Raw genomic sequence first — 144,179 nt, 5'->3', positions numbered from 1 at the left:
ATATTAGGTCTATGGTGCCTAATGCTCTCATACCCCTCCAATTTAAGAGTCATCTTTCATCCTATGATCTATATTCACTCACCTTCATTTGACTTATACAAATTCATAGCTCATACTTATAGAGAGTCTCACAAGTTATTGATAGTAACAAAGATAGTATAAGAAACCTAAAGCTCATAAAATCATTGGATGCATGACTATCATCATCTTCATATTCTTCATTAGTTGTGCTAGTAAAATCTTTTTCAATCTTGTTTTCTGGAACATTATCAATTGCACCAATACCAACATCTTCAATTGTGTTCTCTACCTCAAGATCATCTTCTTCCATGGGAGTATTACCTTTTGCTTCAATATTCACAGCTCCACATTCCACCAGTTCGAAATCCACATTCACAAAAAGACAAAAATATTTTCCCCCTTCAATGTGATCATGTTACCTGCTATTTCTTTGAGCTGATGTGATTAGAATTCTTTGATTCTTTAAACCCTTTCATTTTTCACAAGAAAAATAATATTTTCCATCAGCATTTCTTTTCAATTGAGACCACAATCTAGATTTTATCTCCTTATTTTGTTTTGGGTTCATATTGTTAGGCATATACTTTCTTCACAAGAAAATATTTGATCTATAAAATTATAACAAATATAAACATACAAGCATTAGTAGGGTCTTATATATAATTGATAATAATAAAATAATTAAATATTACTATATCTTCAGTATAAATGGCATCTAAAAGAATCAAATGAATTATACAATATAAATATTTGCATTGATTTTGAACAATATAGCATTAGCATTGATTCTTGAACTTGGTAGAAAGCTTTTGAACTATTATATCCACGAGGTAAGGGAGAAAGTGCATACTACATTGTGATGATCCATGCTACCTAACTATGTCCAAGGTTACCTAACTATGTTCAAAGTTTCTACACACTAGAGGCATACTTAGCCTACTAGTATGCCTACATTCTCGTATACATGGGATCAAGACTCTTGAACTACTCACTCTAAAAAATATGTAATTCTAGTTTCTAATTTTTTTTGATGTAGCTATATTCCTATAATCATTGGTGAGCTTTACTCACCTAATACAACTCTTTTATATTATACACACACTTGAGAGAATCAGTTAGTTTTCTATAATTACAATCCTATAATACCCTAGTGCAACCTTTGTCTTGTAGTTTACCGTTAATCTAAGGTTAACGTTAATCTATATAATTCCTAAAGCACTCCTTATATTTATGTTTAAAATCTTGTGACAATAATCAATTAGTGTAAATAGACTAGTCAAGTTAATGCTAGTTGGGAACAATTAATCGTTTGTTTTATTGTACCTAATATGATGATAGTTCTACAAGTATTTGTAATCAACCTAACTAATCAACAACTAGACCAATTGACCTATATGTGTCCTAACTCATTCCTTATATAGTTATGTTTAAAATCTTTTGGCCATGCTATCTATTGAGTGAGTTTTATCATTTATATACATACATACGTACATAGATACATAGATACATATACATCGATGAAAAGGGCATGACAACGAAATCCTAGATCTTGGTGTAGGGGTCATAGGTATGAAATAAGGTAGTCAAACACAAGGTAGGATAGTATAGAAGGTCAATAAGCAACCAAGTTGACACAAGATAATTTATACAATCTCAAACATGCATTTAGACCAGTCAAATGTTGGTCAATGATTGGTCAAACATTGTGAGTTGACCAAAAATTGCCATTTTATGTTTTATAATCTTTTTGCATATTGTGGTATAGTTTTGAAGGCATGTGGACTTTTTTATTTGAAGTTCATGTAAAATTTGTAAAAATTGCAAAAATTGTAATAAAAGTTGTCATGCAACTTTTCAAAAAAATTCTTGTAATTTGGAAGTCTAATAGTCATATCATTATTTTGATCAAACCTAGAAGGATGAATTTGTAAGGTCAAGAGTTATGACCTCTAAATTTATTATCTTCGACCTAGTTTGGGGTTGTAATAGTACTATAGGGATTTGGAATGAAATAGCAATACTTTTGGTTGGAAAATCATGCACAGCCAGATTAAATCTTTCTAAAATCTATTTGCAGAGTGATAATCAGTTGTTGTTATGTTATTAGAAAGTTGAATTTCTGAGGATTGATGAATGCAATAACTATTTTTTTCGAATAGGAAAAAGTAGTTTTTAGTTTTGGATTTTATTAAGCCTATTGTTTACCCTACCTTTGATTTAGGTTTTGAATGAAAATATTGAATATCTCATAACTCCCACGATGAATACTCTTGATGGTTGGTGAGTAGAAGGATATGAGGATAGGGAATACATTTTTAGTTTGTGTTTTACAAACTTCCACCTATCTATACTATTCCTTCAACATTTGAGTCTCAATTTTCAACAATCAAACTATTGGATGTGTTGACAAACTATGATTACATTGCAAAGATCTAATATAGACTGTACACAAATTTAATAAGAAAACCTCTGTTTTTGCAAGATTGATGATTTCTGTTCATTTTTTTCGTTATCTTTGAAGGAAAGTTGATCCTCCATGAAATAAGGAAATTAACATATGATCTAATCTTCCACTTTCATTCTTTTATTGAAGGTTTCTAGAAGTTTTTCGATTCATATTTTGTTGACTATATAATACTCCCTAGTTTATAGATAGTTTTGATGACTCAATTATGAAATAGTTATTCCATGAATGTAAGTTCCTTATTTTCATGGAATGGCTTGTTTTGAATATGTATTATAGTGACTAACCATTCTACATGCATTTGTGAAGGAGGGAATGAAGTATTTCAATGGTGATCACTATAACTAATTTAACAAATTTTACATTGAAATTGTTGGGTATGCTACAATAGTAGAACATTGGCCTTAAGGGATGGATAATTTTATGATGGATTGTATCTAAATATGGTAAGGACAAGGTGTTTCATCCATTAGTTGTTGGAGAAAGTGTTGCAAAAGTATAGATTGAGCAAACCCTAGTTTTAAGGGTTTTGAAACACAAATTACGGATTTTGCACTTGTATGGTCTATAAAATCAATTTGATTACAAATTCCTTTAATTCAAGTCATTTTATGAGACTATGGAGAATCTTGAAGTTTTGGGGTAAGTTTCACTCATAGCTGCTTTGCAAATCCATCATCTCGAAGACCTAAATTGTTGATCAAGCATTAAAACTGAGATTTTTTTTCCAAAGTAACCCTATCTATCATTTTTGGAATGTTGAAGTACTCAATAAAGGGTATTTGAAAAGGTTATATTTTTTTGTAGTGTTTTGGATGTCTTAAAATTTATGCATTTTATAAGCTTGCTAGAGACCTAATTGGTAGGGTTACTAGGCCTATCTTGTGCATTTTCTAGTTTATGACCGCAATGAGTTTGTGGAAGGGATGAACCAATTGAATCAACTTATAGTTGATATTTTAAAACCATTAAAACCACCTTGGATCATAGTATAGGTCTTCGACAATCATTTAGGTGTTGGAGGCATGAAAGGTCATTTCATTACATTGAAACTTGTATATTTTTGCATAATTACATACATACATATACACATATACATATATATATATATACATACATATATACAGACATATATACATAAATACATGCATACATTGATTCTGTCTTCATCCCACCATAACATATACACATATACATAAATACATACATACATACATACATACATATACATACATACACACATACATACATACATACATTTGCATATGCAATTTTATCTCATCATTTAACTAACTTTACTTTCAAATGAAATTTTAGGAACTGAAATATTTAGGTACATTTTAAAAAAGCAACTAAATTTTTTAGTGAATAAAAATATGATATTTTTCTTCATATGAATAATAATATTAATCATTGATCATTTTCTCACCCTTTTCAAATGTATAAGATGTTTTACTAGTTTAGGATTCTTCATTTCAAGCTTTGGCATTTCAGATGCTTATGAGGTCTTGTATCCTAGGTTTATCATCTTTTCTCATTTATTATTTCTCTTTATTTGATTATTATTATTTTGATTTTCATTTTTAATTCTTTATGTTTTCTAACATTATGGTCTTCGCTAAAGTAACAGAGTTGTGGGAACTAGTGGCAATGATAAAATTACATGGCAACCAGTGAAAGTCTTGTGCAAAGAATATGGCTTTGTTTCATACCATGAAGACATAGACTCATTTTATTATCATAGTCAAAGGAAGCTTTTTGGTTTAGTAAACACTTAAAGATCTTAAACAACTAGGTCTTTATAGAATCCAATCAAGAAATTGGGCAATATGAACAATGTCTACATTGCCATAATCAATGGCCAAAGTAAAAATTATCTCAAATCATTACCATGAAATTAGGTAAGTTGCAAACAAAAATTACATTGAATCCTTACAATGAAAATGAAAAATAGCTTGAACCTTTACGTTGAAATTAAGCAAGTTGCAAATAGAAGAGGATGATACCTTACCTTGAAAGCAAGTTCCAAAAGGAAGAGGACGCAGAGAATGAAAATTAATCCATCAACCTTACCTTGATGGCACCAAAAAGATCTTGATTGGTCATGGCTAAAGCCTCTGACCCGCAATTTGTCATGTGATGAAATGAAGTTTCAATTTTATTTTTTTGTTTATATCCCTAACAACATTGAAAATTCGATGCAAAACTTAATTGTTGTCAAAATTTTGACGTTATTGGGAAATTTTTTTTTTTAAATGAATAAAACAAGGCAAATTGGCCTTTCATCAAAAATTACCCCCAAATGTACTAGTGTTATGTCCTATAGACATAGGTGTGCTCAGTATTCTTGATTTTTTCATTCTAGAGTTCTTTAGTATCTCCTTGATATATTTTGACAGAGTAATAAAAATACCAAACTTCATTTGATATACTTACAATCCAACAAAGAATTTGATTTTACCAAACATTGAAATTTCAAATTCCTTCTTCATTTCATCAGAAAGTTATTTACAAAGTCCTTCTTTTCCTCCAAATATAATGGCATCAACAAAAATTTAGATAGTAGTACTTCATTGTCATTACCAGTCTTCAAATATAGGTTAATGGTATCATTTGTCCTTTCAAAACCAATCTTCACGAAATAATTATGTAGTCTTTCATACCATTCTCTTGGGGCTTGTTTCAATCCATAAAGAGCTTTGTTAAGTTTGCAGACCATATTCTTCTTCTCTGGGTCCACAAATCATTCACGTTGGTCTATGTACACTTCTTCCTTAACTATACCATTCAAAAATATAGATTTGACATCCATCTGATATACCTTGAAATTATTTTAGGGTGAGTATGCAAGTAGAGTTCTAACTCCTTCTAGTCTTGTCACAAGAGAAAAAATTTCTCCATAGTCAACTCCTTTTTGAGCATATCCTTTGCATACCAGTCTTTCCTTATTCTTTGTTACTTCCCCATTTTCATTCAACTTATTCCTTAAAACCCATTTTATTCCAATGATATGTTTATCCTTTGGTCATGGTGCTAAGGTCCAAGTATTGTTCTTCTAAATTTGTTCAATTTCTTCATTCATTTCGTAAATCCAATCTTCATTATCTAGAACACCCTTCACTAATTTGGGCTCAAATTCACAAAGTAGGCATGTAGCCTCTTTGTCTTTTTCTTGTCATAACACTTATTTCAACATCACCAATAATTTTTTCAGGTTTCTGATGTCTTTTTAAAAACTTGGCTAGTATAGGTGGTTTCCTTCTCTCTTCTTTAATAGGCTCATCTTGAAACATAATCTCAGGCTCATTTTCTCTTTCTTTCTCAGGTTATGCATGCTCGACATTATCTCTCTGATTTTCAACCTTTCCTATCTATGACTCAACATTGTTTTGTACTCAAAAACCTATTGTTGCACCTCAACATTTCCTATATATTAGGGAATTATAGCTTTATTTTCCTATTTAATAGGAGTTCCTGGAGCATTATCATCCACATAGATGAATGAATAGAAATCTTTAGGTTCTTCTTAAATGTAAGATCATTTCTTTTTGCAAACCCATCAAATTTCACATTTGTAATTTCCACAACTTTGGTAGTGTTATAGTTCAAACACTTATAAGCTTTACTCTTAGTGGAATATCCTAGAAATCTACTATCATCACTCTTTGCATCAAGTTTTCCATTCCAATTATCTTTGAATATATAGAATTTTATTCTAAAGATCTTCAAATATTTTATATTAGGAGCATATCAATACTATAGTTCAAAAGGTATATCATTTGTACCTTTCTTGACTTGTACTCTATTTAAGGTATAGACAACAGTACTGACAACTTCTCTCCAATATTTTTGTGATACATTCTTCTCCATCATCAATGTTCTTGCATAGTCCATTATTGATTTGTTTCTTCTTTTTGGTATCCCATTCTAAGGAGGGGTCCTTGGTGTTGGCATCTATCTTTTAATTCCTCTATCATTTCAAAATGTATTGAACTCATTGGAAATGAATTCACCACCTCTATTAAATCTCAAACACTTCAGACTTTTAATTGTTTCTTTTTGAACTTTGGCTAAATACCAGTTGAATAACTAAAAGTCATTAGATTTATCCTTGAGAAGCATCATAGTCATCATCCTAGAATAGTCATTAGAAAATAGAATGAAATAATTATCTAGACAATAGCTTTGAAAATCAATAGGCCCACATAGGTTAGTATGAACCGATTCCAGAATATCACTAGATGTGTATGTTTTTCTCTTGAAACTAGACTTTTCCATTTTTCCTAATTGACATTGTTTACACATAGTATTGTTAGGCTTCTATAGTTCTGGTAACCCTCTTACTTTCTTCATTTTACTAACATTCACCTAATTGCCAAAGTTCACATGAAATAATTTTTTGTTCCATAACCAACCATCTTCTTGTTGTTCAAATAAACATGTCTCATTAGATAAATCTAGATAGGCCAAGTAACCTCTTGTCTGATCACCACTTCTCATAAGCTTTCCATCAACATCATATATCTTGGCCTTGTTTTTATGGAATTCAACTCTATATCCTTATTTATTAAACTATGAATCACTCAAAATATTATAGTTTAGTCCCTCAACCTAGTAAAAACTATCACACTTGATCTTGTCAGTCAATTGAATTGCTATGACCAATCAAATGGTTAGAGAAACTGCTATTAATTATCCATCTATCAATCTTACTCACATAAGAGATTTATGAAGAATTCTAATCTTCATCAAAATATTCTTTAATAGCAACATAGAATCATCATTACTTTCTAATTTAGTGTAAGTTTCTTCTTTATTTATATAAAAAGTCTTCTTACATTTTTCATTCTTTTTCTTCTTGTAATCTCGATCATATCTTCTTCCTTTGTACTTTCTTTCCTTTCTTTCATATTGTCTTCCCTATTAGGACATCGAATAGTAATATGACCAACCTATGTAATTTACCTTTGTATTTACTTTTCCTTCTTTCAAATCTTTTAGCAATAAGTGCTTCAAGTTCATCAAGCTCATCATCAAAACTATCACTATAACTTTTCACATGTTTGCCTTTTGTTTTTCTAATAACCAATTGTGATGTGAAAGTGTATTCTATAGTATTAGGTGTGTAGTTATCAAAGTTGGACATCTCAAAAGTTGTACGTCTACCAATTACACATTCTAAACTTAAAGTTTAACTTGGAATGCATCTCAATTCTTGTATTGCAGAAACTCTAATGGGATATATACAAAGTAGAGTCCTCAATAACTTTCCTATCAATGTTTCATCATTGATTTCTCCACTTTTTCCTCAAATAGAATTGACAACTTCTTTTACTCATGTGTAATAGTGTACTATATTCTCACCTTTCATCATTCTCATTTCACCAAATTTACCTCTTAGGATTTCTGATTTGGCTCTCAAAACATTGTCATCTCCTCCATATATGGTCTTTATTTTGTCCCATCTTCTTTTCACTATCACATTCTTTATATCATAAAAATTGGTATAGCTTAGGGATGAGGCAATCTCCAACATTTCCTAATTTTTTTCTTACTTTTTCTTTAGTTGTTTAGCTATTAGAGGAGTAGTCATTGTTTTCACATACTTATTATCAACAAAGTTTATTGTTGCACCACTGATACTAGAAATATGCAGCCTCATCAAGGTTCGCCATATAAGAAAGTTTTTCTTCTTCAACTTTTGTACATCCTTTTTGTGAGTCATGATCTTTACCTTTAAGTACCTTCAAAATTATTTCTATAAGAATTGGTGTTCTAATACCAAATGTGAGAGTGTTTATAATAACTAAGAGGGGGGAGAATCAGTTACTCAACATCCATAAGTACCATTTGAACAATCAAACATTAAACATTCATTTTTCTTCTTATCATGTTGTAGATCAATCTTTACTAAACTAATAAGAAAAATCACTAGTAGTTCATTGTCTTATTATAGTAGACTTTGTTGAATGTAAAACATGTAAATACAAAACACCATAAATTATTCAACACAATTTTGACACTATAATTTTATGTGGAAATCCAATTTGGAAAAAAAAAAAAAGTAAAATGTCACCACTTCTTCACTCTTTGGAAGTAAGCATTATTAGGATCCAACCCTATTAAAGGTTATAATCCACACTATTAAATGTGACCTAATTAGAGGATTTAATAACCCTATTAGGAGTGGCTTTGTCTGAGGAATTTGATCATTCCATTTAAAATGTCACCTTGCTAAAGGATTTGCATAGAAATTTTAGTCCTTCAATGACTGTTAGGTCAATTTTTGATTAAAATGTTTTCAATAAAAAACTATTTATAATTATTAGAAGGAAAATAATAAGGTTTTGATTTGTATGATTATAGCATACATTTTCATGTTTAGATCACTATTCTGTTCATGTGCTATTTCACTAATAAGGCCCCCTTCTCAACTATATCTCTTAACTCACTTGGCGACCCTTCAAGCAGTCATACCTCTTCACATTAAACTTAAGCCTTCTACTCAAATTCACTTATCAACTTCAGCAACATTTGCATAATAATTTCTTCTCTTGCCTAGATTTCACACTCATACATTTTCATTGACTCTATGCCTCTGTATATAGGTAAATATGGCTTTTCCATTTTTCATGATCACTATAGACCTTAGGGTAAATTTATGATTTGGTTCATCAAGTTCATTGTATCTATCCATCTTATTTCTTTTCTAGAAACTTCTCATTCATTGAATTCAATCTTAGAAATCATACCTAATCTTTGCCTTGAATTAAATGATCCACCTCATAAATTTTATCTTAAACATGGTTTCCATATCCCAATAAATCAACTTAGTCTACTGGAAATCATGATTCTTCTTATGCATTCAATATATTGTTACTCAATCATTACTAACTTTTGAAACCCAACCATCATTTAGTCACTCAGTTTCTATAAGGCTTGGCACCAACTATCACTCAATTGATATTGATGCTCAATCAAAATTGAATTTTCTTGACACTTACTATGGCTTGATTGACACTAGCATCACTCAACAATCATTAGTTTTTCACTCTATTACGTGATTAAGCTTTAAATCAATGATATATCTTGATTCATACTATAAAGACTTGAGCATCAATGTGGTATAAAAAATCACTTTGTCTTATCAAAGGCTAACTAATCAAATATGCATTATAATTTCTTTTTCATAAGTTGACCTTTCATTTAGGTGCTTTTTCTAAGAGCAATTTTTCAAATCCTCTTAATGAATCAAAATAAATTTGACATTTAGATCAGATAGCAACATGTCACATCAATAGATTTGACATCAATGAAAAAACAAGAATTGTTCCAATTGTAGTTTCCAAGAGTAAATTAGTTTAATAAATAGGAGTCTAAGGATGTTAGTTATATTTGTTCTTGGGCTAGAAAGACCAAGAATTGGTAGAAAATGTTTAGGGTTGTTGGGAAGAAAACAACCAAATATGCTAGAAAGGATGAGCTAGAAATTTTCAATTCTTTGCAAGATCTAGAAGAAACCTTAGGACATTGAAACCTTGCAATCCCTCTTAGGCACTAGAGAAAAAATTAGAAGGACTAAACAAGTTAGAGTGGTTGGAGCTAGGAAGACATCCAACATTAATTGGCTATAGCTTGGTGACAAAGCGAAATTCTTCTTCAATGCTCTCAAACAAAAATAATCCAAAGAAAGTATTGAATGCATATGTGTCATTAATGCTAACATCACCTCAATGGAATAAATTTTATTGGATATCTTCGAGTATTATAGTAATATTTTTACTACAAAAGATATAGGATCGGGGATGCAGGAAGCTAGAGAAAAGATCAAACACATTATTCAAGTAAAGTTTTTTGTTGAAGATGCTAATATACTAGGTAAGAATATCACTTTGGAAGAAATTAAAGGGGCCATCTCTAAACTCTACAATGATAAAGCTCCTAGTCCTAATAGACTACTTGCATAATTCTAGAAGAAAAATATTGAATAAAATAGTGAAAAACTTAAACTAGTTTATGAGATGCAATTGCTAGGGGTTCTTTGGGACTTAAGATCAATGAGGGGCTGATGAAACTCATTCCCAAATATGGCTCGATAACTTATTGATGGGGACACGACCCAAGAATAGAATGGACACAACAGAAAAGGGAAATTGTATTAACTAAAAAATAAGCTAGTACATTCAGTACAGAGAAAATAAACTTCAAAACATACCCTAAGGGCTTACAATAGCATAAATGTGGAGATAATTTCTCCTTTCAGTACCTCCTCTCAAACTCCACTCCGAACTTCCTTTTACAATGCTAGAAATCTCCTTAAATAGACCCTAGAGGGTTAAGGACTAGGAGTACATTCTAGAAAGTGCTAGTAAGCATCCACCGACCAAATAGAAGGTTCTAGAAGCTGCGTTAGAAGTTGACGCAAATCTAGAAGAATCCAAAAATGGTAACTGAACTTTCGGGAGGCATAACTTTTGAACTGTAGCTCCGATTGACATACCGTTTACATTTTTGGAAAGATCTCAAAGTGCTCTATAGCCCTATAGACCAGCTATGATCGTTCCCCATTTTTGGCCCTTTTTGAGGTCATTTAATGCCCCTAACCTGACTTTGAAGCATTCTTAGGAGGTCTCCACAACCCAAAAAATTGCAATAACTCTCAAACCGTGAGGCCTTTTGACCTGATTCTTTTTTTGGAATGCTCTAAATTACAATTACATTCATCTAGCCAATTTACACCACCTAGTTCACCAAAATGATGGCTCAATTACATACTCCTATTTTTTTTGGGATTTACACGAACACTGATAGTGGAACTGTGAGAGTTGGAACCTTTATTTGACCCAAATGGGTATCAAAAAATGAAAACACATGAAACAAAAACTAAGTCTAAGTATATTTTTTTGGGTGACACAGGATTGCCCTTATACCTCTAGATGCTCCTGCATCACTTATTAAGAATTGGAGGCCCACCAGCCTTTTTAATGTATCATATACGATCCTTGCAAATATTGCAATTTTGAGGTAAGTAGATATCCTTCCCAATATCATTAAACCTTCATAGACATGATTTGTTAAAAGGAAGATTTATCCTAGAGAAAGTGATCACATGATGCGAGTCTCTAGAATGTGCCAAAGAATCAGGACAATAGGGGGGATTTTTCTTATAAAGTATGAGAAAGAGAATGACAAGGTGCAATAGGGGTTCCTGAATATGATGCTTGTTGCCCTTGGTTTTCCGACCTCCTTAATTAACATGCTTTTCACCTTGCTCATGGAAGCTTTGGCTACTATAATAATTAATGGATTACGATCATACAAATTTTGACTATCCACATCTATTAGATAAGAATGATCTCTTGTTGCTGCTAAATTTGTACTTACTCCTACCTCCTTATATTACCTTTTGAGAGATACATCCTTATCTACTATAGTTAAGGGACTATTCCTACCAAATGGGAAAGAAGTAGCTAATGTTCAATTTACAAATGACACTTCTATTCTATTTAAGCTAAGAAAAGATAGCATGGTACTCCTCATGGGAAAGTTATATGTATTTTGTTCAGCCTTTGGTAGAAAGATCTCTATTAATAAATCCAACATCCTAGGTTGGGAAGATACTACCCCTAATTGGTGCACAATATTTTGTATTCAATTAGGAGGACCTAATCATATAGTTAGGTTTCTTGGGATCCCATTTGTAGTTACCTCCAACCTCAAGGATACATGGGAATTGATCAAGATCAAGCTTCAAAGTAAATTAATTAAATGGGATTAAAATAATCTTTCCCTTGTAGGAAGTGCTTAGTGTAAGGAAAATTGGCAATAAAGAATATAACCGTTTCCACATAACCCATAATAGATCTGAAATAAACATGAAATTAAAATCCACATGCAAGAGAATAGACAACATACCCAAAAAATGTGACACAAGATATACCCTGGGAAACCCTCATTGAGGGAAAAACCTAGCCTCCAAAAGCATCCATCATCATGTATTATTTAGCAAAAATACAATTGCCATACAACCATGGAAGTCTTCATGGCCATAGCCACAATCGAGCAAACTATGTGAACAAGCATAAATCCACACATCCCATGCCATGCTTCCAACCTTCACAAATGCTCCCTTGGCTAACCTATCAAGCCTTGTCCTGCTTGAGTCTTGCCTTTTGTCTTCTTCTTGTCACTCTTTCTCTTTTTTCTACAACAACTACCCTTGTGGCTGCTTATATAGTAGCAAGTCCCACAAAACCACCAAGTGGTATTACATAAACCATGTGTTAAAACCATGTGCTACCTTACCCACTGACCCCACATTTAATATTGGGCATTTAATTCTTTTCCCCAATATTAAATAATTACATAAAATATTTTTACAATGTTACAATACAACTCATCAAGAATATTCCATGAGAATCTTTACATGTTGCACATCCATCTAGGTACAACATTACATAATAAAAAATAAAATAATAAAATAACAATATTATGCAATGTGTGCAACACCCATTATCTCAACAATCTCCCACTTGTTGTATACATTGCATAGGGTAAATCTGTAGCCACATAAATGAACAAGGGACCAATCCCTCCAAGAACATCCACCATCATGGATCAAAATACACCAAGTGCTCCTTCCTGGTACCTGCAACAAAATCAAAGTATCTAGCATCTCAAACATGAATGATCTCACCTCCTATTATGCCACTCCCACTGGACATACATAGAAGCCATCCAAAGAGAAAACCACCCAACTTGTCACATTAGAAGATCATAAAATCCTGTACCAACTGAGATTCCAAGCACAAATAACCTGATCTAAAGGTAATCACATGTATCCGTAGTTGTCAAAATATTCATAGCTGAAATAGCACCCACAACAAAGTGCCAAACCCATCCAACTATCCATACCTCAAAGGTATAACAAGTGAATCTCATATCACCGACATATCCAATTTAAAACCTGCAATCACAAGCCTCAAGAGCAATACCTGCCACATATATACCAAGAAGCTCCCACTGCAAAAGATAATGTCAAATCTATAACCAATCCACTCAACACATCTCAAAGAAGTGAATCCATGTAGTATCAAGGACATCCACAATACATAAACTAATATCATGCAAGAACAACTCTCATAACAAGTCTCCAATGCTCTCCCAAGTTCACCACAACCAATAGAGGAAAGAGATAAAGGAATAACCATGTCATCTCTCACATGACATACATGAGCACAAACTAGTGATCAAAATATCTAACCAATCTCAAATCCAATGGAAGAAAAACTGAACATCCAGGAAGATAACCAAGACCAAGAGAAACCATGCAAATCATAACCTGTATCATGTCCTTCTACACACACCTCTAGATGTAAACTGTGCAAGTATGATCTCCTCCATAAAACCCCAACAAGAAGCCTCAACAACACCCAAACCATACAATATAACTAATCATGGATGTAAGCCTCTCACAAGAAGATCAAACTCAATAAAACCATTCCTGAACCAAGGAATAATGCCCAATGTAAAACCATCTCCCAAACTCATCCAGCATAACAACATATGCACATGGAGATAACCAATGCTAAAACCATCTCTCAAACGAACTCTCCAGAACTAACTCATGTGCCATAGCTCAAGATCCATTTCCATGAAAGAAAAGCATAAATATAATGCAACTGAGAGAAAATAATGGGCTATACATCTCAAGTAGCAAAATTTCCGAGTAGACCAAGAGTGGGGAATGAGAATGCTCATCAAGATACCCAAGTATCCAACCAAGACTCATCTAAGAACAATCTCCTCTCAAGTCCATATCAGGTGACTGCCCCTCGGACTTCCTGCTGAAACCATCAACCGTCCCAACAAATACTTCTCTAATCCAAGAGAAATCAGCATCACCACCGTCTCTAAGTATCCATGAGCACCTGTAACCAATCAATCCATGCCAACTCCAAATACAACATAGCAATATCATGAAGTATCCAACTTATGATTAGTGTACACAATACCATGAAACTAAACCAAGATCAATGTCAAAGTTCCAACCATGGCCTCAGGAACATAAACATGACAACATGATCTTACCATCTAAACTAAAGAGATAACATGCTCCATATAAACACACCATAACATGTCACAACTCTAAATGCGTATCAAGAGTATACCATGACATAATAAAGAAACCATCCTCACACCAAGGATAACATGCCAAATAAAAGCATAAACCACACCTTTAACAAGAACCCTATGAGTCCTCAAGATGCAACCATCTCCACACACCATGAAGAAAAACCATCTCCACATACTAGGAAGAACCATCTCCACATACCATGAAGATAACCAAGAACTTCATGAGTCCTCAAGATCTAACCATCTTCAAACACCATGAAGATAACAAGTGCACCATGCAAATGTCAAAGACGCTTCTGCAGCAACAGGATCTAAGACAAACCTCCAACATCTGTAAACACTCAATAAATATATCAATGCCAACAACTCCCACTCAACTATAGTACCAAGTCACCTATGGCATCATAAAATCCATCCTCTCCAAACCAAGAAAATATAAACCAAACCAGGAACTAATCCTGCACTATCACCCCATCACTATCACAAGCTCCCACTAAACTGTGTATCCAAGCTATTCATGACATATGATGAAAAAATCCATCCTCTAACCATGAGAATCAACCAAGGCATCAAACCATCAAAGAACTCAAAGTGCACATCATGAGCTCCTTAAAAGAAACCAAATAACCATGATCCTCAACCAAGAAGATATACCACCATAACTGAATCAAAAAATCCAAGCTAATGAACATCAAGGATGTACCTGTATAACCAATCATGTCATGCCAAAATCCATGGCACCATGATCACATCCATAAACTGAGCATATGGCTCTCAAAGTGTCCAACCTGTCAGCATAAAATAGTCAACCACAATCCTCCACCATGACTGTACCTGGTAACAACATCTCATCCCTTCAACATGAAGATAAAATCATGTGACTTAGGGCATAGACAATTCAAATCCAAGCCACCAATCTGAATATGCATCAATAATGGAAGATCAATGGGCAAAGACAACCCATAACCAAGCTATAAATGCAACCTGTAAGTATAGACCACTTACAACACTGCACAACTTGTAGACCCAACAAGTCATCATGCATATCCAAACCAAACACTGATAACCATATCATCATGAGACCAATCTGAGATATGAACTGAGTATACAATGACATCAAATCTTAAATCTCCAATGCCATAAACTCACAATGTTACCATAGCCAAAATATATCAATAAACTGTTCAGATCAATATATCACCAAATAAATCATGCCAAACCTACACCAAATCTAAACCAATGTGTAGAGCTCTCCAAGAGCTTTCTGTTGACTACTCAAAGTCCAAAATCCGACTCCGTATGCCCAAGTTATGCCCTAATCCGTGCTCAAAATAAATAACATCTGACTTTAGGGCTCTTAAAACCTAACAAAATTTCAAAATCATAGAACCAAACCTATACCATCTTTTAGTGCTCTGAATTAGCTTTCCAACACCTATAAGAACTCTGAAATCTGATATTCTGAGAGAAAGTTATGGCCATTTTACTAAAATAGTCTTTTTACCATTTTGCAGTACGATTTTTCATTTTTTATTTTTTCAGTGACGAAAATTCCGACGGGATTAAATTTGACGGCCATCATGGGCTGAAACCAAAAAAACTCTTTCATTTCCTCTGAACATGGCCAAACTAGTGCATAATATATATCAAATTTTATGGAAATGTTGACCCGGATCCAATGGTGAGGTCTGTTTTTACCCAGGAGGTCATTTTTACAAGCTAACCCCCAAAACCCTCATTTAAATGAAACATCCGAAAAACCCTTTTGTCCAACAATTTCACTTGCCCAAATCTTTTAACATCCCATCATAATAGCAAACCCAAAACCCTCAAATCTGCAATAAATCATTCATATATCTTGCCCTTTTCTTTTATCCTCTCATGCATTCCCATGGATTCAATCTAGGGTTACAATAATAAAACCATAGCTCTGATACCACTTGTAAGGAAACTTGGCAATAAAGAATATAACCATTTCCACATAACCCATAATAGATCTAAAATAAACATGAAATTAAAATCCACATGCAAGAGAATAGACAACATACCCACAAAATGTGACACAAGATATACTCTGGGAAACCCTCATTGAGGGAAAAAACCCAGCCTCCAAAAGCATCCATCATCATGTATTATTCAAAAAAAATACCATTGCCATACAACCATGGAAGTCTTCACGGCCATAGCCACAACCGAGCAAACTATGTGAACAAGCATAAATCCACACATCCCATGCCATGCTTCCAACCTTCACAAATGCTCCCTTGGCTAACCTGTCAAGCCTTGTCCCGCTCGACTCTTGCCTTTTGTCTTCTTCTTGTCACTCTTTCTCTTTTTTCTACAACAACTACCCTTGTGGCCACTTATATAGTAGCAAGTCCCACAAAACCACCAAGTGGTATTACATAAACCATGTGCTAAAACCATGTGCTACCTTACCCACTAGCCCCACATTTAATATTGGGCATTTAATTCTTTTCCCCAATATTAAATAATTACATAAAATATTTTTACAATGTTATAGTACAACTCATCAAGAATATTTCATGGGAATCTTTACATATTGCACATCCATCTAGGTACAACATTACATAATAAAAAATAAAATAATAAAATAACAATATTAGGCAATGTGTGCAACACCCATTATCTCAACACTTAGTTCTACCAACAAATTATTTCCTCTTACCCAATGTATTTCCCATCTTCATAGCTGTTTAATTTTACTCAATTTGAGGTACTCCAAAAGGCTATGAAGAATTGTTTTTGGTGAAACAATATCCATACTAATAATAAGCATGTAGCAAAATGGAGTTGGTGTGCTTGAGGAAACAAACTAAGTGGGCTTGGCCTAAAAGATTTGGGATTACAAGGCATTGCATTGGCAGTTAAATGGTTGGTTAAAACTACAAATAGAAATGAGCCATGGAAAGTTCTTGTAAGATAAAATATTTCTAGGGCCTCCCCTTGTAGATTCAAGGAGTGTAGTGAAATCCATATATATGATCTTCTTTCCATCAATATCAATTACATAGTTGAACGCTCAAGTGCCTTTAAATATTTGTGGGAAATATGGAAATATGTTAGAAATTTGTTTGATGATAAGAAATTTCTTATTCTTGACAATACTGTGTGTTGTAAGAGATCACTACAATGGAATATTAATCATAGAGGAAACCTTTGGCCTTGTTCCATGGCTTCTATGTAAAAAAGTATGCCAATAAATGAATTTCTCTTTTTAGAGATACTATTGTTAATAATGAGCTCATGTCTTGGGACAAAGTGAAGATCAACTTTGGAATTACACAATCATAGTGGAGAACTTATTTTTTTGTTAGGGATGCAATAGCCTCACATAATTTTCCCTTAAATCATTTCTCTCCTATTGAATTCCCTCACTCCTTCTGTCGGCTTCATAATTCCTTCCTTTGCATAATTAAATTCAAAAATATATATTCCCTCCTTGCTAAAGATGACTCTATCTTTAATCACCTAAATTTAGTATGGAATTTGAAATTAAACCACAAGTCTTGGAAGAAATGTTGCTATAAAATCTAGAAATGACTTTTCAAACCTAAATTTGGTTCTTTTGGTGGTTCCTCTTGCATAAACTACCATTCAAGATGCCTTTAAGGGAACCATATGTATGAAAATTGTCTAACTAGACTCAATTTTTTAATATTTTTTCTTCAAATGCCCACTTGCAAAAGATATCTGGGAACTCTTTGGTCACTCCCCTTTCTAGAATGTAGTCTTGTAAATGTTATATCTATAAACATTATTAGTAAAAATAAAGAATGTAATCTCTTTTGGTGCATTTTCTCTTGTTCACTGCTTTGGTACATTTGGAAAATAAGTAATAATGACATATTTGTTGGCAAGACAAGGTCACTTAGTGGGTCTCTTTAGAGACTCATTTACTTTGATATATCCTTTTAGGTAATAACCACCATGAAGATAAAGAAAAGAAAGTTCAACAAATTTCTATAAGAAGGACAAGATGAGTTTGAGAAGAAAGAAATGGCATACAATTATAGTGTACAGAAAGACAAATATGAATTTGTTGTTTCACTTGACAAATTCATTAGATAGATGAAGAAGATTGATGAATGGAAAAAGAATGCGGGCATAGGCACTTCTAGCACTAAAATAGTCAATAGTACCTCCTTTTGACATGACGTCTCCCCTCCCACATCATAGTACTCTATAAAAGAAGAATAATAGAATTAGATCAATAATTCTCAAGTTGTATCTTATTTTGTTATACTTGTTCTAAGATTATGACAAAAAATATATATATATATATTTCTATCATTTATTTCAATTAGTTTTTTCTCTTATCTGTTAGTGGCCAAAGCCAAGATTAATTATTATGTATTTTCATTAATTATCTGATTTTTCAAAATTTCTTTTGCAAAGATATTTTCTTCTTATCTATACAAGTATCTTCAAGATACTATACTACTCCCCTATACATATATCTATCATATATATATACAAATGGATCTTATATTATACTTCTACTCCTTTACATATTACATCTTTCCCTTTTCTATATTACTTCTACCGCTTTTTGACATAAATGTCAAAGGTGTATAATATCTATATGCTAATACCAAAATGTGAAAGGAAATAAGAATGCGCCTTCAAAATAAGTACCATTGTCTTGTCCCGATTCTCCTATAGTACTTTACTTGCGTGCAATGCAATCTAAACTTCTGCTGATAATTCCATCATGTGAGATCAACTATGGAGAAGTTGTTACCATGGATGAGTGTCTTTTGTATGTGCAATTTGTTTATGCAATACATCAATGTTTGGAAGAATCATGCCTTGGATTTCTATACGTGTGGCCCTAATCATGGCTTCTTCCTTCAATAATTTTGCATATAGATTTGTCATATATCTAATCTTTGTGTAACATAAAAAACTATGACTTGGGTCAAGTGACATCTGATGTGCACTTGCCTTCATATCCTCATCTATCTTGGATAGTTTATCCTTGATTTTCTTTGTGAAGATAGATTTTTCACTTAACTTGGTAAATAATGAAACAACATTATTAAGAGAGATTTCCATTGAACCAAGAATAGTAGTTAACTCTATTTGATCTATTACAATTATGTGTGTAACTTGTGCTAACATTCTGTTCTCAAATTTTCTTTTCGCTCTTTGTAGCAATTTATCCTATCCATTGAAGTCTTCATTATATTTGTGAACAATTTTTGCTAACTTATCTAGAATGGGTTGTTTTCCATCAATCTCAATACTTAGAGCATTCATAAATATGCTCTTTCTATCTTCAAGGACTTGATTTTATTTCTTCTTTTCTTCTCTAAGCTTCTACTAGCTAGCTTCCTTGTTTAGTAGTTCACCCATGGTATCCATTTGATCAGGGATGAGGGTAGAGATATCTTAATTTGGAATAACTATATCCTCATCTAGATCCATTTCTTCCTCTTCTTCTTTATCATTTTCTCTCAGAATGGTAGAAATAATTTAGTTACCCTTCTCTAAGACTTTAGTACTCAAGTGAGACTGGTTCTTGACTCTCATTGTACTAGCTACAAATACACTTGGAATAGAAAAAATAGTAGACATTGATGGACTAGCAACAAATGTAGAAACATCACTAACAAATGAAATGCCTTGTTGCTTCTCAGTCAAGGTTGATGATGGAGGACCTTGCTACTTGGCATATGAAGTGTTGGGCACTTTAGCTGAACAGATCTAGAGCTTGTTTGAAAGCTTGATATAATAGTGGTATCCACAACCAACTTGATAGAATCTATCTCTAAGATAGATTATGCTAATTCTATGTTCATAGAGTGAAGCAATGAGGCCATGACTACTACTATAATTTTCTCTATAGCAATTTCCTCAATGCTTTGTATCTCTAGATGGATTCCTCTAGTGGCTTCCTATTCATCCTCCTCATCATCCAAATTGACATCATCTAACTCATCATATTTTTTATTTCTACATATTCTTCCTCATCTTCATCATCTTTGTCATCAACATGGACAACAAAGTCACTAGGTTGATGTAACTGATTCATGTTCTTCAATGTAGTTGTAGTTGCCTTCACCACATCTTCAATGTCCTTAAGAAATATCATGCAAGTGTTTTACTTAAGCATGAAATTTTTCTCATTTTTCTTCAAGGAATCCTTTACCTCCTTCTTACTTAGTTTTGGCATGAGTTTCTTCAATTTTTGTTTATAGATGTCCTTGGTAGTCTTCTGTGCATCTTTCTATCTAGGTTTTGTTACTTGCATAAGTTCATTAGGAATTTGTTGTGCAAGCTCATCTAGTTAGTACTTCCATTTAACTATTTTGGTCATGAGTGTATCTTCTATTTTCATTTTATCTTCCTCATTCCTTGTCTCATACTTGATAAAAATGAAACTTACCATGCCAGTTCCTTCTTCCATATTCTTCAACCTTTTTTGAAGTGTAGGTACAAACATATTGAGGATAATCTATTCAACTTCATCTTCACCTAACTTAAATTTCTTCCTAGAAATGGCTACCCTTCTTGTGAATACAATAGTGTATGACTTGGCAGGTCTGCTTATAATAGGCTTACCTTTCTTCTTGAGAGGCTCTAATACCAATTGTTGGAAATATAAGGTAGGAAAGGTTATTAAGAGGAGAGGGGTGAATCATGAACCAATAAAACTTTACCAATTAATCCTTCATATAATATTCTAATATAATTGTATGCATGAAAGAATGAAAGCATATAAAACATTCATAACACTTTGACACAAGATATGGTGACCAAGAAACCTTTCAAATAGAAAGTAAAACTAGGGTAGGGATGATACCCATAAGCTTTAGTACTGTAGTATAAAGTTAACCTATTTAGGCTTACAATTGATCACTTCTAGTGATTTTCCCTATTAGGATCAATAAGGACTATGAGGTCTAAATTGTTAAAGGATTTACAAACATAAAAATAAGTATACACTTGGTTAGGAGATTTAGTAAAAGGCTTTTAGGTCTACCATGTTAAAGGATTTGGCTGATGCACCTATTTGGATGAAGCAGTGGGTGATCTTTGATCTACATCTCTAATTTACTAAATGAGATTCCTTGTATTATGATGATCACTTGACTATGATAGATAAATCTTTGTTGTCCCTTATACTACTTGTAGCATTCCTCAATTCGCACTCCTATTCATCATATTCCTCTTCACATTCATACTTGGATATGATATAATTCATTACATATATATCAATCCAAATGATAACCTACTGGAGTAAGGAATAATACCAATTTCATCATAATTCACAAAGTTGAGCCAACTGTTGTAGCTCAAGTTTGAGGAGAATCTTGTTGATGTTTTGATACACAAAAAACACTGTTAGTGCTCAACAATCTTTCACACTCGGTTGAACATGAAGCTTAGTTCATACTAATCACAACCAAGGAGCTTGAAATTAGCTAACACTATGTGACTCGATGAACACTAAGAAACTTGGTAGCTACTAAATCACTTGGTTGACACGACATGGCTCAGTCAACACTAGATTCATATTGTTAACACAGTGAGCTTGGTAGAGATAGTATAACTTGGTTAATATACCATAGTTTAGTTAATACTATGATCTTCTTCACTTCCACTAAATATCATGGTGGCCTCTTCTACACTCGATTTACACTGTACACTATTTGTGAAGCTCAATAAACACTGTGTAGTTTGGAAAACACTACAAGCTGACTTAGGTGCTCGATAGACACTGTATTCTGACTACTTGGCTTAGGAACAACTGAATCAATTTGTTAACATTATAAATTGTATGATAAAATTGGTAGCAACTATAGAGCTTGGTAGCAATGTAACCATTTGACTAATTATTGAGTCATTGATTGACAAACTGACCTTAATGTCAATAGTTAGATTGTACCTAATCATTGCAACTATTTATTATTTGTAAATATTGGCAATCCCATCAGATGAATACAAATATCAAGGTTTACATGCCATCACAATCACATAAAAATCATCCAAATTAATTATTTAATAAGAAACCAAAATTGCACAATCTAGGATGCATAATTGGATAGACATACACATAATCATCCAGATAGGAAAACAAGAATATAATAAATTAATAAAAGAAAAATAATGCAATATTGAAAATAACTTTAGATGCTTTAGAATCATGAATTTGTATCAAGCTCCTAAAGATAAAATGTACACCTTTATAAATATTTTATTATATTCTGAAAGAAGATTGAGGGAAGAGTAGTAGAAAATCAAGAGTTCCTCAATGATGATGAGCTCATTAAGAGTGAAGAATTTAGAAGGTTTTTTCGTAAATTAAAATGAAGAAAATTAAAATGAATTATTAAAACAATAGGATCATAGTGGAAACTTAGATAGACAATATTAGGCTACCTTTAGCAATCTAAAATCTTGTGATATATGGTTCATAAACTTAACACTCAATAAATATAGAGAATAGAACATTCGTAGTTATATGTTTTTGGTATTTGAAAAGCAATGGAAAATGGGTGACTAGTCTAAAAGGAACTAAAAAAGAAAGTGATAGAATCACTATGAGTTGATTGATAGCCCACATACCACAACCATAGCTAGCAAATCAACTACCCATATTTAATATTAAAAATAGGAAACTACAAGATTTTAGCATCTTTCTATCATACAATCTATAGATGATAGTAATAAAATAGAAGAAATCTATCCTACAATCATAATTGTTCGTAGTAAAATTAAAACATGAACTAAAGGCAACAATGTTAAAAGTTTGTAAAGTTTTCATTAAAGATGTCATATAGGGTCTACATTGAACCAGCATAAAAAATACAAACAAAACATTAAAATGCATAGAATGAGGTTGAGCCATCATTCTTTCTTCTCCTCCAAGCATTTTTTTTTCCACCAATAACACATTCAACCAATTGTCAGCAAGAAATATGTAAGGTCTTTGGACACTATTTGCATCCTCCTCCATGTTACCCTCCACCTTCTCCTATTGTAAGAGTTAGATGGTGCTATATGTAACATGCATAACTTCAACCACAAACTCTATGACTGTGTTCAACCAGAGGTCCAACTCTATCATCCATTTCTTAAGGTTCTCCTTCTCCACCCTGATCTTCACTAATTTACCTTCAACCTACACAAAAGTGGTTTATCCAAGTTAGGATTGGCAAGGGGGTCTAAACTAGCGGATGGATAGGAGGGCCATCCTTGGAGGGGCCGAGTAGGGGGGGGTAGACATGAGGGTCCTCCTCTAGTTTCCTTAGAAGGAAAGTATCACTCAAGGGGGAATTTTCATTACTATATGGGGCATCCTTGTACGTAGTAAGGTCCACTATGCCCAAACTAATACTATCTAATACATGAGACCAATATATTTCCTAGGAGGCCTCCTCCTTTTTCTTTGGGGTCTTAGTAGTTCTTGATCCTCATCCTTAATGTAGAGGTACCTCGTGGATTTATCTTTTTGTCTTACATTTATTTTACCAGTTCTAGTAAATTTAGAGTTTAAATTGACCTCTTTTAAACTCTCTTATTTATGTGCCCTTTTCCTCTATTATTAGGGTTATTAATGATTATATGGGAGCAAGTCCTCTCTCAATTTTGATTCATAACCACCTCACCTATCTCCACTTCAAGCTTCATCTTAGGGTTAAGTTTAGAAAAATAGACTATAGGGGGCTCCTTAATTTTAGGATACTCCTTAATTTTTGCCCTGTTTCAGAAAATGGGAATCTTAAGAAATAAAATGGGAGTTTAGAATTTAGGTTGACACAACCACATGGGAGGCATTTGGCATCATGGGCTATATAATAAAAAGATTGTGGGTGGGGGGGGAAGGGGGTTGGGGGATTGGGGCCACATGGTGTGATGTTTAGCAAGGACAAGAGTGAAAAGTTGAAGGAAGAAGAAGAGTAAACAAGTGAACCCCAATAGTTTTTCATGTTTTTATTTATTTAATTATTTCTTCCATGCACAATTAATCCACTTTTAATTGAAATTTGTCTTTTATTTTTATTTTATTTTTTCTCCACTTTATTATTTAAAGTAAATTTATAAAAAGACACTTTATTTATTATTTAATTAATCAAGAAAACTTAAGTTCATTATTTAAATGCCACAAATTTTAGTTCTTTGTTAATTAAATAATAATGCTACACCATAACTAGAATTAAAAATTAAAAATTTTATTTTTAAGTCAATTTAATCATAGTTTTCTAAAATAGGAAGTTTAAATTAGATCTTTTAATTTAAATAAATATCCAATAACGCCAATAATTCCCAAAATGCAAAAGCATCCTATTTTAACATTTTTTTAAATTTTAAATTAAATAACATTTAATAAATTAATATCAACTATCAATGCAAGAATAATAAATAACTAATCTATCAAGAAATTCACCAATTTAGACCTTAGGAAATGCATAAGGAAAATCAACCTAAGCAAGAATCAAACCACATACAAATAAAAGACTCATAGGTTTTAAAAAGGGTAGCTAGTTTATTATGAGTGCTCCTTATGAGGCAAGCATTCAGGCTATGTCTAGGTTTGGACCTAATTATTATCTTCCCATTCTCACCATTTGAGTATTTGTAATAGGGCATGCTCATCTTGAAAATTTAGGGAAGTCAATGTCTAGTACCTACATCTTGCATAAAAGATGAGCATGTACATGTATATAAATATATCTAAACTAAATAGGCAATGATAGGGAGTCGTACATCGTGTAGATCTCAACTAGCAGGTGACTATGACTCCCTTCCTTATCCACATCAAACACATCAGACAGAAAGATAAAATAGAAATGCACACGACACACATGCAAGTATGGGGTAAGTACCATTATAAATCATGAGTCAACTTATCAAATGCTCAGATATATTAATGCATATGAATGAATACAAACATAGTCATCAATAAAAACATCTCATTTAACATTGTTATGAAGGCAACCATGTTTACTAACTAGGAATCATCAAAGTATCATTAATACGTAAGTAGAAATAATCATTAACAATACGTGGAATATAATCACCAGTAATCCAAGTTGTGAAATAATATCTTTAAACCTACCAAATGCATTTTTTTTCTATCTTGATCGAATTGTTCAATTTTTTGAGCATAATTCAAAATAATTAAATTTGGAAAAATTCAAATTTAGTTGGGTTTCATTACTTAACATTTCATGTTGTAGAGATTTTTTCATAACTATCTAATTAGTTACAAGTATACCACATTGGCATATATTGTGACAGTTACTAGGATCATAAGCATGTGTGTTTACTAATTGGATTGACATATGTGAGCTAGAACTCAATGAGTGGAATCTTCACATATATAACCATGTAATAGAGGCCTATCATAATGTAAAATGGTTGTATTGTGTAATATAATGAACGATAAGATTTCCAACAAAACACTATCATACGCTATAATAGAAGGAATGATGACATGTTTGGAGTCATATAAATAAAGGGTCTTAATAAATTATTTGGGGAATGTTATGAACCCACTCTATTTCATATAAAACCCCAACTCCTATCTTGAACTTCTTGTGTATCAAAATAATTAGGGTTCACATATAGGAAAAACATATTATGCAATTTCATAAAAATGAATTATGGTATATAATTGTTATTTTATCAAGGATGGTAAATAACAATCCATTACCTATCAAAGAAATCACTCATGCTTAGGATGGTTTTGTAGGATGGGAAGTATATTTATGATGGTTTCAAAAACCATGACATTGTCATGATTGAGGATATTATAAAGTTCACAAAGAAATCATTGAAAGATAGATAATCAAAAGCTCTATTAAGAGAGAAAGGGTACATTTGGTTACCATCATATTAAAAAATGCGTTCTAATGTAGTATATGGTGGAGAATAAATTTCAAAATTATTAGTAAGTTTTCTTGTTCATTCTAGTTTAATTATCTTTCCATGTTAACAAAAAGTATCGTGTTCTACATTAATTGCATGAAAAATACCGTATACTATTGTATAAGAACTATAGTAATAATTTGTATTTGACTTGGGAATTAAGATATATCCATGGTGATTTTATTGGTACTCCTATATAAGTGTTCTATTTTTACTTTGAGAGTTTCAGTCCTTCATTATATAAAAGCAGGTAATATAGAAAAAGATGATTAAAAAAAATGTGTCATCATATTCCTAATTAAAATTTAATCATTTGATTTAAAAGTCAGATTATAAAGTTCTTCTTTCTTGAAGTTAAAGGGACGAGACATATAGATATACCTATATAAAGAGCAAATCCATTGTTTTTTGAGAATAACAATTGTCTTAAATATACGTGTTTGTTTTTAATAACCGCTTTGAAAAAGGATCTCAGCGGGCATGACTGTGATGGTGTCATGGTCACATGAAATGCCACAAGGTGCTTTAATGAGATGTAGTTTCGATGTCACATGGTTATATGAAAATGTGACATGCTGAGCTAATGCCATATCCATATACATTGAATCTCTATAAAGCTCCTCATATGTCTAGTATGGCAAAGGCAAACGATGATTCAAAATTTCTGAATTCAATTGCTGAAAAGGGTCCCCATGGAATTGCATAAGGTGTCCAACGATGGTTCATTCAAGATGCTCTCCAGGGACGTAAACCTAATATCTGGTGTATGGCGTTTGGCTTCTGTGGATGAAGTGAGAAGAAATTTTGAAGAGATAAAAGGAATCCTTGAGAAAGGGAGTATTGTCCGCCTTTTGGATGGATGGGTGACTGGATCCGTTTATGATTATAAACTGAAAGAAGGCTACAATGGCGGAGTGACAGATGTGCTTGTTGTTCAAGCCAATAAATTAAGACCCTCAGGTATGTGAGTCAGGGAATATCTTGTATACAATTTGATTTCTAGTAAGATAGGCTTGATTTGTATACAGCTTGATTTCTAGTAATTAGTAAGGGTTTAATACGTTCACAATACAGACGGTACATTCGACCCAGAGATGTACTCAGGAGTGGCGCTGACCGCACAAGGAAGAGAAGCTGCTGTGTTATTGTCAGCAGATGATAAAATCAGTGAAGCCGTTCACCTCGTTTTTGACCTTTATGCAAAGGATGCTAAGCGGCGAGATCTAGATCAGTTGATCCTCAAGATCAAGGTCGCCCACCTTTGCTTCGTTATGCTATACTATTTGTACCCATCATGGGAATGTGGAAACTGTTAGATTAGTTGATCCATTCAGGAAGGCTTGGGCCTCACTTGTGTTCTTCATTGTCATGTGTTTCAATTCTCTTCGTCTACGCCTCTTTTATCTCTGCCTCTTTTTTTAATGCCATGTGTGTTCTTTTCTATATATATCTAAATAAAGCTCGAAGCCGAAGTGCAGTTTATGGATTATCTAATGTCATGGGTACCGTTCCTTGTTTAATACCTTAATAGTACATTAAGATCAATATATATATATCAGTGCTCGACTTGATGATTTGTCAAAGGTGAGGATCAGAGATACTATTTAGGTCAGATACTATCAAAAGATTCTAGTCCTTATATTCCAAAGGACCTAAAGAATTCTTTATGTCGTCCTATCTCAAAACAATTGCATCCTCTGTGAATTAATGTGCAGATTTGAGAATAATGCAATAGAAGTGAAGGACGCGTTTATCATCCATCAAAGCTTTACAATTGATCAATTTTTAAAGATCTAAAACATCATGGATTTATTTGAGAATTTGAGCATTTGATCTTCATTAAGTTTTTGTGAATCTGGAAAAAAAAAGTCTAATTTTGTTTTGTCTTTGGTAAATTTTTTAAGGAGATTACCCTGTCCCAGAAGGGAATACTTTAAATATGGTTCATGAATTAAAAAAATATTCTTCCTATTCATCAGATTGTCCAAGTTCATTGAGAATTGCATTCAGCTATAAATTTGTTGTTGTTGTTATTATTATTATTATTATGTCTATAATTAATTATTATTATTTTTAAGTTCAAATAGACTCAAACTCAAGACCTTCCAAACAAATACTGACCACAATAGTAATACTTATTATATTTATGAAATGATGACTATTAATTTGATTAGTCTTTTGATTAGTCTTTTACTATTAATTTATTAATGTGACTTCAACTATATACTATTGATAACTAATCTTTAGTGAAGTCTTGTGTACTATGACTTATTGTTAGTATATTCTTGTCACCACAAACCTAGAGATGTGTTTAATCTAAATTTATATAAAAGTAATAAAATAAGATATTAGAGAAGGAGGCAAAATATTCCTATCAACATTACAAGATAAAAAGAGAGGATAATACAAAAATTTACATAATTTTTATATTTAAAATAAGTCTTAATTTATTATAATTAGGAATCCAAAGTTTTGAAGAAACCTTTAACATTAATTTAGCAAGACATCAAAAGACACTTAGCATAGTTTATAACTACTATATATAGTAAGCAATTAACATAAAAAGTAAGGAAACATAGGTATAAGAAAATAATTAATTATTGTTTAGAGTAACATAAAAAGAAATGAAACTATAAGCTGGGTTCATTCACTATGGTAATATAAAAATAAGAATAGAAATACTTATTTTTTAATAGAAAATGGGGTTATGTATTCCTATTCTTGTTTGGTTTACCTAGAATTTGATGCAATAAAATTTTCTTGTAGATGAAATAATAATCTTCTTTTTCCTAATCATATCTTACTTTCAATTCTCACTCATTCTTCTTTTTTCTCTTAACATACAGTGGTACAAGTTCACACTAGATAGCTATTGATAATGAATACTTTATCTATAGCCTTTTTCTAGTCAACTAATTGACTTAATGTTGTCTTTCCTAACGAATAATCCACTTAATGTTGTCTTTCCTAACAAATAAAATTTTATGTGGTCTCTAGATTGTCCACACAAATTCCAAGATATTTTACATAATTTCCAACCAAGGAGCCATTTAACAACAATACAAACATATGCTTATAAAGAAATAAAAATGCTTTTTAAAAAGCAATATACATTTAAACATTTTTGTAACCTAAATATTACTTAAATCTAACAACATGAAGCATAACACATGCCAGGGAAACGTTTCAATTAAGCACACATGGAAAATCCTCTAAATTACTACAATTAACATCTATGCTTTTTTTCTAACAAATATAGATGTATGGCATCGTGTAGGAGATTCTTTGCTAGGGTTTCCCATATAAAGAAAGATGGTGATGGGAAGTTGGACAAATATAATGATGAAGATAGACTATGTTTTTGTAGAGCCATTTCTTTTCTTTGCCATCTTTTTTGCTGATCTGGTGAAGGGGCTTCCTTCTCCCTCTTGTTTGTTCTACTTTGCTCTCTTTAGAGAATGACCTGCAACTTGTGATGTGGGTTTATTTCTACCTTATGGACATTTCTAGATAGATTGATAAGAGTGGGTTTTTTGTTCTTTTCTGCTCATGTTCCTTCTTTGGAGAAATAGTGTTTGTTTTGGTGTATTTCCTCATCCTTATTTTGGGGAGAAGGACTTGTTGTTTTCTATGGCTTCCCTACATCCTTGTAATCTAATGTTTATCTTTGTGGAGAAGGGTAGAAGATTGAAATTAACCCTTTTGTGTTTTTCTATGGGTGCCTCTCTTGGTGACTTTTTTGGCTATGGCCTTTATATGGTCTTATGCTTCTCCCTTAAGGTGGTTCTTCTTGTGGGTGGGTATTTTGAGAGAGGGCGTTTTGATGGATCAAATTTATGCAACACCTCTTTAGGTGGTTTCATCTCCTTCTAGCTTCTGTATTCTCTTCATGGGGAGATGGTGGCCTTTTGCATCTTTTTGAAGGCTTCTAGCTATGTGAGTTCTCTATTTTGTTGTGTGGTGTCAGTGGCTTCTCCTGACTCTTTTTTGATGGGGGGCTTTAATGTTGCCATGGTTGCTCCTCCCCCCTCTTCCTTAGGTTCCTCCACTTGTCGATCCCTATCTCTTCATCTCACGTTGGCAATGTAAATGGTTATGGGGTTCCTTTGTTCTTGAGTTTCAGGCAGAGTATGGATTTAATAGAATTTAGATTTATTGTTGGCTTTGCATGCTCTTCCTCTTGGATATTCATCAGGTCATTTGTGGGAAGAAGGATTTTTTGAAATTGTTCTGGCTTCCCCTTCACGCTAACCTTTGATGAGAAAAAAATCACAACTTTAAAAAGCTTTGCTTGGCACTAACTATTGCCAAGTGCTAGTTTGCTTAGCACCTTAAGGAGCCGAGTGGTAGTTTGCTTGGCATGTGAAGGTGCCGAGTGACAGGAAGTAGGTGTCGAGTTAGCTTGGCACAAGAAGAAGCAGAGTAAGATCGGCACATGAAGAAGCCGAGTAAGCTCGGCACACAAAGGGCAATGATTGACAACAATGGATGCCGAGTGAGCTCAGCTCAAACTGGAAAAATTATAACTTAGAAAAATTTCAATGTGAATGTTTCCACCACTAAAACTAGAGAGCCAAAGCTCAAATTTTCTAAACAAACTTCTCAAATGCAATGAATAGGAGAAGAACAATGGATTCAAGTATGCTTTCTTTCTTTCTATTCAACTTTGATTAAAAATATTACAAAATCTGGGAGCATTCGGCTTCAACCAAAAAACCCTAAAATAACCCTAAACTAGTAAAACTTCAAACTTCAATGAACTTTAAACTTGTAGCTCTAATGGCTGCATACAATGGTACCTGGAGCAATCATTTCTTCAATAGGACAAAACCAACAATAGAAAACTTATAGAGTGAACAAGGGAAACACTTGCCAATTGGATCTGGTGATCTCTTTCCTTTTGCTTTTCTTTACTCTGCAAATTCTATCTTCTCTACTTTGCTGAACTGACTCTCTGAATGAATGAATGTAGAAAACATTCCTTTTGTCATATTCCATTTTTCCTCTTAATGTTCAAATTTCAAAATCACCTACCAAAATAAATTCCTGCCATCCACGGATGCCTGCGGGAAACAAACTGATAGGGTAGATGGGTGTGGGGCTCGAGGACAACCTGCAAGCTCTCAAAATTCAATTTCCAACACCCCCCCTTTGTCTTGAGACCCACAAACAAGGATCACTACTGATCCAAATCAACTACACCAAGACACTCTCTCAGGTGTACAAAACTTCTGATGCCTAATGGATTTGTAAAAATGTTTGCTAGCTACTACTTAGACTTACAAAATTCCATCTTGATATCCCCATTCTCCACCAACTCTCTGATGAAGTAATATCTAATCTCAATATGTTTTCTTCTCCCATAGAAGACTGGATTCTTGGACAATGCAATTGATGAAATATTGTCACAATAAATTGTGGTTCCATCATCTTGCCTTTCATTCAAATCTATCATGATCCTTCTTAACCAAATCGCTTGAGATGCTACTACATTTGTTGCTATGTATTCAAGCTCTGCTATAGATTGAGCAACAATAGGTTGCTTCTTGGATGCCCATGAAATTGCACCTAATCCCTTGTGAAACATGTATCTGAAAGTGCTCTTCCTATCATCTATACTTCTGGCCCAATCACTATCTGTATAACCTACCAACTTGAATTCATTTGCTGCAGTATACAAAATTCCAAATCCCTTGGTACCTTTCACATACCTTAGGATCCTCTTTGTTGCTTGCTAATGGGAATCCTTTGGTGTTTTCATAAATCTGGAAATAAAACTTACTGCATGCATTAGGTGTCGTCGAGTTGTAGTCAAATACATTAAACTTCCAACCATACTCTTCTATAGTGTTGGATCCACTCTCTTGCTAGAGTCTTCCTTGCTCAACTTCAGACCTACTATTGTTGGCATTGGGGCTGCCTTACTATTCTACATTTTAAATCTCTCCAAGATTTGCCTTGCATATTTTTCTTGAGAGATGAAAATGCCATCATGCATTTATTTTACTTCTATGCCTAGAAAGTATTTCAAGAGACCTAGGTCTATCATCTCAAATTCATTTTTCATGGCCTCTTTGAACTCACCAATTAGAGCCTTGTCATTACTAATAAAAATCAAATCATCTACATACAAGACAACCATCAACACATTTCCATTTGCTACCTTGATGTAGAGGGTAGGCTCACCATTTTTTTTCTAAAGCCATCACTCATCAAATATGAGTCAATCCTGATGTACCATGCTCGTGGAGCTTTGTTGAGCTCATAAAGAGCTCTTTTTAATCTATATACTTTATTCTCTTAACCTGCAACTTCATAACCAAGTGGCTGCTCCCCATATACTTCTTCTTTAAATACACCATTTAAGAAGGTGCACTTCACATCCATTTGATATACCTTCCATTTATGCTAAGCTATAATTAGTATGATAGTACACATGATTTCCATTCTTGCAACTGGGGCATATGTCTTATCATAATCTCTTCCATACTGCTATTTTTAGCCCTTGACTACCAGCCTTGCCTTATGCCTATCAATTTTCCCTTCAACATTACATTTGGTCTTGTAGACCCATTTCACTCCAATTATTTGCTTCTTGGGAGGCAATTCAGTTAGCTCCCATGTCTCATTTCTTTCTATAGAATCTATCTCCTCATCCATGGCCTTACACCATTTCTTCTCCTTAATAGCTTCTTCAAAATATATTGGATCACTATGAGAAAATAATGCAAAATTAACACTCTCATCATAATTTTGATACCTTTCATCTTGGTATATCTCCCTAAGACTCTTGGTCTTTCTTGGTAAAAGGGAGGAGAGTGTGGGATCAAAATCTTCACTGCTGCTACTTTGCTGACCAACTCGGTCTTCACTATTACTTGGCATTGACACTCGGTCATGCCTAGAGGAGCTCAACAATGACTGAGGTTGCTTTCCTTTTCTTCTATCTACTCCTTCTTCTTGCTCTTCATCAGCATCCTCTTCACTCATAATTGGCACTTTACTTGAGGTACTAGGTGACTCATCAGTTTGTTCATACCAGGACTGATTTTCAAAAAATTCCACATTTCTTGAGAGAATCATCTTGATGTTCAATGGGTCATACAATCTTTATGCCTTTGATTCTGAGCTATACCCTATGAAGATGCACTTCACACCTTTGTCATCCAATTTCTACCTTTGCTCTTTAGGCACATGTGCATATGCAATACAACCAAACACCCTTAGGTGTTCAACTATCCATCTTCCTCATGACCATACTTCCATTGGAATTCTATCACGGACTGGTTTTGTAGGACACCTATTAATTAGGTAAACTGTTGTTGCCATAGCCTCTCCCCAAAATTCAGTTGGGAGACCTTTTTCTTTCATCATGCTCCTTGCCATTTCAACAATGGTCCTGTTCTTTCTGTAAGCCACTCCATTCTGCTGTGGTGTATAGCTAGTTGTGAGCTCTTTCTTTATATCATGTTTCCTGCAAAAATTTATAAAAGAATTTTAGGTATACTCCCCTCTATCTGATCTTAGGACCTTGATATAGTGTCCACATTCTCTTTCAGCCTGGGCTTTAAATTCTACAAATTTATCGAATGCTTCAGATTTATTCTTTAAGAAATACACCCATGTCCTACGACTGAAATTGTCAATAAATGTTATAAAATATGTACTCCCCCCAATGAAAGTAACTTGCATAGGACCGACTAGGTTAGTATGCACTAACTCTAATGGAGATCTAGCCCTCCTAGAATGTCAAGAATTAAAGGGAAGCCTATGTTGCTTACCCAAAATACAAGCCTCACACTTGTCACATGAATTTCCTATATGTGGAAAACCTTCTACCATTCTTTTATTTGACAACAAATTTGAACCAGCATAGCCTAGATGACCATATCTTAGGTGCCATAGACCTAAGGGGTCTTCAATCACACTCCTTAGAGCTGATTGTGTGGGAGGTGCAGCACCAACTTGAGATGAGAAACATGACTCTATGCGCAAGGGAAACATTTTGGTCTTTGCTATTTGAACTACTACAATTAAGTTCTTGGTCCCATCCTTTTCATGAATGAAACACTTGTCATTCTCCATCAGCACTTTGTATCCATTTTTAATGAGCTAACCAATGCTCATCAAATTGGGCTTCATACCAGGGGCAAAATATACATTTTGTATTTCCTTTTTCTCACGTTTCTTGGTGCAGACCATAATAGATCATTTGTCCACAACTTGTAGGGTTCCATTGTTACCCATTTTAATCTTAGATTTGAAACTCTTTTCAATGAAACAAAAAAAGGTTTCATTACCACTCATGTGGTTGCTACATCCACTATCGAGGTACCAAACCTCAAGGCTTCCTTCTTCACCAATATTACACATGATGAAGGCAGTGGCATTGTTTCCACTTTCCATGTTCACATCAGCCACATTTTCTTGTCTTGACCTATCATTTTTCTTCTCCTAGCATTCACTTGCGTAATGCCCATATTTATGATAGTAGTAGCATTATACATTACTCTTACTTGAGTTGTAGTTTTTCTTACCTCCCCTTGAAGTATTTTGTGAGCTACTTGCTCCATCTACTCTTCCTCAGATTTCTACTGTAGGATTTATTTGTCCTCCATTTCCTCGACCTCTACCTCTAGAGTTTCTACTTGAGCCATTTCTTCCTCTCCCCCTTCATCTTGGATTTTATTGAGTCTTGATTGCTTGTTGTTGGGAAGAAGAAGATGCAGATCTGTTGATCCTACGCTCATGGGTTTGAAGAGTACCCATCAACTCATCCATTGTCAAAATAATGACATCTTTTTCCTCTTCTATGGTCATGACCAAATTGTCATATTTATGAGGTAAATTCCTCAATATCTTTTCCACTATACTCTGCTCTTGATAGTTTTCACCATTTGATTTCAATTGATTAATCACATTTGAGGTCGTTGAGCTGAAATTTGCAACTAATTCATTTTCCTTCATCTGAAGGTTCTCAAACTCCCTCCTTATATTCTATAGCTTTACTATACAGACTTTATTATTCCCCTTGAAGTTCATCTCAAGGATATCCCATGCATCTTTTGTATAATTTGTTGCTGCAATCTTGGAAAATAATGTCTCTATCATTGCTGCTTCAATAAGACTTATTGCCTTAGCATCCTTCCTCCTTGACTCTTTCAAATGAGTCTTTTGATTATTGGTAAGAGCAGCATACTAAGTTGGGTCTGTCACATCATTGAACCCATTAACTACAAACTCCCACAAGTCATTTGCAACCATTATGGTTTTCATCTTCTTTGCCCATGTATTATAGTTTTGTCCATTGAATGGTGGTGGTTGCTACCATATGTTTCCTGCATCTCCTGGAATGTCAAAAATCCTAGAAAAAACATTGCCCTAACTCATTGTGGATGTGGGGCCTCAAAGCTCTGATACCATGTGAGAAAAAAATCACAACTTTAAAAAGCTTCGCTTGGCACTAACTATTGCTGAGTGCCAATTTTCTCAGCACCTTAAGGAACCGAGTGGCAGTTTGCTCGACACATGAAGGTGCCGAGTGACAGGCAATAGGTGTTGAGTTAGCTTGGCACAAGAAGAAGCCAGGAAAGCTCAACACATGAAGAAGTCGAGTAAGCTTAGCACACAAAGGGAAATGCTCAGCAACAATGGATACCAAGTGAGCTCGACTCAAATTGGAAAAATTATAGCATAGAGAAATTTCAATGTGAATGTTTCCACCATTAAAAACAAAGAGCCAAAGCTTGAAGCTTCTAAACAAACTTCTCAAATGCAATGAATAGGAGAAGAACAATGGATTCAAGTATGCATTCTTTCTTTCTATTCAACTTTGATTAAAAATATTACAAAATCTGGGAGCATTTGGCTTCAACTAGAAAACCCTAAAATAACCCTAAACTAGTAAAACTTCAAACTTCAATGAACTTTAAACTTGCATCTCTAATGGTTGCATACAATGGTGCCTAGAGAAATCATTGCTTCAACAGGAAAAAGCCAACAATAGAAAACTTATAGAGTGAACAAGGGAAACACTTGCCAACTAGATCTATTGATCTCTTTCCTTTTGTTTTGATCTGCTCTACTGAACTGACTCTTTGAATGAATGGATGTAGAAAATATTCCTTTTTTCATATTCCATTTTCCCTCTCAACATTCAAATTTCAAAACCACATACCAAAATAAATGCCTTCCATCCATGGATGCCTACGAGAAACAAACTAACAGGGTAGATGGGCATGGGGCTCAAGAACAACCTGCAGGCTCTCAATGTTCAATTTCCAACACCTTCTTTGGAAGCCTTCTAGCTACCATTTTTGTGTCTCTTCCTTTGAGAATGAAGGGTTTTGGTTATTTGGGCATGGTTGAAGGAGAGCTTTGATTTTGATCCACTAGGGGACCTTGGCAATTTTAGCTTTTTTTCTTTGCTCCTTTCTCCATTTCACTTTTACATTCTCTTCTCATGGATGTTGGGGATTAAAATTTTCAATTCGATGTTCAATTTCATATTGGTGGCATGAAGTGGACTTATGTTTCCTATTTGTGGTTGTTACGAAGTGGGGGATTGGCTTTCTATCTTCTCTGTGTTGGAAGAGTTTGGGAATTGAGTATCTTTTGAAAAGGGATGTTGATTGACACTTTTGTCCCCTCCTCTCTTACTATGATTCATTTTGGTACCTTTGATGTTCCTTGATTTGTGGCAGTATGCCCTCTCCTTTTGGGTCAAGAGTTTGTTTCTATTAGAGATTTGAAGAGTGAGAGTTCTAATTTCTTGTTGCTAGGGGGTATTGAAGATTTTAGGCTCTCATTCTCACTCTCTCACTCCAATTAGTATTGTTCTCAAATTTTGATGGATCGTAGTCTTGAGGACTTCCTTCTTTCTTCTTGGATGGATGCTTGATGGTTGGATTTCAGTGTATTGGTGGAAGTTGTGTGGTGTATGGCAGGTTCTGAGATTCTTTCAATTAGGGGTCTTTATGATCTCATTCCTATTATACCTTACTTCTTCTTGTTGTCCCAAGTTCTAATTGTGTTATACTTTCTTTGGAAATGCAATTTTTTCTCAGAGCATCCTTATTGCATGGTTTCTTTTCTCCTTGTTTTGCTTGGTAAGGAGGCTTGATGGTGTTGATTAGACTTTACTGATTCAGGCTCCTTTTTCCCAGGCTAAGGAGGGCTGATTTCCATTATCTTTCTTTATAGTAGGGGAAGTGCTCCTTTTGGGTAGTGAATTTAGTGGAGGGCTCTAATTTAATTTTTTAGGGTGTCTTTGATGATTTCACACCCATCTTTCTTATTCACCACTTCTAGTTCCTACATTCTACCATGAAAGGGTTACTGAAAACATGGGCTTCTAGTTTAAGAATTTTTTCTCCTATTGAGGTGGAGTTGTCTTCTATTGAGGTTGGGTCTAATGTTGGTGTGATTCTTAGAATGCTTTATATTGATGGCATTTCATTGGTTGATTATCCTGATTGGCTCTTGGTGTTTTGTTGGTGGTGGGATGTTTGTTGTAAGATTTTAATTTTCTTTTGGTTGGGGTATTTTTATGATCTTGAGAATGATTTTCTTCTCCTACTACCACCTACTCTTGGCTTGATTATAACTCTCAACCAATCGAATATTATTGGTTCACTCACTTTGGTGGTGCAAGCTGTTGGGTTTGTTTCTATTGGTAGCCTTTTTGTCCTTGTTAGGGAAGGTTAGTTTCTTCCTAGATCTTAGTTGTCTTCCTTTATTGAGGAGGAAATGTTTTCTTGTCTTTGGCTCTTAGGAATATTTCTACAGGAAATATGGATAGAAATATTTTCCAGTTATTTTTTATGGTGTTTCTATTACTATAAATATGGATGGGGTGATTATGACTAATAATAAAAAAAATTCTACTACTCATAGACGTGATGGGATTAGGACCATTGATAACCTTTGATAGTCCATAGATTGGAAAGTAAGAGTTTTTTAGGGAATCCTTATGCTTTCTCTAGTTAAATATTACTTGGATGTGGGCTTCTTGCTAGCTATGGACTACTAGCTCTATTGTGTTACCTTTCATGCAATTTTTTTCTATGACGTTGGACTTCTTCTATTGACACATTGTTTTGGATTGGGGTTTAATGTAATATTTCTCTCTACTTGGCTATATATGGTTTTAGGATCCTTCAAAACAAGTATTCATCATCATAAAAAAAAGATAATTACTTATTTCTAAGGATCACATAGCTTCTACTTGAGATCAATGTTAAATACCATAGCAAATTTTTCCATGGAGAATAAGTGTATATTAAACCTTAAATGAGGAGTAAATGTAATGAGAAATAATAAAGAAAGAAATTAAAGACTAGCACAACATTTAAATCTATTATTTGGGAAACAATAAGGAAAAAGTTCCTAGAAATCTCCACATGTGTTATTCCACATAGGAATTGATGAAGAATAAAAGCATTGATGGTGAGTATTTTTTGTGGAGACTAATAAATCTTTGTGAAGAGAGGAAAATGTGTTACTTTAAAAAAGCTTGAGTATTCATTAGCTTCAACATTGATCGAAAAGAGCTTAAACATTGATTATCTTAGGCAGGGATCTATAAACTTGGGTACCAATCAATGAACATTGCTAGATATTTCCCCTTTTCTTACTCTAAAATCTATTAAACTAGAAGCCTAGTCAAAACATAAGGTAGATAATCCTTAAAACTATGTAACAAAAAATATTGTGACTCATTTCTACTAATAAATAAATTTGAAACATCATTAAAATATAAAGAAAAATGAATTTTATAAACCAATAGTAAAATGAGAAGAATTAGGAAAAAATATTAAACATAATTTAAATGGGAGGTGTGGCATCGTCTCTTGAGGAATAATATTTTTTTTATAATGATCCTCAATGATGTCTTGTTATGCCATTTAACCACAATGTATTCTTATTCCCTCCCCACCATTCTCATCGAGATATCCATATGGCCCAAGTATTACACTAAACAATCAAATATAAAGGGTAGAAAAAGAAAAAGAATATAAATATGTCTAAGAATAATGAATAGCTACAATAAGGCTACCAAGGTCATAATGAAATATAAATAACATAGAAGATCATACAAGTTCTTAGGGCCATGCAATTTAATCTAGATAAATGAGTTTAAGGAACTAAGAATAATTATAAAGATACACTAAAATCATGTAGAGAGCAATTTCACTCTCAATAGCGATCAATCACATTATCCACATAAAAGGATCATATATAAGAGACAAATCAATTAAATTATATCAAGTGTCACTACTTGAAATTATAATGCATAGTCCTAAGAGTGACTCATGTGGAACTAATAAATTCCTCTATGGAGACAAAGATCATTGAGAAGTCTAATAAACATGCATAAATTATGAGGATTTTTTTAGTGAATACTTATCCTACTAGAGAATTAAAGGAATGCATGTAAAATTAGTGTTCATTTTCATTGCATCTTTACCTAATGGTAGCACTAAGGCATGTGTATGGAATAAATATTCATCTTTCTTATATGTGTCCTCTCTAATACATCCTTCATGAATGAATTACTAATCCATACATAAGGAATCAATTTGATTATCATAATTTATTTTATTAATTTATTACGATATTACTCTTTCAATTAGCTCTCTAATTAAATTTTGCAATGGGTGCCACTGCTTGGATATTTTTTAATAATCATTTATAATTCATCACTCAATAATAAATACAATTGAACAACATAGAAATCCTATCTTCTTGTCAATGTGCATGGCATACCCTTTATTCAAATCATGCAAAATTTCTAGATTTACATTAAACCAAATATACACTACATGTTATTTATTACTTTTGGCATATCAATGACCACCCACAACAATTATCACATAATAATGAGAACAATCCAAAATGTAGATAATTTTTTTTTTATTACATTGCAAAAATTACCACAAAAGTGGTTGTACAAATAAACATTTTAATAATCATAGAAGTATAGGAATTAATAAATAAAAATTAAAAAAAACTACCCATTTTTTACTATACCATATATATTAGAGAGAGCTAATAACACTAAAAACTTAACCATCTAACCTAGGTCATGTGGTCTAAATGGATAGAAACTATCCCGTCTCAACCAAAATAAAAATCTAAACCATAGTAAACACAAAAATGTACCAAAAATAACTCAAAAAATGTGCAAATACATCAATTGTATCCTTGCTAAACAAAATTCCCCATGACATTGAACTATTAGACAAAATAGAGATAAATAACAATAAAATGATAGAAACAAGGAAATATATGACAAGAGGGGGATGGGTGGCAAAGGAGTGAATTAGATTTTTTTTTTAAACTCAATACTTTAACCATGTCATCACCATTATAATTTAGATTTGAAAAATAAATAATAGATCACAAAAGATAAAAACACCACAACACATATATGTTTATGTAGAAACCTAGTTAAGGGAATAACTAAGCTAAGGATCAAACCCACTAGATGATATAGTATACTCCTCAAAAGTACAAAGAGATTGCACAAGAATTTTGGAATACTTCCTAGTGGTCATTTCTTTGTGATAGGAAATTTCAACAACCTTGAGGAAAATAAACCAATGCATATAACAAGAGAAATAAACCTAAGATAGAATACTATCCAATATGGAAATTAATCCATTAATAAATGAAGTCATTTTAGTTATGGAGATCTTAATCACACTCAGAGGTTAATATTTTTTTACTTCCATCAATGCAATTTCTCTCCAAAAATTTATATGGCAATTTGGGGGCACCTCCCCCCACGGTGGGTTCATGGGGTAATGCCCATTGAAAGGTTGATGGATAGGGCACCAAGTTTGCTCCCTGTCAAAATACAGGGTGGGGTTGAGGTGCAACACACTAGAAGACAAAAAATTACATTAAAGTATTATTGTAAAAGGAATTAGGAATTTTTTTTCTTTTGGACAACATATTCTAACCCTAATTTTGTAACAAACATAAGTCTTGTATGCAATGTCTTAGCACAATGGATTTTAATATGATGATTTTAGTAGCTTCTCATTGTGGTATTGATTTACAAGGGATTATATATTAAATATGTAGATTAAATTACTAGATAATTATGTTTGACTCTTTATTTGATGGACATAGACCAATATTGGGGGAACCATATAATATAATTATTTCTTATGTTCTATTTGAATATGCTTTATTCATTTTTGGTGTTTCCATGTAAATGTTATACTTCTATCTATATAATCCTAATATTCAATTATAGGTTCCCTCATATGTAAACTTACTTGTAATTATAAAAAAATTCCTATTCAATCATAGATATTAGTTAGATTTGTTCTCTTAATCTTTGATAAAACATGATTGCTCAATACATGAAAAATATAGTTTTATAAACATTCTCACTTATCATAATACATATGACTTCTTCCTTATATACATTACATCAACCTTGAAAACACAAAAAAGGTCAACCTTTACCATTACCTTTATTATATTAAATATAATACAATTATTAATGGGATTCAGGATAAATTAACTTCAACATAACTAGGGTGAAAAACACCCCATCCTTAATATTTGTATGATTCATCCATTACGGTAAATCTATTGTAACATGCCATGTTCATCAAGTATAGAAAGAGCATACCATTGTGCTTCAATAAATCAATTGTATATAATATCATAACCTTATGTGGTCAACAATTAGGATAGGACATAATCTAGAATCATTAACAAATAATGTGAAATACGACATCAACATCATAAAAAAATTTGTATTAAATTCTATAAGCAATTCTACTCTATTTATAATGAACATCAAACAATAAACTTTCTCATTTAAAAAAAATACATTGCTAGTATCCAAATCAAAAATCACTCAAGATGGAGATATACATCAATGTCTTAAACATACTCCCGGGTTAGAAACATAAAAATAATGCATATTCAGTGCAAGAAGATAAAAAAAAATTGACATGGAAATCTCTAAAATTGATAGAAATTGTAGGAAAATAATCTCTTATGAAAAAATGGTAACATGCTCAAATCATAACATGAACCTCTATAAATATTCATTGGTCAAATAAAGATATCCCAACAACCATCTATAACTATGTAAACATATGATTCTTAATACAAAAGACATGCATATCCAATCTCTCTACTAAATAGGTTACTTGAGCATAAATAAAAATAAATAAATACGTTTTCATCAATATCAATATATGATCATATAATACAAAAATACTAATAATATCCCATGATGATCCAAATAATAATCTACTTTACTGTGTAAAAAATAAATGAGAAATTGCTTAATATTATGCAAGGTGGGACAAAAATTAGACAAAAATATTAGATTAAATGGTTGAATACATTAATAAAATACACATAAAAGAATTTCCCTTCAATGGATATCAATCTTAGGGTAAGTACACCAAGGTGGTATGCAAAAAGGGGAGTATAAGTGAACACCTTTTTCAAAAATTAGGTAAACCTTATCTTTTAAGACCCATTTGAGGGTCATACACTCAAAATGAGAAAATTCATAAAAATACAAAAACTTCAATACTCTCACTCTAGTTTCTAAAATACCAAAGTTTATAAAAAATTTATAAGATTAAGAGGGTCAAAGCCCGCATGCACAAAACATTGTTCCTATTTTTTTCTTCTGAAAAACATAACATAGTTGTTTCTGTTCACTCAACAAAACATTGTTTTTTTTGTGCACTCAACAAAACATATAGTTATTTTTATTATTTTGAAAAACCAATTTATAGGATGATAGGTAAGAGTGACATCTAGAAGTTGTGTATTTTTCCATAATTTTTTGACAAGTAGTTTATTTTCTATAATTTTTTAAGTTACTCAGTCTTGAAATTCAAGTACTTCTTTGTGCACTAGGTGTAACTTGCAAGAAAATAATATAAAATCAACACTTTAAAAAAAAAGGTGTATAGATAAATTAAATAACAATGACATGTAATTTATTTTCTAGTTGGTTAATTGGATACAAAGTTATTAAATAAATGGTAGATATATTTTGGAGAGAACTACCGATACAATGATAAAGAAAAACCAACTTTAGAATACCAATCTTGTCCAAAATATTAAAAAAATTATATAGTTAGAAAGGTAAGAAAATGTGTCATATTATGTTGTAATTTTAGAGATATGAACTTCACCATTTGCAAACCTAATGAAGTCAAAGATGAGAATTTATCTTTGAAGTTGAAAAAACATCCAAACCAACAAAAAATAGGAGGAAAACATCAACCCAAGCCTTTAGGTAGTTAAACAAGCCTATTACCAAGCCTAAACATGATCACAATTTTATTTTATTTTTAAATTCATCGTGTTATTCTTTGTATGACTAAACTATCACACAAGACATAATGTGATTGCATTATGTCTAGTATGACTTGACTGAACATAACATGATTGCGTTATGTCTATGTAAAAGTATAGTTAATTGTTTGGAGGCCTAACATTCCTTGTTAGGCCCAATTAAAGAAGAAACTACCTAGAAATAGATTAATTTCATAAAATAAATGATTGGAGGGATGATGCACAATGGGTTGTATACAAAGATAGATTGCAGTGGAGGGACAATGCATATTGTGTTTTATAAAAAGATTCAAATGCAAATTTTGTTAAGAAAAGTTTAGCTTCTAAAACTTAGACTACAACTCTTGGAATCATTCAATTTTTTGTTCATCCAAATGGTGGCCCTTTTAGGGAAGACCTAATTGTAATGCAATAATATAAATTAATGTTAGGATATAGAAGAGAGATTCTTGTGGTTGAGCTAGGAGATAAATCATCTTGTGATGAAATGCCAAATAATTCTCTTGAAGGATTTGAGTTATGTTGATTCATTTCACTCATCGTTCTCTTTTTTTTCTTATCATGTATGAAAATCTAATAATGGATTTTGGTGTGTGTGTCAAGAATAGGAGGAAGAAGGGTCTGAAATCAAGGCAAAGGTGCATCACCATGAGAAACAGGGAAACCTACAAGAATATTCTTCTAAAATGGATAAACGCGCTATTGGAGCTCTTGTCGAGATGAAAGAAAAATTGATGCTTGAGATTGATAGCCAATTTAGTGTAGATGTCAAAACAATGAAACATGTTGATAAGCACTCTAGTGAATTTATGAATATATAATCCTGGAGGTGCTCCAATCTCTCTCTCTCTCTCTCTCTCTCTCTCTCTCTCTCTCTCTCTCTCTCTCTCTCTCTCTCTCTCTCTCTCACTCTCTCTCTCTCTCTCTCTCTCTCTCTCTCTCTCTCTCCCAATTTTAAATAAATGAGATAAAATTTTCCATGAAATTCTAGTAATTGGGGGTACCATCTTCATCAAAATATTTTCATGAACGTGTAGTACTTGTAGGTGCCACCTTTGTCATGAGTTTTCCATTACACTACACTATTTGTAGGTGCCATCTTCATCATAAGTTTCCTAGTTAGATGCACACTGAAGACCTTCTTTCACTACTTGAACTACTAGTAGATGGTGAGTACTTATCATGATCATCTTACATAGGATCACATGCATATAATGTGTTGCAACCAAGGTAAATGTTAACTAGGTCTTCATAGTCTCAAAAATCTCAGGAATCATCAGAGCATGTCAATATTCCACCACCACTAGATTTTGAGGGTATGGAAATGCATCCTTCATTATCATATAAGGTACACTTAGTTTCATATGTTGATATTATTTTTTCACTTGTAAAGATGATCTTATTTCTATTGTAATAAAATTTTGTATAATTATTTTGGTTAAAGTATATACTTATGTTTCTACATGTTAATGTGATATGTAGAACTTATCATTAAACTTTAGATTTATATTTCTATCTAAGTGTGTTATAAAAGGACAAGGAGGTTTAGTTGGGAGAAATTCAAAATTGACAAGACAATAATTGAGGTGAGATATCTAAGATTTTTCTAGATCCAATGAGTGTATCTCCTTCATTGAAAAATATACTTGTTCTTCCATAGACTTGTTGGCTCTAATGTATCGAAAGGAGTCATGAGAAGTCTTAACATGTCAAAAGAGAAATTATGACCGCTTAAGATCCCATAGGATCCCTATAAATTTTGTTTTTGATTGCATGTGCAATGAAGACCTTCTGTCACTACTTGAGATACTAGTAGATTGTGAGTATTCATCATCATCATCATCATCTAACATTAGAATCCATGATTAACACAATATGATCACTAAAAAAGTCTATATTCTACTTCTACGATGAGATATTTTATTTTTTGTTTTATCAAGTTGGGTGATCCCAGAATCCATATTTTATATATTACCATAGGTATCAGTTAATAATTGATATAATAGTAGATCATGAGCATTCATCATTATTTTTAGATATAGGCTCACATGCATATCATGTGTTAAGTGAAACCAAGGTGAACATAAACTAGGTCCTCCTAGTCTCAACAATCTTATGAATCATTAAAGATTGTCAATATGCCACCATTGCTAGATTTGGAGGGAATGGAAATGCACCCAATATGGGGTAAATACTATTGTTTCCATAAAATAAATATTTATTTTGTATTTCCCATAAATCTTCTATACAACCATTGAATCCTAATTCACAAAATTATTCAGAGTGGCAAGATAAAGAACAAGAAAATATTGGTTGGGTCTAATGTATCAAAAGGGGTCATCAGGGTTCACAGTGTATTAAAAGGGGCATTAGGACCCCTTAAGCTATTTGAATATCTGATAAAATCCCTTAAAATATTATTTCTATGTACATGTGCACTGAAAAGCTTCTTTCACTACTTGGGCTAATAGTAGATCATGAGTAGTTGTCATCATCATTTGACATCTAGGCTTATATACATATCATGCCTTAATTACAACCAAGATGAATTTTAACTAGATCTTTCCAGCCTCAATAAACTTAGGAATCATCAGAGCCTATCAATGTATGAGACTCTTGGAGCTTTAAAAATATCACAAGTAGTAGAGGAAAACAAGGTATTTGTTTCAACTATCATCTATTTGCATAGGCTTCCAATAGGAGAAGGTCTATTCAAAAAAGGTTTGTATATGATTATCCTTGGATATCTTGCCTATTCATCATTCAAATTATTAATAGATAGAAGACATCAAATTTTCATAAGTCTTTTATAGTCTATATCTTGTGAAGTCAATAAACCCTTTGCGGTTATGTACACTTTAAAAATAATAACTAAAGATGAGAAGACAAAGCACATTGAAATGGCTCTACATTCCCACGCACATTGGAAAAAGGAAATTGAGTGGATTTTGATACTAAAATATTATCTACACAACCAAAAGGAAAAGATGTACTTGGTAAAATAAATTGCTAAAGTAGTTTCAAAGTTTTAGACAAGCATATGAAAACATGAAAGAAGGCTCACCTAGTTCTTTCAAGATTACATTGGTAATAAAGCTACTCCCTTAAGAATAATTGGATAAAGGAAAACCACAAAGAAGTTTAGACCTTCCTCTTATTAGGATGATGGAGGATGTCTACCTAAAAATGCTTATTATTTACAAAGTTCTTGGTGCCAAAAAAAGCTCTCAAATAGTGTTATTCAAACTTGAAAATTTACTAGGTGATGAAGCTATAAAATCAAGTATCTAATACCATTCCTCTACGAGATCTATATTTAAACTCTTTTGTGGATATAAAGGTTCAATAATATGCCTAAAACATTGGCCAAGAGAATATTCTGATTGAATATCAACTAATTACAAAATGTTATATTGAGTAGAAAATATCACAATGATCAAGAAGAAAACTAGCTATGGAGAATTCGACTATGAAGTTTGTTAAGAATAAAACTATTAACCATTGACTTAGGATTAAGAGAAAAGGCCCAACTTGTTAGTGGAAAAGAGTGGGAAGAGCTTCTTAGACCCATGATCAAAGTTATAGATAATGTTGTAAAGAGATAGAAAGTGGAAAATAATGAAGGAATAAAGTAATATATGCATGTGTGCTAATATCAAATGATGATGATGATGAATACTCACAATCTACCAATTTCTCAAGTAGTGATAGAAGGTCTTAGATGCAAATCCAGTCAAAAAAAAAAATTAGCTAGAGAAGTGAGAAGTAGTATGCAATTATCCATAGAGAAATGTAATCTCTCTCTCTCTCTCTCTCTCTCTCTCTCTCTCTCTCTCTCTCTCTCTCTCTCTCTCTCTCCTTATCCATCTTTATTTCACACTCCTTCCTTGTATCTCCTTTACTCCCCTCTCTTTATATATCCCACTCTCATTTCTTCTAGTTCTTAATAACATGATCATATTACTTAAAAAATCAAAATATTTAATGTATTTTCCTTGGCTTAGTAACAATCTAGGCCCATTTTAAAATTTGATCAAAAGTACACATAACATGATCATGTTATGAGTACTTTTGACATTTTTTTCATGGTGGACAATTTTTTTCACAATGTCTTGGTACATCAAGATCCAAATTTAATTTCATTCTTTAAGGAAAACATCGTTTCTTTAAAAGAAACTCAGGGTTTTAGACATGAGCTTTTTAAATTTTGAGTAGGCCTCTTTTCAAGAATATAAATTCTAATACCCACTAAGGTAAACAATTATAGATCAATATTAAATATTATATAAGCAACACAAATAATTATAATGCCAATTTAATCAAGTAGGAAAAAATATCTTGATAAACATAATGACAATAGTAGCATATCCTAGAAGAGGAGACTATTGGAAATGTAATGACAAATAAGTGCCTGAGAGTGGGGAGGTACAGGTGAATTAGAAGCCACATAAACATTCCACTTTAGAATAATTTTTATTTCCTTCATTATATTATCTAATCTACTATCATGTATGAAGATAAAGAAATATAACACTTTGACATAGTATTTGGTAACCCAAAAACCCTCCAAGGAGAAGGTAAAACTAGGGTGAGGATGATACCCACAATGCTTCACTACTATAGCAATATAGTTGGTCTATTAGGACTTATAATTGATCACATTTGGTGATCTACTCTATTAGGAGTATGAAGCATTGTTAGGTCTACCTTATGAAAGGATTTTACAATATAATGAAGCACATACTCTACTAAGAGTTTTACAAAGGACTATTAGATCAACATGGTTAGAGGATTTGACTAATGCACCTATTCCTGTGAATTAGTAGGTTGATATTTTCTTTGCAACTCTATTTTCTAAAATAGATCCTTTTAATTATATGATCACTTGACTATGATAGATAACCCTCTACTCTTCCTTCTATACTTATTTGTACCCTAATTACTCAATCTTCTCTATCTCCCTTTTTGTATTCCATATTTGTTTCTTACATTCTCAAACAATGAATTTGTCTTCCTCATATACCCATTAAACAATATCTTCATTACCAGTCAACACAATCAAAGATGTCTATACACCAATCAAAATTATCCCTTCAAGTTGGCCAAATTATTATGCTTAGGCCACAATGCGCACTTTGTTGATGCTTAGGAAATATTATGCACTCTACTAATTCTTGCACAACATAGTTAGCTTCGTTGATGCTCAGGCAACCTAGTGAGCTTAGGTAACACTAGATTCTCAGGTAAAACTTTGTCACTTGGGTGATACAAAGGCATGTCTAACTTGAATTGGTTGCTTGTTTCATACTAAGAACTTGACGGAAACTTTGAACTTGGTTCACACTGAAAACTTGGTGGTTTATATTAGGAGCTCAGTTTATACTAGACATCCTCAATCTTCTCAAGCTACACTTCAACATGTTGAATGAAGGAAATCTTGGTTGTAGTATTAATTGACATTCATGGATGACTTAAGTGCTTTTTCACTGATTAAAAATATGTCATTCCATTGGGTAAATAATTGTTACCCTTGTAGAGTTATTCAAGTGTTAGTATTTTGTATTGTACATCTATAGAAAAGTTGGTGTGTCTCTATGGTTTCTATTAATAGAAGAAAACTCAATTGGTTACTTGTTTGTCCTTAGCATTTTTTTTAAAATGTTTTACATATGTGATTTTGGGAATTTGGAGGTTCAAAGTGTAATGACCTATAAGGTGGGTGCTTTGAGAAATATACTTACACTCATGTCTTCATGAAAGTTCATCTTTGATAGTAATCTAGAATTTTTCATTGTTCTATAGATATAATTGGATAATCTGTTTTCATTTCTTTCTTTTCTCTCTATTTTGATATTATTATATTGGTCATATTTATGTGGTCTATAAGCATGCTCGCTAATGGTGTTATTTCTTACTATGCTATAGTGTCTACTAAATTTGGTTAATGTGTTGTTTGGTTGAGGTAGTGCATATGGTTTTGTCCACTTTTCATTCCTCCACAACAATAGAATGTTTAGTTTTAACTCATGTGTCAAATTATGTTTTGATAGTAATATTATTGAGTATATGTCTTACAAAATAATATAAATGAAAGAATTCCTATGAAAGAATATATTAGAGTAATTTTTATAAAAAGGAAGATGCATCAGATATTGTTAAATGTTATACGAAACTTGGAAGTTTTATTATTAGAAAAGGAATTATGCTATTGTTGTAGTTAGTAGATGAATTAACCAAAAGGTTTCTACTAGTGTTAATTTTTTTTGTGAGCATCTTGGGTGCAAGGGATGTCTTTCATTAGACAAAAATATTTTTTCTTTTTCCTTTTCAATAAGGGTTGTTTTAGTGCTTGAAGTTTGTATTTCTTCAAGCTAGTTATTTTTAGTAACTTGGTCATTTAATGTCAAAATGTTTTGATTTCATCCATAGATGTTCATTTTAGATATATCATCCTACTAGTAAATATTTATTGTAAAACTAAGTGTTTTTATTGAGATAGTGAGAAATTTTGGTATTGGTAATGGTGTATAAAAAAATTGAACTTGGTTTTAAAGTCTTTAGACACCCTAAGAAGGATTCAAAACTCAATTCACCATGTCTTGTATAGCTAAGATGTTGTAGGTTAGGTTTTCCTATTTCTAGAAAAGGGTAATAATCATGAATTAGAGAAATAATTGATGACTTATGGTCTGTGAAAGCTGTACTACCTTAAGTCAAAGAAGAAGAAATTCCTTCAAAATTTTATTTGTGTTCCAAAATTTATTGGGACCTACTCTAATATAATAAAGTATAGAAAATGATAATAATTTAAGATTGGTCAACCTTAGGGTCTAGGGATAAATTTATATAACCTTCTTAAGTGGTGAAAATTTTACTATATAAATGAGTACTATAAGGTTTTCTATGTCAGTTCTGGAATGTTGGTGATAGATTTGGCTTATATAATATTTTAAGAAAAATTTCCTTGTGTTTTTGTATCTATTGTGTCAAAAAATCATAATTATATCCTTTTGGAGATAATAAGAAGTTAGCTATTAGTTCTTTCAAATAGTTGTTTTTTCTGTATTTTAGCTATGTGGTTCTATTACTAATGAGAGAACCCTACATAAAGTGGTATCAAAGAAGGAGATTCTTATTCTATAGTTAAATGGACCATGGTTGTGGGTTTGACTAATGAAAGAAAAAATCCTTCTACAAAGGGATGGCGGTTGATGAGTTGGGGATATAGAAAATGATGGTTTTAGCTCCCTTAGATACATGTGTAAGAATTTGAAGAGGATATTTTTATCATGAATGAAAATTACTATAAGAGATGAAAGAAATGATTGATTCAAAGAAGAAGATCATACTGAACATGAATGAATAAATGAAGGTAGAGATGTAGAGGAGGATACTATTTTCAAAGTTATTTCTAGGATTAGAAAAAGAATCAATATTAAAGTCTCCATATATTCATGAAATATTAACCTAGAGGAGAATATTGACTAGATAAATGATCTATAAGAATATTTTGAGTATAAATAAATTGGAGATCCTTAGAGGGTAAAGTTTTTGAAGGAAAAATTGAAAAGACATGTAAAATTTTCTAGCAGGAGATTTAGTAAGAGGAAAATATAAGAGGATAGGAGAAAATCACAAGATGGGCTTAGATGGTAGATACATTTAAGACACAATTCATTCCTATCAATTATGAGCTTGATATCCTAAAGAAAATGCACGGGTTGAACCAAGTGGTAATATCTATTGAAAATTATACAAAAGAGTTATATCAAGTAATAATAAGAAAAATCCATGTGAAAGATGACAATTCAAATGTTTCTCATTAATTTAATGGGTTGACATTAAATATCGAAAAAGAGTTGAGTCTTGTTAGAATGACCAGTATTTAAGAGACATCTACGTTTTCCTTAAGGATGGAAGAAAAGTTGATCAAGAAGTTTTAAGACAAGAAAATTTGAAAAGGTCATGGTGGAACATTTTTGGATGGTCTTATGGAGGCCAAAGTTAAGATAATAAAAATAATGAGGAAAGAAACAGTCAAAATTAGAGGGAAAATCATTACAATCTTCTTTGTGATCAATATAATAGGGAATAGAGTGGAAGAGAAAGAGGGAAGAAACCTTGGAGAGGAAATTTTTATGGATTTTTTTTTCTATTTTGGTTAATAAGGCCATAGAGCATATGGAGATCTCAATTCCATGGAATGAAAGACATAACACTAGAAGGTTATACACAAGTTGCACATATGGATGAAGATGCCAAATCAAAAAATTATGAAGATGTTGAAAGAGGAAAAGTTCTAGTTAATAGAAAGTTATTGAGTGATGAGAATAAACTAGGACAAAGAAGGAGATTATATTTTATACTATGTCCAAGTTTGAGGATGATATTGGTGATGTGATTATTGACAATAGGAGAACTGATAATTTTTTATTAGAGATGTTCACAAAGTTAAAGCTCAAGAGAGAAAGAGAGACACCCATGTCCAAATTGAGTTTCTTGGTTGTAGGATGACCAAAAGACCATGGTTAATGAATATTTTCTAGTAAAGTTTAATATTGGGATCTACTAAGGTGAGCTAGTGTATGGCATCATGCCCATGGATGCATGTCACATATTTTTAAGAAGGCCATGCCAATTTGATAAGTGTGTTGTACATGATGGTTGTAATAATACCTATTCTCTAACAAATAATGGAGTGATACATAAGCTAAAGCCATTGAAGTACATAAATTAAAATTTATGCAACAATGCCAAAATATGTTTAGTTGATGCAATGAAGTTCCTAGAAGGTATGATGCATGAGCATGTGTATTTCCATTTAATTCAAATCTTGTATAGAGGAAGTAGAAGATGCGTCTACAAAAGTGGTAAATTTGTTGGACAAGTTCAAGGATATTTTATTTCATAATCTTCTCGATGTGTTTCCACCTATAAGAAATATTAGTCACCCAATGGACTTGATTCTAGGAGATAATTTTCCAATAAAGGCAACACAAATAATGACATAAGTATGAAGTAAAGAGTTAAAAGGATAAGTGAAAGAATTGTTACAAAAAGAGTTGACTCAAGAGAGCCTAAGTCAATGTGTTGTACTATAATTATTCATGCCAATTAAAAATGGAGAATGAAGGACGTATATATAGATTCTAAATTCATTAGCAAGATCACTATAAAGTATATATTTCCCTTTCCAAGGATATATTATATTATAGACTATTTGAGTGGGTCATTGTATTTAACAAATATAGACATGAAATCTGGATATCCCCACATCAAAAGAAGAGGAGAATATGAATTAAGGACTAAATTTGAGATAGAGGAGGGGTATTATTAATGGTTACTCATTCCTTTTGGGCTTACCAATGCATTGAGCATATTCATGAGGCTCATGAATGATGAACTAAAATAATTTTTGGGTATGTTTGTCAATTATACCTAGATGATATTTTGATCTATATTAAGACAATAGAAGAGAAGATGATTCATATTAATTATAGGGTCTTTGAGAGGCTAAGGGAAGATAATTTTTTGAAAGAAAAATGAGTTAGTATACTTGGAATCTTTATTTTCAACAAGAGGTCTGAATGTTGACTGGGAGAAGGTGAAGGCATTCCTTGAATGGCCTACTTGATGAAGTGTGAGTGAGGTAAGATCTTTTCATGACTTGGCTGAATTTAATAGAAAGTTTTTCAAGAGTTCTAGTAGTATTTTTATACCTTTTGAATTAAATATTGAGATGAGATAGGAAAGAATTTAAGAGGAATATAGGAGAACATAAGAGTTTTGAATTATTAAAATAAAAAGTTAAAGAGAAACCCATTTTAGAACATTCATATTTTAATAGCGTGTTTCAAGTAGACTATGATGCTAGTGGTAATGCAATTAGAGGTGTTTTGAGCCTAGAAGGTACATCTATTACCTACTTAAGTGAGAAGTTAAATGATGCCAAAAGAAAATAAAAGATATGATTGAGATATTTATGCAATACTTTAGGCATTGAAGAAGTCAATAGATTATCTTCTTCCAAAAAAGTTTGTTTTATATATAGATCATTAAGATTTTAAATATTTGAAAAGTCAAGGAATATTGAACTAGAAACACATGATATATGTTGATTTTTTGTAGAGTTACACATTTATTTTTAAAAAGTAAAAGTAAGAAGTTTGGTAGAGTTATAGATTCTTGAATTAAGATACAAATTTTGCTAACAAAGATATAGATTGAGGTTGTTGTATTCAAGGATCTCAAGAGTTTGTATCTAGAGGATCCTAATGTTGGTGAAGATTCGAAGGCTTGTGAAACACTTCTTACTCTAGAAAGAACTAGGTGGGTTGATTTCATCATCTAGGATGGTATTCTATCTAGAGGAAGTAAATTGTGCATTCTAAGGAGTTCTATGAGGGTGAATCAATTTTATTCCAAATCATTATCATTTTAATTATTTTTTGAAGCCAAAATTGGTTTTCTCCCTTAGAAATTTATCCAAAATAGTTTTAATGTTGGATTTGTATTCTCTCTTTATGTCTCCAATCTAGAGAAAATAGTAATGTTCTTAGAATTTAAAAAAGATTTGTGATTTGAATGTAGATTGGGAGGTGAATTTGAGTAGATATTTTTGTTATTATTTCTATTACTATTTATTGAGTTGTATTCATTGAACTAAATGGGAGATACTACTATTTTTATTGCGTGGATTTTTTATTAGATTTTTTGGATCTATTGAAGATTGGATTATTTTTCATGTGTTGAGAGAATTTATTTCCATTTCTTTATCTCCTTGTAAAGTTTTGAATAAATAATAATATAGATTTTATTCCTTGATCTTTATGTTTTCTTGAAATGTTAAAAATGTCCTTTCATGTTTTTTTAAATTTCTATATTCTTGTTATGCAATTTAAAAGTAGGTTAAATATACTATGAATATGATGCATTTAAATTATATGTTTCTTATGTTATTATCAAACCTATTTATGATTTCTAACATTTTATTTGTTTAAAAGTGTCTAGGTCATAACTAGCTGGTTTAATAGAAAAGAAACTAATAGATCTTAAGTGGGTTTCTTTGAGATTTTGTTTGTAATGTCTAACTATTTCTATATTAAATATTTTTATGCGAATTATTATGGGTTCTACTTGTCATTCCTTTAAATTATAATTACATTGTAGAAATGCATTAGTTTTTGATAAAGGGGGTAGGAAAAGGGCCTTGAACTTGAAGCTACAAATGTAGAAAGGAAAATCATAGGCCCATTATAGCTGAGCAATAAGCCAGAAGACTAGAAACAACACACAAATAACTCCCACAAAATTATCAAAAACAAAAGCCAAAGACTATCAAAGCAACTGATACCTATCACAAGAGAAGAAAATAAACTAATTGAAGATTGCATCAAACTAAAACTAGACTATAAAACTTACAAAGACCTAAATCAATAAAAAATATAGGGTTTAATATAAACTATGTGTAAATAATAGAGTTCTACTAATATAAAGTTATACTACTGCATAAGTTCTTAACATCATAAAACTTAGTGAGCATAAAGTAGCATAAGTTCATGATAACATAGATAATTGTAAACTTAATACAAATCAATGTTTTAACACCTCTATAAGAGGTCACTAAAAAGTAGAGACAGAATGGGAAGATAAGCATTTTAAACATCATTCCAGTCCTTATTAACCTTGGACAACTCCCCTTGGCAGTCTATGACATCTCTAGCCTCATGTTCCTTATTCTTCGACTTACCAGGAAGGGCTGCATCATTAGTCTTGTGAATCCTACTCTTTCTAATGACCACTCCTAGAATCATTTTTTCCTTAATCTCTCTTTGGATGTAAAATATAGTTTCAGTAAAGACCTCCATCTCAACATTGGTAATGGAATCCTTGTACAATTTATCCAAGGAGTCCATTTTAATTTTAAATGCATCCAACCTACTAAATAGTTTTTCCTCAAGCTCTTTAACCCTTAATTAAATGGCTTCCCTATCCATGTTCCTCACCTACTCTTTCTTACTATAGCCTTTGTCCCATGATTCTACTCCTTGTCTTTAATGGGAAGGTAAAAGTACAAAGTTGTGTCACTTTTTAGGCTGACTTATCAAAACAATTGAATTTGAGTATTTCTATCTAAAAAACATTTTTTTCAAATATATGATCTTGATAAAATTATTCTAGCTAAGTTATATATGGTATCACACTTTTCCAATTGGAAACGTCTATTAAATGCATGTTTTGTACTAGTTAGTATCCACTTACCAAAAAAATAAATTATTTTAGAAAATTGATGTTTCAATAACTCTTTCTATTTATTATGATATTTTTTTAATAACATATAAACACCATTTTATAGAGCTCAAAGTCAAGAATATTCTCATATAGATTTCATAGTGTTTTAATTAGATATAGTATAGTGTAATTAAAAAATTCTACAAATATGTATTTTAACACTTGATAAGATGTTTTTGATTAAGAAAAATAGGTTTTATAGGGATCCTGAAACCCAAATGTTTTTACATAATACCTGACATGATGATTTTAAATAAAGTTCAGACCTTATGCATTTGCCTATAAAAAGCCATAACAAAAGACATGCCTGTGGCCAAGAAACAAAAGCCAACTAACTTAGACTAAGAAAAGAACAAAGCAAAAAATAAGAATTCTTACTATTAGTTCTCCCTATCTAGATCTTGTGAAGTTTCTACTGCTTTGTTCGCACTCTAGATATCCATGGCCACACATTCCTTGTTCTAGTTTATGTCATTAGATCATTCCACTGGGCCCTTGGTCTCTTTCATTTCTCCCTCGGTCTGCCTGAGACCCATGTTGGCCTTTTCTTCCTTTTCCCCACCGATTCCTACATTTTCTAGTGATTCTCCCAAACTATTGATGTTCTCATTTAGAGTGTCTAGAGTGGAAATCGCCTAATTAGCCAAGTTTTGGTTCGATATCTCCATCCTTTGCACCTTTTTCTCAAGCTTAGAGAGACAAACCTCTTATTCGGCAAGATATCCTTGGTTTCTTCTCATCCTTTAGCCTTCCTCCTAGCTACTTTTCTCCTTGAGCTCTTCAATCTCATAGAATAGCCACTTAATTCAGTGAAAGTTATCTATCATACTATTTTTGGCATTATTGAGCAGATTGAGCTCTATCTTTCTTGCATTATCTAAAATTGCTACTAGAGTTGGGTCTATGAGTTCATCAAAATGGATTTTTCCTTCTTTTTCTTCCATAACTTGAGGGTTCATTGTCTCCCTTACAATCCCCATCTTCATTGTTTTAGTGTTGATGTTCCTCCATGACCTTTTCCTTTCTTTCATTAGCATCTCCCCACTATCTTCCACCAGTATTTCCTTAATCTTCCCCTATGGTGAAGAGATAGAAGGGATGGGGCCTAAAATCTCAGGGGTCTAATCTTTTCTCTCTCTTCCAATAGCGAATCCTACTCAGACTTCATCTTCTTGGGGGTTCCTTGATAGAATAGTAATGTCCTCCCCCTTCTTCTCTTCCTCTCACTCCATTTCCTCTTCTTCTTCATTATACTCATCCTCCTCCTGTTCCATAGGATTGGGGGTTAAGCCCCAAGGGCCCTTTTTGCTAGGAACAATACTAGCCGAGGGAGAAATTCTCTCCCCTCCCTTAGGCTTCTTTCCTTTCAAGGGGGTGTTATTCTCATCTTCTGAACTTAGACTTTTAACTTCCTCAGAATCAAATGTTGATTTTAAGAAAGAAAAAATATTTTATAATATCAAAAATATTTTAAAATTATATGGCGTTCTATAGGAGAGAGTCCTCTTCCAGAATCTATAATTTTTCTTTTGGTTGGAATAGATCTATTTCAAAAAATGTGGTAGGAGATGAAAACTATCAATTTGAATAAATTGAAATTTGAATCATTATAAAAGAGAAAATATACATCTAAAGGCCATTTTTATTTTTGATTATTCTAGCTACCTATATTATCGATAACATAATCTAAGATCAAAGGGAAATAATTTTATTTTCATATAGTTTTGTGGTGGGAACTAGACCCCTAATTTCCAACATTTTTCAGCAACTAAAAATTATCTTTAAAAAATAGGAAAATATATAATTTCTTATTCAAAATAATTATTAAAAATTATAATCCTAAAATTCATCCATTTCTACACATTTCATTAGTTTACTTCATTTTAAAATTCTAAAGAATAATACCAGTTTTATGTCATTGAATGTGAACAACTACACTTTTATTAGCCTTTTCCTTTGTAAAAGGGTGATACAGGTTTATGCTTTTACCTAGGATCATTTTGATTTTTTAGTAACCCTTCCTAGATTTACCTTGATAATAGCTTCTTCTTTTTTATCATGTCCACATCCCCATCTTCTTTGTTATAGCTTACATCCTCTTCTTCTATGTAGCCTACATTCTCTATGTCTTCATGTTTCATTTCATTCTCAAATTCAGTCTCTGCCTCGAGTAATTTATATTGCTCTAAACTAACATGAGTATCCTTCTCATCCTTTCGTTGTCTATTTTCTTTTTTCTTTTGAATTCTCTCTAGTCTCCTTTTAGGTGAGGCATCCTCTTTTTTTCCACCTTTCTCCATCAGATTCTCTTCATCCTTTGTATCTTAATTATTGAGATCAATGATTTCTTTATTAGTCTTTCTCTTTTTAGGGGTGGGGCCTTCACTTTTTTGGGGAGAAATTTTCCTCTTAAAAGGGGTTTCAAGTAATAGGGCTTCCTTTAGGTATTTTTAGGCTAGTAACATAAAAGGAGGCTTGCTAGTGGTATTTTTTATAGTTCCATGGTTAGAAATATATTTTGTAGGGTTCACAATAGGGGTAGTGTTTTTAATTCTTCAATTTTCATAGATGAGTTGGTCCCAACCATGTATTTCCCTTGTGTAAAGCTCCTACTAAAAGATGGGTGATGGTAAAAAACATGGTGGTATAAAAAAAATATTAACCCTTGATGGAGAGGTGGGTTGTCTCCATTACAATTGCTACCTTTTAAGGAGCAAATAAAAAAGAGCTAGACATTAATTTTTTCCCTATGACACAAGAAATTCAATAGGGGAAATTGATATGCATGATAAGGGTTAAATCTCCCTTGACATGAAACATATTTCATAACCTAGAGGTGTATAATAGAAAAAGAGGAGGGAGAGAGAGTCTTCCATAACCATTTTTAGCATTCACCCTTTACCCCTTCACATTGCTACCAAAGATTTTTGTCTTGTAAATAGTGTACCTTTTCTTCTTACTTTTTCGTTTCACTTGGTGACCTTCACACTTCAAACTAGTGGCCTTTTTTATGAGATTAGACATCACCAAAAACTCAATGCTACCAATAGTCACATTTCCTTTATGCCAAGATTTGGAAAAATGACAAGAGAGCTCTATGCTGAAGCCCCTTATAAATTCAATATAACTGGTTAGTTGTGCACCTTGAAATTATTTCAGAATTTCCTAGTTTTTTTTCAATTCTCATTTGTGATTTGGCTCAACTTTCTTCAACAGTCCTTGCATGATCTTCATTTTGCCCAACTCCTAGAGAACTTTCAAAATAGCATGGTTATCTTCTTCAAACGTGAAATTCTTAGAAACCTCACCCTTCTGCACTTTCTCCATAGCCAAATTCCTTTTACTTGGAGTAGGGAACAATGAAGCCTCGACAATGGTGTAGGATTTAGAGTTTTCTAGTCTTAATAATTAATAATTATAGTAATTCATTTTTAATTATTTTCCTGGTAAGTGAAATTCCTTATTTTCTTTATATCTTATGTGATCTGCACTAAAATCTTTCACACATTCAGTGATTAATGCAAAATTGGCAATTTTTCTTAATTCTTTGTACTTCTCTCTATCCGTATAACAAAAAAATTGTTTCCATATCCTTTCATTAATAGCAAGATGGAATCCCATTTTGATGATATCATCATAATTAAAATTTTGCAAGTTGAATTTAGGTCCACACATTTTGTTTGTCTTCTAAACCTAGCAATCATCTGCTTCTTACTAATCTCTTTTGCTAACTTTAGAAGCTTAGTTTTCCCATAAGTAATCAAAACTTTCCCTTAAGTGATGTATCATTGATAGTAAATGATTCCTTGAGAAAAAATTAAAAATGGGATAACAATAATAAATATAAAATAATCTAAATTAACCTCTTCAATTCTTCTTTTTCTAAGGATTTCTAAATTTTTAGTTGATCTAAGAAATTAACATCATTAGGTACCTTCCCTTCCAAGCAACCCAAACTCCAATTAGTAAGGAAGTCATTTGCCACATTTCTTTTCTTAGAGTATGTTTAATCTTGACTTCCCTAAACATAGAAATCCTTCATTTACAATCCTGCATAAGGATAAAAATTCTTCAAGGGTTCTTAACTTTATCCAAAAGGATATAAAAAATGAGTTTCAAATATGCTTCTTGAATGATTCTTTTGGCCCTTAGCTCTTGAAGAGATTTGATGCCCTTCCACATAGCAATTCCTTCACCAATGTTGTTAGAATTTATTCCTATATCTTTAGGAAAACCTTAGATCATATCTCCTTCATTTTTTATAAGAAAAAAAGTTTTGAAGGGAGTCTGAAACCCTTTACATATCAAGAAATTTTCAAAAATACTCCAAACCAAAAAATAATTCAAAGGTAATACAGGTCACCCAACAAGAAATAGTTACCAGGGTGGCATCATAGATAACACAGTACTCATCAGCCACACAAATAGGTTTTGAACAAGCACCTGAAACCCCTAACAAGTTTTGAAGGGTGCCTAAAACCTTATACAAAGCAAAAAATCAAGGTGAAACATGTCAGCAAACAAAAGGTGACCAAGGTGGCAACACATAATAAAACATAACACTACATCCACAAAAATAGATTTTGACCAGGCTCCTCAAATCCCAAGGTGAGAGAAACTACAAAAAACTATAGGCCAAAAGAGCCAAGGGACACTAGAGAGAATAGTAGGCCAAAAGCTAGGAGTGCCAAAAAAAGGATAGCCACATTAGACTTTCCCTTTTGAATCCTTCTTTTTAGAATGTAATGCCATATCAAAAGAGGGAATAGATGGCTTGACCTTTTTTCCTTTTACTATGGTTCATCCATCCTCCACCAAACTAACAACCTTCTGCTACTAATAATCAACATCATCACAGCCAGTACCTAAAATCCCTAAAGAAAGGGAAAAGGCTATAGAAGAGGAAGTGACTGCAGAAGCCTGAGATGAAACAACAGCACCCTAAAAAGGAACCACAGAAGAAATTTCCTTGGAAACACTAGAAAATGGGATACTAGAATCTAGAGATGGACCAGCTACCACCATAGAAGGAGCCAACATCGAATCTACCATCAAAATGTCAGAAGTGGAAGGACAAACAGAGATAGTAGAAGAATCCATACTAGAAATTGGGATAGTAAAATCTAGTGACAGACCACCTGCCACCACAGAAGGAGCCAGAGTAGGGGATGAACAAATAGAAACTGTAGTAGAATCCACACTAGAAACTAGGATATTATAATCTAGAGATGGACCAACTACCACCAGAGAAGGAGCCATAGGAGGATCCTTCTTCAAGATGCCTAGAGAAGATGGTCTATCAGAGACAGTAGCAAAATCCACCACCAAAGTATCTTGCAGGGAATGGTGTAACATCATCTAATATCACTGGTTTCCAAGTAGTAGAAACCTTTTCATTTTTCTTTGTTAGAGAAGCAATTCTTTAGAGTAAATTTTCTCTTTCTTCTACCAATTTCCTTATTTCTTCCCATCTTTCTTTCTAAAGACACCTTTCTATTGCCAATTGCTCAAAAAATAACATTCTCAACATGCTCAAATCATCTAGATGTGGACAAACCTCTTCAGAACTAGAAGTCATGTTTGTATCTACAAGATATACATGTATTGACTCCATATGAGACTGATTTGAAAGTATAAGGTCTTCATTGGTATGGAACAAATGATTTCTTCTCTATTTTTATACATTCACTAGATCTTAGTATATTACCTTCTCCTAACCTATAACTTCTTGGGTGTCATAAAAATTATCATCAGATAGCTCACAAATTGACTTAGAATTTTTTTTGGAGCGTTCACCATGCACTACTTATAAATGACTATTCAAGAACATTGTAAAAACTCTAGCAGACTATTGGCTTAAACCTTGCATCCTTCAAATGTCCAAGTGCTAGCTTTAAATTAATTTATTCATTGGAACACATTTAGGCTTTAAATTTATGAGAAGCACAGTGCATGAAAATAAAATAAAATAAATAAAAATTCAAGCAAGTTACATTTTTAGATTCCTAATCTAAATTTTGGAGAATGAATATGTCATATATATAATGTGTAGTATTTAGTGGATACAATGAAGCCACTAGTGAAATACATTTTATTAAATCTATCAACCAGTAACTATACATGTATCTTATTTTGATGCAACCATTCTAAGATTTGACCGCTATGTAAATTCTTGACATAAATATGGCAACATATTCTTAAACATTTTTCCAAATGTTGATTCTAATTATCATTTTATTATATTCATTAATTCCCTAGATTACAGTTTCTTGATAATATTTTGATTAGAGTAAAAATTATTTTAAAATAAAAAATGATTCTAATAACAAAAATTTCAAGCAACCTTACCCTTTATATAATTCAGAGTAGTAAGATAGTTTCTATGTGTATTTAAAGATTGACTCCTAGAATTCAACATGAAACTTGAATCAGAGGTTATTTTTATAAGTTTTCATTTATGTTCTTACAATTACAATATAACAATATTGAATCTTAAATACTCCTCATGGCCATTTTTGGAAAGTATCATTCAATTAGCACTATCTTAAAAAAGTCTCCTCCAACACATTTATACAAATAAATAAATGACAGTGAAATGCTCTATAAATAAGCTAGGTGTCAATGGTACATTGATACTATTTTTAAAAATCTAAAATAAAAATGAAACAATAATTCTATCTATGACCATGTTTGTATATGTCCATGTTTGTATGGGATTCATTACACAATTTGAAAATCATTACTAATAAGGGAAAAGACAAACAAAAATAATTTAGATAAACTGAATTAAAAACATATCATAGCATACAATCATGTTGTATATTGTCTTATTCTATGATGTCAAAAATATAAGATAAATGAAGGCTACATGATTCACAACTTATGGGGAAGCTTAATATATAAGTTGATTAACAACAAGGGATAAAAGTACTATTATTACAACAAAAGAATTGTATCATAGGTTCTAGGGAAGTAGAAATGTAGCCATTGAAACAATCAAAATCTTTTATGCAATCACAAGTTATGCCTATCACTTCTTCTATTACTTCCCATCCCAAAAATAATACAAGTTGTTGGTTTCTGATTTAACGAATTTGCACATAAAACTAGGGAAACAACAAATGGTACATTACCTAACGATTAGATACTCCCCAAGATTGGCATTATCTATTCAATCCTCAACCAACTTAACAAAGCAATAACACTTTGTACACTTTAGGTTTTTCTAAACCAAAGTGGGTTAACCTAACTTGATTTGATGCTCTTTCATGCATAATTCTTTGTATTACAAATATTTATTCAATAGATTTGGTCTTAAAGACTTCTTGAAATTGCAAGACAAATGACAAGCTAATTAGAGCTAATAATGAACTTGAAGTAATTATGCAATAAGTGTTGACCAACTTTACATTTTATTGTGATAGTAATTATATAATATTGGTTTATAAAATTTGTTCATGTTAAGAAAATATTAATATTTCTTGATTTCCTTTAGCATAAAGACCATTTTCTTAATCCACTGTCAAACAAACTCATGGTAGCTATCCTTCATAATTATTTACTTGACTTGCAATTAAATGTATCAGTTGTGAATTTTCAAATCCTATACTTATCAAATCCCTTTCACACCCCACAATAGCCTATCTCTTAGTAGAAGAATATATATAATTATTTCTATTAAAAGCAACTTCTAATATGACATATTGATGAGACTAGAATATGGTCTATTTTGTCATTTCATTTTTAGTTTAATTTGTAAACTTTCTAAAGACTTTGATGTTCAAGAACATGATGTTTATGTTGATTTGAGACAAATGTGTCCATAATTACTTTTCAAGATTAAAATGATTATGATGTGAAAAGATGTGTCATTTAATTACAAAATAGTGAGAATGATGCTTTTTCTTCCTTACCTAGGTTGGGTAGTTCTCTTGTAGCAATGTGACATAGGGTAAACTAATTTAGATAACATGTTTTGAATAAGTCTTGATGTATGTCAAGGAAGCAATAATATTTTGTAGATATAAAAGAAAATCCAAGTCAACAAATCTTGAGTCAAAGCAGTTGCTTGCATTAATAGACTAGCCTTGAGCAGAAGAAATTAAGGGGTCGTGAGCTCCTAAATTACTATTCTATTTGGCGCTAGAATTAATGTGCATATTGTAATAATCAATGTCATCATTCGTTTCAGTAGTTGACGAGTCTTGAATTTAGGAATTTTGTTCCTAGTTTGTGTTTTGAATAACTAGAAGTTTGTTTTCTAGCAATGCTAGGCTTTTAGTCAGCCATTTTTCAATACAAAGGAGAAGTTACTAATTTTTTAAGTACTAAATATAATCTCGTTGTTCATCAGTATATGCATTTTATTGTTGTGAATAAAAAGATCATTTCAGGTTTTCATCTTTAAGTCATTATACTTCACTTCTCTGTGGGGGCCCACACAGGGAGTGAACTAATTAGTTAGCACAGGATTTATATTCAGTTTGTAGAACCCACGTAGACTCTATTGTTCCTATAGCCACTAATAATAGAATTAGTGAATTGTTTCTGCAACATATGTAGGTGAAGTAATTCTTAGTTGTATTTTCATGCTTTATTAAAATAGATTTGGTTCTCAGCTTTAGCATAAATTTCCTATAGTTTAAGAACTTGAATTTCCATATAGTAGTTCTTAAGTTGAGATAAGTTTGAAGCATATATTTTGCAAACACCATTTCAAGTTTATGTCCTTAGTTGATAAATTAAATAAGTCCAAATGAGTTGGATAAGAACCACTTGAGATGTCCAATCTTGGATTAAGCAATCCATGATTATAAGATTTTGATCCCTTTCTTTGACCAAGAATTTTTGGCTCTATTTTTGGGGGGTGTGTTAGTTCAAACTAGTCTTTCTAGTTGTATTTCTATTCCTTGTAGAATAAAGCTTAGTAGTAAAGAAGCATGTTATGCATGGAAGAGACCACTTAGGGAGATTTCTTCCTCATGATAACTAGGAAGAACCATTCAATGATGTTCAACCTGAACTAGATGAACCCCAAGGAGAGAACAACGAAGATGAACCCTTTGAAAATCCATTTGTTGACATTAATGTTGAATTAGAAGAATCACTCCATCCGAATGAACCTTTTGATGAGCCTAAATATACAGATAATCCACTAGCCATTTTTATCTATCAAGCACTACCTCTTCCTCCAAGAATGGTTGTGCCTACCTTTCCTTTTCCTATCCCACCTTAGCAAGGGAGCCAAATTTTGAAGAACATACCTACTACTACACTTCCAACATTCTATGGCCTTATTATAGAAGACCCTAAAACCTTTCTCTTCAAATTTGACATTCTTCATAGGAACTATGACTACACAATTGATGCCCATAAGTTGATATTGTTTCCCTCTACTTTGAAGGAGGTTCCTCTTTGATGGTTCATGGAGTTGGGTGCAAATGCTTTAGCAAATTGGACTGAAATGAGTAATTTGACTCTTCAAAAATATAAAGAATATTGCAGAGGTCAAGATATGAAGGGGGATGACATTTTTAAAATGGCATAGAAGGAGGGTGAAACCTTAGAAGACTATGTTTCTAGATTCTTGTTTAGTGTGCAATGAAATACACAGCATAACCTAAATGAAGAATCTAAAAAGAATCTTTTTCTGAGAGGGGTGCAAGAAGAAAGGATGAAAGCGTTGGATCTAATGGCTGGAGGAGATGTTACACTAAAAAATTGGCAAGACATCAAGGAGATATGTTAGAACTATTCAAGGGCTACTATGAAGAAAGGTAGAGGACTAAGGAGCCTACCATATAAGACCAATGGTGGGTCAGGAGTATCAAAGATAGAGTTATCTAATCTGCCATCTAACTTCAAGAAAGATATCTTTAATGATGTCTCTACTCAATTGGATACTACCTAAGCCCAAAGGAAAAAGGATGAATCTGATGCTATGCTAACTAAATTTTGCTCTCGTTGCAGAGAAAGGAAGAAGAACTGTAGATGCAAGACCATTGCAGTAGTGAATAAACAACCAATCCCCACTGAGTTCAAAGAAATTGATCAAGATATAAGAGAAGTGATTTATGTTGCTCAAAGATAACCATGGGCTTAGAGACAAGGTATACGTCAAGACCCTTTGAATAATTTTGGTTATAATAGTAATCAGTGGCAAGCCAATATTCTCCCAAATTGTGTCCCTCAAGGATAGAATTGGAACAATAATTGGCCCAACCAAAAACCTTAGTATAATCAAGCGTACCATCAACCACCTTAGTATCCCTAGTAGAATAATCAATGGTCTCAACAAAATAATCAGTATCCTCAGTGGGGCATTAATCAACAACCTTTATATCAAGGGAATTGGTAGCAACCACCTCAGTGGGAGCCTACCACATCACCTCAGCAACAAGCCTTGATGCCTCCAGCTTAGCAGTAATCCCTCATGCCTCTGCCTCTTGCAACCAATGCTAGCCCATAGAAGCAACCACAACTTCCTACTCAGCCAACATCAAATCCCAACAATAAGTAGCAAGCTTAATCTTTGTCGATCAATAATATTCATCTTAGGTATATATAAATGGTATCCAAATTTGGAATGTTATGATTGATTTGGGAGCATCAATTTATGTCATGACTAGAGAAGTCTTGTTAAGACTTAGCATTATTGGATTAAGGGATACTCCTACAATACTTCAGTTAGCAGACAATTCAAATGTCAAACCTGATGGTATGATAGAAGATATTATTGTAACCTTGGATTCCTTAGATTTTCCTTCATAATATGTTGTTCTATCACCAAGAGGCACCCTTGGAGGATATCCATTAATCTTAGGAAGACCATGGTTGGTCACTGTAGATGCATGCATTGCATGTTGATAAAGAAAAATGATAATATTAGATGGTACAAACACTAAAAAGTTAACTTTGTACTCTCCTGCACAAAATAAACTAGATCTTGATCAATTTTCTCAGCCAGACCTTGGTGATGATCCTCCAAAAGCGAATTATATTCAACACCTCACGATGCTAAAAAGAAACCCATTTTTTATATCCCAAGAAGAAGATGATATACTGGTATCAATGCTTACTAATCAGTATGATTCTAAGGAGCCTACTTGGGTAAAAGCACAAACTTGTGTCACCTTTTACAACAAAATGGGATATCAAGATGCGGCCATTCAACATTAATGACAAAAAAAATGGTATGTGTGTTTAGAATTTGAAGATGATGTAAACTGATGAAATGTATAGAATTCATTGAATTTTATGCAAGAATTTAAACTAGTCCCTTTTTAAACTATAAAAAAATAGGGTGTAGTTCTCATCAAACAAGTATACTAAAATCTCTAATTAAAAAATATCCTATAGATGGCATCTATAGCTAGGGAAAAAAAAAAAAAAATTATTTTTGATGTATATTGTCTTTCCATCAAATCTACACCTTCTTGAAAAAAAATTACATATTCATAAAGAGGACTCTCTCCTCTAGAGATCAATATAATTTTAAAATATTTTTTATATGATTTACATTTTTTCCCTTTTTTGAGGGAGCATCTTCTGAAATGTTGAAATATTGACTTATAATATTTTGAAATTATAACATATTTTTAATTTTTTGATGAATAGTCCCTCCCTTATATTAAAAAAATAAATACAATAAGGTTACATATTCACAAAAAAAGGGGTCAGGGGAAATAGGATCACCCTATGAGTTCATACGACCACAGGCCAAAAATCAACTATTCATCAAAAAAACTTTAGAAAACATTAGAAAACAAAGAAATCCTTATGGCACCAGCACAACACTAGCTGAGGGAGGAGAATCCTTATCATTAGAGCCCCACCCGAGGGTCAGGTGAGTAGATGGCTCAAGGGGAGCCCATCCATCATCAATAACAATAGCATTATCTTCATCTTTCTCTCCCTTGGGCCTAGAAGGAGAAATGGCTAAGTCCAGCAAGGGAAACACCCACTTGGGGTCTAAGTGAGTAGAGGGCCAATTGGTAGTAGGAGTAGTAGGAGGAGCCATTGGGGACTAGCATGAACTAGACCTCTATGGAGGTGAGGTAGAACAATACTGACCACCAGATCCTTTAGAAGAGTAGTGTTGACCAAAAGCACCACTACTAGGAGAGCGATGCAGCTGAGAGTGAGGTGTATGCAAGCAACAAGCAAAACTATTATGTCCTTGATGATGACCATGAGGAGGATTACAGTTTCCAAAGGCTAAATCTAGGGGAACATGAGCTACCATATATGGGACATTTCCCCAATTAGCTAAAAGCTCTTGTAAGTGACCCATCTCCAAAGCTACTTTATCTATTTGTAGTGGAATATGCAACATGAAATTGTTATAAATACATACTTTGGCATACATAGCCACATTAATGCCAAGTGTGTTGTTAGCATAAATGACTACATTGTGATATTTCCAAATGGTAAATAAGATCTCCAATCTAAAAACATGCCATATCTGGGCATATTTGAAGGGTATCTAAGTATTATCACCTAGAAGAACCATATGCCAAGAGAAAGGTTCTAGGTGAAAAGGGCTAAAAGAGATCATGGATCCATTGGTAGTAATACTAATCCTATTTACAAAACCAATAAAATGTGCAAAAAAGACTCTAGTTGACCACATAAAGGGCAATAGGGGTTAGGAACTCCTTGGTACCATAGCCAAGGGCCCAAAGAAAGCCCTACAAAAGAATACACTAGGTGAAATGCATAATTTTGGGTTCAATAATGGTGTGCCACATAGTGGAGAACCTATGAATCCAAGTGCAGTGTGAATATTGCAAATGCCATCATTGGCTGAGAATATCAACCATGGGTAGTTGAGGAACCAACCAATGGTAGCCCAGCCTAGGATTATAGCTAGTTACTGGGGTCTCTAGATACCACTTCTAGTCTTTCCACTAAGGGCAAGAGGACTGAATGCCCACATTATGTATCAAATGTGGAGGCACCACAAGAACTAGAAGATCAAATGTCTATTCATCTATATGAGTGAGCTAGAATTACACTTTCATATCCTCCCACGACCATAAGCTCATAGTAACTTTGGAAAAAATATCTTTAGGGGTCCTTATGCCACGTTTAAAAAAATGTAGAGCACTAGCCCTGTGCACCTTAGGTAAGGGAACACCTTGGATAGCAAATACTAGTGACCACTAGAGATTATGTTGGTTCATGGAGAGCCCATCTTTGAGCCCATTATCAACCCACTAAAGCCAGGGTGTAACTACTTCCCAAGCTTTCCAAATATTCTTGGCAGAAAAAGTACCCTAAACCTAGATAGGTTTAGTGGTAACAAGAAGGATCTACAACCCAATCCCCTTCTAGGCTAGTTGGTGAACTAGAAAGCCTGAAGAAATGCAATGTCTTAACAAAATATTCTAGGCTTCATTTTTGGAAAGAGCTCAAATCACCCATTTGACACATAAAATAGTACCTTGCTTCTAGGTGGGCAGCAAGCCTAGGCCACCAGACTCTTTGGGAAGATAGCAAAAATCCTAGGAAACTCTATGAAAGCCCTGGTGAGAAGTGTCTAATACCTAGAGGAAGTCACATAATAGGTGCTTGAGTTTGAGGTAAGAGGCCTTTGAAGGAGCCTAATAGGAAAAAAAATAAACATGGGTGGTGGCAAACAGTTTGGAGAAAATCTAGAAATTTCCTGCAAGTTAGAAAGGTTTGTTGATCCAATACTCTAGCTTCTTCTCCATTCTAGCAAGAAGTGCATTCTAGAGCTCAACAACAGAGGCTTGGAAGGCAAAGGGCGTACCCAAAAAATGAAAGATTTCACCATGCTAAGCCCATTTTCATTGATATATCTCTAGCCAAGTAGGATGGGGAAGGAAAGACTATCTGTGGCAAAGGGTTTTGTGCCACTGAATAGCAGACGCTAAAGAAAGACAAAATGTGTCAAGACATTGCAAAGCAGAGGCAATATTCTCTTCATCTTCTATGAGAGTGAGGAAGGAGTCATCTTTGAAATGACCATTCACAAGCTGATTGGGGAATCCAAGAGGGAAATACCATAGACTCTTCTTTGTGAGATGGAATTTGCAAGAAATACACAAAACCTTTTACCGCCAACACATATAAAGAGGGTGCTAGTAAGCATCCTTGGAAAATTGACCATTAAAGCCCAAATTCTTGAGACTAATGGCCATTAATGTAGAAACAAGTAGAGGCATCTTTAAAAAGCATCTGGATTGACTATAAAAAAGTAGGGCCAAACCCAAGAGCCTGAGGCATTGCAAGAATGAAAGGCCACCCAATCTTGTCATAAGCTTTAGAAAAATAGATTTTGAGAAAGATAGCGTATTGCTTTGAATGTTAAGCCAATTCCATCCCTTCCCATACAACAATTATATTGTCCAAGATATAATTGAATTTGATAAAACCCATTTTTTCAGGGTGAATGATCTGAGGAAGAAGATGACAAATTTTAAGAGAGAGAGCCTTGGAAATGATCATATAGGAGACATTCAAAAACATAATAGGGCTCCAATTGAAAATGTCTTCAGGGTCTCCCACCTTAAGTATGAACTTGATATTCCCCTTGGTAATAATATTGCCTAGAGAATAAGAATTCAAGGCCTCAATGTAAACCTTATGCAAGTCTAGACCAATCTCATCCCAAAATGTTTTGTAAAATTCACAAGGGAAGCCATCACAACTAGGGGCCTTATCATCTGCCATGGAGAAGATAACTTCCTTGAGGTCCTCTAGAGTGAGCTTCTATTCATAGAATGCATATTTTTCTAGAGTGAGTCTTTTAGGTGTGACAACCAAACAAACCTACAAGGCTTGGTCTCAGGCTATTGAGGGAAACTATGCTATGAAAACATTTTCATAGTGGTGAAAAAAAGCTTGGAGAATGTCAAGAAGTCCACAAATGGTGTTCTAACCCTCCCAAATGTGTTTGATCCCCACCATAGAGTGGCATTTGCTCAATGCATTGAATAATTCCTTGGAAGCTTGATCACTAACCTCTAGCTAGTGAAGGTGGGCCTTGAGTTAAGCTCCCAAGGTAGCATAATTGTCTACAACCTACTTATTGTGGTGAAGGTTGGCAAGCCAAACTTGGGGATCAGTATTAAATGGATTCATGGAAAGAGCTTCAGAGGCCATACAATGATCTTTAATAGTGGCATCATAGGATCTCTTGTGGTAAATGGCCAATTGCCTCCCATAAATGAAAAGAAACCTCATAGCACAGGTGATGGCATCATTCCACCACTAAATCCACCCAGAGGAAGAGTGGGACGTAGGTTCAAGGTTCCAAGTTTGTAAAATATAAGCGGTGGCGGGTAGATGGGACAACACTAAAGTATTAAGGTAAAAATGTGTTTTACAATTATGAGGAGGGTGAAATGCTAGGTAATGGAGAAGTGGATAGGAAAATGGTCCAAAAGAGTCATATCAGGGAGCGGAGTGAAAAGTAGCAGATTTGTGTGAGAAAAAGAGAAAAAGGACTAAGAAAAAATCATAGCATGATCCAACCTTTTAAGGACCCTATCAACTCCCTCTCAAAATTTGGACCACATGTACCAGATGCCATCAGTCCGATGGTGATGAAAATTGGGATAAAAAGGACCAACTTGTTCTGCATGTAAAACTAGGCTTCTCACTCACTAACTAACCATTGAAAAGGTAGAAGACCTACTTTATTAATAGCCATCTCAGCCATGTTAAAATTGCCACAAAATATCTAGGTGGTAGGTGAAAAAGAATTAGCTAGCCACCTCCACAAGTGTGAGCACTCAACCACATCATTAGGGGCATAGATATTGGCAATGGCAAAAGAATGATTTTGAAAAGACAACAAAATCCAAACTACTATTTGCATGGGGTTAGAACCATGCAAAACAACAAAATAAAAAAGTCAAGGGGAGAGGAGAGTGACTACACCACCTTGACCAGCTTCATGCTGAGAAGAAAAGCTAACACCATTTGGCCATTTAACACAGCAAGCTAAGTTGAGAATAAACCCAGAGAGTTTGACTTCTTACAAGCATAGAAAATCAATATTTCCAAGCCTATGGTTAGTATCACAAAAAAAAAAATTTCTAAGGAGGTCTATTAGCCCTTGGACATTCAATGAGAGAAAATTCATCATAAACTAGCTTGCATATTCTCTTCATCCTCAAGTAAGGAAAAGTTATTATGCAAGAAAGCAGAGGATTCAAATGAGGGTCACCCAAAGTGATGGCTCTCCATTTATCCCCAATAATAGTGACTACAATTTGGCCTTTAGAGCTACGAGAGCAATGGAGAGATGGAGAGGAAATCATAGAAGTTGCTTGAGGTGCACAAACCCAAGGTGCTTGTACCTCTGGCTTTTGTGTCCCCTACAACATAGGGTTTGAAATGGGCAGTAGCACAATCATAGGAACCTCTGGTGTTGAGGGCACAAGAGGAGCTACACTTGAGCTAGGATGGCTAGGTTCTTGAGAAACAAGGTTTGGCTTAGTAGTGCCCTTGCCTTTCTTGACAACCATTGTCCACTCATCATTTTTAATGGTTGAAGCTGACTTGGGTTCCTGCACTGAAGAGTCATTGCACTCAAGAAGAGGACAATCCTTTATCTTGTGGCTAGAAAATTGATAGAAAAAGAAAGTATTTAGGAGATTCAGGTAAAGAACCTTTTGGTTAAAGGTGGTCACACCAATCTAAATTTCCACAGATTCTTTAAGGTCTGTAGAGAGGTTGACTTCAACACAAACCCTTTGCTGAGGGTGGGCATTAAAAAATTTGTCTAGTTCCATGCAAATCATTTTGTCCATAGTTTGGGAAATTTCTAGGATAAAACACCAACAAGGGATGGGAAGCCCAAGGAACTCTACCCAAACCAGAACCCTAAGTTTGTGGTCATTCAAGACACAAAAGTCTCGAAACCATCTCTAAAAAACAAGTAGAGATGAGTGAACTATCCATAGCCCATGGCTAAAAATGCTCTCAGCTTGGGAGGGGTTACCAAAACAAAACAAAAAAACCCTTGGTGAGGTTCTGAATCCCTTCAAGGAAAATCCCCTTAGGGGACTAGGCCTTGAATACCCATTCACACAGCATGCTTTTAGATGGAGTGTGACCCACAAAATACCCAATAAGGGTTTGGATTTCTAGCCATTGAAAAGTAGATTCAAAAGTAGAAATATTAAAAACTAGGTCAGGAGAGGAATTACCTTGTGAAATACCTTGGGCACAAATTTGCATGGGTGTTTCCTTGATAGGGTCATTTTCACATGCAGCAACAACTCCAGCACCAACAACAACTACTGGGCTAGAGAGAGCTAATGCCATTATATTCTAAAATAAATTCCCACACTAAATGTGGAATGATAGATAGTAAAGTAGAAAGGGCTCAGACGCAAACCATACAAACCCTAGCAAAGCTGATCCTTCCTCCTTTGGCTTCATCACGTTTATTTTTTTTAATCTAGCTAATTATAACATATTATAACTAATCAAAACACACAAAAATTTATATAATGATGATATTGAATTTGATATCTATAAAAGTGTAATTTTAGTTATTGAAAAAAATTGAGTTTTTGTAGAGATAGTAGATTTCACCAAAATAGGTTTTGGTATCCTAAATAGTGACACAAATTTGTGCTTTTAACCACTTTTGAAAATCCTAGCAGCTCCTTGCAAACTGTATTTCCTAAATGGGATACACCTCAATCTCCTATAGCACCTTATTACCTTTATACATTATTATCCCATGAAATGAAATCTCCTTCAATAGCAGAGATTTTAATGATGGACAATGTAAAGAAAGAAGAGATTGCTATAGGAAAGGAGTTGAATATCAATAATGAACTTATAGCACCTCAGATGAGAAGTACCATTAAACTATTGAAAGTTAGTCAACAAGCCTTTGCATGGGACTATACTAACAAGATGGGTTTAGATCTTGGTCCTTGTACACATAAGATATTTATCAACTTGAAATGTAAGCTAGTGAGACAACCCTTGAGGAGGGTAAACCTGACATTAAAAGATATAGTCAAAGTAGAGTTACAAAAACTTCTTAATTCTAGATTTATTTATCCTATTTATAATAGCCAATGGGTTTCACCTTTAGTTATTGTTCTGAAAAAAGACGGAAATGGAGAGTTTGTGTAGACTACAGGGAGCTTAATAAAGCCACAAAAAAAGATCCCTTCCCTCTGTCATTCATTGATCAGGTATTAGATAACTTAGTGGGAAAAAGATATTTATTATTTCTAAATGGTTTCAATGGCTACAATCAAATCTAGATCTCTCCAAAAGATTAGGATAAGACAACATTCACTTATCCATGGGGAACATTTGCTTGCTTTGTCTTACCATTTAGATTATGTAATGTAGCTGTAACTTTTCAATAAGCAGTACTTAGCATATTTTCTAACATATTTGCTGATTGTGTTGAGATTTATATGGATTATTTCACCACTTATGGTGACACATTTGAACAAGCTCATGCCAACTTGGAGAAGGTGTTAAAAAGGTGCCAAGAATACAACCTTTCTCTTAATAGTGAGAAGTTTTATTTCATGATGGAAGGAGTTGTTCTTGGGCACTACCTTTCATCTTTTAGAATTCAAGTGGATCCTACAAAGATTGTTCTCATTACTAATTTACCAACACCAACCAAGAAAACAAATGTTAGAAGCTTTCTTTAACATGCTAGATACTACAGGAGATCATCAAAGATTTTAGTAAGCTGGCCACTCCTTTGTATAACCTACTAAAAAAGCAAGCTGAATTTTAGTGGAAAAAAGATTTTGAAACAACATTTCGGCAACCAAAGGATATTTTGACAACACCTATTCTTAGGGACTTGATTGGAAGCTACCCTTCCACATTCATACTGATGCATTAGAAACTACTTTAGGGCCAATTCTTGGACAAAAAGAAGGTACTATTGAGCATTTCATTTATTATATTAGTAAGAATTTGCAAGGTTTTTGAGATGAATTATATTGTAACTAAAAATGAATTTCTTTCTATTGTGTATGAACTATATAAATTTTTGCATTATAACACAAGCTATGAGTTTTTTGTATAAACTAACCACTTTGCTATAAAATACTTGATGAATAAACCTAACATTTGTGGTAGATTACCACATTGACTACTCCTCGTGTGGGAATTTAATGAAAGATAATAGATAAACTAGGCCGAGCCAATGTGGTAGTAGATTTTCTATCACGAATTCAAATACCTGATGATCCTATAGCCATAGATGACAAATTTTTTGATGAGCATCTATTTTCAATAGAAAATTATAACCCATGGTTCACAGATATAGAAAATTACTTAGCTATAGGAAAAAAACCACCACACTTTTCACCCAAGTAGCATCTTCTCTTGGTGGAAAAGAGTTTCAATTTCTCATGGATAGTTGAATTGATGTTCTACACTAGACTAGATCAAGTTACTCATTGGTATGTAAGGGAAGATGAAACTTATGACATCTCAAGGGCATGCCATGATGAACCATGTGGAGGTCATTTTTTAGCAAAAAGAACAACCTACAAGATTTTAACAACTAGATACTACTGGCCTACTCTCTAAAAATATGCAGCAAAGTATACAAGGTGATGTGATCAATGCCAACACATGGGAAGACCCACTAAAATTGATGAAATGCCCCTATAGCCATAGGTAGTAGTGACACATTTTGACAAATGGGGTATTAATTTTATCAACCCAATAGAGCCCTCTTCTAATGGTAAATCATAAATCTTAGTATGTACTAATTATGCAACTAAGTGGGTTGAAGCAGAAGCTATGACACATGCACGAGATCCCAAAGTAGTCAATTTTCTATATGAATGCATATTCACCAGATTTGGACTACCTAGGGAAATTGTCACAGATCAAGGAGCTCAATTCACATCAAACCTAATTGTGAAACTAATGAAGAAGTACATGATCGATCATGGTACATCTTCCCCATGCCATCCTCAAGTTAATGGTTAGGAAGAAATCACAAATAGAGAACTAGAAGCAATCTTCACTAAAATAGTTGCTATTCACAAATGGGACTAGGTTACCAGGCTTCATAAAGCAATTGGGATTACAGGATTATATGGAAGAGCACCACTGGATTTACTCCATTTTAATTACTTTATAGTAAATCTACTTTCATGCATATATAATTTGAGCACAAGACTCTAAAAATTGCTTTAGAGCTAGATGTTGATCTTTCAAAGGCTCAAGAAGATAGGTTACTAGAGCTAAATGCCCTTGATGAATATCGTAAATCTACCTTGCACAATATAGAGATAATTCAATAGCAACAGAAGAAATGGCATGATAAGTTCATCTGTAAAAGAAGTTTTCTATTGGAGACTAGGTCCTCCTATATGATTCACATTATTAGAAAAATCCAGGCAAATTCCAAACTTGTTGGCTTGGACCATACAAAATCATTTATCTGTTTGAGAATGGTGCAGTGCAGCTCTCTACCATTGATCTTGTTCACTTCAAAATATTTGTTAATAGACACTATTTAAAACACTACCATAAGCCATCTAGTCGGGAAGAGTTCCTACAACAATTCTAGTCATCTACTAATCCTACAATTCTTTCGGCAGCTGTAGATGAGTTTCTTGCTCATTTGTCGTCCTCTCTCTAAAAGAATTTCACTCATCATAATAAACTACTTTCTTTGTGAAAGTATTTTCTCCATAATAATTCCACCTCACTCCACTTTTTCTTGTGTTTCACCTCACCTCACCCTTCATCAACTTGCATGATGGTATCAAATGACAACATGACTTCACCAGTCTATATGCATACTCGAGTTTAAACTTTTTCTTAATGTGCTATTTTATTTTTAGTTACCTTTGTGACCAATGATTGTAGGAGCTATTGCCTAATTTAGTTGGGGGAAGGGGTATTATATTTCATTTTTTTTTATTATAATTAAATTTCAATTAAATGTCTATGTTATTATTTATGCACTGCCACATATAGTGCCCTTTCCATAAATTATGATAAGAGAATAATGTGATGTGATAGTCACCTTTATGTCTCACACCTTTTAAAAGTTGGTAAGTATGAGTTCTAGCTAAGGTACTTAATGAGAAATTAAGAGACCCTAAGTGATCTTAAATGCTAAAAATGTTAGTTGCTTAAAACAAGTACTATCACTTCTCTTCTCATCTATTGCAAGTTTTTCCATTTTTGAAATTACTCTTGTAATCACTCTTAAGGAACAATGGGGGGTGGTTTTTTAAGAAGAGAGCCAACTTGTAGAAGTTGATGAAAGACAATTTAATATCTCACCAAGATCACTTGCATGCAAATAAGTTGTCAAAGGGAAACCAAAGAAGGAAGAGGTGGAGCTTGGAAAAACTAAATGGATTGAGAGAGATGATATTGTAAACAAAGAAAAATGTATTGCTATACAATATGCCTTGAAAATGAGTCATGAAATACAATGAGAGAGCCCAAATATAAAGGCCTCAAGAAAGCTTGTAGAACAAGCTAGAGAGTGCTAGAAGATAAGGTTGAAAACTAAGCAGATGGCCACAAAAAGTGGAATATCCTTGATCAATGTGAGAGGATAAGTATGACTAGATAGGAAAAAACTCTTGTGTTATCAACAACTCATCAACTACAACTATTACATAAATGCATTTAACCTAAGTAAATTTAATTAAAGGAATAAATAATTAATAAATAATTATTTACTCTAACACCCCCCCTTAAGTAAAACTAAGGGGAATGCCTTAAGTTCATAGAAACTAAGATGAAATGCAGAATGGGTCCCGTCAATGAGGCTATGTTAGGTACCCATGTACAATGTAAAGAAATGCAACCTTTGAAAATAGGAAAGAGGGAAAAACTCATGGGAAAAACCCTCCTCCAAAAAGAGGTAAGTACAAACATACTGAAAAAATGAAGGAAGGAAGGAAGGAAGGCCTCAACAAGACCCCCCAAGGATAACTTCCTCCAGAAATATTTCAAGAGACTCTCTCAAAACAATAAGTACAACCCCCCCCCCCCCCCCCCCATGAGAGATAGAAAAGATGCCAAAGCCCCCACAAAATAATGGAGCCCCTGGAGAAAGAATTGAACCAATGAAACTCCAATGTAGAGTTAAAAAGGGAAAAAAACAAGGGAACCACTAAATGAGAGGGAAAACTAGAAGGCCTAGCTAATGGTCAAAGGAGAAAATATGAGGATCCTAAAAGGGAATCCCCAAGGCAAGTGTGTTGATACTATCATGAATATCCACTATAAAATCCTCAATAGGTGTACGTAGAGGCTTCATGTATGGAGTTGGAGGATTAGGTAGAGTAGAAGAAGAATTTTGCTCAAGAGAAAAGACCTTAACTAGATGTGGTTTGGAAGTCAAAATAGCGATCTCAAGAACAATACAAAGGTTCAAGCATCTTGACTACACCACATGATGCTCTTGAAAAAGAGAAGAAGTGTGCTTCAACAATGGAGATGGTGAACCAAAGTGCAAGAAGGTGTAGAGATAGGTGGAAGGATCAACTACCCCTATAGCAATAAGGCCTCCTATTGTATGATCTTGAATGAAGACTAAATCTATAGTGAACTCAACTGTCTTCCCTGATCCACTATGTGTAATTGGAGAAATTGAGAGAAGGTTTACAGACATACATGGAATATATAATACATCATTGAATATACCATCTTGAATGCTAACTAAACCTTTCCTATAGACTGGTAGGACAGTATTATTCCCCATGTGAATATAAGGAATGGGAGAAGGCTCAAGAGTAGAGAAGACACTGTGAGAAGATGTCATATGGTGAGAAGCACCTGAATCCAGTATTTAAGGGAACTAGGAAGGAGATGCAATGGAAGTCTGTAATGCATTACCCTTTCCAAGGTCCAATATAGATGTTGAAGAGGTGGAAGAAGCCTGAAAAGAAGACCCTTGTGAGGTAGAAGAGGATGGAGAGGAAATAGTGCTCTTCTGAAGGAGAGCTTGCAAATTGGCAATCTATTTCTCATAGCCATCAAATCTTTTCTAAAAACAATGTGACTCATCATGAGATCCCTTCTAACAATAGGAATGGGTAGGAGTCTTATTCTTATTTTTCTCCTTCCTCTTAGAAGAAGATGATGAACAAGTAGAGTGCTAAGAGTAGGAATTAGATATCTTCTTTGGCTTTTGCTCATCTGTATCCTTGGCAAGCAATGCCTTTAACTATGAACCTATAAGTGAATCCATCTGAATGATCTTGGATTGTTCTCATATCAACCAATCAAAAAATGTCTCAAAAGAAGGCATCTAATGTCTGGTACCTAAGGCATCCATAGTGGAGTAGAAAGTGGAAGAAAAGATCTGATATTGTCCTCAAAAATTTGAGAGTATCAAAAGGATACACTCATCATCTATTTTTTTTCCCCACATCCCTGCAAAATTGTACGTAGAGATTTGAAGTTCATCAAGAAGTCCTCAATGATGGGGAAGTTAGTAGGTTTCAAAGAAGTCAACTCTGCATCAATTTGTAGTGCCCAAAACTCATTCACTATGCCAAACAAGTTGTGAAACTTGGTCCAAATAGCCCAATGAGTAGTCAAACCATCCAAGTGAAATAGGGGACTATCTGAGTTGTTAAGTGCAATCAATCCCATGGCTTCATCCATTTTATTTTTGTGCTAAAGAACCTCAAAAGGGCATAGTAGAATAGGTTGGTTCTTATCCAAACATGACCATAGATTTTGTGACATGAGAAGCCTAGGCATTTTTGCTTTCTAGGTGTGATAGTTGTCAGGCATTAGCTAGGTCACAAAAGGATCTGACATTGAGAGAAGAAGATGGAAGCATAAGGGTCTATTCTAAAGTAAATTATAGAAAAGAAAATGCTCCTGCCTACAATGTAAAAAGATATCCCTCAAATACCAAAGAAACAACTATAGAAAGCACAAAAACTAAGAAAAGAACCTAGATTCTAGATGTAGACAACTTGGAGGAAACTGAAGCCTCTACTCCAACACCAAAAATAGGAGCTCAATATTACTCCAAACTAATTCCAAATTTCTGTATTTTTTTTTTGAATTGCCACTGTCGCACCTCCAAAAAATAAAGAAAAAAGCCCAAAAAATGTCAAATCTGCTATGTCAAACCCTCTTTCTCCTTTTTCTCCAAATACTATAAAAAGTGCTCTTCCTCTCAATTGAAGAAAAAATCACAAACAAACTAGGGTTTGTGTCTTTGAATCGCGACTTCAAAAATCCTTCAAACTAGAAAGTAACAGGGAGGCTCTGATACCATGTAGAAGTTGATGAAAGCCAAATTCATAGCTCACCAAGATAACCTACATGAAAATAACTTGTCAAAGGGAAACCAAAGAAGGAAGAGGTGGAGCTTGAAAAAACTAAATAGACAGATAGAGAAGATATTGCAAACAAAGAAAAATGTAATGATATACAATATGCCTTGAAAATGAGTTATGAAATACAATGAGAGAGCCTAAATATAAAGGCCTCTAGGAAGCTTGTAGAATAAGCTAGAAAGTGATAGAAGATAAGGTTGGCAACTAAGCATACATCCAGAAAAGGTGGAATATCCTTGATCAAGGTGAGAGGATAAGTATGACTAGATAGGAATAGACTCACATGTTGTCAACAACTCATCAACTACAACTATTAAATAAATGCATTTAACTTAAGTAAACTTAAGTAAAAGAATAAAGAATTGATAAAGAATTATTTACTCTAACACATCTGACCATACAACATTGTTTGGAGACCCAGTTTGCCTACCTATATTTTAAGCTAGGGGATGGATGAATTACATGTTGAAACTGTAGACATGGAATGAGGAGCTTGCCTTAGAATTCATGCGAACATTGAGGGATGGTTTTGCTACAATCAAAGGAGTTAGGGATTTTTTTTCACCCAAAATTTCAACAAATATAATGGAATTTCCACTGGAAGGAGAACAACTTTCAAACACATTAGATGCAGTTTTGGCCATAGCTTAATTTACAGTGCATATAGACCCACAACTTCAAATAGACCGAAAACAAGGTACAATCCACACATCTTTACCAAAACAATTTAAAGAATGTGCTACTTATATTGTGAAATATTCTACTTCTAAGGGGAGACATTCATATTTGCATGCCACGCATTTCAAATTTTTGAGATTCCTAAGACATGATGATTGCCCTTTGAATGTTCCTCATTTTATGTATCATATTTTGTTGAAAAGAGCCACTGTAGTACAAAAAGAACCCCAAAGGATGTTTCACACCACTATTTTATTAAGCTCATCATAGGAAATGCCCTTGGGGAACAACTTGGGATATCATGGGATGATTTTGTTGAAAACAAAGTGCAAAAACTTGTTAGGCAACCTATAGAGCAAGTTGAAGAGGAAAAAAGAACCTTACGAAAATCTTATAAACCCTAGCTCTTCCTCAACCAGACTTGAGAGGTCATAGAGAACCTCAATTTCCACTCCTGTAGCTTCTACCTCTAGGTAGGGAACAACATCTAATAAGGGTAAAATGAAAGTTAAAATTTCCCCAAAAATTGGCTCTCCTGTAGTTCATAGGGTTTATAAGAAGAAAAGGGAGAGTGTATAGAAAACATCTCCAAAACCTTTTACAACATCAAGGGTAGTAGAAGTACGCTTTAAGTGTAAAACTCGAAGGAGACAATCGATTGTAAAACCTAATGAGGGTGTGTCTTTTCAATCCCTTGTGTCCAAAAATGTAGCTAGTGAAAAAGAGAAATCCTCTTCTTCTGACAGAGATAAGATCATCATTGAAGAGGGTGAAAGTGTAGAATGTGTACCTATAGCAATAGGAATATCCTCTATCCAACCACCTATCATTTCCATAGATTTAGTCAATAATGATAGTGTATTTGTTGGAGTTTTAGATTCTCCTTAACCTCAAAGAGAAAAATTTCATGAAGAAGATGTTGGAATAAATTTTGATGTAGTTAATATTGTTGCTGAATATATTCTTTCTCAAGGACTTGATGCTTTAGCATCCATAGCCCGTCAAACTGATCCTATTAATCCTTCACCTAAGACACATGTTACTTTCTATCCTAGTTTCACTACTTCATTTTAAAGCATTATTTCATAGTTATCTAACCAGTTAGTTCAAGAGAGGGAAGAATGGAAAATAGAGAGAGAGAAAGAGAGTCTAGAAAAACCATCTTCAATCAAACTCAAGAATTGACTAAGAAGGATGAGGAGATTGAGAAATTAAGTGGTAAACTTACAAAACTCACTACCATGATTCCTAAATTAATGTCTTGTTGCTATCCTTCTCCTGTTTATGCTCTATTTTTGAAATAACAATTTGTCAATTACCGGATGACTTGTGTAATGCAAGGTCAAAGTTTAACATTGAATACCCCTCATGAATTCTTCTAAGCTTTTCATGCGACTCCTATAGCCATCAAAAATTTTCTCGGTGAACTCTTTTTACATAATTTAGTAGTCATTGATAACAAATATTGGAACCCTCTACCTTATGTGGGTGATATTCAACTCAGGGCATTGATGTCTTGGATTCAAAAATGAAATTAATAGAGAAAACTAGGCCCATATGTATAGTGAATTAGAATATGAGATGCCACTTTTTCTCAAGCTCAAGGCTAAGGATTCCAAAATTCCGTACTATGAATTGTTGAAAATTGCTTACTCAAAACCTGAAATTTGGATTATTCCTACTTTAAGGGAAGTATTCTATTAGGAATATAAAGCCACGGCAGAAACAAATCTTCCTACAACAAAGTAAGCAAATCAATGGCATTGGATAGGGTTGAGCGAAGACCTAAAAAAGAGGTAACCTCACTCTCCACTATATTTTATCATGGCCACTCAAAAAGCACCCTGGTATATCAAGCTAGGGGAAGAAAGAAAAAATCATTCAATTCCTTTAACTTTTCAGCCTCTACTATTGTTGTCCCCATTACTTGCTAATCAACAAGATTTAGAGAAATTTGATATGTCAGAAGAGCTTTATAGATATGAAAGGTACAGAGAGAGTAAAGGTTTTTATTTGAACATTGCTATAGTGAATAAAGAAGAGATTGTTGCCTTAGATTTCAGGATGGCTTCGAGTGTGAAAATTTCATGTTTTCTTGAGGAAAAGTCAAAGTTTTAGTTGGGGAGAATGATGAGACCAGAATATGGTCTATTTTGTCATTTCATTTTCAGTTTAATTTGTAGACTTTTTAAAGACTTTAATGTTCAAGAACACGATGTTTATGATGATTTTATGATAATGTGTCCATAATTACTTTTTAGGATTAAAATGAATATGCTATGAGAAGATATGTCATTTAATTACAAAATAGTGAGAATGATTTTTTCTTCCTTAGCTAGGTTGGCTAGTTCTCCTGCAACAATGTGACATAGGGTTAACTAATTTAGATAACATGTTTTGAATAAGTCTTGATGTATGTTACTGTTTTGGAGGAACTACTATTTTGCATATATAAAAGAAAAGCCAAGTCAACCAAGAGAGAGTCAAAGTAGTTGTTCACATTAATAGACTAGCCTTGAGTGGAGGAAATTAAGGGGTTGTGAGCTCCTAAATTACTTTTCTATTTGGCACCAAAATTAATGTGCATATTGTAATAATGAATGCCATCATTTATTTTGGTAGCTGATGAGTCTTGTACTTAGGAATTTGGTTCCTAGTTTGTGTTTTAAATAACTGGAAGTCTATGTTCTAGATGTGCTAGGTTTTTAGTCAATCATTTTTCAATAGAAAGGAGAAGTTGCTGAGTTTTTAAGTACTGAATATAATCTTGTTGTTCATTAGTATGTACATTTTATTGTTATGAATAAAAATATCATTCTAGGTTTTCATCTCTAAGTTATTATACTTTACTTCTTTGCGGGGGCCCACATAGGGAGTGAACTAATTAGTTAGAATAGGATTTATATTCAGTTTGTAGAACCCAAGTAAACTTTGTTGTTCCTGAAGCCACTAATAATAGAATTAGTGGACTATTCCTATAGCATATGCAATTGAAGTAATTCTTAGTTGTATTTTCATGCTTTATTAAAATAGATTTGGTTCTCAGCTGTAGCATAAATTTTCTATAGTTTAAGCAATTGAATTTTTGTGGAGTAGTTCTTAAGTTGAGATAAGTTTGAAGCATATATTTTGCAAACACCATTCCAAGTTTACATCCTTGGTTGATAAATTAAATGAGTCCAAATGAGTTGGTTAAGCACCACTTCAAATGTCCAATCTTGGGTTAGCAGTCCATTGTTGTAGGATTTTGACCCCTTTCTTTGGTCAAGCACACACAATTCATCAAATTTCCTTTGAATAAATTGAAACTTATTCATTCATTCTCAAAACCAAAAAAGTATGAAATAGGAGACATAATTATAAGACACAAATACTTTGGAAAGATTTATTGTGTTAATTTCATTGAAGATAATATATAACTATGATATGAAATTAGACAAGGATGTATGACTAAAACTAGACTTTCATTAATTTCTAGATTTCTATAAAATAGACATGGATTAAATAGAATATAGATAGTGAGAGGAAAATTGTAAAGAAATGGGTAACATATGATACAAATAGGGATGGATAAAGGAGTCTAAGTGTGTATAATAAAGGTGCAAAGGAAATAATACATAGGAATAAAGGGAGAATGTGATGAAGGGTGTTCCCCTTAATACCATTAAAACATCACAAAAACAAAGAAACAAAAATAATTGGAAAAAAAAAATATGCACTTCTTATTATCACTGCAAATGCATAATTACAAAATTTAAAATTACAATATGTTAACCCACATGGAAGCTTTTATTATCATAATTTGGAAGACAAAGCTTTAGCTATCACCCAAAGTTGTCTTAGACAATGTTTAGGTTTTTCTTAAATAGGCAATTTTATGCTATCTGGGAAGGTTCTAGACACACAAACATAATACCTAGGGCTAATAGACCCTAACAATACATATAGAGTCATCCAAATAAACTTTTGACATTTACTTTATAAATTTTGGATAGGCTAACTTTGGAAGACCATAACCCTCAAACCGTTGCTTTGATTGGCTAGTATAACCACTTTTTGAAAACCATGGCTCTTGATCTACAGGTTTGGGGCCATGCAAGTGCCTATCTGTCGAGTTTTCAAACCTCATCTGGGATCTCTAAGGCCTTCAAAGCTGATCCTAAAGTTTTTATACCAAAATTACACATCGTGAATCTCTAATTACTTCACAAATACATATAATATAGCCATGAAATTCCATTAACAAATTGATATAATTAAAATGAACCTTCACCTTTTAAATTAGAACATTCTAAGCTTTAATGACTTACTTAATAAGTAGCAAGCCTCCATATATTAAAAAATCTATATTAAGAAAACTCTTATTGAAACAATTGAAAGGAAATATTTTTCGGTGATGCAAGATTTCTCTTCCACCTAGGATGCTTCTCCATCAAACACCTAGGGTAATTTGAGAAGTGTCCCTATCACATCTCAGTTATTAGGAGGAAAACCAAGAAAATTAACCTCCTCCCTTACTATCCATGATGGATCTTCTACTGTCCTCCCTTTCCATTGGACTAGGTATTCTTCATAAGGTTTTTACCTTGTATTTTTACTAACACAACTATCCAATATCTCATCAATCTCTTTTGTAGCTGAACTAGCTCCTAGAATACTCCACTATAATTTTACAAATTCATCCTCATCACCTCCTTCAGGATACTCTATCAAATTTGAAATATTAAATACTAGTGAAATATTCAATTCAGTAGGCAACTCTACTTCATAGGCATTTCCAGAATCATGCCTTTTCACTATCTTGCACAATCCAAACTTCTTCACTTTTAGGTTATTATATGTACCCATTAGAAAATGCTCCTTTCACAAAAGAACCATGACATCTTATCTAATCTAAAATTCCTTATACCTCATTTTCATGTGTGCCTTAGCCTTATAATATGTATTCATCTTGATAATGTATTTCCTCACATCCTCATGGATATTCTTCAAATGTTTAGTAAATTCTTTTTCTTTAACATTAATTATCTCCCTTTTATCCAAATGCCTCAACTCATAAGCATTTTTGAAAGTGTTGCCATATACAATCTGGAATGTTGATTTACCAATACTCTTTTTGATAGAATTATTATATGCAAATTTTTTCTATGGTAAAATTTGATCCCATCCTTTTAGTTTATCACCAACTAAACATCTCAACAAGTTTCCCAAACTGCGATTCACAACTCCTATTTTTCCATCATTTTGTGGATGATGTGATGAACTAAATTTTAAATATTTCTTCAATTTGTTCCACAATTTATGCTTGAAATAACCAATAATTTTTTAATAGGGATCTTAAACTATACTCTTTGGAAAACTATGTAGTCTCACCAATTCTCTGAGAAACAACTATGCCACATGAACAACATCACTAGTCTTCTTGCAAGGAATGAAATGTGCCATCTTTGAAACCATTTCAAATGCAAAAAAAATAGAATCATGCCCTCGCTGTGTCCTTGGTAATGCAAGAAAAAAATCCATGTTGAAATCCTCCTAGGGCCTCTCTGGTATAGGTAATGGCTGATACAACCATGTATTCTACTTCACTGCTTTTGCCATCTAACATACTCTATGATTCTATACAAACTTATTCACATCTACATATATTTATGGCTGGTAATAATTCTCAACAACAAAAGAAATGGTCTCATCTCTCCCAAAGTCTTTAGCCAATCCTCCACTATGCTTCCCCTTGATGAGTTTTCTATCATTGAGCTTCTAGTAATGCACAACTAGCTTCCTTTGAACAACATACCATAATGGATTATTAAATCCAACCACTTCATCCTATCAAGTATAACGAGTTTTATACATGCCTTTCATGCTTCGCTAAAATCAGGATCCTCTGCATACAAATTCTTGAGTTCCTTGGACCTAACCACCTCAATCTACATTTTTGACAAAAAAATTTGTCTTCTACTAAGAGTATCTACAGCTCTATTAGACTTCCCACTCCTATGTTTCAAAAAAATGTATAACTATGCCAAAACTAAACCCATTTCAAATGCATTAGGTTCAATTTTCCTTGACAATTTAAATATTGCAAAACTTGATGATTAGTATACACAATAAACTTCTTAGGAACATGATTACTATCTCAACTTCTTCAATGCTTGAACTATGGCCTAAAATTCTTGGTCGTAAATGAAAAATTCTTTTGGAATCATTCATCTTCTCACTAAAATAAGAAATAGAAATACCTTCTTGCCTCAAATCAACTCCTATTATAGTACCGCTAACATCATAGTCTACTTGAAACACCTTGTTAAAATATGGAAGTGCTAAAATAGGTTTCTCTATGACTTTCTATTTCAACAAATTAAAACTATTATCTTCTCCTATAGTCCACTTAAATTATTTCCTTTCCTCTCTCCTTTTCTTAGTCAAGGGTCAACAAATATTGCTAAAAGCTCTTATGAAATTTTCTATAAAAACTAGCTAGTTAATGAAAAAATATTACCTCTATAGCACTCTTTTAGTAGGCCATTCAAGGATATCCTTCACTTTCTTCGGGTCCATTTTTAGATCTTGTACTATTAAGTCTATAAATCCTAGGTAAACTAGCTCCTTCTTCACAAAACTACACTTCTTCAGATTTATCAACAACTTTTCTTACCTCAACTTATCAAAAACCTCTTAGGTATGCATCAAATGCTCCTCTAATGTCTTACTAAAGACCAAAATATCATCTAGGTAAAAAATAACAAACTTGCCCAAAAACTCCTTCAGTACCTCATTCGTGAGCCTCATGAAAGGTCTTGGTACATTGGTTAGCCCAAAAGGCATGACTAACCCTTCATACAATCCTTCCCTTATCTTCAAGGAAGTCTTCCACTCATCACCTTCTTTGATATGAATTTGATGGTATCCACTCTTCAAATCTATCGTTTTGAAATACTTAGCTCCACTCAAACTATTCATAATATTGTCCATCCTTGGCAATGGAAATTTATATTTGATTGTGATTTTTTTATTAGCACAAAAATTTGTGCACATCCTCCATTCTCCATTCTTCTTTGGTGCTAAAAGTACTAGTACAACATATGGACTCAAATTATCCCAAATTAATCCCTTCTATGACATCTCATAAAATTGTCTATTCAACTCTTCATTCTCTATTGGTGTCATTTTGTGTGGTGCCTTGTTTGGAAAACTAGCTCCTAGAATCAAATCTATCTAGTGACTAATCTTCCTCATTCGAGGTAATCCATCAGGTACATTATCTGACATAATATCAAAAAAATCTCCCAACATATCTACAACTTCTGTAGGTACCTCATCTACTTCTTCTTTACCATCTCTTGAAATTATATAAAAACACTTATGCTCATGCTCCATACCTTGGAGAAATCCCTTTCCATCAATGTAACATATTTTGGAAGCACTACATACCTTTTCTTCTTTCTCCTTTACTAGCTTCAACTTATTCTTCACTACATCCTTGTCAGTATGATATCATGTACAACATGCCTATCAAACTTCCATGACCTACCAAGCAACACATGACATCTATCCATCAATATGATATTGCAAGGAACCTTATCCTGGTAGCTTCCAATCTAAAACTTCACTTAGCATTCTACACTGACCATGAACTTGTGGTCATCTTGTACCCAAGAAATATGATATGGACATAGGTGTTTTTTTCTCCTTAGCTTCAAATTTGTGACCATCATTTCTAACACCATATTTTTATTACTTCCACTATTAATGATAACATCACAATACTTATCTTTGTGCAATAGTAATGTGGAGGAATTCCAACCGAAGATGATGGGAGGAGACCTTTCAATAACTTTCCATGAGAATGAAAAAAGATAGAGAAGGAAATGGAATCAAGTGATTGAAAGAGGGGAAGTCTTCTAGAAATAATGACCCATGATTCATTGGCTTATGGAGAGAGATTTAAGAATATGGAGTTCTTATATAAGTCTGCCTCAAAGCATAGAAAAATGAAATACTATCAGAAAGATCTTTAACAATGACAATGTTGAGCTTACTGATGGGGAGGATATTGGAATATGGTATACCCAATATTTCTAAGATATATAAACCCCCTCAACCTTAGGTTAACCCATTGGTGGGGAGGAACTTACTTGAGTTTATATACCTAGTGGTGGATGAATGAAAAAATAAAGAGCTCATCAACAAAGTGATAGAGGATAGAGTTAGAAAGGAATTTTTCGCAATGGTAGCCTTTAGGGACCCATGCACCAATGGATTTTTGTGATATTTTTTCAAGAGTTTTGGGAGGTTATTAAGTATGTTCTTGTTATTGTAATAAGGAACTTTTTCAAAATTGACATCATTCTTCAAGAGATAAACCAGACATTCTTAGTTTTGGTACAAAAAGTTGATGACCCAACTTAGTTGGAAGATTTGAGAGCAATAATACTTTTTAATACCATATACAAGATCATCTCCATGGTGGTGGTGAAGAGAATAGAATACCTAAAATACAATAATTGGGGAGTTGGGAAACATGGAATGGAAGAATGTTTGGCATTCCCACTTTCTCCCTAAAATCATTTCTTCTAGTGGTCTATTATGCATATTAGTATCCTTACTATTGGTAATCTTAGGAGGCATGGCTTCCAAATTGGAAATCAGTGTGTGCTATGCCATAAGGAGGAAGAAATCATCCCTTGTTTCATAATCCATTATTTCTATACTACACAAGTTTGGCAGAGAATCCTTGGCTAACATGGGATCTTTTCAATCTTTAAAAGAGATGTGCACCACTTCATCTTTGGATGGAAATGCTCCTCACACCATCCCCTCATTAAAATAATTTGGAAGTGTAATACCCCTCCAAAGGGAACCCAAAAGAATAGGTCAAATTTGATAAGTTTGATGAGTATTCTTTTCAACATCTTCTACTTGCCAAGTTTACTAAAAAAAGGATGTAAAGTCCTATTTTGGTTCCCTTAACATCCAGTCTTTACCACTTAAGTTATTCCATTCATTATTTATATTGTGACAAAGATTCTATAGTTATTAAATATAAATAAAAAATCCATAGCATCATTATAATTGGGTGGTCTAATCTTATGATTAGAACAATCAAGAACATCAACTATAACAAGGTATACATTAAGATTTTCAATATAAATAAGAATTATTTACATAAATAAAATGATAACATAAGTAATCACCATCATACATATAAAAAATGTTTAATTTTATAAGAGAGATACAATTTTTGTAAATTTACTTTCCAAGATCTAAACCTTTTTCTTATTTACCCAACCCTTATATGTTTCATTCCTTTAAATGTATCAATCTCAAACCCCTTTTCATGGTTCATAAAATTATATCATTTACATTGTTCAGAGTAATGCAAGTAACATGAACATCCTTAAGCATATTTAAGCATAATCTAAGCATATCTCTAAGAAATAACTCAAATGCAAGCTACAAACAAGCCTCTTATTTTTCTACCCAACCACATGGAACCATAAGGAACCACTCCCCTTAGATAGGAGAAAAAACCATGATTTGCCTAGGCTCTAATGTATTCTAATTCTTATACCAAAAAATCAAGTACATGGGTAAATCATAATGCCCAAAATTAAATCACAAAGAAAATGGACAACCAAAGGCATATTAAGAGTGAGGAATTCAACCACATCTAGGTGAATTTCATTGTAACTTCCTAAGGTGTTGGGATCCACCTCCAGGGCTTAAGACTATACTACATCACATAACATCTTTTCCTCGAGTACTCCAATAAGGACAAGCATGGTTAAGTATTTGTGGGATCAACCTCTTGGGTTAGGGACTTATAAGTTATGAAAAATGTCCCATCCCTGAGTACTCCAACAATAATTCCACAATTATCTTTTTTAGTGTGTGAATTCTGAAACCCCAACCCATAGGTTCATTTATTATTATGTTATCACTTATTAGCTAACTCATAATGGAACCAGCTTGTGCAAGGCTCTAGCTTCCAAATATAGGATCCCTAGAAGCCACTTCTAGGCACCAACACCTATGGTGAGCCACTCACCTAGGGTTTCCTACCCTAATCCAGTATCATATATACAAGCCATGCAAAGTTTAACAAGACAAGGACTCTTAGAAAAGTCACATAAAAAAAAACAAGGCTAATAGGATCAACCAACAATGAAAACTAATAGGAAGATATCAAACATTGAGCCAAAAGACCAAGAAAATGGTAAAAATGCACATCTATTTCTAATATCCATGCATCCATTCAATGTTGATAGACATTTGTTTAATATACCTATATATCCATTCAATCGTGGTGTGCATATATTAAGAACAACTATGCATTTATTAAATATGTAAGTACATTTTTTTAATATAGCTTTGCATTTATTTAATATAACCATACATCCATACAATGTTGATGCATCATCAAGAAGAATTATTCATTTGTTCAATATAAACATACATTTGTTTAATATAATGTTTCATTTATCAAGTAGAGTGGCATATTTGTACTAACAAGTTTTAAAAAGGGGTTAAATGAAAGGTTGTGTGTATGATTAGTATAACTAAGTATATGTTCAGTGTTCCCGCATATTTATTCCAAAGAACTCAAAAAATAATATAAGGAATTCTTGAATGGAACTTCAAAATATAGTTGGGATAAAGGAGTACTCAAAGCATATTTCAAGGTTGAAATCCTAGGGTGATACCCCTAACAACTTTATAAGAGAAGTTCAATTCAAGAAAACCAACATATGGTATCAAAGAACAAATCATCATTTAAGAATGTATCATGCACATAGAGAATAGAGGCACGAAACCATATGATAACCATAATAAGATTTCCATAGTCTAACAAGCTATCTATTAATTATTAAATCAGAGAACTAAAGGATAGAGGAAGAGGAATATGTATAATTTGGCCTACTTTTTTTTCCTAGAGTAGAGTGCTGGAGAAGTCTTTCTGGATTTCCAAATCTCCAAGCCTCCTCAATGAAAATTACATTTGATTAAGCTTCCTAATGTATGCTTTGGGTGCAATGATCCTTGGAAATAGATTTTCTATAGTTTTTGCATCTCCTATTCCCTATCTTTTCATTTGATATTTTCCTTCACTTGTAGGGAGAAAATGTCATTTCTAAAAGGTTGTGAGCATTGTAGCTAACACCCTTTCTATGGTTTGATTAAAGAAAACCACTTTTGAATAATAATTATCTTTGTTTCGTTAAATTGTTAGATTAACTACTAGGTTATCTATGTTGGGACAAGATCCTTACTTAAAGGACTCGTATGTCATATTTCATAATGGTTAAGTCTCTATGATCTTCACTCAAGAGGTCAAGGGATCAATTCTTACAACATGGGTAATCTAGTGAAGGAATAAATTGATAGGTGGATGGTTCAGAGTTTGAATCTATTAAATATTGTTATTCCTATTTATTTATTCTTTATCTACTCTTCCACATTTTTTATATTAATAGGTTTCCATATAATCCTCAAAGACAGTACATCCTACTAACAATCATATATGCCTACATATATCTCCACACTTACACATGTATATGTATATATGTATTCATATATGTATGTATGTATATATGTATGTGTGTGTGTGTGTATGTATATATGTATATATATGTATATAAATATATATACATATATACATACACACACATCTTTGTGTTTGTGAGTATTTAATTGACCATATATATCTGCACCCATATATATCAATTAAAACTATATATATATATACATATAACAAGTCTAAAATTACAATAAAGGTATAAGTAAAACATATTTAAACCAAATGAGAAAAAAATTCCCCAAGTTCCTCAACAAGTAGTTGATTCTCTTACTATGACTTCTAGGTCCAAGGCACCTATTTGGACCATGGTTTTATCTTTGAAACAACATATAATATTAGAGGCTTTAATACTTGTTCCTCAGACACATGCATCACCAATCGAAATATATATATATATATATATATATATATATATATATATATATATATGTATGTATGTATGTATGTATGTATGTATGTATGTATGTATGTATGTATGTATACATATATACATACATACATATACATATATATATGTATGTGTTTATATATATGTATGTATATGTATATATACATGTATATATACACACATATAGATAGTGATATGCAAGGAAGGAGTGTGACATCACATAGATCTCCTAAATAAGTGACTATGACTTCCTTCCCTCAACATAAAGTCATGCTAAATAGAGTAAACACAAGGTACAATGGGTTAGCAGGGTTAGCTAAAATTCTAATGAAATTAAAGTAATGTTTATTTAAACTAATTTTATCAACAAGAATACAAAAATGAAATGATAAAAATAATATCTTCTAGATAATAGATATCAATTACCAATATTTTTTTCTTAATTTAAAACTAACTAGAGTATATCAAACATCACCAAGACCCCACATTACTTCCTTATTTCCCTTAAGTCACTCGTTAAGGTTAGAGATGTATTATAGGAAGGCCAACCTTCCATATGTGTGCTAGAAAATATGGAAGGAGAGGAATAACCATATCTTCAAAGAAAAGATACCCCTTGGAAGTGGTTACTTGAATTACGATAGGAGTGATTAGGGAGTGTGCTTTGACTTGCAAATGGAAACTACCCTCCCCCCTAGTTACTCGCACATGTTGAGAGGTAGTTGGGAGGGGTCTAGGATATCTCTTAGTTAATTTAGAAAATTTATAATTCAAAAATCCAAAAAATCCTACATACCAGATGGAAGCCACAGACCCCCTAAACTAGTGTAAATTGAATTCCGATGGGTCAAGGAGGAGTGAAGGTGTTTTGGCTTGACAAATCATTTGGAATGAACATGTAGTCTATACCAAAGGGTACTCAAAGAAATTTGTTAAATTTTTGAGCAATGAGGTAGAAGCCTTGGGACTCTTCTTGGGGTTTAATCGAAAATTCAAAATTTTATATTGGGGGAGATTCTTTATTAGTAATTGAGATTGGTAAATGAGTTAATAAGATGAACTATAATGCCATGTTAATTATTAGAGATGCCCAAGTTATCCTAAATAGTTTTACCAATGTTGTAATTCAACATGTCTAAAAGGAGGTGAATAAAGAGGTGGACACCCTGGTGGGGTATGAACATGAGTCTATTAATTCTCAAGTCTAGGAAAATGTATACAAGCATGATTAAATCACTAGATCAAAAAGAAACCTTACCAAGTAATGTTGTCCACTTTAATTAATATTAAAAGGATGACTTCCATAATTTTACATCTAGAGAGGGATGGAATCACTAAGATTTTATTTAATATGGTGGGTTGGGCCATGATAGCACTAACTTTAGTACAAGTGTTAGCGTTGATAAATTATTTTGGAGTCACATCTACCTTTTTTTTCCAATTATATTTTGTGATGGGAAATGAAAGCTCCATAATTAATGTAAGATTTGGGATGATATTATCCAACAATCAAGAAAGACACTTTCCATATTGTGAGGCTAGCTTTTAAGAGGGGATTAGGAAAGCATTATGATCAGGCAACCACAAAATAATTTAATTTTGAAATAAACTTTGTTTAAATAAATATTTTGGCAAACACATTTTAGTTTTTCAAGTTGTAGTGTCTAGTTTGTGAACTCTTCTCTCTAGTTATTTAGGGTTCCATGGAAAAAATTCTTACACAATCTTTCCCAAAAATCAATATACAATATTTTTGGTTTATTGAAGTTGGTGAAGGGTATGACAATTGAGTTGAAGGAGGAAGCAAAGGACTTGATTTTTGAACTTGGGAAGGAGGAATTTTTTGAGGCTACTAATACAAGAATTGAACCATCTAGAATTGAAGGGGTTATTCAGAAGGATAAGATGACATGGATGGACATAAAGGAAAGAGGGCTTATTTTTTTCATGGAGATTATTGAAGGCCTTGATGAGATGGTTACCTTGCATTTTGTGGACTTGTGGAAGAACCAATTGGTTAACATAAATGAGGTCTCCTTGAAGGTCAATGAAGAGCTAATTGGTAACACAAGTGGTTTGGTGTTGGAAGGTGAAAATTGGAGGAAGCAACCTTGGGTGGCAGATGTGACAAGCATGGGGAAGGTTTTTTTCATTTTCATGAAGCCCATATTTATTTTTGTGGTGGGTTTTCCTATGAAAAGTTCCAAGATCCCTAGGATATGGTTTATTATGTCATCATGAGATACATAACCATGGAAGATAGATTCAATGCATGCTACTATTATCACTTTCCCATCCTAAACCATTTTAGGAATAACAAATGCATTTCATTTCCCTATTTTCTTTTACATTCCATGGAATATTTTGTGTATACCATAAGGAAAAGAGAGAGGAAGGAAAAAGATATTCTCTATATCACCAAGCCTTGATTTTTCACCTCTTTAAATTCTAAAAAGGCCTTTGCCCCCAAATCCTAAGCTTGAGCCTTTTGCATTTGAAAACCCCTAATATGGGTCAAGTTTCCTTACCCTCCACACATACCCAAAGTGATAAGGATCACATTGTCTCTTCTTGAAAGATAAAAATGAAGAAAATCAATGTCCTTGATGTCAAGAGTGTTGGTACTAACATCAAGAAGGGAACTAATAGATCAAGCAAAAGACTGGGAGATAAAAAGCCCTTGCTCAAACCTCATTTGGCTGAATTTTCTTCAACTAATTATTCTGGGAGAAAGTATCTCCCTAGACCCAAATGTAAAGCCACTAGAAGGAATTACGGGGATTAGGAGGAAGAGGAAATTGAAAGAAAAGTTAAAGATGAGGAAATAATGGAGGAGGAAGTAAATAGCCCTTTGCCCTCTAGGGTTTTTGATACCTTCATAATGAAGACCATAACCCAAATCATAAGAAGGGGTAGAATGTTGGGGAAAAAATTATGGTTACTTTGCATTTAAAAATGGGGAATTTAGGAAGTCAAATCAAAGCAATGATTATGGGGGGGAGAGGATGTGAATATTCTTAAGAAAATGAAGAGAGATAAAAGTTAGTTGGAGGGATCTAGTATGGGAGAAACAATCAAAGAAAAGGGCATCTTAGAGATTGAGAGGATGGAGAAGTCCATCATGAACTTGATCAAGAAGAACGTGGAGCTGGAAGATAAGCTTGACAAGGTCAAAAATTTCTCTTTTGGGTGATACATTCGATGGCCACCAACCTCTACCTCACATATAATAACAAGGAAGGAACTAGTGATGCTAAGGACATAGAGATAACCCATACACTATACAAATTCCTAGTTGATGAATGGTTGCTACTACTTTTGGAGAATCTAAGGAACTAGAGCAAGGAGGATTATTGCTTGTTGGCATGATTTTAGTTTATTTATTTTTCTATGTTTAGTATTTTTTTTAGTGGCTTGAGGGCTCTCTGTATTATTTTTTACTAGGTTAATTTAATGGCCTTTGTTTATATTTTTGACCAAGTTTATGTATAACATTGACATTCTAATGGTTTTTTCTTGTAGTAGCATTAAAAATACTTTATCTAGGGGGGTTTGATGGTTAAGAAGGGGGTTGGATAGTTTCATGGTAATTACTTCTAAATGATTTTCAGTTTGTGTTTTGTTTTGTATGGGTTGGCCCCCAATTTTGGATGCTTCTAAATATGAAAAACTACTAGGAGAATTTAGATTTATACAGGTAACTTGTTGTGTTGTTCTCAATTGGTTTTAATATTATAAGACATGATTCTTATGTTAAAATTATTTTAAATAGTTAAAGTTGATTCGTTTTTTTCTTAAATTATTCTTTTGTTTTAGTGTGTGATGTTTAAAGATGTTTTTTAATTATTCTATTATTAAATATGGACTTTCTCTATTCATCTTAAATTTCTTGTTCTTAATAGAAGACCAAGGTTTAACATTTCATTGAACATTAATAACCTAATATAAAAGATACCATAAGCTACATAGTTTTCTTTACTAGTTGTGTTTTTTCTTAAATTATCAAAGAGTATTAATTGTAAAAAATTATAGATTTAATTAAATTGACTTTAAGTTCTAGACTTTAATTACTTATGTAATACAAAGAAAATTATTCACAAAATTTGAAAGGAGGTTGAAGTCCCATGTCATGAAGCATTATGAAAAAGATCTTGAATATACACACTAGTACATTTTGACTCATTTTGGAAGAAAAAATTGTCAAATTTTTGAACTATGTTGGTCAAATTTTTGACCAATTATTGTGTTGCAATTTGTGTCATCAAAATTTTGACCAACACTTGTATGTGTTAGAAGTTTGACCAAGCATTTGGTCAAGAAAAACTTTTGTTGTTGTGAGGACCATTGGTCATAATTTTGACCAATCTTGGTCAAAATGTCCACCAAACATTGGTCAAAAGTTTGACCAATGCTAGTCCTTTATCAATCAGCATGCCAAACTCAAAACCAATGAATTGCTCAAAATTTCCATGAAAGTTTGGTCAAAAGTTCAACCAATGCTAGTCCTTGATCAACCAACATGCTAAACCCATGACCGATGCATTGTTCAAATTTCAACCAAACTTTAGGGAAAATATTGACCAAGATTGGTTGAAATTTTGAACAAGATGATTTGTTTAAAAAAATATTTAGTGGAACATAAATACCCAAAGTAATCACCAACGATAGCCTAGTAAGTGATTAGTTTGGATATTTACCTTGAGGTCTTTGGTGGGTCGACCACCACCTTGAGATGAGATTTCACAGACCTATATTTATGGCACTACAAGTGGTTACAAATAGATGAGGTTCTCTTATATTGTCTGCATATACAAGTCAAAATATGATTGTACCTTGATTATTGCCCTCCCATACCATAGAAAATTAAGCCACTTCAAATAGGGAATATAATCCTCAATATTAACAAACCCATGATACAAAAAATACTTCTTAATTCCCTTAGAAATAATCTCCTCTAAGACCCCCAACTCCTCTTGAAAATACTTCTCATTAATGATCATAGACATGAAAATCTTGAAGTTCAAGAAGGAGAAGAACCTCTTCATGTTAACACTATTATACAACTAAGCCTACTCAAACACAAAAGCAACTCCTTTGTGAAGTTCTTGGGATCTCTTTGGAGAGAGAAGCTCAAGAACACAAATCCTATGAGAAATTCTATAGAAGGGGCCATATGTAGCCCAAGAAATCATTCAATAATTGTACTCCAAATTATTCCCTTCTAAAAGTTAAGGCTTTGGTCCCAAAGCATTGTGATCCACTATGAAATACTCTCTCACTAACTCTGCAAAGGTTATTATCAAAAAAGGATAGCTGCCAAATTTGACATAAATAACTGGCCCATAGCTTTTCGTAAGAGAAGCTAAGATTTGGTGAATTTTCCTTTTACTGTCAAGAAGAATATGGAAGTTCCCAATTAGGGGAAGACTTCTTGGGCCTGGGGGAAGATGGTTCTTGTTATTAGAACTTGTAAGGCTTTTTAGTAGAAATAGAGAAACAGAAATTGTAGCAACTCCTACCACAATAAGAGGCCATGTCATTGTTAGCTCCATCTTAAGGCTCTAATTTTATTTGTGAATGCTATTGAAAGTACATTTTGTTACAACACTTTTATAATCAAACCAACAAAAATTGTGCCTCGGGCATTTTTAGTGATCTAAGCATCTTTAGTATTGGAAGATAATTGAACAAATTTCATATGTTGAATTTAATTTATCTATCATACTCTGTATCCCAAACAATCAAGATTCTCACATTGTACAACTCAATTTACACAATATACTATAACATGGTATTAATGCTTATAACAAGTGAAAAGTTTCAGACCAAGTCATAGTTAGAGATAATAAATAAATATTTCTTCTTGCAATGGCCTAGATTATCTTTATAAAAGTATCATATAGGCTGAAAAAAAAAGGCAACTCTCATCTTCCATTGGTTTAACAAAATATGAGAACTTTTTCTAATGACCAAGTAAATGCAGCTATCTCAAACTAAGATAATTTGAATGATTTCTAACTTAAGGTGGCTCTTCAACATTGCTAGAACCATACATAAAAAAAAATTATGCAGAAAAAGGTATTTTTCAAACAAATTTCTTTACAAAGAACTAAAAAAGACAACCCATTGTACCACATACTTTTTCTCAATAAATTTCAATCACTCCTCCCTTTGGCTCCCACTTATTAGCTCCCCAACCTATGAAGTAGTGGACATATCATCAGGTTTAGCTCAATCCCAAAGACTTATATCATGATTAATGTGCATTTTATTTCTTACATCTAGGCTCACTGTCTAAACATATGAGGAGATGAGGAACCTACCTTTGGTACAAGTACATCCATGAAAAAAACAATCCTATCATCCTCATTAAGTTTCATGTAAAATGCCTTGATCATTTTTGGATTGTTGTATACAATAACTGGCTTTTTACATATCACCTTAGTTAAATATCTACCTAAATTGGGTACTAAAACTATCATACATTTTCCCAAAAGTTTGATCCAACATTCTCATGAAAGTGGGTAGTGCAAGAAAAATCATATTTTTTGTCAATGATTCTAGCATATTTCAGAAAAACATATGGAAATATTTCTCTTTGCATACATTTCATGCTCTGATACTAAATCAATGCTCCATTCTACCTTGTTCTCAAATTTCTTATCTGTGACCTATTTATTTGTAAATAGATACAAAATTCTCAAGTCCTTATTGTCTTCAAAGTTTGATCAGTCAAGAAATATATATGATAATATATGCCTACAACTACTTCCAAAATAATTATAACCTTCTCTAATAGTTGAACAACCTCTGTGTAGGTATTAAATTCAAATGGAGTTGAAACTAATTTACGAAAAATGATCTGTGGCTATCCGGTTGATTCTTTGGTTTATGGATTTCATAAATCGTGATATTACTATCAGGATTTAACTGTGTGATTTTGAGCCAAACTCATTGACCCATGTTTCATGAGTAGTGATTCACCATGAATAAATATCTCATGAGAATAAATGGAACACTTAACACACATTGGATCTAGGTGATGCTCGCAGGGGTGAAGCACTAGGACTTTTCAGGAGGTCACACATCCTAGTACTACTCCTGCCTGAGCATGCTTAACTATGGAGTTTCCTCCATGCTTAAAAAAAAATATTTCAACCCCATTTAAAAAACCTTCACGAAGTGTTGTGCCTTATGATTCATTCATTAGAAATCCCCTTACGCTCATCAATTGATAAGTAGGAGATAATTTCCACAACAAGTCAAATTGTGATATTGCTATCAGGATTTAACTGTGTGATTTTGAGTTAAACATGCTGAACCATGTTTCATGAGTAGTGATTCACCATGAATAAATATCTCATGAGAATAAATGGAACACTTAGCACTCATTGGATCTAGGTGATGTTCACAGGGGTGAAGCACTTGGACTTTGTGGGAGGTCACCCATCTCAGCACTACTCTAGCTTGATCATGCTTAACTATGGAGTTTCCTTCATTCTTAAACCCAAAGCTTGGAACCCCATTTGAAAAACCTTCACCAAGTGCTGTACCTTATAAACCATTTATTATAAATCCCCTTAAGCTCATCAATTTATAAGTAGGAGATAATTTCCATAGTAAGTCAAATTGTAATATTGTTATCGTGATTTAACTGTGTGATTTTGGCTCAAATTCATTGACCCATGTTTCATGAGTAGTGATTCACCATGAATCCATGTCTCATGAGAATAAATGGAACACTTAGCACTTATTGGATCAAGGTGATGCTCATAGGGGTAAAGCATTGGAACTTCTTGGGAGGTCACCCATCCAAGTAGTACTCCATCCTGAGCGAGCTTAAATACAAAGTTTCCTCCATGGTTAAACCCTAAGCTTTCAACCACATTTCCAAAACCTTCACCAAGTGTTGTGCCTTATGAACCATTCATTAGAAATCCCCTTAACCTCATCACTTCATATATAGGAGATAATTTATACAGCAAGTCAAATTGTGAGATTGCTATTAGGATTTAACTATGTGATTCTAAGTCAAACTCATTGACCCATGTTTCATGAGTAGTCATTCAACATAAATCCATCTCTCACAAGAATAAATGGAACACTTATCATGCATTGGATCTAAGTGATTCTCACAAGGGTGAAGCTCAGGGACTTCTTGGGAGGTCACCCATCCCAGTAATACTCCAGTTTGAGTGCACTTAAGTATGAAGTTTCCTCCATGGTTAAACCCAAAGCTTAAAAACCATTCACAACCTTCATCAAGTGTTGTGCCTTATTAACCATTCATTAGAAAACCCTTAAGCTCATCAATTGATAAGTAGGAGATAATTTCCACAACAAGTTAAATTGTGATATTGCTATCAGGATTTAACTGTGCGATTTTGAGTCAAACTCATTGACCCATGTTTCATGAGTAGTGGTTCACCATGAATCCATATATCATGAGAATAAATGGAACACTTAGCTCTCATTTCATCTAGGTGATGCTTACAAGGGTGAAGCACCGAGACTTCCTAGGAGGTCACTCATCCCAATACTACTCCAACCTAAATGCACTTAACTACAAATTTTCCTCCATGGTTAAACCTAAAACTTGCAAAAAAATTTAAAAAACCTTCACCAAGTGTTTTTCCTCATGAAAAATTCATTAGAAAGCCCCTTAAATTCATCAATTCATAAGTAGGAGATAATTTTCACAACAAGTCAAATTGTTATATTGCTATCAGGATTTAAATGTGTGATTTTGAGTCAAACTTGTTGACCCATGTTTCATGAATAGTGATTCACCATGAATCCATCTCTCATGAGAATAAAAGTAACACTTATCATTCACTCAATCTAGGTGGTGTATATGAGCAATGTTAGTATGCTAATAGAAACCAAATTTAAATAAAGCTTCTACAAACTAAATAAAATTCATAAACTTCAAGATAGACTAAGATGAACTCTCAATTGAGAATATGAGCCATTAATGGGCTCTCTCAATGAGAAGCTCTCTTGTTGAGTAGCTTTGTCCAAATAGATAGGATGTATGCTCAAGCTTATGCTTTAAAAAGGGCTTCAAATGGAGTTGAATTTTGGGTGTGAGTGTATGGTTTTGATGTAAAATGGCTTCTCAAAAATGGCATTATGACTTTACTTCATGGATTGTGTTATTTTGCAAAGGGGAAGGATCTAATTTATAGGCAAGAGGCTTGAGGGATTGAGGGCTAAGATGCAAGGATGGGAAAAAGGTCATGGAGGGCTCAGATTGCATGAGAGGAGAGCACATGGATTGTGCTTCCTTACAGCCAATCAAGGAGTGACACATGTCACATGGTGAGAGGATGGAGGAAAGGGGAAGGATGAGTCAACAAAGGAGGCTCAAGGGATAAAATCTTCATAAAGACACTCATAATGACTTATAAGAGCAATAAAAGGGCTTGGAAGAGTCATTTATGGCCTAGTGGGCTTCATAAAGTTTTATGGTTGAGATATTTTGAGGGAGATGAGAGAAATTTCGACTTGGGCTTGATTAGGAGGGTTTTAAGCTTGCTTAGACTTGTGTAAATGATTAGAGGATGGATTAGGATGGTTTAGGGTTAGCTTAGGGATAGGCAAGTGGATGGCATTTAATGAGAGTGGGTGAAGGAGGAGATATTTGTTAACTTTGGCTAGGTTAGTAAGTTTTAACCCATGTTTAGGGAATGTGACAAGGTTAGGAGGGGATTAGGATTAGGGTTAAAGACATCTTCTAGAAGAGTCTAGGCTTTGGATGAGGATGAAGACTTTTTAGAAGAGTCTAGAATTTCCTAGGATGAGGATGAAGACTTTCTAGAAGAGTCTAGAACTTCTTAGGATGAGGATAAATTAGATTTTTAAGAAATAAATAAAGTTTTATTTATTTCAAGGGTTTGGGTTGAGGAGATACTTATTAAAACTTTTTCAATAAACATGAGGATTAATATTTAATCTTAATTAAATATTTTGAGTTGGGATTAGGGGCAGCAAATGATGGGATTAGCTTTTAATCAAAATTAAAGAAGGATTAGAAGATTTTGGAAGAGGTTAGTGGTCTTAAGGAAATTGGCCAAGTTTTGGGCAAAAAATAAATTTTTTTATTTATTTTGGGTTTTTTGGTCAATTTATTAATTAAATAATTAATAAATAAGGAAATAATGTTTAAATAAGATTTAAACATTTTTGGGAGGGATTCCTTAATTAAATATTTTTAATTAAGATAAAGAGATTTAATGGCATAAAAATAAATAAATAAATTAATAAATGATGGTGTCATCAGAAATTTTTCAGAAAATAAAAATACTTTATTTTCTAAAGGTTTTTAGGTGTCTACATTTTGCCCCTCTTTGATGTGATGCCGCAAGTGGCATGGCATCAAAGATAAGAAAATAAGATGCCCAAGGCTAGAGCAGAAGAGGAGAGAATGGACTGTAAGATGCCCCCTCAAGAAGGCAGTGGGGAGAGAAAGCGAGGCTCAATGACTTCTTGAAAAGTACAAGAATCCGAGATGAGCAAGAAGACTCAGATGGTCAAAGAGAAGGGGCTAAATTAGCTCAAACTCTCACTATGGGAGAATGATAAAGGAGAATCAGATGCACAAGAGGAAGCAAGCTTAAGACTTTAGGGAAGGTGGAGGATGAAGGAGCGGAGTGCTATAAAAAGGAATCTAGGATAGGGAGATGGATGAGGGGATTATAAAGCTGATGCAACAGGATTTCAAAGAGTCAGATTGGCAGAAGATGGGTTTTGGAGATCCCTAGGACTAGGATTGTGCATCTCAAAAGATGAGGCTTGGTGGATTGATTTGGATTGGTGGATCCCTAAGACTAGGATTGTGGATTCCTAAAGCTAAAGGTGAGGAGTGATTCAAAGAGATATTGATGCATAAGCTGGGGTAGGAGAGACGGATGCTGGATATGGATGGGGGATAATGGAGATGAAGGAAAACCATTGAAGCTTTTTTAGCAGGGGGGGATACTTCAAAGAGAAGTACCACCATGTAGTTGAGCACTAGATTTTCTATAGGACTATTGGTTAATTGCCAAGGTTACCAAGAACATCAAGGCCTTTTCACCAACCATCCAGAGGACTGATAGACTAACTCGAAACAAACACACAAGGATTTCCCCTGCATCACACATGAATCTTGAAAGAATAAGAGTGGAACCGACACTGGGTAATCCACAAGCAGAAAAGAAAAACAAACAAAAGACTTGATCAAGACCTTACACCCAGATTGCCCCATTCGCAGTATACCATGATATGGAAGATCGTGGCAACCTTGAGGAGGGAACAAAAGGAGATTTCTTGGAAAAGATATTTCAAGACCCAATAGGGAAGAGTCCAAATCAAAAGAAAGCGAAAATCCAAAAGAGAACCGTTTGCCAACGAGATGGGTAGGACGAGGTACTAACAGACCAAGATCAGACATGAGGAAAGCTATATCCTACAAGGACCTATCGAAGAGCACCTAAGCTGGTGGATTTGGATGAGTGATGCATGTGGCAAGCTGAACTAAGAAAGATAACACTTTGGTGACAGGAAATCTAGCTAAAGGATGCATTGGAATAGCTAACCAAGATGTCTGATGTGTGCAAGATACTGACCAAGGAGGAACTAACACAAAAGATGGATAGATACAATGGTACTAAGCTAAAGAGGATGTACAAGCTAACAAACCAAGATATGTACAAGCTGAAGCTAACCAAGATAGTTACAAGTAGGCAAAAGCTCAGGATGATAGGATAGCGGGATGGTTCGATGTTGTGCAAGATGCGAAAGCTAAGGGTGGGGTGATAGCAAAAGATATGGATTTGGCAGGATGCATCCAATGATGATGAGAGATTTTGTGACCAAGGATAGCTAGAGGAGTAGGATGAGATGGCTAGATAGGATGGTAGATAGCTAGGATTATGATGGATATAAAGAGATGACATTGGGTTTGCATGAGGATAGCCTAGAGCTAGATACCAATGACAAGGGAGGATGGACAAGACAAGATCTCCAAGGAATATAGTGCCCCCAATTAGAAGATAACATGTGGAAGGAGGTCTTATGATAGATGTGATAGGATTGAAGCTAGGATGGAAAATGTTGAAGGGGCTAGGGAGATGGATGATAGCTGGGATGGTTGGCTGAAGCTGTAGGAGATAAGTGGATGGTGTGAGATGGAAGATGGAGTTGGATGTCAAGAGATGACCAAAAGCATGAGGATGATAGGCTAAGCTGGGGATGGTTGGATTACGCATGATGCTTGTTTGCCAAGTTTTCATCATGGTACTTGTCCAAGACACTTGAATTGCCAAGTTTTCACCAGTGGACGCTTTATTTTTCTTTACTTTTTTTTTGACTTTTTGACTTTGGACTTAGCTGGAATGATTTTGGCTTTATTCAGCTATTTTTGGCTCATAGATGTTGGCAGGATGGATGAAAAAGGATTGGATTGAACAGGTGGAATGGTGGGTGGGAGTTTGACAGATAATGGATGTGAAGACATAAGGCTTGTGGGAAATGGATGAGGAAAATGGAAAGATCATCATTGGCACACACCTTGAGAGGTGATAAAGTAGTGGGAAAGATGGTTTTGAGTGAGGTTGAGGAGAAAATGGAGGAAGAGAAAGATAACGACTAAAAGTAGAGTTGGAAGATGGAGGATGGGAAATTTAGGATAAGAAGCATATGGACTAAAAGTGGATTGGGGGGATGAAGGATGCTTATATGGGGATTTGGATGAAGGATGGATGGATGAGGCTTTTTGAGTAGCATGAATGGATGCCAATTGAGATTTTTCTTTGAGATGCATTTCTTTTATGAGCATCTTGGGTATCCACATGATTTTTGACTTTTTTAGCTTGGGCTTTTGTGGCCTCTTGACTTTTTCTTTGATTGGGATTAAATGTTTCTTGTTTTGAACATGTATTTTAGAAGGGACATGTTGAGACTTGGATTTTTGTGGATTTTTGGATTTATGCTTTTGTATTTTGGCATCCAATATGCTTTTATTAGCCATGGGATGGCAACAAGAGCATGGAGGAGATGGAGGGATAATTGATGGAGTGATAGGGTTTAAAGGTTGGACGAGATTCAAGGGTGAGTGCCTTTGATGATCTAGCTAGTGGATTTGAGGGGATGGAAGGATAGATTGGAACATAGGATATGGATGGATATAATTTCCCAAAATGGATGGAGGGAAGGAAGGATATGGGCCCAAAATAGATGGAAACGGGGAAGGTGTAGGTCCCAAAATAGATGGAGGGGATAAAGGATTCATATTAGGTATGTAAGGACCCAAAATGGATGGAAAGGGTGTGGGATTTAGACAAGGGATATATGGACCCAAAATGGAGGGTTGGAGATAAGGAGTAGGATGAGGGCCCAAAATAGATGCAGAATAAGATGGATGGGAACTTTGGGGTGGAGATGGAAGGACTTGGGACCATGCAGGAATAGCAGGGATACCAACATCTAGAAATACATTTTCATTTCTTTTTTCAATATGATGTTCATGATTTGGAAAATATGTGAGTCCATTACTAGCTGAAGGAGTTGGAGCTTTGAATATGATAATTAGTTCTTCTTCGATGGATCTATCATCATGGATTATGGGAGATGTATGATCATGAAGTAGAGGAGATGGGAGGATAGGATCTTGAGTTGGGTAGGCTGAGGGAAAGGAATCTTAAGATGGGGTAAGTAAGATGGTAGGATTTAGATATGGAGGGGATGGTAAAAGTGGATCATGTAGGGGAATAAGTGGGATGGCGAGATCTACCATTCTGTCGGAGGATATTTCAACATGCTTTTGGACAAGATCTTGACAGGAATGGATGGGAGTGGATGCATGAGGTTCATTATATGGCATTTGGATAATGCTTGGAGGAGGAGATGTGGATGGGATTTGGAGCAATTCGATGGTTGGTGGGAATTTGATGCTTGTGGGAAGTGGAAGGATTTTAAGCAATTTGATGGATGGTATGGGGATGATAGCTATGGGAGATGGGAGTGATATTATAGATGGGGAAGCTTCATTACTGACTACTTCACATGGTTGGATTAGATGACATGGCTTATCAACTGTTGGAGGCAATTTTTCTTGTATTTCCTCTAGGAGATTCCTTGGAGACTCGTGTGTCGGAGGTGGAGGTGGATTGACACGAATAGCTAGTGTGATGGGGGTGGAAGATTGGAAGCTTGGTTGATTGGGCGATGGAGGAGAAGCTGGGATATCAGATGGCATGACTAGATAGTTTGGAATAACTCTTGGATTTTGGGGGATGGTTGGTGGAAGGCCTCTAAGGCTCTCAAGATACCCGTCATAGTCAACAAGATTTTCATCATCATTGGAATAGGAGGTGGCAGGAGCAAGGAAAATACGATCGAACACATCATGATAGGTTTGGGATTTCATGTTTTGATGATGAGTCGGATGGGGATGGGGTCTTGCATATGGATGAACATGGAAGCTCATGGTTGGATTTGGATTAAGCGCAGATTTTGGATTGGTTGATGAAGGATTCCCTAGGGAGAGTCAAAGCTATATGATAGACCTAAGGAGGATTGGCTGGAGATTTTTGGCTTTCTTGTGGATGGAAGACTTCAAGGGCATGTTGTCAAAAAGTGAGAGTTTTACTTTCCTATGCACTGGATTGGTGGAGATTGTGTCAACTTAAGGATAGACTAATGATCCTATGGGCATGACATGGGATTGACCACTTGTGGATCCCAACCTTTAGCTCAAGGTGATGAGGGATAACAAGTGACAAAGCTAGATTACCCTAGACAAAGCTCTATCAAAGGGATAACCTTGGTGAAGCTGGTGGATTGGTTGGATTGATTGGATAGCAAATTCTAGCAGAATGACAACAACTCTCTAAAGGCTTGGGTGTGATTTTGGATTGGGTTGCTAGCTAGTTTGGGGGGGGATGATTTGGAGAGACTTTGGATTTGGGATTGTTCGAAAGTAAGGAACTAGATAGATTCGGTTGCAGCGGGGGAGCTTGGATGATTTTCTGATGAGGCAGTGACTACGCTAAGTATGCCTTGAGCTAGGAGATTTCTACTTTTTGGGGATTTTGACCAAAGTTGGCAAAAATTCATTCAAAATCTATGAACAAACAAGCAGGCAAAATTTTGGAGCAAGCACGTCAAACACACCAACATCCTAGGAAGCTTTCTACAAGGATGAAATTTGTTATAGCTAGGGAGTCCTTGATATATGCAAGGTACGTGAGGCCCAAATCCGTAGATGAAACCAAAAAGATGTCACACAGCCGAGAGGAGCGGTAACCCACTTCACCTCTTTCACTTCTCAAGGGTATAAATTTCCTTGAGGCTTAGCCCGAGTGACAAAATCTTGATTCCAAGAGAGGTGTCTTTGGATTCACCTCCTGATTTTTATACTCCGCCGGAATGCTGGAGTTGAGGTCGTCCCAAGGGGTGATGAAATCCCCAAGTAGGCCTCCTAAAAAGTGTAAAACAAGACCACATACATGATCTTGGGCTTTAAAAGACACGTGTTTATTCCAATTGATGATTTAGATTTTGTAAGCTATGATTGAAGAAACTTGTGATTTTGGCATACAATGTTCATTCCAATTTGACAGCATCGTCAGCATATTGAAAGTCAAGAGATCGTCAACATAAGAAATGCGAGCGCCATTGAAACTGTGTCCAAACCATGCAATGCTCATTGATTGTTAGGCATTCAAGATTGAGTGTGAGTTTTTTTTTTTTTAAGCCCAAAACAAAGATGTGTGAAACTCGATTGCCAAGCGCGCACCCGAAGGCTCTCCACGTCAAGATTTGTCCAATTTTTATGCCCAAATGAAGTGTGAGCAAAATTAATGCACATTCAAAGAATTTTCTAACTTAGAAAAACCACTAAAGACCCAAGTGAGCGGAGTTTGATCTTTGTGGAGCACTTAACACCCTCTTAGGTAGACCCATCCCCATAGATGGCACTGAGATTGCAACCAATGGTTAAATTGATGGGTGATTAAAGAGGGTGGGTCCAACTACAAACTTACTCAAAGCGTCTTTATTAGTTTTTATAACTTAGAAGATTTCAAAAATGTGGATTCTTTTTATGCCCCAAAAGGTGATTATTTGATCTATGGCATTCAAGATTGGATTTTTTGTTTTAATCATGCATTCATAAAAAAAAAAACTTGATTTTAATCCATGGCACTCAAGAGTGATTTTAGCAACATGCATTTAAAGACAAGTGATTAAACATTCAAGTTTTTTCCTTTGAGCATTCAAGATTGAGATTTTGTGTGTTTTTTTAAGAACTTTGAAGTGCTTTGTTTTAATCTTAGATCATTCAAGATTGTTTTGGACTCAAAAGTGAAAATGACTCTTCAGACTTTGGTTTTCATTCAAGATTTTGTGTTCTAGCTTGCATATTTTAAGCCCAAAAATGATATTCCTAGATTGTTTTGATGCATGAAAAACCTAAGAAATATTCAAAATTTTGCAACAAGACATTTGTTTGGAACAAATAACAAAGCTTTTAGGACAATTTTTGGCAACCATTTAGGACTTAGTTTTCATGAGATTTTTAAAAGAACTTTAAAATATTTGCAAATGAGGTTCATTTTATCCTTGATTGATGCTTTGAGTTTGATTTAGATTTTAGTGTGCACTTAGTGTTGATTTTGAACCTTTTGAAATGGAAACTTGAAGTTCTTTTTAAATTCCCAAAAATGAAGTGTTCCTAACTTTGCAAGAATGCATCTAAAACCTTGATGTTGAAAGGATGCAAATGATTGGATTGGTTCAGTTTCACTTGTTAAAAGATTTTTTCTTTTTTGCAAATTTTTAATTTTTTAATGGATTTATGTATGATTTGGGGGTTCATTTTAAGCCCTAAAAAGAAGTGTGTATGATTTTGCTTCCTTAAAAAAAAAATGGCCAAGATCTCCCACAAGAAGAAGAAGAAGTAGATGGAATAAAAAGAATATAGACAAGAAGAGGAAGAAGAATTCCAAGTGCTTTGTCCACCTATAAGCTTGAAAAATCTGCAAATACTATGAGATAGACTATGAGTTCCTTTGTCTTCTTCATGCTCATCTGGACCTACAAAACCAATTTATACAATCCTACCAATCACAAAAACAAGCAAAATTAGCCAAAATTAGCAAATGACATACAAAACTTGACTAAAAAAGCTAATGAAGATGACCCATGCGGGGTCCCACCGGGCATGCCAAAATGTATATGAGCAATGTTAGTATGCTAATAGAAACCAAATTTAAATAAAGCTTCTACAAACTAAACAAAATTCATAAACCTCAAGATAGAATAAGATGAACTCTCAATTGAGAATATGAGCCATTAATGGGCTCTCTCAATGAGAATCTCTCTTGTTGAGTAGCTTTGTCCAAATAGATAGGATGTATGCTCAAGCTTATGCTTCAAAAAGGGCTTCAAATGGAGTTGGAATTTGGGTGTGAGTGTATGGTTTTGATGTAAAATGGCTTCTCAAAAATGGCATTATGACTTTACTTCATGGATTGTGTTATTTTTCAAAGGGGAAGGATCCAATTTATAGGCAAGAGGCTTGAGGGATTGAGGGCTAAGATGCAAGGATGGGAAAAAGCTCATGGAGGGCTCAAATTGCATGAGAGGAGAGTACATGGATTGTGCTTCCTTACATCCAATCAAGGAGTGACACATGTCACATGGTGAGAGGATGGAAGAAAGGGTAAAGATGAGTCAACAAAGGAGGCTCAAGGGGTAAACTCTTCATAAAGACCCTCATAATGACTTGTAAGAGCAATGAAAGGGCTTGGAAGAGTCATTTATGGCCTAGTGGGCTTCATAAAGTTTTATGGTTGAGATATTTTGAGGGAGATGAGAGAAATTTTTACTTGGGCTTGATTAGGAGGGTTTTAAGATTACTTAGGCTTGTGCAAATGATTAGAGGATGGATTAGGATGGTTTAGGATTAGCTTAGGGATAGGCAAGTGGATGGCATTTAATGAGGGCGGGTGAAGGAGGAGATATTTGTTAACTTTGGCTTGGGTTAGTAAGTTTTAACCCATGTTTAGGGAATGTGACAAGGTTAGGAGGTGATTAGGATTAGGTTTAAAGACATCTTCTAGAAGAGTCTAGGCTTTGGATGAGGATGAAGACTTTCTAGAAGAGTCTAGAATTTCCTAGGATGAGGATGAAGACTTTCTAGAAGAGTCTAGAACTTCTTAGGATGAGGATGAATTAGATTTTTAGGAAATAAATAAAGTTTTATTTATTTCAAGGGTTTGGGTTGAGGAGATATTTATTAAAACTTTTTTAATAAACATGAGGATTAATATTTAATCTTAATTAAATATTTTGAGTTGGGATTAGGGGTAGCAAATGATGGGATTAGCTTTTAATCAAAATTAAAGAAGGGTTAGAAGATTTTGGAAGAGGTTAGCGGTCTTAAGGAAATTGGCCAAGTTTTGGGCCAAAAATAATTTTTTAAATTTATTTTAGGTTTTTTGGTCAATTTATTAATTAAATAATTAATAAATAAGGAAATAATGTTTAAATAAGATTTAAACATTTTTGGGAGGGATTCCTTAATTAAATATTTTTAATTAAGATAAAGGGATTTAATGGCATAAAAATAAATAAATTAATTAAATTATTAATTAATTAATAAATGATGATGTCATCAAATTTTTTTCAAAAAATAAAAATACTTTATTTTCTAAAGGTTTTTAGGTGTCTACAGGTGGTACTCATATGATCGAAGCATTGAGACTTCCCAAGAGGTCACCCATCCTAGTACCACTCTAGCCTGAACATGCTTAACTAAAGAGTTTCCTCCATGATTAAACCCAAATCTTGCAACCTCATTTTCAAAACCTTCACCAAGTGTTATGCCTTATGAACCATTCATTAGAAATTCCATTAAGCTCATCAATTGATAAGTAGGAGATAATTTCTATAGCAAGTTAAATTATGATATTGCTATCAAGATTTAACTATGTGACTTTGAGTCAAACTCATTGACCCATGTTTCATGAGTAGTGATTCAAAATGAATCCATCTCTCATGATAATAAATGGTTCACACTTAGAACTCATTGGATCTAGGTGATTCTCATAAGGGTGAAGCATTAGGACTTCCTTGGAGGTCACCCATCCAAGTGCTACTCCAGCCTAAGTGCACTTAACTATAGAGTTTCCTCCATGGTTAAACCCAAAGCTTGTAACCCCATTTGCAAAACCTTCACCAAGTGTTGTGCCTTAAAAACAATTAATTAGAAAGCCCCTTGAGCTCATCAATTCATAAGTAGGAGATAATTTCTACAGAGAGTCAAATTATGATATTGCTATCAAGATTTAACTGTGTGTTTTTGAGTTAGACTCATTGACCCATGTTTCATGGGTAGTGATTCACTATGAGTCATTCTCTCATGAGAATAATTGGAAATCAGGATCCATCTCTCATGAGAATAAATGGAACACTTATTTCACATTGGATCTAGGTGATGCTCACAGGGGTGAAGCATCAGGACTTCCTGGGAGGTTTCCCATCCTAGTAATACTCAAGCCTAAGCATGCTTAACTATGGAGTTTCCTCCATGGTTAAACCCAAAGCTTTCAACCCCATTTTCATAACCTTCACCAAGTTTTGTGCCTTATGAAACATTAATTAGAAATCCCTTTAAGATTATTAATTCATAAGTAGGAGATAATTTTCATAACAAGTCAAATTGTGATATTATTGTCAGGATTTCACTGTGTGATTTTGAGTCAAACTCATTGACCCATTTTTTATGAGTAGTGATTCACCATGAATCCATCTCTCATGAGAATAAATGGAACACTTAACACTCATTTAATTTCATATCATTAAAGAAAATATCAATCAATCACTATTAAAGGGATTTCATATAATCTTCTGCACAATTCATGTCATCCTACAAATGGGATTACAAAACATTCTGTAGTTAAACCAACCATATAGTATCTATAATATTGTATCAATCTTCATCATCCCAATATTATTTAAGATATAGACTAGTTATTTAAATCAAATTAAAAGATCTAAATTTGTTCGTAGTATTTTTTTCTCAGGGCATCAACTGTGAGAATCCAATTTACTATAATTCACATTAGATAACATGTAGAAATGAGTAGAATAATACATTGACATCCTCCCCCAGCCATGCATCTATAAATAAAATTAATGAAAAAGAATACTACTAACATAGATACACTAAATACATATATCTATAAATTTTGAACAAATATAAGCTTAGAGTTATCTTATTTACTTTAGAGTTTTTATTTACTCTGTGGATACATAAATTGATTTACTCCATGGACACATAAATTGGAAGACTTATTTTGTTTTAAAACATTATTATTTTTAAGAGCTATTTCCACATCTCTATCTATTTCCACACATGTTTCTCTTCCTCTAGTATCCCCTTCACCTAATATAGTTAATGGAACTTCAACAAAAAGGAAATTATGCTCAAAAAATTATTTTTCTCTTTTCATTTTACATCCTCCATATCCTTTGGTATTTGGAGGAGACATTGTGAATGTCTCTGGCAGGTTTTCTTCAGATGCATCATGGTAAAATGCATAACAACATCACTTGACGTTTATTAAGAATTACTTTTTGAAATTGAATTTGTTCATTATGTTGAACCCAAAGCTCTCAATTTGTATGATTATGAATTGGATCAGCGATTTTGAGTTATATTCCTTGGACCACAACATGGTGGAAGGAAAAATAGTTCTTTCCTATTTACATTCTTTTCCTAATGGTGGAGTATATGTCTCTAGAGGGGTAGGCACCATAATTATGTATGGTCCAATAAATGACACATATTTCTCATGCATGGTCCCTGCCATAGTTATCTCATCCGAATAGGGAGAAATTAACAAATCTTATATCAATTCCATAGGGTAAATGTATAAATGAAATAAATTTTTCTTTGTTAATTTATATCTACTACAAATAATTTTCATTAAAATAAAAGAACTCTAATATGAATGCTCTAATCACAAAATGAAAGCACTAAATATAAGTATGCTTAAATCTAGGCAACTTATTTTTATTCTTTTACATTTCATCATGTTTTCTACTACAAGTATTCCAAAAAGTGTAGCTAGTAATTACTTATCTGCACCTATACTAGCTTCATTCTCACCAAAAGGTCTCAGTGTAATCATGCAAGATCTTTCAAAGGTGTCAAAAATATATGATTGGGAGTGGAAAAATTATCTTAAATAATTATTGGACTGATCCATTTATGTAGTATTTTCTTGACATCCTAACATCAATGTGCCATATGTAGATATTATAGCAACTTGGTCAAAAGTTGCACCAATGAGCATGAATCCTTTGGATAAGAGAGAAGTAGATTTAAACATAGTCTCTAGAAAATTAATAGAATGTCCTCATGTAACAGGGGCAACTTCATATCTCAAGTCATTTCATTTAGACTGGTCTCCTACTACTATCAAATCTACTCTCATGACCTCTAGTGGGTATTCATTTCCCTACCCAATTACTATCCTAACAATTAATTTATTATTTCTTATCTATCCAAAAAATTCATTTTTAATGCAGCATCAACATTAAATGGAACATTAGAGGTAATTGAAGTTGTACAATTAGGATATAGTGCAAGGAAGATTAATCCCTTTAAGTCAATCAATTTTGTGTCTTGTTTGTGACATCGATGAAAATTCTTATATCAACATGTTATGTAGTCAAGGGTGCAATGAAACATTTCTATATTTGTTGATAGGAGAATTTAATAGTTTCTCTTCAAATTTATCTTAAAATGGAGTATGAGAACTTTACTATCCTTCCATGATGATTATAAGCAATGCAAGCAAGCCCATATTTTCTCAATCTCCAAGAATAGTTAAAAATTTAGGACATGTTAACTCTACTTACGAAGCTAACATATAGGCACCCACTGAAATGAATGTGATAGAAGAACTAGATGTTGGAAATACAAAAAGGAAAGTAAATTCTAAGAGTGGGGGTGGGGAGGAGGGTTGAACTAGGCTTTCAAAACTTTATCCACTAAAACATTCACCACACATCCATCTCACAATTTTCATATAAACTAAAATACCAAACTAAGAATGTTCATCCATAGCATGAAAACAAATAAACATTAATCACATATGAGACAATATATTTGATTATCCAGAAACCATCCAATGAGAAGGTAAGACTAGGGTGGGGATGACACACACAAATCTTCACTACTGTAGTTGTAAAGTGTATCTAATGAAGGTTACAATGTTTGATCATAAACTATGATCTACCTTATGAAAGGTCTTCCCTGTTAAAGGCTTACAAGATTGTTAGATCTTACCCTATTAAAGTATTTCAACACCCTATTAGAAGTATGTCTGATCAAAGGAATTGAACATACAATGAATTAAACACATCATTAAAGGATTTATGACATCATCTTAGGAGTACTCTATTAAGAGATTTAACTGATTTAGTTGTTAGAATGTCTTAACAATGATCCTGCGATTAGCACTCTACTGCTAGATAGCAGATCACCTCTTTTCATGTATCCTTGATCCTCTCTAATCAGATGTGTCACTTATTTCCTCTAGTCTCCTCTAACTAATTATTTAATTCATATCTCAATTCATAACTCCCTAGCCACCATGAATGATCTTTCTATGCATGCAAACTTTTTTCTTTGCATATATGTATGTTTTATGATTTTCCTTCCTTAAAAAGACCTAGGTGACTTAGGGTTTGGTATGAGTCAATGATTGTGATTCACTCATTTTTTTTCTTAATCCATCCCTTTAACTAACTGGTTGTACATTCTATATAGGGATCCTCAATATAGATTTGTTATTATCATTTCAAATCACAAAGGAATCCCTATGTCGGCTCAAAAATGGTTTACATGGAAGTTTGTGCCATTAAAAAAAACTAAATTTCCAAAACTATTTTACTCAACATTTGAAGGCTCTAATGCTCAATATCCATGACATCTTGAATGTTGTAACTCAACCTCAGAATAACTTGGCATCAATTGATCACTCAAAATTTGAATCACTCACCATCAATTGTCTACTCAACACTTGAGTGACTCCATATTTACTAGTTATTCAATACATTCTATATATCTCACTCAACATATACTATCTAACAACTTATGCTCAACATACATTACTTGTTTTTAATGAACTAAGTTCTATCTAGTAAATGAAATAAGTGCATTGTCACTCATATGTCAAAACCAATCTAAGATTAACAATCCGCTCCTTTGATATAAGTGGCAAAAACACTTGGTCATGCATGAATATCCTTAACTTATGAGAATAACTTAGATAATCTCCATTCAATACTCATCTTATATACAAAATTTCAAAACTTCAAAAATTTTGAAAACTTGTGACTTATTAGTCATACTACAAAATTTTATAACTCCGCTTGAGTTGAGTGTTCTTTTCTGAATATGAATACTCATGTTAAGTAAATCTTTGCTACCACTATCCTGGCTCTGTTTCTCTATTTCTATACTAGCTCCCCTTAGTTTGGTCTCCCCAAAAACTTATGCACTCTCCCCTTTTATCTTTTTCAAAATTCATTCTCCTCCTTTTTGACACTTATGTCATGGCTGGTACATGAATATTGTATTTTTCCAAGAATGATTTATGGACCTCCATTATGGGTTTTAGTGTTGCATCCCAATTGTCACATGCTAACTCTAGAGATTTTATTTGACTAGCTAACTCAACAAGAAGATTAACTAGGCCTTCATGAGTAGAAAGATAGGGATCTTTCTTCATCAATGTTTCTACAAAGGCTAGTTCCTTGTGCAACATCTCCATGTAAGGGTCAACATGGACTGGATGTTGATCTTTGTAGCCTAAATGTTGACATCTTGAGATCATAAACTTGCTAACTGACCTTGTGTTGATTTTGACCAAGATATTTTTGTAGGATTTTACCTGTTGACTTCAAATCTACCTCTAGGTGCTCAATGTGTCTCTACACTTCTTGTATGAACAAAGTTACATCACACAACTTGGTGTAAAGAGACAAAATATTCTCCAAAACTTTCTTCACACCATCAATTTTGGTTGCCAACTCAATCTAACTAAGTGCAATGGCACTAGATATCTTTTCAGTTATGTTGTCTTGAAATTTCTTCTCAAACCATTCTAGTAAATTGTCATTTGTGTCTAGGTCTTCATCATTTACCTTTTCCATAATATTTATCAACTGCTCAATGATTGGCTTTTCTTCATTAGGTGTAGGTACACTAAATGCATCAAGAAATATGTCCTTGATGTCATGTAGTGCTTGTTTCTACATATGCTCCCTTCTAAGTAGTTCTTGGTGTTTCTTTCTAGCTACAACATCCTGCAATATGTTCATTTTCTCTATGGTAATTAATGCTAGATCAAACTTTGAAAGTTTAATTACCTTATCTAAGTTCATATCACCATAAGATGTAACCTCATCAACCTTAGATGTACTAGGATTGGGCCTTGATGACTACAATTGTGTAGCTTCTACACTTGGCCTATGAAGTGCTTAACTAGGAATAGGAGTAGCAGTATTTGGTAGGGTAACCAATATCTAAATTGCTATCACTTCCTTTGATTTTGTATTCAAGATTGAATCTTTAGTCCTATTCTTCTTCTTTTATGTGATCTTTTTGCCACCTTGTGCTTGTGTTGTAGGGGTAGGACTTGCTTCCTAAGTTATTTGGATTGCTGTCCTCAACTATTGAAACTGCATGTACTAAAATATTTTACACCAATGTGTTGACATGTGATGACATTTTTTTCTTCCATTGCTACACTACAATAGGCATTGTAGATTACATTTTTGTAGATTGACGGGGGACAATGGATAATTCTTGATTTTTATCCCTTACGAATGCCAATGCTACCTTCTCAATCTCATCCACACTCACCAATACAAGATGGCTGCATAGTTTTTCCTTGGTGGTGTTATCAATCAACATCTTCTTGATATTTGCTCATGTTAAGGGATTGATTTTCTAGGTTGTGTTGTAAGAGACATCCCTAATCTTTATTATTTCTATTAGTTGATCCAATTTTTCCACATGAGGGTGAGTAACACTCAACATATGTACCTATCGTACAGTTTGATCATGATGTTTATTTTCCTGATTTGTAGCCTCTATATCTTCTTCTTTTACAGTGCCTTCCTCATGTCATTCCTTTACAGATTCTTATTTTTTTATCTTAACTACCTCTCATTCAAATTTTTCTTCACCTACTTCCATAGGTGCTTTCACAATAGCTTGATCAATCTGCAACCCATAGATAACATTCCATATCTAGGTGCTCTGTTTGAAAACCACCTCAATGTTGTTCTATAAAATATTGAAGGCTCTATATTTTGGAGCAAAAATCCTCTTATACGTATTAATGGCCTCAATCATAGGTGATTTATATAATTTAGGAATTACTCTAGCAAGAGTAGTCTCCCTAATATTCCTTTCAGTATTTAAACTGAATTGCCCTCTTTGATAAACTTTGTCATGTAGAGTTTTGGCTAAAGAGTTGGAAATCTCAATAGGGGTATTTTTGAATATGAAAATCATTATATACACAAATTCTTAAACCTTATTCATTCATATTTTACCAAGTTTTCCAAACTCAACATGTGTGAACCTTGATAAACCAACATTGTGTTTGATATTATCACACAAGTTGTCCAAATGAGAAGAGGGATTGTGGCTTACCACTTGAAATTGACTATCTAACTCAATCCTCTCCTCATCGGATTCAGGTGGAGCTATATATTTCCTCCTTTGCTGGTAGCTAGGTTCATCTTCCTTAATATATGTTCTACCTCTCTTTCCTTTAGGCTTCTCAAATTCTTGAATCTTCTTAGTAGTAGCTCTTGTGCTAGCCCTAGTAATAGTAATCGTAGGCTTTTTTTGTGAAGGTTTCACAACATTCTTGGGTTTTCTTGCTATTGGCTTCTTTTCTTTTCTCTTTTTCCTTTATATAGCAATATGTGTTTCATTGGCTTCTTTTCCATTGACACCTTCATCAAATTCTACTTGTGCTTCTCCTTCATCCTCACCTTGACCCTATGTGGGAGCAAGTGGTGCTTGGGAAGGTGTATCTTCTTCATCATCTTTATTATCCTCTTCTTCTTAATCTCTTTCTGCCTCTTCACCAAATTTTTCCTTTATCTTTTTCACAATTTTGTTGTTCTTCCTCAACATAGAAGTTTTCTTCAAGTTCATTGTGATTTTAGGCTTGGATACATCATAGTTTCCAGATGCAGTAGCCTTCTTATCTACTTCATCTACCAGTAAAGTAGTAATGGCTATAGATAACTCATCCACATTAATTTCATAATGCAATGGCTTGAGCCATCTTACCCTTGGAACAACAACTTTAACATAAGTGAAATCAACATCAACTAGGAAAAAAAATCATGGTAATATTTCTCTACTAGTGATACTGGTATTCTCGCTCTCTATTTCATTGACATATTAAAGTCTTCAAAATAGCTTATCATTACAATCTTAGAATTATCTCCAAGTTGCTTTATGTATTCTCCAATCTATACTGCAACAAACCTATTGGTCTTCTAAGAAAATTTTCCAAATGAGGAAAAAAACTTTTGCACATAGAAAAATATACAAACAAGAATTGAACCAAATTTAAATTGTGCAATTTTTTTCTTTCTTATGGCTCCCAAGTTTTTTGACAAGTGTTGTAGTTTTAACTCGATAAGGCCATAAAAATGGTCCTTCTTTACTATCTTATAGCCTAAATCCATAGCTATGCATAGTACATTGTTGAGCATATTAGATTGAAAGAACTTATGTACAATGATTCTAACTACAAATGCAACTGGGGGATTAGTGATTGTATCTATGGTCATCCCTCTCTTGTTCAACACTATCCCTATATTCTTCTCAATTGCCTCTTTTGCTTCACTCCTCATAGTCTTTGTTCTCAATTGCCTCTTTTGCATCATTCCTCATTACTCTTTGAATAATCCTCTTTGGAATCGTGATAGGGTCTTCTTCTAACCATACAAAGTTGTCATGTATTATGTTGAGAACTATCTTAATCTACTCTATCTTGAATACGTTAGGAAACATTAGGGCACATGTTAACCCTTTTCTCTCTACAATTTTTTTCCCTCTTTCTTGACTTCATTTTCACACAATTTTCCATACAAATCTTTGATTTCCATGTCTCCTATACTCCCTACCTTACAAGTGTAGCAACACCATACATCTTGTATCATAAAAACTTGTGGTGGTATCATCGACAATGCACCAGATGGGTCTCCTTTGTATGCAATATAAAAAATTGCCTAAAAATGTGGTTGTTTAATCTCATTACTAATCAGCTATACATTTAAAACTTCTTTTCCTTCATTAACTATAGCAGAAGAAGAGGTAGATGTCATTACAACTATCTAGGGTTTTCATAAATTCAAATAGCATAGATTGACACATGATAAATACTTTGAAAATTTTGATGTTTGGTGGTGAGTAGAAGTTGAATCTAGTATGCAAATGCTTGAACTAATTTCTCCACTTTTCCTTATGCTCTGCATGCTCTCTTCAATTTTGAATGATTTCAAATGAGTCAAAAAATAACCATAGAGCCCTTGAAACCTCACAATAAATTTTCAATGCTTACATAGCTATAACCACAGCGATCTTGGCCAACACTATCACCTTCGATAGCTTGACATCAACTAAAATTTCACTCAGCAACAACATTAAAAATTATAGATTTCTTCTAAATTCTAAACAATACTTTGCATATTAATTCATGCATATGATGATCTTTTAGAACTAAATCCTTGGAATGGATGTATTATTGAACTTTGAAATATTAGTCCCACACATACCTCTTGATTTCCTAGTTGGAGGTGGCATGATCACCTAATCCATTGGATGAATTAATCCCATCTAAACTTGATGTGTTGCAATCTTCCTTTTTCTTCCATCTCTTGTTCATCTACACTTTGACTTCTTCAATATCGACCTTTGATTTTCCTTTATGGAATTCACTACTAGGTGCTTTTGACCTTTGTTGGATAATTGCTACTAATGTGATCAGTCTTCAAACAACTAATATATGTAGTTTGACTCAACCATCTACTATAGTCACTTCTAAAATGTGTTCTAATGCAATTCTTAGCAACATATCTATGCTCTTGACAATAGTGACAACTATACCTTGTATTATAATCCAAATTATAGGATCTTTATGTATGGTTTACCTTAGCTTTCTTGTTTGATGACCAGCTAGGCTTGGATCTGCACTCATATGCTCTATGTCCATACTTCTTATAGTTTTAGGAGTAACCATCAAATCTTTGTGTGGTTCTTGTCTTAGTCTTGCATTCATGTGCCTGATGTCCTTGATTGTTTCACTTATGACAATTATCCATGAATTTCTTCTTAGGGTTCTAATTAAATTGTTCCTCTTACAAACATTTGTTGTATGACCTATCTTTCCACAATTATGACAAGTAGGTATGTAGTTCTTACCTTTGTTGCTTCTTTTTTTACCACTATTATATTATTCTCCTTCTTCAATATTGGTGTAACCAATCTAGTAGTGTCACTATTAGATCTAGGAGATCTCATAAATTTCTCAAAGTACTTGATGGCTTCATTAGGTCTATTCAAAATTTTAACAAATCCTTTTTAGTTGTTCATTCTAAAAATTCAGGGTTATAATCACAATATCCTTTCAATTCAATTCATGATTGCTAATAATCATTTGATAATTATTTCAAGGTACATGTGAGTAGTCCTATTTACCTCTGATGTCTTCTCTTCTAGTCTATTGGTCAATATTCTTTTATCATCTTCAATCATGAATTTGTCTTCCTCATCTTTATTTTTCTACTTGGTTATGTCACATAGTAATACTGATTGGACTTCTTGTTTTATGTTAAGATTTTCGATCTCTTTAGTTAGGGCACCATTTTTTTCCATTAGATTTACAACTACTACATCAAATTCACTTGTGTTTCAATCTGTAAACAATTCAATAGTGTCTTCCTCTTGGCAATGTGTGTCTTCTCTTCAATAGCTATTTCTTTCCTTCTCTTCAGTGAGCACCTTAAATCATCTCTTCCTTCATTTATCTGATGTAGGGAAAGCTAGATTTCAATCTTCTAATTCACAATATTCATTCCCAACTTGTAGTCTTCCATCTTCAAGATCTTTCCTCAAAGCTACAAACCTTTCCTTTCAATAGAAGTAAGCTCTAATACCAATTGTTGGAGATACAATAGGGAAAGTAAGCTCTTAGAGGTGGCAAGAGATCAATCCTTTCAAAAATTTAACCATAAAATCATTCACCACACATCCATCTCATAATTTATATGCAAACTGAAATACCAAACTAAACATGCTCATCCATAGCATGATATCAAATAAGCATTCAACACATTTATGAAATAAGTTATTTGGTTACCCAAAAAACCTCCAATGAGAAGATAAAATTAGGGTGTCAATGATGACCACAAATCTTCACTACTGTAGTTGTAAAGTGTATCCAAAGGAAGTTACAATGTTTGATCATAAACTATGATCTAACTTGTGAAAGTTATACCATGTTAAAGGCATACAAGATTGTAAGATCTTACCCTGCTAAAAAATTTCAACACCCTATTAGAAGTGTGTCTAATTAAAGGACTTTAACTTATAATGAAGTAAGAACTCTTTGAAAAAATTTACAATTGCCTCTAAGGACTACTCTATTAAGAGATTTAACAAATTCACCTATTAGAATATCTCAACGATGATCCTATAGTTAGTACTTCGATGCTAGGTAAAAGCTCACCTCTTTGCATGTTGTGAGGCCTCGCCCCGACCCATCGTAGCATAGTGATACATTACCCTTATTTTGTTATTCATGACTCAAGATGTCGAGACATTATCTGATGCTTAGAACATATTTTATTATTTCATGTTATGTGATGTTATTTTCAGATATATTTGATGATTGTCATTTAATGTTTCATGTATATGTATGTTGATGAAATCAGTAAATGTAGGATTGAGACTTTGATTTAAGAGATTTTAAATACTTAAGAATTAAGTAGGATAAAGAAACTCTTATTGATGTATGTTTTAATTTATGTGAATTTCTGAATACGTATACATTTATGTACATATGATTTTACGGAACTACTAATGTGTGCAATGAGTGTGCAGATATTTTAGCCGAGAAACCCTATGGAGGAACAAAACTGATCTCTATGTGCTAAATTTGAAAACCTTGTTATAAGTAATTCACATATTTGTATTGTGAGATGTATGTATGCATCTTCCTTGTTCAGTGAATGTTAATGTTCGTAATTATGTTCTTTCACTGTCGCTTGACACTCGTAAAATGCTTATGTGCTTCGATGTGCTGTGTAGGGTTAATTGTTTAACCTTTGGACCAAGCTGGTTTAAGTTAGTGCCAATTTACTTTTGAGTTCTTAATCAAGGTTAGTCATCCCTTAATCCAGATTAGTGCTTATTTGCAAGTTAGAGTAGTGAGTTGGACCTATTTTATTCCTAAATTTTATTTGACTCTAAACCCCATTCCTTAGGCTTTTAAACATGTTATTATTCTAACTAAAGGGTATGGGTATGGGTTAGGGGTCTTTTCCAACCCCTAAGCTCCTTTTTTTGACTTTTGAGGTCACTCAAAAAGTCCCTTTTTGTCTTTGTGCGAAAATTGACCATGGCTATCTTGAGTTACCTCACCTCATCTCCACTTAGGGTTTAACCATGGTGTAGGTTGAGTTAGGAGTTTCTAGATTTGTTAGTAGGTGGAGATAGTTATTGCTCCTTTTGGGTGGTTGATTTGGAGGCTTATTTAGAAGCCTTCCTTGGACTAGTTGGTTGTTACCCAATCTCTACATTTAGACGGGAATGCTTGAAGGTTGAAGGAAGGAAAGGGGATACTCTACTCAAATTTGTTCATTGCCATTACCTCTTTGTGAAGGGAGGAAATTCTCATTTCCCTTATTCATATTTTATGTTTTGTTTTGTGTTCATGCTACCTTGTTGTTGTTTCACTGTTTGTATGGTTGTGGGTATGTTGGGAAAATTTGAAAACTATGTTATTTTGGTTGTTTTCCTTTCATGTTTATGTTTGCATTTTTTTTTTGAGTTTTCCTTGCATGGGTGTTTTGGTGTTACTCACCCTTGAGGAGGGCACAAGTGACCAATTTAGGGAGAGGTCTGTTTAGTTGGACTCCAACCAGTGTAGAGTCTCTTCTCAAGATGAGAAGAGGGATAAAGGGTAGGGTGTTATGTGCCCCTACCCGTCAGCACAACCCTGGTATGAATATGGCATGTTTAAATGGAAGAACAGAAGTTCTTGGTTATTAGCCTCGATTGGGCATCTGAATTGGTGTTGTGCTTGACTTCTCCTGTTGGAAGAATCCACCTTTCCCTAGTCTTGATTCATTGTGAATCCTATTGTGTAAACCATGTATGATTATGCATGTTTGATTTTCTTTTGGTTCTGCTTGGTTGTCACCCGATCAGAGATTGGTTTCCTCCATGGTCCTTGAAATGAGATTCAGAAAACAGTACAAACTCCTTGATTATGATCATGAAGAAAATTTGATATAATTGTTGAAATTTGGGATTGAGATTCTATTTTAAATTGTATTTCAAACCTTATTTTAAATGGCAATGAAGCCGAGTTTTCTTCCTGATTCTTTCCTAACTGAGCCTTTGAATCAAATTTACCAATAAAATTGGTGTTGAGCATATTTGGTTATCATGTGATTTAAATTGTGTATTAAATCTAATATGGTTGCACATTAAAAATAAATAATTAAGAATAAAGGATAATGTTATGAATTATGATATTTCAAGTTTTTAAATTGTTAGGGAAGAACAATTTGATAGAATGCATTTCCAAGTTGATGTATAAGTATCAGATGAATCAGGATCCCTAAATTGAGAACTCAAATCAACTCTTCCTTGCTAAATTTCCTTATGAATGAAACAATTAGACTAAGAGATTATGTATCTCCTTAAATTTTAAAGCATAAATCAGTTAGTTATCTTTAACCTTGCCATGGATTGCTTATCGGTTGCATTAAGTTTTATGTTGATTGTTATATGAATTATGACCCTAAACTTTACTTAGTCCAATGAATAACTCACATTATCAATTGTAATATCTTATCATGAGGAACTTAGACTATTGGAGTAGGAAACCAAATAGGAAGCAATTGATGATGTTAAAATTGACAAGATTCCCAAGCTTTCATATATGTTGAAAACGAAAACTATAATCATGCATGCAGGTTCACCTTTTATGATTGTTAGATCCTAATGATAAAGCATTGCATTATTGAATGAAACGAATAATTCAAACTCTTGATAGGTTATGATTGTATCAAGTCATTATAGATTTTCTTATAAAGGAAATTAATGATGTATTTAGTCCTTGAATCAATTTTTTTTGAGGTGATAGAAATTGTATTGAATCCTACCTTAATCATCTAATAGATTTAATAGATGCTCTATTAGTTTTGTAAGCCATAAGAAATTCTAAGAATTAATACTTGGGATAACATTAGCAATATGTTAGCCTTTCAATTTTTGATCCAAAAAAAAAGAGAGTAAAATAACTTTTCATACCATCCCTTAAAGAAAATTTCCAAAACATCCACCTACAGGATGCTGGAAATTGTATGGAGAAAAGATTTATTCCCTTGTTGAACAGAGAATATTTCATTTTGATTCTTGATTTCAAATTTAATTAATAATCAATAAATTAATTGTCAATAACCCAAGTAACTTATTATGGTCTTTAATATCCTAAATATATAATTTTGCAACCATAAAACTTTATTGCATAAATGCCTCACCTCCTTCTTCAACGTCGGTATGGAGGGAAGAATATAGTAATGTTTTAAATTTATATGTGTAAGTTTAAGTCATCATAAACGATGACATCACCCCTGTCCCCTCATCTCGCCTTGGGCCAAGCGTACTAGAATGAATTATTTTAAAGGATGTTTTTTTAACCCCCCTTGTTTATCGCTGACCTTGGGGGCTCATCCTTGCTGGGTGGGATAGTGTATACTGACGCAGGTCAGTGAGCTTGGGCAGCGCGCTCAGCTCTTGGAAAGAGTGCATGCTTTGGGTAGAGGGGGTAGGGGGTGATGTGGTGACAGGGGGGTGTGGTAGGGTTAGTGGTTAGGTGTTAGTTATTAGGTAGGTTTAGTTAGTAGTATTTAATTTAAATATATTTCAGATTCAATGTAGTTAATAATTTAAAATATGGTTTAGTTTAGATTTATATAGTTTAGTATTAATTAGTTAGTTGTTTGATTATGTTGTTTAAATTTAAATTTGGTAAAGAGTAATTTGTTTAATCTAATCAAGTTTTAAGCTAGCATTATGTTGAAGTTGACTTATAACCAATTAGTTATTTAGTTAGTTAATAACTATGTTTGTTTAATTATAATTATTTTAGGATTAATTGTTTAAGAGTTAAGAGTAACTTATATTGTTCTTATCTTTTGATATGTTTAATTCTTATATATCACTATGAGTTTAAATAAAATAAAATAAAAATTTGAGATTTGCATTAAGTAAATTTTAAGTATAGATATATGATCGGATAGACATGATTTTTCGGGTAATTAGACCTTGATCAGCTATTTCAATTAATTTTAACCTAAAATTTATTAGATTGTCATTTAAATAACTTTAGTATGTTATTGTGAAGTTAATGTAATAACATAACTTAACATTGATATCAATCTTATAGCAAAAGTTTTAATATCTTAGCGATGTGATTGTCTTCATGTTCTAATCTTAAGACATGAGGTAGAGAACCTATACGTAAGATGTTATCTCAATCTTTTCGAACTAGAGCATGCTTAATTATTAATAATTATTCAAAAAAAAAAATTGTGTTCTTGCCCTCATAGTTTGGGCATGACATTTTGGTATCAGAGCCAGGTTTCAATACTAGGAACCTTAAACCATTGTGCTTCCTTATCATAACTCAAACTTTTAATTTTGTAGATGTCGCCTGTTACTCATAATCGATGAGGTAGAGGTCATAGGACTAGGGGTGGTAGAGCAGGACAGGAGGATATACCACCACCACCTCCACCACCACCTCCACCTCCACCACCACTAAACCCGAACCAAGACATTATAGATGCACTTCAGACCTTGATTGGTGTAGTTCAGCAAAGAGTAGTACCTTTAGTTCAGCCAGTTCAGCAAATTCCATTAGTGGAAGCACAGGGACCCGGAGGAGGTGGACCAAGAGTTAGAGAGAGGACTAGGAGTCCCCCACCGAGAAAGTTAGAGGGTCAGGGTGAACACGAGGAAGAGTCCATACACCAGAGAGGACCCCCTGTTGACAAACCTCCTAGAAATGTAGGAGATGACATCAGGGAATTGATTTGACTCGGACCACCATTGTTTACCGGTACCACTGAGGGTTCAGTAGCAAAGGCATGGTTGCAAAGCTTACAGTGGTGCTTTGGGTTACACCCTTATGGGAGTAATCTAAAAGCACGCCTAGAAGTTTATCAGTTGAGAGGGGATGCCTCCAACTGGTGGCATTAGGAGGAGATCATTGGTGGAGTGAGGATGGACACCCTCACATGGGAATATTTCTTAGAGAGATTCTAAGAGAGGTACTTGTCAAAGCATTTCTGGCAGAAATAGATAGAGGAGTTCCATTCTCTTTATTAGAGAGGCCGTACAATGGCTCAGTATGAGAGCAGGTTTCTCGAGCTCCTTCCTTATGTGGAATACATGAAGGATGAGAAACTACGGGTGCATCGCTTTATCATGGGGTCTGAATTTCTCTCTTCAGGGCCCAATTAGAATGGCCTTCCCTACCACCTTCAGACAGGTAGTGGAGATCGCACTAGTTGCTGAGGATATTCGAGATAGGCAGGAGTCACAGGATCGGTCTCAGAATCGAAACTCTTCTCAACAAAAACCCCCTTGGAAAGGGAATCATAACTATATAGCAGGGTTCTCTAGGGGCCAGCAGTCTCAGCAGCCAAAACCCCAGAAGCAGCAGCAAAAACCTTCTCAGGGTTATCAGGGCTCTAAGCCCAAGCAGTAGCAGTCACAGGGTCCTAGGCAGGATCAGAAAGTACAGGCCCCACAATCATAGTCAGTGAAGACTCAACAGTCTTCTAGGGGAGGATTCAGTGGATCTAGCAGGATAGGAGGCCTACAATAGTCTGGGTCACAGGGTGAACGATCTTATACTCGCAAAACATGCTACACTTATGGTGGCATGGGTCATATAGCTAGGGAGTGTCTGCAGGGACAAGCATCCAGTGGTCAGAGTAGGGCTTTTTCAGAGCCGACAGTTGGCGACATGGGTAGATCCCATAGAGTTTTTTGAGTGGTTTACAATCGCCAGGCTGAGCATCAGGCCACAATTATCAAGGCTACAGGTATTATATAGGGCCATATGGGTGTAATTTTATTTGATTTCAGGGCTACTGACTCTTTTATATCTCCATTTGTGATGGAGCGTTGCGAGCTAGTGGCAGTTAGATAGGATGTTAGTGGGGAGGTAGAGTTAGCCTCAGGAGCCAGAGTGTCAGTTAGTTCCATGGTGCAGAGTTGTCAGATGCAGATTGGAGACATGCCCACTAGGACTGATCTACACATTACCCCTCTAGGTTCTTATGATGTTGTCCTTGGCATGGATTGGCTTTATGCCCATAGCGCCAAGATGGATTGTCGATAGAAGAGGGTGGAATGTGTGAATGACGATGGTATCTCTAGGGAGATCTTCGGAGTGAAGAAGCCAGTGTCCCTTCGTATGATTTCCACTATGCAGCTTAGATGGTGCATGCGAAAATGTTGTCAGTTGTTTGCAATCACTATTAGTGACCGAGAGGAAGATTCAGAAAGGCAGCCATCCCTTGATGATTTTCCAATCCTTCAAGAGTTTGCAAATGTGTTTCCTTCAGAGCTTCCTGGTATGCGTCCACCACGAGCAGTGGATTTTCACATAGACCTAGTGCTAGGAGCTGAGCCAGTTTCGACAGCACCATATAGGATGACTACTCATGAGCTTAGTGAGCTAAAGGCTCAGTTGGAGGAACTCTTGGAGAAGGGGCATATTCAAGCTCGTGTGTCACCTTGGGGTGCACCGATGATTTTCGTCAAGAAGAAGGATGGATCACTTAGGTTGTGTATCGATTATCAACAATTGAACAAAGTGAGCATCAAGAACTGATATCATCTTCCTAGAATCGATGATCTCTTTAATCAGTTGCAGGGTGCTCGAGTATTTGCAAAGATTGACCTAAAGTCAGGTTACCATCAGTTGAGGATTGTGGATAGTGATATCCCCAAGATAGCTTTTCGTACTAGGTATGGCCACTACGAGTTCACCGTGGTACCTTTTGGCCTTACGAATGCTCCAGCTGTATTCATAAGCCTCATTAATGGAGTACTTTGTACCTTTTTGGATAATTTTGTGGTTGTGTTTCTTGATGACATTCTTATTTATTCTCATGATGAGAGAGAGCATGAAGAGCACTTGAGGCAAGTATTGCAAAAGCTGAGAGAGAATCAGTTGTTTGGCAGCTTGTCGAAGTGTGTATTCTTTAGGCCCGAGATACATTATTTGGGTCATGTCATATCAGGTGATGGTGTCTCAGTAGACCCATCAAAGATCAAGGCTATCATGGATTGGCTAGCACCCACTAGTGTTACTGAAGTGAGGAGCTTTATGGGGCTAGCAGGTTATTACTGATGATTCATTTTAGGATTCTCTAGATTGGCACACCCCATCACTTCTCTTCAGAGGAAGGGGAAGAAGTACGAGTGGACAAAGAAGTGTGGTAGAGCTTTTGAAGAGATCAAGAGAGCCCTCACGAGTGCACCAATTCTTGTAGTACCAGATCCTGTCGCAGATTTTGTGGTGTGCACCGATGCATCTTTAGATGGTTTAGGAGTAGTCCTTATGCAGGAAGGACAACCTATTTCCTTTGAGTTTAGGAAGTTGAAGACTCATGAACTCAATTATCCTACTCATGATCTAGAACTAGCAGTAGTGGTTCATGCCTTGGTGAGATGGCGACATTTCCTTCTGGGTCATAGATTCGAGCTTCATTTTGATCAGCAGAGCTTGCAGTACATATTTTGTTAGCCGAACCTTAATGCAAGACAAAGAAGGTGGATGGAGTTTCTGTGTGAGTATGATTTTGATGTACATTACATCAAGGGAAAGGAGAATGTGGTTGCAGATGCCTTAAGTAGAAGGCGCCATGAGCTTTCATCTGTGACTACTTGCACTGACTTGAGAGAGCAGATTTTGCAGCACTTACCAGCTGATGAGCTTTATGCAGAAGTAAGTCAGTTAGTACTTTCTCAAAAACCCCTAGAAGGGAAGTTTGTAGAGTATTCTTTGGATTTTGATGGACTTTTGTGGCATAGGGGACGTATGTATGTACCTTCCATTAGGGGCTTGCGCGAGCTCATTGTACTTGAGGCTCACAAAGCACCTTATGTAGCACACCCCGGTGTTAAGAAGTTACATGCAAATTTGAGGTAGTCGTATCATTGGCCAGGCATGAGAGTGCAGATCGCTAGCATAGTTACTAGATGCCTCGAGTGCCAGAGGGTGAAGACAGAGCACCGTCATCCTGGTGGGCTTCTACAGTCGCATGAGATTGCAGTGTGGAAATGGGACACTATATCTATGGATTTTATTGTTGGTCTTGCTATCTCATCTCATTGCCATGATGCCATTTTGGTGATAGCTGACACCTTGACCAAGGTTGCCCATTTTTCACCCATGCATACTACATTCACAGCATGAGACATAGCTCAGGTGTTCTTGCGGGACATTGTTAGACTTCATGGTGTTCCCTGTAAGATCATATCTAACAAAGACTCTTTGTTCACTTCTTCATTTTGGAGAGAGTTGCAGTCAGGTTTGGGCACCAGGCTCAATTTTAGTACAGCATACCATCCTCAGACCGATGGCCAGACCGAGTGAGTGAATCAGGTTTTGGAGGACATGTTACATATGTATGTGATGGATCATCAGGTCAAATGGGAGGAATACCTACATCTTTTCGAGTTTGCCTATAACAATGGGCATCATTCTTCCATAGGTATGTTGCCTTATGAGGCTTTGTATGGGAGACTGTGTAGGACACCCTTGAGTTGGGACAGGATCGAGGATCGGGTATCTATTGGTCCCCAGTTAGTAAAGGAGATGGAGCAGCAGGTGACCCTGATTAGACAGCGCATGAAAGATGCACAGGATAGGTAGAAGAAGTATGCAGATGCGAAGAGGACAGATCGAGAGTATCAGGTTGGAGATAGAGTGTTCTTGAGGGTGCGACCACACAAGAGTTCGATTCGTTTTGGAAAGGGCTCTAAGTTGGCACCTCATTTTGTTGGGCCATTTGAGATCCTTGAGAGGATAGGACCTATTGCATACCGTTTAGCTTTGCCACCTAGCCTGTCACGCATCCACGATGTGTTTCATATTTCAATACTTAGAGGATACATTTATGATGAGTCTCATATTATAGATTGGGATGCTTAACAGGTGAAGTCAGATGAACAGCTAGCACTGGAGCCTATCCGCATTATTTCTCAACGGACCCTAGCAATTCGAGGCCGAGAGCTAGACCAAGTTAGGGTCCAATGGGATTGTTACAATGAGGTCACGGCTTCATGGGAGGATGCAGCACAGATACGATCTTAGTACCCGTACCTTTTTTATGAACTCCAGGAGGAAGTTCTTGCCTAGTGGGGGAGGATGTGAGGCCTCGCTCCAACCCATCGTAGCATAGTGATACATTACCCTTATTTTGTTATTCACGACTCGAGATGTCGAGACATTATCTGATGCTTAGAACATATTTTATTATTTCATGTTGTGTGATGTTATATTCAGATATATTTGATGATTCTCATTTAATGTTTAATGTATATGTCTGTTGATGAAATCAGTAAATGTAGGATTGAGACTTTGATTTAATAGAGGATAGGACCTGTTGCATACCGTTTAGCTTTGCCACCTAGCCTGTCATGCATCCACGATGTGTTTCCTATTTCAATAATTAGAGGATACATTTATGATGAGTCTCATATTATAGATTGGGATGCTTTACAGGTGAAGTCAGACGGATAGCTAGCATTGGAGCCTATCCGCATTATTTCCTGACGGACCCTAGCAGTTTGAGGCCAAGAGGTAGACTAGGTTAGGGTCCAATGGGATTTTTATGATGAAGTCATGGCTTCATGGGAGGATGCAGCGCGGATGCGATCTCAGTACCCATACCTTTTTTATAAACTCTAGGAGTAAGTTCATGCCTAGTGGGGGAGGATGTGAGGCCTCGCTCCGACCCATCATAGCATAGTGATACATTACCCTTATTTTGTTATTCACGACTCGAGATGTCGAGACATTATATGATGCTTAGAACATATTTTATTATTTCATGTTGTGTGATGTTATATTCAGATATATTTGATGATTCTCATTTAATGTTTCATGTATATGTATGTTAATGAAATCAGTATATGTAGGATTGAGACTTTGATTTAATAGATTTTAAATGATTAAGAATTAAGTAGGATAAAGAAGCTCTGATTGATGTATGTTTTAATTTATGTGAATTTCTAAATACGTATACATATATGTACATATGATTTTATGGGACTACTGATGTGTGCAATGAGTGTGCAGATATTTTAGCCGAGAAACCCTATAGAGGAAAAGAACTGATCTCTATGTGCTAAATTTGAAAACCTTGTTGGTCATAATTCACATATTTTTATTGTGAGATGTATGTATGCATCTCCCTTGTTCAGTGAATGTTAATGTTCGTAATTATGTTCTTTCAGTGTTGCTTGACACTCGTAAAATGTTTATGTACTTCTCTTTGCTGTGTAGGGTTAATTGTTTAACCTTTGGACCAAGCTGGTTTAAGTTAGTGTCAATTTACTTTTGAGTTCTTAGTCAAGGTTAGTCATCCCTTAATCCGGATTAGTGCTTATTTGCAAGTTAGAGTAGTGAGTTGGACCTATTTTATTCCTAAATTTTATTTGAGTCTAAACCCCTTTCCTTAGGCTTTTAAACATGTTATTATTCTAACTAAAGGGTATGGGTATGTGTTAGGGGTCTTTTCCAACCCCTAATCCCCATTTTTTGACTTTTGAGGTCACTCAAAAAGTCCCTTTTTGCCTTTGTGCGAAAATTGACCATGGCTATCTTGAGTTACCTCACCTCATCTCCACCTAGGGTTTAGCCATGGTGTAGGTTGAGTTAGGAGTTTCTAGATTTGTTAGTAGGTGGAGATAGTTATTGCTGCTTTTGGGTGGTTGAGTTGGAGGCTTATTTAGAGGCCTTCCTTGGACTAGTTGGTTGTTACCCAATCTCTACATTTAGAGGGGAATTCTTGAAGGTCGAAGGAAGGAAATGGGATACTCTACTCAAATTTGTTCATTTCCATTACCTCTTTGTGAAGGTAGGAAATTCTCATTTCCATTATTCAGATTTTATGTTTTGTTTCATGTTCATGCTACCCTGTTGTTGTTTCATTGTTTGTATGGTCGTGGGTATGTTGGGAAATTTTGAAAACTATATTATTTTTCTTTTTTTCCTTTCATGTTTATGTTTGCATTTTTTTTTTGAGTTTTCCTTGCATGGGTGTTTTGGTATTACTCACCCTTGAGGAGGGCAGAAGTGACCAATTTAGGGAGAGGTCTATTTAGTTGGACTCCAACTTGTGTAGAGTCTCTTCTCAAGATGAGAAGAGGGATAAAGGGTAGGGTGTTATGTGCCCCTACCCGTCAACACAACCTTGGTATGAATATGGCATGTTTAAATGGAAGAACGGAAGTTCTTGGTTATTAGCCTCGATTGGGCACTTGAATTGGTGTTGTGCTTTACTTCTCCTGTTGGAAGAATACACCTTTCCCTAGTCTTGATTCATTGTGAATCCTATTGTGTAAACCATGTATGATTATGCATGTTTGATTTTCTTTTGGTTCTGCTTGGTTGTCACCCGATCAGATATTGGTTTCCTCCATGGCCCTTGAAATGAGATTCTGAAAATAGTACAAACTCCTTGATTATGATCATGAAGAAAATTTGATATAATTGTTGAAATTTGGGATTGAGATTCTATTGTAAATTATATTTCAAACCTTATTGTAAATGGCAACGAAGCCGAGTTTTCTTCCTGATTCTTTCCCGACTGAGCCTTTGAATCAGGTTTACCAATAAAATTGGTGTTGAGCATATTTGGTTATCATGTGATTTAAATTGTGTATTAAATTTAATATGGTTGCACATTAAAAATAAATAATTAAAAATAAAGGATAATTTTATGAATTATGGTATTTTAAGTTTTGAAATTTTTAGGGAAGAACAATTTGATAGAATGAATTTCCAAGTTGATGTATAAGTATCAGATGAATCAGGATCCCTACATTGAAAACTCAAATTATCTCTTCCTTGTTAAATTTCATTATGAATGAATCAATTGGACTAAGAGATTATGTATCTCATTAAATTTTAAAGCATAAATCAGTTAGTTATCTTTAACCTTTTCATGGATTTCTTATTGGCTGCATTAAGTTTTATATTGATTGTTATATGAATTATCACCCTAAACTTTACTTAGTCCAATGAATAACTCACATTATCAATTGTAATATCTTATCATGAGGAACTTAGACTATTGGAGTAGAAAACCAAATAGGAAGGAATTGATGAGGTTAAAATTGACAAGATTTCCAAGCTTTCATATATGTTGAAAACAAAAACTATGATCATGCATGCAGATTCACCTTTTATGATTGTTAGATCCTAATGATAAAGCATTGCATTATTGAATGAAACGAATAATTCAAACTCTTGATGGGTTATGATTGTATCAAGTCATTATAGATTTTCCTATAAAGGAAATTAATAACATATTTAGTCCTTGAATCAATCTTTTTTTAAGGTGATAGAAATTGTATTGAATCCTACCTTAATCATCTAATAGATTTAATAGATGCTCTATTAGTTTTGTAAGCCATAAGAAATTCTAAGAATTAATACTTGGGATAACATTAGGAATATTTTAGCCTTTCAATTTTTGATCCAAAAAAAAAAGAGAGTAAAATAACTTTTCATACCATCCCTTAAAGCAAATCTCAAAAACATCGACCTACAGGATGCTGGAAATTGTATGGAGAAAATATTTATTCCCTTGTTGAACAGAGAATATTCCATTTTGATTCATGATTTCAAATTTAAATAATAATCAATAAATTAATTGTAAATAACCTAAGTAACTTATTATGGTCTTCAATATCCTAAATATCTAATTTTGCGACCATAAAACTTTATTGCATAAATGCCTCACCTCCTTCTTCAACATCAGTATGGAGGGAAGAATATAGTAATGTTTTAAATTTTGTGTGTGTAAGTCTAAGTCATCATAAATGATGATGTCACCCCTGCCCCCTCATCTCGCCTTGGGCCAAGCGTACTGGAAAAAAATGCTAGCTCACGTCTTCTTTTGGCTTGGAATGCATTAATTTAAAGGATGTTTTTTAACCCCCCTTGTTTATCGCTGACCTTGGGGGCTCGTCCTTGCTTGATGGGATGGTGTACACTGGCACAGGTTAGAGAGCTTGGGCAACGCACTCAACTCTTGGAAAGAGCGTAGGCTTTGGGTAGAGGGGGTAGGGGGTGACGTGGCGGCAGGAGGGTTTGGTAGGGTTAGTGGTTAGGTGTTAGTTAGTAGGTAGGCTTAGTTAGTAGTATTTAATTTAAATATATTTCAGATTCAATGTAGTTAATAATTTAAAATATGGTTTAGTTTAGATTTAGATAGTTTAGTATTAATTAGTTAGTTGTTTGATTATGTTGTTTAAGTTTAAATTTGTTAAAGAGTAATTTGTTTAATCTAATCAAGTTTTAAGCTAGCATTATGTTGAAGTTGACTTATAACCAATTAGTTATTTAGTTAGTTAATAACTATGTTTGTTTAATTATAATTGTTTTAGGATTAATTGTTTAAGAGTTAAGAGTAACTTATATTGTTCTTATCTTTTAATATGTTTAATTCTTATATAGCACTATGAGTTTAAATAAAATAAAATAAAAATTTGAGATTTGCATTAAGTAATTTTTAAGTATAGATATATGATAAGATAGACATGATTTTTTGGGTAATTTGACCTTGATTAGCTATTTCAATTAATTTTAACCTAAAATTTATTAGATTGTCATTTAAATAACTTTATAATGTTATTGTGAAGTTAATGTAATAACGTAACTTAAGATTGATAACGATCTTATAGCAAAAGTTTTAATATCTTAGTGATGTGATTGTCTCCATGTTCTAATCTTAAGACATGAGGTAGAGAACCTGTACGTAAGATGTTATCTCAATCATTTCGAACTAGAGCATGCTTAATTATTAATCATTATTCAAAAAAAAAAATTTGTGTTCTTGCCCTCATAGTTTGGGCATGACATTTAGGTATTAGAGCCAGGTTTCAAAACTAGGAAACTTAAACCATTGTGCTTCCTTAACATAACTCAAACTTTTAATTGTGTAGATGCCACCTGTTACTCGTAACCGACGAGGCAGAGGTCATAGGACTAGGGGTGGTAGAGTGGGATGGGAGGATGGACCACCACCACCTCCACCTCCACCACCACCGAACCTGAACCAAGACATTATAGATGCACTTCAAACCTTGAATGGTGTAGTTTAGCAAAGAGTAGTACTTGTAGTTCAGCCAGTTCAGCAGATTCCAGTAGTGGAAGTAGAAGGACCCGGAGGAGGTAGGCCTAGAGTTAGAGAGAGGACTAGGAGTCCCCCACCGAGACAGTAAGAGGGTCAGGGTGAACATGAGGAAGAGTCCATACACTAGAGAGGACCCCCTATTGACAGACCTCCTAGACATGTAGGAGATGACATCAGGGAATTGATTCGACTCGGACCGCCATTGTTTATCGGTACCACTGAGGGTTTAGTAGAAGAGGCATGGTTGCAGAGCTTACAACGGTGCTTTGGGTTACACCCTTATGGGAGTAATCTAAAAGCATGCCTAGCAGTTCATCAGTTGAGAGGGGATGCCTCCAATTGGTGGCATCAGGAGGAGATCATTGGTGGAGTGAGGATGGACACCCTCACATGGGAATCTTTCTTAGAGAGATTTTGAGAGAGGTACTTGTCAGAGAATTTTTGGCAAAAATAGATAGAGGAGTTCCATTCTCTTTATCAGAGAGGCCTTACAGTGGCTCAGTACGAGAGTAGGTTTCTCGAGCTCCTTCCTTATGTGGAATACATGAAGGACGAGAAACTACGGTTGCATCGCTTTATCATGGGTCTGAATTTCTCTCTTCAGGGCCCAATTAGGATGGCCTTCCCTGCCACCTTCAGACAGGCAGTGGAGATAGCACTAGTTCCTGAGGATATTCGAGGTAGGCAGGAGTCACAGGATCGGTCTCAGAATTGAAACTCTTCTCAACATAAACCCCCTTGGAAAGGGAATTAGAACTATACAGCAAGGTCCTTTAGGGGCCCGCAGTCTCAGCAGCCAAAACCCCAACAGCAGTAGCAAAAACCTTCTCAGGGTTATCAGGGCTCTAAGCCCAAGCAGTGGCAGGCACAGTGTCCTAGGCAGGATCAGAAAGTACAGGCCCCACAGTCATCGTCAGTAAAGACTCAGCAGTCTTCTAGGGGAGGATTCAGCGGATCTAGTAGGACAGGAGGCCTACAACAGTTTGGGTCATAGGGTGCACGATCTTATACTCGCGGACCATGCTACACTTGTGGTTTCATGGGTCATATAGCTAGGGAGTGTCCGCAGGGATAGGCATCCAGTGGTCAGAGCCTGGCTTTTTCAGAGCTGATAGTTGCCGACATGGGTAGATCCCATAGTGTTTTTATAGCGGTTGACAACCACCAGGCTGAGCATCAGGCCATAGTTATCGAGGCTACAGGTATTATACAGGGCCATATGGTTGCAATTTTATTTGATTTAAGGCTACTGACTCTTTTATATCTCCATTTGTGGTGGAGCGTTGCTGGCTAGTGGCAGTTAGACAGGATGTTAGTTGGGAGGTAGAGTTAGCCTCAGGAGCCAGAGTGTTAGTTAGTTCTATGGTGCAGAGTTGTCAGATGCAGATTGGAGACATGTCCACTAGGACTGATCTACGCATTACCCCTCTAGGCTCTTATGATGTTGTCCTTGGAATGGATTGGCTTTATGCGCACAACGCCAAGATGGATTGTCGAGAGAAGAGGGTGGAATGTGTGGATGATGATGGTATCTCTAGGGAGATCTTCAGAGTGAAGAGGCCAGTGTCCCTTTATATGATTTCCACTATGCATCTTAGATGGTGCATGCGAAAGGGTTGTCAGTTGTTTGCTATCACTATTAGTGACCGAGAGGAAGATTTAGAAAGGGAGCCATCCCTTGATGATTTTCCAATCCTTCAGGAGTTTGCAGATGTGTTTCCTTTAGATCTTCCTAGTATGCCTCCACCGCGAGCAATGGATTTTCACATAGATCTAGTGCCAGGAGTTGAGCCAATTTCAAGAGCACCATACAGGATGACTACTCATGAGCTTAGTAAGCTAAAGGCTCAATTGGAGGAACTCTTGGAGAAGGGGCATATTTGACCTTGTGTGTCACCTTGGGGTGCACCGATAATTTTCATCAACAAGAAGGATGGATCACTTAGGTTGTGTATCAATTATCGAAAATTGAACAAAGTGACCATCAAGAATTGATATCCTCTTCCCAGAATCGATGATCTCTTTGATCAGTTGTAGGGTGCTTGAGTATTTTCAAAGATTGACCTAAAGTCGGGTTACCATCAGTTGAGGATTGTGGATAGTGATATCCCCAAGACAACTTTTTGTACTAGGTATGGCCACTACAAGTTCACCATGGTACCTTTTGGCCTTACGAATGCTCCAATTGTATTGATGAGCCTCATGAATGTAGTATTTTGTACCTGTTTGGATAATTTTGTGATTGTGTTTCTTGATGACATTTTTATTTATTCTCATGATGAGAGAGAGCATAAGAGCACCTGAGACAGGTATTGCAGAAGCTGAGAGAGAATCAGTTGTTTGGTAGCTTGTCGAAGTGTGCATTCTTTAGGCCTGAGATACATTATTTGGGTCATGTCATATCAGGTGATGGTGTCTTAGTAGAGCCACCATAGATAAAGGCTATCATGGATTGGCCAACACCCACCAGTGTTACTGAAGTGAGGAGCTTTATGGGCCTAGCGGGTTATTACGGACACTTCATTTCAGGATTCTTTAGATTGGCACACCCCATCACTTCTCTTCAGAGGAAGGGGAAGAAGTACGAGTGGATAGAGAAGTTTGGTAGAGCTTTTGAAGAGCTCAAGAGAGCCCTCATGAGGGCATCGATTCTTGCAGTACCAGATCCTATCACAGATTTTGTGGTGTGCATCGATGCATCTTTAAAAGGTTTAGGAGTATTCCTTATGCAGGAAGGACAACCTATTTCCTTTGAGTCTAGGAAGTTGAAGACTCGTGAACTCAATTATCCTACTCATGATCTAGAACTAGCGGTAGTGGTTCATGCCTTGGTGAGATGACGACATTTACTTCTGGGTCATAGATTCGAGCTTCATTCCGATCAGCAGAGCTTGCAATACATATTTTCTCAACTGAACTTTAATGCTAGGCAAAGAAGGTGGATGGAGTTTCTATGTGAGTATGATTTTGATGTACATTACATCAAGGGAAAGGAGAATCTGGTTGCAGATGCCTTAAGTAGAAGGCACCATGAGCTTTCATCTGTGACTACTTGTACTAACTTGAGAGAGTGGATTTTGCAGCACTTACCAGCTGATGAGCCTTATAAAGAAGTAAGTCAGTTAGTACTTTCTCAGAAACCCCTGGAAGGGAAGTTTGCAGTGTATTCTTTGGAGTCTGATGGACTTTTGTAGCATAGGGGATGTATGTATGTACCTTCCATTGGGGGCTTGCGCGAGCTCATTGTACTTGAGGCTCACAAAGCACCTTATGCAGCGCACCCCGGTGTTAAGAAGTTACATGCAGATTTGAGGTAGTTGTATCATTGGCCAAGCATGAAAGTGCAGATCGCTAGCATAGTTGCGAGATTCTTCGAGTGCCAGAGGGTGAAGGCAAAGCACCGTCATCCTGGTGGGCTTCTACAGCCGCATGAGATTGCAGTGCGAAAATGGGACACTATATCTATGGATTTTATTGTTGGTCTTCCTATGTCATCTCATCACCATGATGCCATTTTGGTGATAGTTGACACCTTGACCAAGGTTGCCCATTTTTCACCCGTGCGTCCTACATTCATAGCATGAGACATAGCTCAGGTGTTCTTGCGGGACATTTTTAGAATTCATGGTGTTCCCCGTAAGATCATATCTGACAGAGACTCTTTATTCACTTCTTCATTTTGGAGAGAGTTGCAGTCGGCTTTGTCCACCAGGCTCAATTTTAGTACAGCATACCATCCTCAGACCGATGGCCAAACTGAGCGAGTGAATCAGGTTTTGGAGGACATGCTACATATGTATGTGATGGATCATCAGGTCAAATGGGATGAATACCTACATCTTGTCAAGTTTTCCTACAACAATGGGCATCATTATTCCATAGGTATGCCACCTTATGAGGCTTTGTATGGGAGACCGTGTAGGACACCCTTGAGTTGGGATAGGATCAAGGATCAGGTATCTATTGGTCCCCAGTTAGTAAATGAGATGGAGCAGCAGGTGACCCTGATTAGACAGCGCCTGAAAGAGGCACAGGATAGGCAGAAGAAGTATGCAGATGCGAAAAGGATAGATCGAGAGTATCAAGTTGGAGATAGAGTGTTCCTGAGGGTGCGACCACACAAGAGTTCTATTCATTTCAGAAAGGGCTCTAAGTTGGCACCCTGGTTTTTTGGGTCATTCGAGATCCTTGAGGGGATAGTACATGTTGCATATTGTTTAGCTTTGCCACCTAGCCTGTCACGCATCCACGATGTGTTTCATATTTGAGTACTTAGAGGATACATTTATGATGAGTCTCATATTATAGATTGGGATGCTTTATAGGTGGAGTCAGACGGACAGCTAGCACTGGAGCCTATTCGCATTATTGCCCGAAAGACCCTAGTACTTTGAGGCTGACAGCTGGACTAGGTTAGGGTCCAATGGGTTTGTTACGATGAGGTCACAGTTTCATGGGAGGATGCAGCGCGGATGCAATCTTAGTACCCGTACCTTTTTTATGAACTCCAGGAGGAAGTTCATGCCTAGTTGGGGAGGATGTGAGGCCTCACTCCGACCCATCGTAGCATAGTGATACATTACCCTTATTTTGTTATTCACGACTTGAGATGTCTAGACATTATCTAATGCTTAGAACATATTTTATTATTTCATGTTGTGTGATGTTATTTTCAGATATATTTGATGATTTTCATTTAATGTTTCATGTATATGTATGTTGATGAAATCAGTAAATGTAGGATTGAGACTTTGATTTAAGAGATTTTAAATGATTAAGAATTAAGTAGGATAAAGAAACTCTAATTGATGTATGTTTTAATTTATGTGAATTTTTTAATATGTATACATTTATGTACATATGATTTTACGAGGCTACTGATGTGTGCAATGAGTGTGCAGATATTTTAGCCGAGAAACCCTACGGAGGAACAGAACTGATCTCTATGTGCTAAATTTGAAAACCTTGTTGTTCGTAATTCACATATTTTTATTGTGAGATGTATGTATGCATCTTCCTTGTTCATTGAATGTTAATGTTCGTAATTATGTTCTTTCAGTGTCACTTGACACTCGTAAAATGTTTATGTGATTCGGTGTGCTGTGTAGGGTTAATTGTTTAACCTTTGGACCAAGCTGGTTTAAGTTAGTGTCAATTTACTTCTGAGTTCTTAATCAAGGTTAGTCATCCCTTAATTTGGATTAGTACTTATTTGCAAGTTAGAGTAGTGAGTTGGACCTATTTTATTCCTAAATTTTATTTGACTCTAAACCCATTTCCTTAGGCTTTTAAACATGTTATTATTCTAACTAAAGGGTATGGGTATGGGTTAGGGGTCTTTTCCAACCCCTAAGCCCCTTTTTTTGACTTTTGAGGTCACTCAAAAAGTCCCTTTTTGCCTTTGTGCGAAAATTGACCATGGCTATCTTGAGTTATCTCACCTCATCTCCACTTAGGGTTTAACCATGGTGTAGACTGAGTTAGGAGTTTCTAGATTTGTTAGTAGGTGGAGATAGTTATTGCTCATTTTGGGTGGTTGAGTTGGAGGCTTATTTAGAGGCCTTCCTTGGACTAGTTGGTTGTTACCCAATCTCTACATTTAGAGGGGAATGCTTGAAGGTTGAAGGAATGAAAGGGGATACTCTACTCAAATTTGTTCATTGCCATTACCTCTTTGTGAAGGTAGGAAATTCTCATTTCCCTTATTCAGATTTTATGTTTTGTTTCATGTTCATGCTACCTTGTTGTTGTTTCACTATTTGTATGGTTGTGGGTATGTTGGGAAAATTTGAAAACTATGTTATTTTGGTTGTTTTCCTTTCATGTTTATGTTTGCATTTTTTTTTTGAGTTTTTCGTGCATGGGTGTTTTGGTATTACTCACCCTTGAGGAGGGCAGAAGTGACAAATTTAGGGAGAGGTCTATTTAGTTGGACTCCAACTTGTGTAGAGTCTCTTCTCAAGATGAGAAGAGGGATAAAGGATAGGGTATTATGGGCCCCTACCCATCAGCACAACCCTGGTATGAATATGGCATGTTCAAATGGAAGAACGAAAGTTCTTGGTTATTAGCCCCGATTGGGCATCTGAATTGGTGTTGTGCTTGACTTCTCATGTTCGTAGAATCCACCTTTCCCTAGTCTTGATTCATTGTGAATCCTATTGTGTAAACCATGAATGATTATGCATGTTTGATTTTCTTTTGGTTCTACTTGGTTGTCACCCGATCAGATATTGGTTTCCTCCATGGCCCTTGAAATGAGATTCAGAAAATAGTACAAACTCCTTGATTATGATCATGAAGAAAATTTGATATAATTGTTGAAATTTGGGATTGAGATTCTATTGTAAATTTTATTTCAAACCTTATTGTAAATGGAAACGAAGCCGGGTTTTCTTCCTGATTATTTCCCGACTGAGCCTTTGAATCAGGTTTACCAATAAAATTGGTGTTGAGCATATTTGGTTATCATGTGATTTAAATTGTGTATTAAATTTAATATGGTTGCACATTAAAAATAAATAATTAAGAATAATGGATAATGTTATGAATTATGATATTTCAAGTTTTTAAATTGTTAGGGAAGAACAATTTGATAGAATGAATTTCCAAGTTGATGTAGAAGTATCAGATGAATCAAGATCCCTACATTGAGAACTCAAATTATCTCTTCCTTTTTAAATTTCATTATGAATGAATCAATTGGACTAAGAGATTATGTATCTCCTTAAATTTTAAAGCATAAATCAGTTAGTTATCTTTAACCTTGCCATGGATTGCTTATCGGCTGCATTAAGTTTTATGTTGATTGTTATATGAATTATCACCCTAAACTTTACTTAGTCCAATGAATAACTCACATTATCAATTGTAATATCTTATCATAAGGAACTTAGACTATTGGAGTAGGAAACCAAATAGGAAGGAATTGATGATGTTAAAATTGACAAGATTTCCAAGCTTTCATATATGTTGAAAATGAAAACTATGATCATGCATGCAGATTCACCTTTTATGATTGTTAGATCCTAATGATAAAGCATTGCATTATTGAATTAAACAAATAATTCAAACTCTTGATAGGTTATGATCGTATTAAGTCATTATAGATTTTCCTATAAAGGAAATTAATGACATATTTAGTCCTTGAATCAATCTTTTTTTGAGGTGATAGAAATTGTATTGAATCTTACCTTAATCATCTAATAGATTTAATAGATGCTCTATTAGTTTTGCAAGCCATAAGAAATTCTAAGAATTAATACTTGGGATAACATT

This window comes from Cupressus sempervirens, chromosome 11 (assembly GCF_028749045.1).
Source record: "Cupressus sempervirens isolate cs-2001-9-10 chromosome 11, ASM2874904v1, whole genome shotgun sequence".
Lineage (NCBI taxonomy): Eukaryota > Viridiplantae > Streptophyta > Pinopsida > Cupressales > Cupressaceae > Cupressus > Cupressus sempervirens.
This window is presented reverse-complemented; position numbering follows the sequence as displayed.